At 40.3% G+C, this 115,168-nt stretch overlaps 1 protein-coding gene across 1 annotated transcript; it reads left to right on the top strand.

Moving 5' to 3' along the window:
- The first annotated feature begins 49,619 nt into the window (after positions 1–49,619).
- fam222aa (family with sequence similarity 222 member Aa) lies at positions 49,620–109,867 on the top strand. Its single transcript, XM_079816204.1, has 3 exons — positions 49,620–50,614; positions 86,977–87,134; positions 106,638–109,867. The coding sequence occupies exons 2-3, from the start codon at positions 87,029–87,031 to the stop codon at positions 108,098–108,100; spliced, it is 1,569 nt and encodes a 522-aa protein (XP_079672330.1). The 5' UTR covers positions 49,620–50,614; positions 86,977–87,028; the 3' UTR covers positions 108,101–109,867.
- Positions 109,868–115,168: the final 5,301 nt, after the last annotated feature.

Genomic DNA, 115,168 nt, shown 5'->3' with positions numbered 1-115,168 from the left:
TTGAGCAATAATGTAACTTAGGAAGGTTCTAATGAATTGATTCATTTGGACCGTTTATGTAAATGAACAGTTTCGAAGTGATTCATTGAATGAATGCAGCATTTTCTATTCAAAATATTGTCATGCTGTGCAGTTCTGAATTTTGTTTAGTAAGAGTAGTTTTCAAAATACTGTAACTTTTTTAGGGAATTGGTTCATTCTGACAGTTTAAACGGTTCATTGATTTGAGTCTGTGCAGCATTTTAGATCATTTTGAATATTTACACTGCACACTGCACAGTCTTCACACACAGACGAGCGCGTCAATCTATCGCTTAATGCCGTTGCTGAGAGAGACTATTCTTTACGGTGAAATCACAAAACAAAATGCAAACGTGTCCATGGTCTTATTATACAATCATTGATGAACATCTTTGATTTTAATGTAGAAAAACTATATGAGAGCGGATAAGAACCCGGAACCTTTGACACGGTTGACAAAAATTCTACCACCAGACCACTAGAAAATTCGAAAGTCTTTTGCAGATCTATGTATTTATTCACTCACTCATGCAAAGAATATCATGACTAATAATATATTTGACGCAAATTAATGCAAATATTGTTTACAAATAGTCCCAAAAAGATTATTTCCCAACTAGAATTAGACCTAGAATTTCGCTCACTGTTCTGTTTGACCTGGTTACGGCCTTGCTGTGAATTAGTCTATTATTTAAAATAAAATTAAAATCATTCATTATTTCATATTACATGATTTCATTTCTATAGGCTATATTTAGTTCAAATTCAGAGGAACAGTTCATGTTCAGAAGAACTGTTAATAATAAAGATTGAGAAGATTGGATCAGTTGTGCTACTTTTTTTGCAATACTTGAAACACTTTTTATGTGTAATACTTCATAATGTCACAAGCATGCCAGGCTCCACCCTCTCCCAGACACAACGATCACAGTCACCCGAGTACTGATCACACACACCTGCACGTCATCATCACTGCAATCACCACCTGCCCCACGTACGCACTCAGTCACTGTCCGGTATCGTTTGCACATGCTCACGCGAATGCTTGCTTCCACGGACCCAGCTGAATTACCTACCTGTTCTCCCAAGTCTCCTGAGTGTCTCTTCGTCTCGTCTCCTGGCTCCCTGTCTCCATCGCTCCATTGTCCTGTCGACCTACAATCAAGAACGTATAGTATTACCCATTGTCATCACCATTCTACTGGACTTCCACTTCTGATACTCACCACATCTGCTCACTTCCTGGTTCTGTCTAATAAACCCTGTTTACATCTGCTCTATCCCCTCTCACTCCCGGAGGAAAAGGCCATGGAGGATTACGTCAAGGAGGCACTGGAGCAAGGTTACATCCGTCCATCTACTTCCCCTGCTGCTTTGAGTTTTTTCTTCGTGGCAAAGAAGGACGGAGGCTTGCGGCCCTGCATCGACTACCGAGCACTCAACAACATAACAGTAAAGTTCAGATATCCCCTTCCTCTCGTCCCAGCTGCCCTGGAACATCTCCGTGGTGCCACTGTGTTCACGAAGTTGGACCTCCGCAGCGCATACAACCTCATCCGAATACGTGAGGGGGACGAGTGGAAGACCGCCTTTGTCACGCCCACCGGCCACTACGAATACCTTGTGATGCCCTAAGGACTCGCCAACGCCCCCTCCGTATTCCAGGATTTTATCCACAATGTGCTCCGGGAGTGTCTCCACAAGTTCATGCTGGTCTATATCAACAACATCCTGATCTACTCCCGGAGCCTGGCCGAACATCGCCATCACGTTGCGGAGGTCCTCCAACGCCTGAGGAACTTCCAGCTCTACCTCAAAGCCGAGAAATGTTCATTCCATCAGCCCTCAGTGCAGTTTCTCGGTTACAACATCGACCGCAGTGGCATCCGGATGGACTTGGGGAAGGTGGAAGCCATCCGATCCTGGCCAACCCCCTCCACAGTCAAAGAACTCCAAAGATTCCTCTGCTTTGCCAACTTCTATCGTCGCTTCATCCATCTGTACAGTTCCTTCGCCAGTCCACTCACCAGTCTTCTACTCAACAAGCCCAAGTCTCTGTCCTGGATCCCATCTGCCACCGAAGCCTTCCAGACCCTGAAGACCGCCTTCACGACTGCTCCCCTCCTAGTCCACCCAGATCCAGATCTACCCTTCGTCGTCGAGGTGGACGCCTCCACCACCGGAGTGGGAGTGGTCCTTTCTCAGCAGCAGGGGAACCCCAGTCGTCTCCATCCATGTGCCTTCTTCTCCCGCAAGCTCAACCCGGCGGAGGTGAACTATGACATCGGGAACCGTGAACTCCTCGCCATCAAGCTCGCACTGGAGGAGTGGAGGCACTGGCTAGAGGGCGCCAAACACCCCTTCCTACTACTTACTGACCACCAGTGATGGGAATAACGGCGTTACAAATAAACGGCGTTACTAACGGAATTATTTTTTTCAGTAACGAGTAATCAAACGAATTACTGTTCCTCCCGTTACAACGCCGTTAGCGTTACTGAGGGGAAAAAAAGCAGCGTTAGTCGCGTTACTATAATAGGCCTTTATCACAGAGGAATTGAATACCAGAAGTGCGCGTCGAAGCAGTGTGCTGATTCTTACGGTTATGCATGTTTTCAATGTGCTGTGAACACCTAGCTGAACAAACGACCATTAAAATAAGCATCTGGAGGATGATTTAAAAATCCGGACATTTTCCGAGACAGGAGAAGAGATAAACTGATCATTACTGTGTACAGGATTTTCCAAACTCTGTTGAACTTGTCGTTTTTTAATCCGACATAAGCCGAGGGTCGTAAACATACGTGATTATTTCACCACACGGTGTCAGCGCACGTCTAAATAGTGTCCGCGATTAAGTGTGTGTGAGACCTGACGAATAAGATCTGAATGAACATATTGATTTGTATTAATATTTTAGTCATTGTTCTGTCACTTTTCAGTGACAATCATTTCACTGTAGCCTACAGTATATGTAATTCACACATTTATGCCAAAATTCAGTCACGCTGTTAACGTATTACTGTTTAAGATTAATTAAATGCTTAACATTGTTTACTTTCTTTAAGGCAGTTACCGCGCATTCATTCATATATTTATAAAATGAAGCATGGTTTTTATTACAAATAAAATAAAACATGGTTATTGTAGTTTATCATGGTATTTTTTAGTAAAACTAATACAAATGGTAGTCAATCCACGAAAAAAAAACATGGTTACTACATTCTTACTATAATAAAACCATGGTTAACTTTCGTAAGGGTGTTTATCAGTCAAATTAATTACAAAATGTAACAACAGGTATGAAATATGATTAGTAAGAGAAACACTGTTAATGAGAAGACAATCACTGGACTGCGGCAGGTTAGAAATGTATTTATTATTCAGAATGCACATTTGGATGGGAACATTTCAGCAGGCTGACGATATGAGACGTAAACATCCGCAGTTTGGAAATGCATAGGCCTACAACACACAAACATACAACTTCATCCCACCATATCAGTCTCACCCATGCTCTCCTCTATTCTTTTAGTGTCAGGAAATGTTCAAATCTGAGGTAAGGATGTCATTATTTAGTATTAGAGCACGGGATCGCTGCAGTTACACCCGCGTTTTGATTGAGTCGCGATGGGACCGGAAGTAGAGGTGCACTGCTTCACTTACCGGAAATAGGAAGTGTGATAAAGGCCTATAGAGCTCACTGAAGCGCTTTTCATCCGAACAGGCTCTCTGTCAGTCGGACCTGCAACGTGTGTGTGCGTGTGCGCGCGCACCAGCCATGCGTGTTGGGGGTGGGTGCGGTGGTGCACATAACTGATGATGATTGGTGGGTGGGAGACAAGGTTGAAGTTGATAGGTTGAGTTCACACCTATTTTTTTCACGGTCTATGGTTCACACACACACACACACACACACACACCAATGACGCACACGCATATGCACATTCAGCGATGGTCCAACGACTTCAAAGGTAGCTTTCGCAAACTGGAAGTATAAGCGCTACTTTTCCCTCGTTGAGGTGAAAGGTAAGAATATTTATGTAACATGCAACTTATGCCCAGGAAGAAAGAGTCTCTCCACGCCGGTGGCAAGTGATTCTGAAGCGCCTCACATCATCATATGCCACAAAATTAGTGGCTAAAAACCCAGGTGATAACGTGAGCTCCACTACCAAAGGAAAGTATAGTACTGATAATATTTACACAATATTTACACTATAGTAGGCCTACTGATATATTTACAATAATGCATTGAATTTGATAGGTGTCTCTTACATTGTCCCACAGCAACATTACAATAGTGTACATTAATGTACAATGTTTTATAATAATAATTTATTCTATTTAGTGTCCAATTCATTCATTTAACATCTAATATTGGGGGAATCCAAGTTATTTGACATATTTGAACATTTGGAAAAAAAAAAAAGTAACGCAGTAATTACTTTCCCTGGTAATTAGTTACTTTTATAATGATGTAACTCAATTACTAACTCCGTTACAATTTGTAAGAAGTAACTAGTTACTAGGGCTGTAATCTCCCAGTCGATTAGTCGATTATTGGTCGATACGTTCTGGCTCGACCAAAATTTTGATTGGTCGATTTTTTTTCAGCGTTCATTTCATTAGTTTTTGCCGCGTTCATTTCATCAGTTTTGCTGCGCCGCGTTCATTTCATCAGGTGGAAAGCACTAATTGCTAATGGGGGTGTTTTCAGAGCACCCCTGTTTCACAGGTATGCCTTCAGAACACCCCCATTGTTTTCACTTCTTTTGGATTGGCCCAACCAACTGGCGAAGAGAAGTCTCTCGCCGGTCCTTTGTTTTTCATTCCCGCTGGCTCAAACGCACACCCATAGCGGTAAACTTGAGGAACGCCCATCAACATACACATGAGGGGAAGCGTCACAACACCACGCTTCAGTCGTGCCGCAAAAGTGGATCTGTACTGTCCGTTTTGCCGCGTTCATTTCATCAGTTTTGCCGCGCCGCGTTCATTTCAACAGGTGGAAAACACTAATTGCTAATGGGGGTGTTTTCAGAGCAACCCTGTTTCACAGGTATCAGTCTGCCTTCAGAACACCCCCATTGTTTTCACTTTTGGATTAGCCCAACCCACTGGAGAAGAGAGACAGATTGAAGAAGGCTAGTTTTCTGTAACTTATATTATTTATTTAATTGTGAGAGCGTTTTTTTCTGCTCTTGATCTGGCTTGTTTAATAAATATTCCCTTTTTATTAAAGTGGACGTGCCTTTTGTGTTTAAGAGTAAAAGCTTTAAGTTAATAGTCTATTCGTGTCTCAGCCGCGAAGCTGAGCTCAGCTGAGCTCCTAACGTTCGAGCTGCACAGAGCGGCTGAAATTATACTGTCTGTCAGTTATTATAATACATATGACAAAAACAATTGTCTAAATTATGTTGCATATTCCTCAAAAGTTCTTGTGATGATATCTAGTTGACAATAGTACTATATTTTGGGAAGTCATAGGCTATGATATTGCGCAGGCGCACTTGATGCGACGCTGTCAGAGCTGACAGACTCGTGTGTCAGACTCATTTCAGTGCAAAATAATCAGCTCAAAAACGATTTAATATACTGCAAATAGCCTACTAGTTTTTTATGTTTATTTATAATTAATTTATGCAGACAACAAGGCTACCAAGTACTGCGCACAGTGCGCAGCTAATTAATTTAACATTTTTTTTTCCTAACGTCATTTTTAGTCGATTTTTAGTCGAAAATTTCAGGACTTCAGTCGACCAAGATTTTCTTTGGTTGATTACAGCCCTACTAGTTACTATAACTAATTACTTTTTTAAAGTAACGTGCCCAACACTGCTGACCACAAGAACCTGGGGTATCTCCGAGAGGCAAAACGTCTTAATCCATGCTAAGCTAGATGGGCTCTATTCTTTACATGGTTTAACTTCAACATCTCCTATCGACCAGGCGCCAAGAACATCAAGGCGGATGCCCTTTCCCGCATCCACAGCCCCGAGGAGAAGTCAGAAGAGACTGAGCCCATCATCCCTACCCAGTTATTCCTTGGTCCCATCTCCTGGTAGGAGGAGACCCTGCCCTCTGCCAATGCCTCCACCAACGTGCCGCCGGGTTGTCCTCCGGGCTTGCAATTCATCCCTCGAGCACGACGCACCCCTATCATCCACTCCTCCCACACGTCACTGGGCACTGGTGACCCTGGGGTCAATGAAACCCTCTCACTGCTACGTCAATGCTTCGAATGGCCCCAGATGTCAGAAGGTACGTGCAGGGATGTAGGGAATGTGCCATGTCAAAAAGTCCACGTCACCTGCCAGCTGGAAAGCTCCATCCTCTGCCCGTTCCCAACCGCCCTTGGTCACAACTAGGGGTGGATTTTATCACGGATCTCCCAGTCTCAGACAACTGTACCTGCATCCTCGTAGTGGTGGACCGGTTCTCCAAGTCCTGCTGTCTCCTCCCACTCCTCCCACTACGAGGATTACCCACTGCCCTGGAAACTGCCGAGTTGAGTGTTCAATCACATCTTCCGCTATTATGGTATCCCCAAAGACATAGCATCGGACAGGGGTCTCCAGTTCATCTCCAAGGTATGGAAGGCCTTTTTCTCCCTCCTAGGTGTGACCGTCAGCCTCTCGTCAGGATACCATCCCCAAACGAACGGGCAGACGGAACGTAAGATCCAGGAGATTGGCCGTTTCCTCCGTACCTTCTGTCACGGCCACCAGGACTCCTGGAACCAGTTCCTAGGATGGGCAAAGTACGCACAGAACTCACTCCGTCAGCCTACCACCGGTCTTATCCCGTTTCAGTGCGTGCTCGGCTATCAAGTCAGGGGAACCCTCCAATGTCCCTGCGGTTAATTACTGGTTCCGGGAGAGTGAGAGGGTCTGGGACTCAGCCCATCATCAACTTCAGCGGGCCCTTCGCAGACGCAGGATGACAGCCGACCTTCGCCGCTCAGAAGCTCCTACATTCCAGGTTGGGCAGAAGGTCTGGCTGTCGACCCGGGACATCAGACTGCGTCTGCAGTGCAAGAAGAGTCCCAGATTCGTTGGCCCCTTCACCATCCTGCAGCAGATCAACCCTGTCACGTATAAACTCCAACTCCCACCTCAGTACCGGATTCATCCCACATTCCATGTGTCACTCCTGAAACCACATCACCCCTCTGTTTCTGTTTCCCCAGAGCCTGGCGTTACCCCGGAGCCCCCTCCTCCGCTTCTCCTAGACGACGGCGCGGCATACCAGGTCTATGAGATCTTGGACTCCCGGCGTTGTGGTGGTCAGTTCCAATACCTAGTCGACTGGGAGGGGTACGGCCCAGAGGAGCGATCATGGGTACCCAGGCATCGGCGTCGGGGTCCTCGGCCCTCAGGAGATGGCCTTGGAGGGAGGGGTAATGTCACAAGCACGCCAGGCTCCACCCTCTCCCAGACACAACGATCACAGTCACCCGAGTACTGATCACACACACCTGCACGTCATCATCACTGCAATCACCACCTGCACTTAAGCCGCATGCACTCAGTCACTGTCCGGTATCGTTTGCACATGCTCACGCTAATGCTTGCTTCCACGGACTCACCTGAATTACCTACCTGTTCTCCCAAGTCTCCTCGTCTCGTCTCCTGGCTCCCTGTCTCCATCGCTCCATTGTCCTGTAGACCTACAATCAAGAACGTATAGTATTACCCATTGTTATCACCATTCTACTGGACTTCCACTTCTGATACTCACCACATCTGCTCACTTCCTGGTTCTGTCTAATAAACCCTGTTTACATCTGCCATCTGCTCTCTGTGTCACCTCTGTTTGTAACACAGTTACAGTCTACCTCCAGCGGCCCCCAGGTAAAATGATTTTGAGACCCCTAGTTTAGACCATTAGCATCTCACTCAAAAAATGACCAAAGAGTTTCGATATTTTTCCTATTTAAAACTTTACTCTTCTGTAGTTACATTGTGTACTAAGACTGACGGAAAATGAAAAGTTGCGATTTTCTAGGCCGATATGGCTAGGAACTATACTCTCATTCCTGCGTAATAATCAAGAAACTTGCTGCCGTACCATGCAGGGTTAAAAAAGTCTTAAAATGTCTTAAATTCGCTGAAGTATTGAGTTCTAGGTCTTAAATCATTTTAAACAGGTCTTAATTTTCCTACGTCCATGTAAGGCTACCTCTATTGCTCATTGAAATGCTCCCGCAGCGCTTTAGTGTGTGTTTTATCCAGGGTGTTGTAGTTCTTTCTTTCTCTAGTCCAATTATAGTTCGCTGTATTACAACTACAAATTAGACCCAACATGCATCTTATATTGCAACCAATCAGCTTCTGTGTTATTGGCACGAGGCTCTTTCGGATTGTAGGCTACCACAGACACATCAAACAGATTTTATTCTTCAGTTAACAGTTCTCCAGTTCTTATAGTTCCGTGTTTGGGAAAGCAAAGACCAAACTCGCATAATGACCAAATAAAAGTATGATATGCCTGATTGCACTAAAAAGAGTTAATAAACCACAAACTCAGTTCGTTACTGACGATGTCATTCTGACTGTGGATTCTGTGCACGCGTTTGCCGCCTGTCAGCTCTCGCGCAAATGTGTTCTATAGGCTTATTGCCCCTGAACGATTAAATACACACATTACACACAAATACGATTAAATTCACACAAATACACACCCTTTACTTGATTACTTTGAGAACTTTTTACTTATATTAAGCAATTGCTTATTGATGTGGTTTACTTGTAAGATTTTGGTCATATTTCCCACTTTTAAGCGATCATGTTATTAAAGCTAGATAGCACACCACTGGACCTTTTATTGTCATGTGTGACTATTGGGCATCTAACATAAAAATATGGTAGATGTGGCATCCTAATTATGAAAAAAACTAAAAACTAAAATTCTGGAAATGACCACCACAAAATCAGTACATACAGTATATATATATATATATATATATATATATATATATATATATATATATATATATATATATATATATATATATATATATATATATATATATATATTATAGAAAGTCTTTGGTCATTTTTAAGCGAGCTGAATGGATTCGAAAATGGTAAAACTGAACTGTTTAACTTTAGGGGAGTAGGAAAATGAGCCTATTTTCAAAAAAAGTGGAGTGTTCCCTTAAGTATCATGTATTAAGTATAGCATACAATTTAGGAAAGCCACAACTTCAAAGTAAATTCAACAACACTGGGAGCAACACTTGTACTTCTTGTTATTTTCATTTCAGAATCTTTTTTTGACCCACTCTAGGCCTTGACTTCTTGCGAGTTCTGAATGTCTTCTCACCCCTGTTCAGAGAGCAGTTTCTCTCAAGCAGCTTTTGTGAAGTGTTATATTAAGATTGGAGAATTATATTGACATTATTTGTCAAAAATGCCTTGGCCTTCCACTGTGAATGTTTTGGTGATAAACATAACACTATCTAGGGTCATCTGTTTATTTCCTGTTGTGGCTTGTACTGTATGAGATGCTCTGAACGCTATTCTGCATTCTGCTTTAGACCTAAAAAAAAAATATATTTTTTTTTTTAATGGATTGGAAGTTTTTCCCCACACCAATCTATTTTGTTTTATCTTCAGACTCTCTCCTGCCTAAATAGGCAGTTTGTAGCCTGAATAATCTGTAAAAATGGCAGAACTTCAGAACTGCTGAATTACTAAATCCAATATAAGCTACACTGTTTGAACAATGTGCATAACTGGAATTTTTAACTGTGTTCATTTCAATTCTTTTTGTCAGAGACAACAAGCTGCCCTTTGAATATTTAGTTATAGTTCTAGGAATCATTAAATCTGCTATCGGGTAGCCTACTGACTTTTGTGGGCTCTTTTTTTGATGTTGTGATTTGGTCCCACCACACAGAGCTCCCTGAACTGTTCCTAATGAGAACTCCAATTTATCTGATATGAGAAAAAAAGGGGCGGCTACCACGGTTAAGTCTTTGATGTTGTGATGGTTGTTTTATAAACCACGGGAAAAGATTATTCACTCCCTTGAGGAAGAAGACTGTTTCAAACAGTTTGTTTCATTCTGGCGTCTTCCTAGGCAACCAAGTGAAAATGTAACAAATAGACAGGTGTAGCACTTATCTAATAATTAGCAATAGTTTAATGGATTGCTTATTGTATAATACAGTTTGGATTTGAACTTGTCAGAAGATTTAGGGATCGCTAAGGAGGTAGCGGGTTGTACTGAGAAACAACAGACAGACACAAGATTAAATTTGAAATAGAAATATAATTGATTTCACTTTTAAAGAAAATATAGAAAGTTAATAAAATAAAATAAAGTAAATTACAAAATCACATGGACAAACAATAAAACTGACTGAAAATTCCCTCTGAGTGCACTCGGTTTTTCCCTGAAATATATGCACAGACCGGTCAATTCAGTACATCAAAAATAATTAAAAAAATAAAATAAAATAAAAATAAAAGAATACACAAAGAGAAAGTGTAGTGTCTCTCTCAAAAGACCTCAAGTGTTCTCATATGTTTACAATGTCTCTTGATCTGGTCTATGGATGACCATACACCCTTAAAATTTCTCTTGCTTCACGATAACTGGAAAACTCAAAGAAAGGATATCGTCGTCCTCTCCATGATGTATTTTCTTCTACTCTGCTAAAGGTTTGCTTGGCTCGCCATCCAAAATGGAGTTCACAGGGTGTCACAGAAGATCGCTCGGGTGTCACGTTTCCAAGAATCAAGAAAGAAGAAAAGAGAGAAGAAGAAAGAAAAAAATAGAAACAAGAAAGACAAAGGAAAAAAAAAAACCTGGCCTGATCACAGACCAGAACATTCATTTAGTGAATTTCAAAATAAATTCCACATCAAAGATCCAGAACATCTAATACTCAGCTACATTTACAATTTCTTCATAACTGATATAATTACATCAATTTACCTCTGAATCAATAGCGTTTCGCTTATACAGACACGTGGCCAACAATGGCGACGGTGAAACTCTGAAATGAACAAATAACCACGCGGTTCACTATAACCGCTCAAACTGAAGTAATGATATTACCAGTAACATACATCATTTTCACAGGATGGATGAATGAATTCTTTACCTTTGATCGATTTTTGCTCTCACACAGGCGCACCTCGATTATAGGCGTGCGCGACCACAAAATGGCGTCACGAACTGCAATGTACAAATGACCACGTGGTTCACGTTAGACATTTACAACTAATCGGAACAAAACTACAATTTAAAAAGAAAATAACCAGTCCACAGCAACTCAATTACTGTTTAGTAGCGGTAATTCTAGCTTATTATGAAGTAATAGTCTATTTGTCATAATTTATATGATACTGACTCACCTAATAGATTGTATTACTCTATTCAGTCGGCTTCTTACTCAGAAAATCAAAATCAAATCAAATCAAATCACTTTATTTGTCACTCTACATATGCACAAGTGCAACAGTAGGTGAAATTCTTAGGTGCAGTTCCGAGCAACATGGTAGTCATGACATGACATGTACAACATTTAAAGCAGCATCAGATTACACTGATGCGCCCACAATTACTCACAGCACAGTAAACTCTACAATAAACAATAAATAATTTACACAATGTGAGTGTAGTTCTCACAGCTTTAAACAATATACACATACTTACAATATACATATACTTTAAACAATATACACTAAACATACACTAAACAATATACATTACGCTATAATAGTAATAATAATATACAATGTACAGTATAAAATATTATTCACAGATTGAAAAATTGAAATCCAAAGTGCAATAGATGCTGTATGATAAATAAATGTGTATATAATGTGTGTTTATCTACAGTGGGTTGTGCTGAGTGATATTCTGTCCAGTGTGTGTTATGATCCTGATGGGTCAAGAGTTAAGGAGTCTGATTGTTTGTGGGAAGAAGCTGTTCTGGAGTCGGCTGGTGCGTGATCTGATGCTGCGGTACCGTCTGCCTGATGGCATCAGTGAGAGCAGCCCATGGTTCGGGTGGCTAGAGTCTCTGATGATCCTCTGAGCTCTCTTCACACACCGCCTGACATAAATGTCCTGGAGGGAGGGAAGCTCACCTCCGATGATGCAGCTGGCCGTGCGCACTACCCTTTGCAGGGCTTTGCGGCTGCGGGCGGTACTGTTGCCGTACCAGGTGGTGATGCAGCCAGTCAGCAGGCTCTCTATGGTGCAGGTGTAGAACCGTGTGAGGATGTGGCGGCTCATTCCAAACCTCCTCAGCCGTCGCAGGAAGAAAAGGCGCTGATGAGCCTTCTTCACAACGGCCTCGGTGTGGACGGACCATGAGAGTTCCTCTGTGATGTGGACACCGAGGAACTTGAAGCTGCTGACTCTCTCCACCGGTGCTCCATCGATGGTGATGGGGCGGTGTTCTCTCTCATTCCTCCTGAAGTCGACCACCAGCTCCTTGGTCTTGCTGACGTTGAGGGAGAGGTTGTGCTCCTGACACCACCGTGTCAGAGTGTGCACCTCCTCTCTGTAGGCCGTTTCATCATTGTCAGTGATGAGACCTACCACCGTCGTATCGTCAGCAAACTTGATGATGGTGTTGGAGCTGTGGGTTGCCACACAGTCATGTGTGTACAAAGAGTACAGGAGTGGGCTGAGAACACAGCCCTGAGGGGCTCCAGTGTTGAGAGTCAGTGGTGAGGAGATGTTACTGCCCATTCTGACCACCTGGCGTCTGTTTGACAGGAAGTCCAGGATCCAGCTGCATAACAAGCTGTTTAAGCCGAGAGCCCGGAGTTTAATGTCAAGTATGGAGGGCACAATGGTGTTGAATGCTGAGCTGTAGTCTACAAACAGCATTCTCACATATGTGTTCCTCTTTTCCAGGTGGGAGAGAGCAGTGTGAATTGTTGATGAAATGGCATCATCAGTGGAGCGGTTTTTGCGGTATGCAAACTGCAGTGGGTCCAGTGAGGGGGGGAGAACAGAGCAGATGTGGTTTCTGACTAGTCTCTCAAAGCATTTGCTGATGATGGGGGTCAGAGCAACAGGACGCCAGTCGTTTAAGCAGAGTGTTTTTGACTGCTTAGGTACAGGAACAATGGTGGACGTTTTGAAGCATGTGGGGACCACAGACAGGGAGAGGGACAGGTTAAAAATGTCCGTGAAAACTCCAGCCAGTTGGCGCGCGCACGCTCTGATGACGCGGCCGGGAATCCCGTCTGGACCCGCAGCTTTTCGGACGTTCACCCGCCGGAAGGATCGGGTAACATCCGCTTCAGATACGGAGAGTGCACTAACCTCTGTATCTTCAGCCGCGAGCTCTCTCTCCGTGAGGGCGGTGTTATTTCCCTCAAAGCGAGCATAAAAGGTGTTGAGCTCGTCCGGGAGAGAGGCAGCGGTGTTCACGGTGGAGTTTGTGTTCCCTTTATAGTCTGTGATGGTGTTAATTCCCCTCCACATGCTTCTGGAGTCGGTGGTGTTGAACTGTCCTTCAATCTTGTCCCTGTACTGGCGTTTTGCTGCTTTGATTGTTTTCCGGAGGGCATAACTTGCTTGTTTATGCTCCTCCGCATTACCAGAGTTAAAAGTGAAGGTCCGCGCATTGAGTGCCGCGCGAACATCCCCATTTATCCACGGCTTCTGGTTTGGGTACAGCCGAATTGTTTTGGTCGGAACAACGTCATCTACGCACTTCCTGATGAAACACGTTACGCTATCAGCGTAGACCTCGATGTCGTCATCAGAGGCCGACCGGAACATCTCCCAGTCCGCGTGATCAAAACAGTCCTGTAGCATAGAGTCCGATTGGTCTGACCAGCACTGGATGGTTCTGAGGGCGGGTGCTTCCTGTTTCAGTCTCTGCCTGTAAGCGGGCAAAAGTAGAATGGACGCGTGATCTGATTTGCCGAATGGTGGGCGAGGGAGGGACTTGTAACCCTCCTTGAAGGGGGAGTAGCAGTGGTCTAAAACACGGTTCCCTCGCGTGTTGATGCTAACATGTTGGTGGTATTTGGGTGCGATGCGCTTGAAGTTGGCTTTGTTAAAGTCCCCGGTCACAATAAACGCAGCCTCAGGATGCGCGGTTTCCTGCTCACTCACTGACCTATACAGTTCCTTTAGTGCCCGGTCTGTGTCGGCTTGTGGGGGAATATACACCGCTGTGATGATGACCGCGGTGAATTCCCTCGGTAGCCAGAATGGTCGGCACAGAACCATGAGAAATTCCAGATCAGGAGAGCAGAAAGACTTGATAGAGTGTACGTTCCTCTGATCACACCAGGATCGGTTGATCATAAAACACACACCCCCGCCTTTGCTTTTCCCGGAGAGATCTTTTTCTCTGTCCATCCGATGCACGGAGAACCCCGTGGTTTCGATGGCTGAGTCTGGAATCTCAGCGGACATCCACGTTTCTGTAAGGCAGATAATGCAGCAGTCCCTCGTGTCTCGTTGGAAAGAGATCCGCGCTCTCAGCTCGCAGAGTTTATTGTCCAGAGACTGAACATTTGCCAGTAAAATACTGGGAAGCGGGGGTCGGTTTGCGCGGCGTCTTAATCTGACGAGTACGCCAGCTCTACAGCCCCTTCTCCGGCCGCGTCTCCGCGGCCGGGCCACCCAGACAAAGGGTTCCGCTGCTGTGTTTGTAAACGGCGTGTCGTCGTTGATGAATTTAAAGTCCGGTTTTCGGTGTGCGATTGCCGAACCAATGTCCAAAAGTGTCTGTCTGTCGTACGTAGTAAGGCAGACAACATCCAAGACAAAAAACACAAAAACTATAAACAGAACAAACAAAAAACTACAATGCTTCAGCAGAGCTTGCGACGTTGCGGCCGTCCTCGGCGCCATCTTGACTCATCTCAGAATGCATCGAAGTAATTGAATTTTGAACTTCCTCGTACTTTTCGAAGGGTTGAAGTCTAAATTTGATCAGTTTGGATCACATTGATCGATCACGTCTGCTCTCTCCATCAAGGTCGTCTCTTCTGTCATCGCGCATGCTCATTGACACGCACGGCGCAGAATGACAAAGAGCTCTCATTGGTCAATCACTGAGGATTAATCTGGAAACGAATTTGCATTAAAGGTGAACTATGTAGGATTTTTGCAGTAAAACATCCAGAAATCACTAGGCCAGTGTTATATATTTTGTTCAGTTGAGTACTTAGAATATCCCAAATGTTTTCAACTATTTGTAAATCGTGAGAAAATTGCTATTTTAACCAAGGAGCCGGGACGTGTGAGCTATGCGTGTGAGGGAGTCGCCTGTCGATTGCGTCATATCTGCGTCACCCTCGGTCTCCGGTTTTATTCAGTGAAACACTTTACTCTCACTGCATTGTGAACAAGTGTCATAGCAGCCGCCGAGCGAACGTCATAACTTCCTTTTCAACACACTCAGATATATCTAATACGATAAACAGAGCTGCCTTACCTCACACTCAGCACTGGAGAAGAGGAAGTGCCGCCGGCAACTGTGTCATAATAAAAGTCCCGCCGGCGACTATGCCATAATAACAGTCCCGCTCTTCAATCGCTCCTGCGGCCTTGCTCAGCTCCACAACACTCGGTCCTGCTCTGCTTCACTACAGTAATGTTAATAATCACATCCATGAACATGATTTCTGCCCGAGTCCTATCCTGACTGTTTCCCACCGGCTGTGAGGTGAAGACCACATGTCCCGAGATTCTGCGCTCAAACGTGGCGTCATCAAACTACGCCTTTGTTATGAACAGGCGACCTCTAGTGGACGGAAAAGTTACATAGTGTAGCTTTAATTTATTTATTCTTAATCAGTTTTACACCTCTTACTGACTTTTAATAAGGGAATATGATATAACTAGATGGTATATAAATTAAATAATCCCCTTTATTTAATCTGTGTTACACAGGCACTGACAAAATCGGTCTTGACATGAAGCATAAAAAAAGAGAATGGCAATATATGTGCCATTTCCGGGAACAATGCTAACCAACCCCACCAATCTGCCCATGACCCCTCTCTGCTTTGAGAGATATATGCAATTTTTCCAACATTCCTCTTTTATCCATCCATCTCAACCATTAATTTCATAATTGTCATATACATACATATACATAACAAATGTACATTATTTATGTGCAATACATATACTTACACCCCAATACATATGCATACACATGTAAACATCTATGATCCTACACGTCAGTACTAAATAAGTAAAAGAATATATGAATGGAAAGAAAACCTGTAGCTAAATAATACCCAACTTATCCGATCTCTAAGGATAATACTCGTTCCCTTTGACATTAACAAGAACTAAAACAAAAAGACGGCAGCAATCTTTATTAACCTAATTGTTGGATGTACTATAGTTCCTTGTTAAAATAACAGACCATATATAAGATTATAGTCGAAGTACACAGAGCACACTAGCCTCGACCATTAAGCCCTTAAGAAGTTAGACATCAAGATTAAGTAAGGATTTAATTGGGTTCCATCATTTTTATTTGCTATTTTGTCTATTTGATAACTTATATCTCAGTTCTTCGAGGGGTAACACATTACTTAGGTCTCTGAGCCAAATTTTAAAAATGGGCACAGACTCAGATTTCCATTTTCACCATTTCCATCGAACTTTGAGGTTCATTAGATTATCATGTAAATATTATGGTATACATGACTAATTAGTGTTAGGGACCGAGCATTCATTCTTATCAGAACCTGCTCCATTTTCCGAATGATGTTCGGTTCTGTTAACCCTTGTGTGGTGTTCATATTTTTATTATTCAGCCAGTGTTCGTGGGTCTGGTGGACCCGCTGCATTTTTGGGTTTTTAATTCAACACAATCAAAAATGTTATGTTAAAATACTCAACAGATGTTTACTTCATCCCAATTACAAGCAATATAAACAGCATATATGGTTAATATTTTCTCTTTACCTTTGTTAGATCACATTTAAGAATTGCAACCTCGTGTGGGAACGGCAGGGGTAGAAACAAAACTCACTCTTGCACTCTCTCACACTTACACACAATCTCTCTCTCACACGCATGCACATGTTTATTTTTGTGAAATGTGAGGACATTCCATAGGTGTAATGGTTTTTATACCATACAAACTGTATTTTCTATCCCCTTACACTGCCCCTGCCCCTAAACAGTTTACTTTCTGTGAAAAAAAACCTCATTCTGTGTGATTTATAAGCATTTTGAAAAGTAAGGACATGGGGAACGTCCTCATATTTCACCCTCTTTTTGTAATACCTATGTCATACCCATGTCATTATACACATTTGTGTCCTGATATTTCACGTGCCCACCCATAACACACACACACACACACACACACACAAAACACACACACACACCACACACACACCACACACACACACACACACACACACACACACACACACCACACACGGATATGTGGTGTATGGCTACTCTCAATAGGCATAATGGTTTTTCTATTGTACAAACTGTATAATCTATCCCCCTACACTAACCCTACCCCTAAACCTACCAATCACAGAAAACTTATGGCATTTTTTGAATTTCAAAAAACACCATTTAGTATGTTTTAGTATGAGGACACAGGTGTCGTCATAAACCATGTTTACGTTGTAATACCAATGTCATTATACACATTTGTGTCCTCATAAACCATACATGAACATACACACACTAACAGCAGGTCCTGACAGGAGGAGGATAGAGTAAAGGTACACAGAACCTACAATTTCCACACTTTTATTAGCCCCGGGTCCAGTGGACCCGAACATCCTGTGTGTAATATAAATGTGTAGGGGGGGTGCACAGTGTGTGGTCATTGAAAATGTGTTCAGATATATATTCCTCACAGAAAATGAGCCAAGGCCAATGAGTCTCAGTTTGAAAAAATAATTAATCGTATCATTTTTCTTTTGATAAAAAATGAAAACGGGTCCAACAGACCCGAACACCATACAAGGGTTAATGGCTTTCAGACATGCATTGTTCTGCCAATGTGCATGGAATGGACCCTTGTCACGGACTGTGATGATGCATTTCCACTTTTATCAACATTGCATATTTAAGTTTGTCATATTTTCACTTTTTTAAATGTTTATAGACACACTATATTGCCAAAAATGTTGGGATGCCTGCCTTTACATGCACATGAATTTTAAAGACATCCCATTCTTAATCGATCCGTAGGGTTTAATATGGAGTTGGTCCACCCGTTGCAGCTATAACAGCTTCAACTCTTCTGGGAAGGCTTTCCACAAGGTTTAGGAGTGTGTTTATGGGAATTTTTGACCATTCTTCTAGAAGCGCATTTGTCTTTTTTAATTGAGGCCAGGTACTGATTTTGGACAAGAGTCTCCGCTATTCTATCGGGTTTAGTTCAGGACTCAAGTTCCTCCACACCAAACCCGCTCATTCGTGTCTTTATGAACCTTGCTTTGTGCACTGGTGCGCAGTCATGTTGGAACAGGAAGGGGCCATCCCCAAACTGTTCCCACAAAGTTGGGAGCATGAAATTGTCCAAAATGTCTTGGCATTCTGAAGCATTAAGAGTTCCTTTCACTGGATGTAAGGGGCCAAGCCCAACCCCTGAAAAACAACCCCACACCATTATCCCCCCTCCACTAAAAACTTTAAACTTGGCACAATGCAGTCAGGCACGTACCGTTCTCCTGGCAACTGCCAAACCCAGACTCGTCCATCGGATTGTCAGACAGAGAACCGTGACTCGACACTCCAGAGAACATGTCTCTACTGCTCCACTGAGTCCAGTGGCGGCGTGCTATACACCACTGCAACCTCTGTGATTTTGCGTGGCCTACCACTTTGTGGCTTTTGTTGCTGTTGTTCCCAATTGCTTCCACTTTGTTATAATACCACTGACAGTTGACCGTGGAATATTTATTAGTGAGGACATTTCATGAATGGACTTAATGCACATTTGGCAACCTGTCACGGTACCACGCTTGAATTTACTGAGCTCCTGAGCGCGATCCATTCTTTCACAAACATGTCGAAGCAGTCTATATGCCTAGGTGCTTGATTTTATACACCTGTGACCATGGAAGTGATTGCAACACCTGAATTCAATGATTTGGAGGGGTGTCCCAAAATTTTTGGCAATATAGTGTTTTTAGCACACTTTGTGTTATATTACCTTACTTATATTATATTACTTTTTATTTGCTATCTATTAGAGCAAATGCAAATACAAAATATTATTTGCTGTCATCTCCCATTCACCGATATAGAAGATTACTGAACTATGACAACTTGTGCTTCTGAGAACCCTGAAAATGAGAAAAGGGTCCATACCGTTTACAACTCTACAAGAGGGACTTTTATGAGACGTTCTTTGTAGTGAATCAAAAATGATGCAACCAGGGAGTTCGATTCCCAAACGAATGACTTATGAGTCAGTTCTTAGTACAGTAAGTACAGTAGTTTGATTCCCGAACAAAATTTCTCGCTTATTTTTTTCGTAAATTAAAGACATAAATCTTCAAACTGATACTTATCCCTTACTGACCTGTTTATATGACCACGTATAGATGAAGAGGCATTTTGCTCTTTGTCTGTAGTATTATATACAAATAAATGAGATGAAATGTTAAAATTATGTTTTAGTATTTTGTGGTTAAATTTAGAGACAAGGCAATTGTTGTATTGCATCTTAGATTGTGTAAAGCCAATACGTTTATCTAAACACATTTTTTGCAAGAGTAGTTTTACTTTTTTATTTCAAATAATTGTCTCATCATTTGGCAATGGAACTACATTTAATTTTTTCAAATATTTTTCCATTAAAAGTTTTGAATTGAAAATGATTAATGGGTCCGTTAAAGATGGTTGAATTCTCTTGTGATTCCCATCCCTAATGGTAATGTATTGGGATTTTCACATTTGAAATAGTTAACCCTGGGTCATTGTAAACACAGGGTAAATGGAATCCAGGGTTATCTTGCTTCACGTTTCACACTGATCATAATTTACCCGGGGTTAACAATTAATCCTGGGTATTCATAAATTGCTGTTTCACACTGTACATTTTTAAACCCTGGGTTAATGTCCTTATTTGCATATTTGCAGTGTTTGTGCATATTGGCACATTTTAATGTTTACATAAATGCTCAAGCATTGTGCATCCTTATATATAACTGACTTTACCATCATGAAATTAACTTTTGAGACTGCTGAATTGTCGTGTTTTCTATCAGCATTTGACATATTTCCTCTCAAACTCTGAATTTACTGTTTATATACAATGCACAGCATTTCGGAGACTGTCAAAAGCAAGTGAATATGAGGCACGTGATTGGTTGTCAGTTTGGCACCGAAATGCAGGGTTTCATAACCACGGGTAAAAAGCGGTGCTAACCCCTCTTCTAAATAAGTGTGAAACGTTCTGAGGTTAAAAGGGGTGTTTAGAACGATGATAACCCGGGGTTAAGTGCAGTGTTAAAGCCCTATTCTGTATGTCAAAGTTCCATGGTTTTACCATCTGATACCATCATTGTTCCATGGTACAGACATATTTTTAAAGGCACACTGTACTTCTCTCTCAATCAACGGTAGGCCTAGTTTTGATGTTGAATGCTGCAGCAGCGCTAATAAACCAGATTCTGTACATGTGCAGTGTGTTTTTACTGTTGTTGTGCTTTCTGCAGGGCACAGCGGTGATGTTTCAACACTAATGGCATAAACACAAATAACCGCATGACATATAGCCATCTGAAAACCCTTCGGCAATGTGTGTATGTGTGCACATATAAGAGTATGTAACAAGCTCGGCCCATGGTGTATGGAAAGCTTCTCAGCAGAAATGTAGCAACAGTGGTGATTTATCTTGCGCTAACCCCACAGAGTGGCACACAATACCACCACCGTCTACATGCTGGGTTTAATAATATGGGTGAAATACATCAATTCCCCATAGGCAGCCTGAGTTTACTGCATGTGAAAAAACAATGTAAGCATGCAAATTTTTGCATCTCTGAAGCAGCGTATTTACAGGGATACAGATACAATGAGGAAATGCAATTTGAACATTTGCAATCATTATGCAAAGATGTACATTCCTCATTAGCCTCTGCAATAGTTTAACTGTGACCAGTTTGGTTGTTTAGCAACTTTCTATGACTGGCTCTATGGCTTTTCCATCACGGTTGTCTGTGTGACAGTCTCGCTTGCGTCAGTAGACTGTCTGCGTCTCATATTTCAGACAGTTTTCTCATTAAAAAGGCTGAATGTGCGCGAAAGGGCTGAAGGAAGACAAAGCGCTAAACTCTGAGTGTTGTTTAAAGGCAGTTTAAGGTGCTCTTCCTCCACACTGTGTGTGCTGTCTGTCAGAAACCTGGAGCATCTCAGTTTGACACAGCCTGAGAAAGCATGACGGCTGTGCTATTGCACACACATCGTCTCCATCCTTCAGTCATTTATTTATTTTTTTCCTCTTTTTCCACACTCTATATATCCATATTTTTCACAAATCTTGTTCTAGCCTCCATTTAGTAGAGAGAGAGAGCTATTTATCCATTTTGCACCTCTCCGAATTTTCGCTCTGCATCTCTACTCTATAAAATAATAGTTCCGACCCACACAAAAACATCACTGAACCCTGTTTGCATGAATTTATTAAGCTCCCCTCACCTGCCTGTGAATAGAACACCGGAAATGCACTAAACACACACACACACACACACACACACACATCCAATGAAGCTGAAAGTTTTATATGATGCACTCATCTCGATCTGATTTCACAGGTTAATTACATTGTTTTGTTGGTATGTTTTATGTTTATTCAGACAAACAAATAATGCTCATCATCTCTCGGATAATTAAATGGACCTCAACTAAACGAACACCCCCTCCCTTTCTAATAAAAAGGGCTCATCTCCACAACGTTCAAGTGTTCTTCACTTTGACAAGTGTCATTTAAAAACCGTTGTTGTTATGGCAACCACAGACTCATTACAGTTAATTCACTAATTGCTAACGGGAGCTCTGATTGTTCAAAATTACCTCAGGGACGTGGTTAACCCTTCACTTGGTATGCAGATCAGGCGGCCCGTTAGTCGCTACTGCTCATAAAGGCCTCTAATTTAGCACAATGCTCTTTAAATTCGCTTCCTCCCCCCCTCCTTTTCCCCCTCCCGTTCTCCGCTGGTCCCCTTGCATCCCAAAGCCCCATCAAGCAGTTTGTAATCAAGAGGCTGGTTGCCATGGTGATTAATCGTCGCCTTTTCTGTCAGCAGTTTTTAGAGAGATGGGGCTTGATGTTTGTTTGTTAATGGGCCGGTAAACAATGGGGCTGGAGTCTTTTTTTTTAATCGCCTTCATGGATTTTCCTGGCGAAAGGCTCCATCGCTGAGTTTAAATCCTTATTGTGTTTGAGCAAAGAGGGTGATAGACAAATTAGTTTTACTGAATAAGTGACCTAGACAGTGTGGACACAAATGTATTTCCAGTCATTTCTGACAAACATCCACATCCCTGCAACCATGTTTTGAACATTGGGGGACCAAAGTTTTTTTGTTTGATTTTTTGAGGGGGGGGGGGGGGGGGGGTCTTTTTATTTAAAGAAATTAAGTAGGATTAGAAGGGATTTAAGGAAATAAAGAAATAAGAATGGTAAAAGAAGTCACTGGTCTAATATATTTGTGAAGTAATCCGCTTTAAACGATTTAAAAATATGCACACATTCACTCTTGTTTGTATTGTCTAGTATGTCACAAATGTAAAAAAAAAAAGTTTCTTGTCTCGTTACATTCGGTTATGAATGACATCATTTAAATGATAGCATATTTTCAATTCAAAATGGTAAAATTACATTTACAAAGTTGAGTAGTTTGCATCGCTGTATGTTACTGTGGGTCGTTAAACCTATCCATTTTAAAACAATTGTCAAATATTAAATGTTTAGCTACGTATATCTTATCACACACACACTCTTTCACTGTAAAAACTAAAATTGTCGTGTTGGAATTCACACTTGTCTTCAGTGAAATTAAAGGTGCTGTATAGCCTGACGTCGTCATACTCAATTCTAGTCAGAATATGAGTCTGGTACTGCTCCGTTGGGCTGTGATTATGGGGCGTGTTTCAACCGAAACAGGAAAGACCTCAATTGGATAGACCTACAACCAATCAGAGCAACGGAGCGACCGAGCGACGCATAACGTTAGTAATCAAATGTCAACAGAACTCAACTGCACTGTGTTGCCAAGTCCACGGGTTGAAGCGACCCCAATTATGTGATATACAGACCCAGGAATGCGAATTTTAGCAGGCAGTCCTTCCAAAATAACACATATTTTACCCCCCAAATGTCTTTTTTCCCCCGGAGAACCCCCTTGGAAAGCTATTGGGCTTGTTTTTGGCTAGTTTTGAGGAACGTTAGCAATTGGGCGGGTTTCGTTGTAAAAACTTGGCAACCCTGTCTGCACGCACGCTAACGTTAGAAGAAAAAGATGAGTGTAAACGAACTTTGCCGGTGTTGTAAAAAAAGAATTTAAGGATACACAGAGTACTTACCAACACGATCATCATTTCTGAGAGAAATAGTAAAGGTGAACGCATATATGAACAAGTTCTCCATTAGGATTAGAACAAATTCAACCCAAGCGCTCTTTGATGACGTGGTTGATTACGTTACTGTTTATCATCTGTCCATCATCGTCTAAAGCCCGCCCTGACAATTTCATTGGTCCGAACAGCTTCTGTTCGGGCATAATTACTTAAGTCCAGACCGAACTGCCCGAGTAAAAATGTTGTGGGCGGGGCTAAGTTCGGCTGGCATCCAGGCTAGGTGCTGTATGTAAGTGTTTCACTTTACTAAAGCATAAAAATACCACAATATGTAGGAAACATGCTAAGTTCACATAGCCTACTTGTTTCTCAGAAAAACAATGCTACAGCCAGTTATTCTACTTTGAAATGTGTGTTTCGTGTCGGAATGTCTTGTTTTTGTTTTGGTCTGTGCGAGACCGCACGCCGCCAGTTTACCCCATAGTATTTCAACACCACAGGCTGCCAGTTGGTGGAAAACACAGTGTATTGCTGCCATGGAAGCCAGCGACCAAACCAGGTCAGAGGTCGCATATTCTACCCGACCTAAAAAGCCTCAGCATCCATCTAAAAATATCTATGAACGAGAGCATATTAAAATGCGGATAAATCAACTCATCAACTTACAGTGTGGCTTTCATTGTCAATTGCGTTCGCTCCTGTTGTGTCCTCAAGTTGGCAACCCGCGTGAGCGGCGAGGTCTGAGGAGGAGGGGGCGGGGGAACAACGCTCTCCAATATTTTGAATTTATACTGCAGTACATTTCCTGCATACCGCACCTTTAAACCCCGCCTTCTTTTAATCTTGAAAACGTTAACTGTCTGTCAACAATCATAGAGAACATACGTAATGGAGAACATCATTAAGAAATATTATATATTGGTGGGACAATTTAGCCATTTCCAATTATGGTCGTTACGGCCCTGCATCACTGAAAAATGCATCACTTTCACTTTTACTACTTTTACAATCTTAAAATGTCATGTTTAATTCAATGTTACTTTCCGTTTCTATTTAATTATTGAGTGAAAATTGTAAATCCTACTCCAATTTCTTAACTGAAAATATTGAATTTGAATTTGTTTCTACACCTTTTATACAGGCATTTAAGAGATGACAGGAAATGATGTGAAGAAAAGGAGGAACCAGATGGGAAAATTTACAAAATCGGCATAATCAACACAGGTCTGATCACATGATCACATTTACGAGTAGGCCATGGCTCTTACACTAAAAGTATTGTTTAAATAATTAAAATTCATAAAAATATTGGGCCATTTTTTTTACTGAATTTTATTATTTGAACTATTTCATTTTAATTATTTAATTCATTATTTTAGCATGAAAATGTATGCATGTAAGCTGATGGATCCGATAATTTGCAGTTTTGGCCAATGAAATGTTAAAATGTTATAAAAGTTGAATGGCATAACCCATTTTAACCTTTGAAAATGTTAAAACTTTTCATGTAATAGAGGTATATTGATACTGATATTGATTCTTTTTACATTGATAGTACTTCTTATCGGATCAAAAGGAAAATACGCAGTATCATCCATCACAGGTAGCTAGAAACATCTGCGTTCACATACTTACATAGAGGGGTTTTAGTGCTACAAAAACAGACACATAGGATCTGATGTCTCAGTTAGGCCACACCCCTTCCACCTTTAGCCACATAGTGACGATGACCTGCCAACCTGAGCTCTCTCTCTGTTTGTACGTTCAGTCAACGCACAAAGACTTATGTCCAGATGACATCGTGTGTGTGTGTGTGTGTGTGTGTGTGTGTGTGTGTGTGTGTGTGTGAGAGAGAGAGAGAGAGAGAGAGAGAGAGAGAGAGAGAGAGAGAGAGAGAGAGAGAGAGAGAGAGAGAGAGAGAGAGAGAGAGAGAGAGCCCTTTGAAGTACACACAGCTCAAAGGCCAGGAAGGCAATCTGAGAACTTCACAGGCACACAGGATAAAATTGCCTTGAACCCAGAGGTGCAGGGAAAGAGCAATTTGTGTTCCATCTGTTCGGGTACTACCTATTAAGGACATGGGCACTCCATGTCTGAGAGAGAGAGAGAGACTCCAAATCCAATTATTTTAGTATAGAACCACGCTTTTTCCTTTTGAGGGACGGAACGTCTATATTTTGTTTTGATGTCGTTGTTTTTTTTCCCTTAAAGACCAAGCCTCTGTCATGCTCTAGACAGGAAATCCTCTGACACTCAGGATTATAGTGCACATGCTGTAAGGTATAGGTCAAGAATAAACTGTCTGCTCTGTTGGTGTTTGCAACACATGGACCTGGAAGAGAGAGAAAGACAGGAAGAGAGAGAGACAGACTTTCAAAACCGTGTGTGCTGTCTACACAGACAGCATTTTAGACATCCTCGCAATGTTCCAAATGATTATGCTACCTTCTAAGATACCTTAGGCCAAATTCTAAGGCAGCATCGTGTGCGATCTCATATGCTTGTGAGTGAGAATTGATCCATGATCCAATGTTTTTAAGGCTTATTAGCATGCATATTACTAGGATATTGGCTATTTATTAGTACTTATAAAGCACATACTGCATGACCATATTCTACAAACCTTAATCCTTCACAATACCTAAGTAATTCGTTTTGAGGCAAAAGTCGTATTTAATAGTTAGTTAATAGTGAGAATTGGACCCTAATCTAAAGTGTGACCATGACTTCTATGCTTTTGCTAATGTTCTATGCTAATGCTTTTGTCTTGTTTTCCGTAAAATATCTAAAAATGCTAAAACAAGATAAATTAATGAATTTCAAGATCCATTTTCATGGTTTGAATTTCGAATGTAAGAACCTACATTGTTTTTTCCAGTGTTATAAGTGCACTTTGTCTTACTGCATGACAGATTTTCCCCCACTTATTTATACTTGTTTATCCTGAAAAATCTGATAATAAATTAAAACAATATACACTCATATTAAAGAATAAAAACAAGTCTCTATATATTAGGCAGTGTTGCTTCTCAAGTAACTTCAGTGTGTTTCAAGGCTTTTTAGATATGTGTTAACTGGAAAATTAAAAAAGAATACATGATGTCTGATCATGAATATACAATTATTATATTAAAAAAATAGTAAAAAGTATCAATAAAAATAGTAAAGTGGTCTGTTTTTTATGCAAGTGTGTGTCCTATGTATTTTGTGTTTAATAGCTTAGCTACATATAAAAAACACTATTGACAATAACTGTCAGTTGAAATTTCCCATGTGATTTATACGAGGAACACTATTTGTGTGACGCACAAAGTAGGACGTTCCAGATCGGTCACTTCTGAGGTTACATTTCAGTCAGGATGCTGCCTTGGAAGCAGTATGATCCTCACTGGGCTTTGGAACAGAGCTTTTGTGTTATTAAAGATTTCACTCTGAGACATGAGTGATGTGAATGGATTGGTTCTCTTAACTTTTCACCCTCTGCTGAATTAACATAACACTAGCCAGGAGGGAAGTGTGTTGCCTGGGCAACGAATTGCCACCGTTTGCAGTGGGATCAGAGTTGCAAACTGCGAAGGGTAAAACCTTTAGCATCGGGTAAAAGACAGGCCCAGACGGTCTTACGCCTGTCAGAGCCTCCAGAGAGCAGGGAAATAAAGTGGTGGAATTGCTTTGGCAGTTGATTACATGGCCTTAAAAATGGAGAGATTAAAACGCTGCATAAAGTCACCCAAAGGTAATCTCATTTTATCTGATGTGACTGCAGAGTTCTGGCTTTTTTCTCAGTAGGAAGTCTCAAAGGATCGCTGATGGAAACAGAAAAGACCTGAAATCCTGCGAGTCTTACATTCATCTGAGCGAGCCAAGTCTCGGACTGCAAGAGATTCGCCGCTAATCAGCCGGCCCTGCTCTCGGCGGGGAACAGTCACTGATGAGAGCCACTGCAGATTAAAATGACGCATGATTGTAGATTGCGAGAATTTCAAAGTGTCTGACATTATAGCTCGGCTGCACGATGATTCCCCACACCCAGCGGTTTAGAGGCTGCCAGACAGGAAGTTCTGTTTTTGGCTGCAGCTCCCATCCAATCGCAGTCACATGATGGCAATTACGTCCCTCACCTTCGTTCAGAGGTGTGTGTGTGTGTGTGAGAGTTCTCAGCGAGAACCCAATTAAAGCATGTTGGGGGAAGGATTCCTTGACCCAGCCCAGCATCAGTGAATGACAATAGCTGCATTGAGAGAGACGCGTCTCCTGACAAACTGATTTCCAGGTGCTAAACAGCCTGCAACACCTAAACGCCTCCTCAAGAAAAGAAGGAAGGGAGGGAGGGAGAGAGAGAGAGAGATGGGGTCTAACTCACAGTCTGAGATATTAAGAGAGGCAGAGATGTGGGTGGACGGACGATTAGCAGCAGCGGTGCTTTGCAAGGAGGGGAGCTGGCCGCTTAACGTGCCAGCTGTGAAACAAATGGTGTTTAACGCAGTAATACAGTAAGGCTGGAGCAAAAGATTGGGATTTGCACATAAAGACTGACTGACAGATGGAGAGGGAGGAGAGGCAGCCAACCTTTTTAGAAAGCAGAAAGGAAAGAAAGATGAATTAGATTCATAGATAGGCAGAACCAGGTTCAGGCACAGATGATTTTTAGGGTCAGAAATGTGCAGGTGGGGAATGGGGAAATTTTGAAATTGTGTGAAATAGTCCGTGCAGTTGCGTTAATTCTAAATCTTTATGATTTTTCTTTATTTTATTATTATTATTTTAAAAAGCATTTTTATTCAGTTGACTTTTTTTGTGATAATATTGGTGTGATTTTGTCACAAATTGAAAAATCAACTTTTCATTCAGCTTTTGATGTATAAAAGTTCATCGTGATATAAGAATATCCTGTAAGTTTCGGAGCTGAAAACTTCCTTGTTAGTCAAAGAAAAGCTTTTATTGACACCATGCCCAGCAAACACTCGATCAAAGAATGTGCTGAGAATGAGAACGCCTGATTCTGTAGCCCCGCTCACCGATTTGTGCATGGCATGTTATAGATAAATAACATAGGCCTACGTGGAGTTAAACCGGATCGAACTTCCAAGCAAAAACATGCTGCATAAGCTTCATTTGGATTCCAATATTATGAATACATGGATGAACTTTATTTTTAATGAATATCCAACTCACGTGGGTAAGACATGGCACGTTTCTTCGCTTCATTTCACTGTGGATTCGTTTGTAAACAAGAGACTGGATTTGCAGGCAGGATTACATTAATAAATGAAGCAACACACAAATGTGAGTAAAAATGTTTTTTATATGTGATAGTATTGCATTGTTACAGATCGTTTGATATCTATTGATTATGTGTACGTGTCTGAGCATAACTTGGCATGCTGTCACAGGCTGGAGAATCCTTTATTTGAGGTGTTGTTGGTTCATTGTGCTGCGATTCGTGATCAGACTCGGACATATGTTGTGGTACATGTAGTTGTGGTTTTGGGTAGGATTAAGGGATGTAGAATAGTAAGGCATTAATATGGGCTTTATAAGCACTAACAAACAGACATTATCCTAGTAATGCTAATAAGCAACTAGTTAATAGTGAGAATTGGACCCTAAAGTGTTACAGATTTTTCTTATACTGTGGGGCTGTTAAATGCTTGAATCTGATTGGTTGACGAGCGTTCTAGGTGTGAAACGTGAAAATAGGAAAGGTGAATGCATATACGAACAAGTTCTCAGTTTAGGATTAAAATGAATTCAACCCAAGCGCTCTTTGGTGACGTGGATGATTACGTTACTCTTTATCATCTGTCCATCATCGTATAAAGCCCGCCCTGACAATTTGATTGGTCCGAACAGCTCTGGTTCGAGCATAGTTGCTCCACAACGGATCAAGTCCAGACCGAACTTCCCGACCTCAAATGTTGTGGGTGGGGCTAAGTTCGGCTGGCATCCAAGCTACCAAAACGTATCACGACCTGCCGACGGGCTATCTTAAATAGTGAAATAACATTCCTTTCTTGATGTGCATTGTTCACTCTCTTGACTTGATATTTGAAGGAAAAATACTATCGCGGGAGTTTTGATCATGCTGATTTGTCTGACTCTGCAGTGAGGATTGTGCGTGCGTGTGTGTGTGCGTGAGTGATGCATGGTTCGCGGTTATATGCATCGATCGGGCAGTCCAAGTAATACAAAATAACATTCCAATTAATTGCGGGTGGATGAGAGATAAATCATTGTGTTTGTTTGATAAAGACATTTTGCGAGCCCTGTGGGCGATTCATTCCAGTTGCCGTTTTTCCACACGCTTTCAAAACAATTCCTCACGGGGGAGCCAAAGCTCTTTATAATATGCTAAACTTATCCAATCATAGCAGTGGGCTTTACTTCCAAGTCTTCAATGCGGCACACCCATTAAAAACAGAGCGTTCCATGAGAGAGGCTCAAAACCAGGGCAGAAAATAGCCTATTACTTATTCATTTTGATGTTTTTGAATGTAGAAACCACGCAAACGTCATAAGTTGACATCAGACAACAGTATACAAAAATTAAAAAGCCAGTTCATGACCCCTTTACATTTTTTTGCAATTTTTCTGAATTAAAAAAAATAATTTTACTTGATGCCTAAACTAACATGTCATGATTTAATTTAATTGCCTTTTTTTCAAAACAAAGTGAGGTTATGCAAATAAACTTTGTACATTTTTCCTGGCAAATTTTAATTTTATTTTTATTTCTTCTCATATTGATTTTACTTCCCCACTCCCAGTGTTGGGAAGGTTACTTTGGAAAGTTACCCTATTTAAAATGTCATAAGTAGTGTAACTATTTAAAATACTTATTAAAGTAATGTAACTGATTACATTTCATTACTTTTTGATTACTTCTAATTTCCAGCACTGGAATGCATTTTTATCACCATGGTGGCAACTCTCAGACAGGTTATAGCCTAAAGCTTCCAGTGGAAATTTGGATTGATGTAATTGGCAGACGTGGTGCGCTGCAAATTCAAACAAGAGAACCAATCAAAAGCATCAGAATAGCATATCTTCACTAAACAGCCTGTAAATGGCAGGAGGCATCATGCATATCAAAAACAGGCAAAGCAATTAATATAATTCAACATATCCTAGCTTTTTACAGAAAATATTCCGATGTAACCCCCTTTGTAATCATTAACATTTTCATAAGTAACTGTAATTTAATTACACTTTTTTTCTCAATAACTGTAACAGATTACAGTTACATTTATTTAAATTGTAATCTAGTAACATGTAACTAGTTACTCCCCAACACTGCTCACTCCATATATGCAGCTGGCCCAGGTTAGCATTCTACTTATTGCACTGATGTGAATATTGAATATAGAACTGCTGAGTCAGAAAGAAAGAAGAGTGGTAAAATGAGTAAAACATGTATGCTGGGGGGGGGGGGAAGCGGGAGGTATGAGGGCAAGTAGAGTGCTAGACATCAAAATTGCATTGAGAGGAATGAAACGCATGAGACAGAGAGCGAAAGAGAGAAGCAAGCATATTAACGGGCATAAGGGGAATGCAGAGACACCCCTCCAACAGCCAAGTGACACAGTGAACTGCATGGAAGGGGGGCCAGCGGAAGAGCAAGCATGGAAATGAGCACCTGGAGCTTATTTATCTAAAAGCTTCTTTCAGCTCGCACTTTTTATGGCATAGCAGGAGCTGACTAGCAATAAAAACCACTTTGTGAATCAATTATGTCGCTGGAATGGTATATGGACTATTTAATTGTACAGCTCTCCATCCTGTAACTTTACTAATTGCACAGCACTTCCTTCAGCTGGGCTCCCCCTTGAGTACTGATTGCATGTTACTTCTTTCTCTCTTTCTGTTATGTTTCTAGTCGTCTTCCTCTAATCTTGTTCTTCTCCATAAGCCCCATTCCCAGGGGCAATATGGGCCAGGTAGTTAATAATGCACATATTTCAGACCAAGTGTTTCATGCTGAAAGTGAAGAGACTTTGACATTTCTTATTTTATTCAGCTGCAAACCTATTCTAAGAAAAGCATTCTAATAAAGCATAATTTTTGAGGTCACAAGATCCCAGGTTCCCTTGAAGCATGTGCAGCCTTTCTCTCTCTCTCTCTCTCTCTCTCTCTCTCTCTCTCTCTCTCTCTCTCTCTCTCTCTCTCTCTCTCTCTCTCTGCTGAAAGATGTTTCATGAATGGACTTAATAAAAGTGCCCGTCTGACCCTAATCAGACACACAATTGGTGATTATAAAGCATGCAATGACCATAAGAATTTCTCATTTTAGTCTCAAAGGCAAACTATGAATAAGTTGAACTTTAAACTGCATGTGATGACACAGGACTCTAATTATTGGAAACGGATAATTTCGGTAACACTTTAGATTACGGAACACATATTTTTTCCTTAAAGGGTTAGTTCACCCAAAAAGGAAAATTCTGTCATTAATTACTTACCCTCATGTCGTTCGACACCCGTAACATAAATTAAGATATTTTTGTTGAAATCTGATGACTCAGAAAGGCCTCCATTGGCAGCAACGAAATTTACACTCACAAGAACCATAAAAGGTACTAAAGAAATTGTTACAAAGTCCATCTCACTACAGTGGTTCTACAATAACTTTATGAAGCGACGAGAATAGTTTTTGTGCACAAAAAAAATTCTAAATAACGACTTTATTCAATAAGTTTCTGTCGTCCGTCTAGGCCTGAACTCGCGAACTAACGGAGCATAGAATATGACGTAGAGTCAGCGGAACCAAGCAGATAGAGCAACCATTGACTACCATAGTAGGGAAAAAAATACTATGGTAGTCAATGGTTGCTCTATCTGCTTTGTTACCAGCATTCTTCAAAATATCTTCTTTTGTGTTCAGCAGAACAAAGAAACTCACACAGGTTTGGAACAACTTGAGGGTGAGTAAATGATGACAGAATTTTCATTTTTGGGTGAACTATCCCTTTAAGTAAAAGTACAGAAGTACTTGTTTTTAAAAGTACTTAAGTATCAAAAGTAAATTTCCTTTTTTATGTCAATGCATTATTTTATTATTGTTGCATTGTTGTATGAATGCACGCTATAGCCATCATGGTGGTTTAAGCCAGTCAGTGATGCTCCATTCGACATGGTAGCATACGACCACCTTGAACTAATTTAAATACTTGTTTAAAAGTTACAAAGCTTTTTACAAAGCTACTGTCACTTTAAGGCAGAATGCACAAATCCTATACACTGATACACATCCGATATTCCCGCAACTGTTTACGTTCACTTAAGACATAATCAACTTTGTTTGCGTGAATACTTTCCAAAATGAAAATTGACATTTTGTGTGTATTGGTCTGTTTAAGTGCGAAAAAAACGCAAAAGAAAGCTCTATTCAGTACTCGTGCTCTGGCATCTGAGAGGCACAAAAACCAGTCTGAACTGAGCTCTTTCATCATGCTTTTTCAGATGGCCATGGGTGCACACACGGTGCCGAGGAATCTTCTTCCATTTTGCTATAAACTGATCAGTGTTCAAAAAATGTTGGGATACTTCATATGACCCCACAAAAGTGATTACTTATAGGCTGTCTGCAAAAAAAAAAACTGAAAAAAACTTTTAAAGAAGAAAAAAAATAATCCACTGACTTGCAAAGCTGCTACAGAAACGACTTTCGACTTCGAGGACCTTGATAGAAATGTAGTGGAGTAAAAAGTACGATATTTGCCTATCAAATGTAGTAAAGTTAAAGTAAAAGTTTCCCTAAAAAATAATGCTTCAGTAAAGTACAGATACTCAAAAAGTGTACTTAAGTACAGTACTCAAGTAAATGTACTTCGTTACTGTCCACCTCTGAGAGGAAGACGCGCCGTATCTAAGCTGTTGAATTCTGCATTGATCAATCTGTACATCAAACATCATTCGTAAATATGTCAGCAGATTTCGACGAAGAGGAGGACTTGCCTTTTTTTGCCCAACCGTACTTATTCAAACTTGAATATACAGAAAGTGAACTACAAGAGATGGAAGCGGCTGCAACACAGCCACAAGCTACTGGCATATTCTCGCGCATGTGTTGTTGTGCTTCGTGAGTTCACGTCAAAGGCCTAGGCGGAAGACAGCAACTTGTTGAATAAAGTCATTATTTAGATTTTTTGCGCACAAAAACTATTCTTGTCGCTTCATAAAATTATTGTAGAACCACTGTAGTGAGATGGACTTCGTAACAGCGTCTTTTGTACCTTTTATGGGTCTTTTGAATGTAAATTTCGTTGGTGCCAATGGAGGTTTTTCTGAGGCATCTGATTTCAACAAAAATATCTTAATTTGTGTTCCGAGGATGAACAAAGGTCTTACGGGTGTCGAACGACATGAGGGTAAGTAATTAATGACAGAATTTTCATTTTTGGGTGAACTAACCTTTTAATGCTTAAGTAAGGCAGTTGTTTTAGTGGTTATGTTTAGGTATGGGGTAGAGTTAGGGGTGTCCAAACTTTTTAAAAAGGGGGCCAGATTCGATGTTGTGGACACATCCGGGAGCCGGCCCCTTTTCTATATATATATATATATCAGTGGCGGCTGGTCAATAGAGGGCGCTGGGGCGCCGCCCCCATCAAAATTCCAGAAATATACATGTATACAAAAATGATATAAAAATTAAACAAAAATAAAATAGTTTACTTATACGATGTGCCGGCTGTTAGTAAGAGCCTCAGCATTTAATAAAAACTGGCTTTGATCGGTTAACTATTTTATATGTTCTTCAATGTTTCATGCGGTTTCATGCGCGAGGGACGCCGAACAAATGGACGTCTATCTGAGTACAAAAATCTACGGGCAGCATGTGACCTGAAGCTGGTCTCTAATTGGTTTCTTAAAGATCCTCCTCTGGACGCAGGTTGGATGCGTGTTATTTTATCCAATCTGATTGGTTCTCGTCACCTGTCATTCAAATTTCTGTTCTTGGCCACTAAAGCGAAAGTGCGCGGGCGACACAGTCACTCCGACTCCGCCAAAACCTTATTAGGATGATCACTTTTGTAGAGATGGCAGCAGTTAAACCAAATTCTTTCCCAAGCGTTCGCTGGAAGAAAAAAAAGGATAAAGGATCCCGGACCAACGCGATTTACAAATCCAGCAGCAGGCCAGTGACAGGATGCAGCTGCACTCGGAGCTTCACGCGCTTGTTATGAGAAACGTAGGTGGCTGGCTGGATGTGTTGTTAGCAATGCCCTTTATTGCTTTCCCTGTCTTTTATTTCAAAGTGTTGGTACTGAAGTTTTGTGGACAACAACGGGGGTAAGAGACCTCAAATATCTAACTGAACAATGCAAACGTCATGACACTACTGAGATGACTGACTTTAATCAGAGAGTCATTGATAAATTTGCTGGCCAGAAAGAAAGGAGAGCAAAATTTATGTTCAAGTAGTCAACATGCTAGTCTGTTGTTGCTGTTTTCTTTTGTTTTTCCTTGTGAAGACACTGTTTTCTCTTTAATGCTTGAATTTAGTCAACATGCATCTTGATGAAATTTAAATATTATTACTTAGTCAGAGCTCTATTCTTATTTAAATTAACAAGTACTCTATTTAGATCACCACAGGTAAAACCACACTGAAAAAAAGTTTTTCTCACGTAGTATTTTTGTCTTTTTTCCAGTCCAAATGTCAAAAAAAAATGAATCAAGATGCTTTTACTAAGGAAAATGACATGCAATATTTTTTCTTGATTTCTGGGGGGGAAAATATGTCTATTTGGGACAGAAACAAGATTTTTCTTACCCCATTGGCAGATAATTTTGCTTTTTTTAAGCAAAAACTCACTTCAATTTCATTTTATTTTCCAGAAAACAAGAAAAAATATCTTATGTCATTTAACTAGTAAATGCATCTTGATTTAAGATTTTTTTTAGATATTTAGACTAGAAACAAGACAAAAATACTAAATAAGAGCATTTTTTTGCAGTGCACACATACATGGCAAAAAGTAAAACATTATTTCTATATCTAGAGTGGCTTTATGGTATTTAGTCTATAAACATATAAATACAAATGCACAAAACTGCTTTATGAAAAAGTTTATGACAAAAATAGTCTGTAATATGGAATTTATTACTCATTTAATACATGTCTACATTAAAAATTAAATAAAATTAGACATTAACCTATACATTTCTGACAAATTACCACGGTTACAGTTAGCGTTACCAATAAATCCATGATAAATGTTGGTGAATTGTTGTTTGAAAAGTATTCTAACTGGATTGACTCTGATTTGCACGTTAGTGTTGTTGATTAAGTCAGCGCAGTTTCAACAGGTTTTAAACTAAATTAAATCACCGAGAGTTTTTTACAGCTTGTACCGGAGACCTCAGCGCCAAACTCAAACGCTTCTCACAGGCTGTTTAGTGGTCGCGTGATCGAGACACTCAGCAAGTAAACAGTAAAAGAAATGGACACAGCGACCCCATAGACTTCAATGCAGAAAAGTGAAGTCAATTAGAAGCACTCACTTCCTGATGGCTGAGCGTACTGCGCAGCCTCAGACTGAGCTTGACGACGTAGATGTGACGTGAGCAACTTGTCTGACAGTTGTAAGTCTTCTAGTAGTTGTGCTAAGTGAAATCTGAATCACAGAATCATGCAGAGACGGAGAGCGTGAGCAGGGGCAACTTTTGGAAGTATTCTGATTAATTATTTTGTCATTTTGCATAGTATTTATTTATTTTAAAATTTAACGCCAGTACACAGTACAGTGCATCCTGTCTATACGGGTATATACGGTCATTTCTCTACTACGCGACAGAGAGTCGCGTGGTTATGACGCAATCGTTAGCCTATTTTTACAAAAACGGCTTCTACAGGGTGATAGTGTAAGATACAAGGTAATGGAGCCTTTTATACATTGTCGTGTTTCTTTAGAAATAAACAATGGACAAATGGAGTCTTTAAACGCCTCGGATGTAAAGTTATTCACTATCAAAGTGACACCAAAATTAATGGGAGTCAATGGGATGCTAACAGCTGGTGATGGCTTGGTTAGCAATGGCTGCCCCTATGGAAGGTACGCTTTCCAGGTGAAGGATTACCCCCTTGGTCAGAGCTCGCGAGTTGCGCAGAGCACAAGTAGCGCTGTTTCGTTCCGCTTTTGGTGTGTTAATGTTTCCCTGGCCTAAAATCTAGTACTGCCACCTTGTGTTGACATTGTGAAACTGCACGATTTGTAAAATATGCGTGGCGGGCCACATATAATACATTTTAATAGACACGCTGCGGGCCGTTTTAAAAATGTATCTCATTTGGCATTTGGCCCGCGGGCCGGACTTTGGACACCCCTGAGTTAAGGGATGTAGAATATGGTCATGCAGAATAAGGCATTAATATGTGCTTTATAAGTACTAATAAACAGCCAATCTGCTAGTATGCTAGTAAGTTTCTTCTTGAATGTGATCAGATGCCCATTTCAAATGAAGCAGAAATTGATACCAAAGGCAAAGCAAGGCAGAACGTTCGTCATTTGGACTTTGCACCTTTACTGTTGTATCCGTCTCAGCCTGCACCTATCATCTTTAAAAGACTGAGAGATGGAAAGAGATGATGACTCTCTGAGAGAGAGCGGGAGAGGGCACTTAAAATCCCAGATGGCAAAGAGGACCTGTCAGAATTAATGGTGCTGTATCACATGAGAAAGGAGGTGTGAAATTGGTCAGAGCAGAATGTTCTCCAAAATCACACATGATCAGTCTTCCTTTATCTGACCTCAGCGAGGGACAATAATGATGAACTGCACTCCTAAAAACACCTGATCATGGATCATAATGGAAAGTGCAATTCAATGCTCAATATTGCTTAAAATAGCCATATTGTATGTGTACCCATAAACAGTTTCTTCACAAATTAATGGTACACTTAAGCCATGACAATGTTGGCATTTCATTGCACTAGATCAAGTGGCTTCTGCAAACCAACAAGTTCAGAAAGTTGCCCTAACAAAGTAACCACTGGCTTAGTTTTAATATTTTTTATGAACGTGATCTTAATTAATATATCTTAAAGGTCCCATGGCATGGCATTTTTCTATTATTTTATAATTTTTCCTGAGGTGTACTTATATTGTTAGTATGATTTTTACATCATAAAATGTCATAATTTAGAAATAAAAGGCATTTTTTCTATACTGATGTTTGACCTCTGGCTGAATGCCCTGTTTCAAGGGGCGTGTCTGCTGAGAGACTTCAGTAAAAACGCCCACTGTTGTGATTGGCTGACATCTTTGCATTTTAAATGAGTATCAGATCTTGTAGCGGAGAGGGCGTGGTTTAACGAGGTCTACCAGGCACGAGCAGAGCCTGCTGCCAGAGAGACGGATGGACCTGAGTTCACTTCTCTCAGCACGTCTAAGTTCAGTGAACTGTTTTAGTTACTAGCATATACTTCAGGTTGTTTATTTCTAGTCGGAGGGACTGTCACTCATGTCAGAAAGTTAGTAACTTTAGTAAATTCAGGATCAGCGCTGACTCGAGACGCAAACCGTTTGGGAGAACGATTCAGTCCAATTTGGTGAACTGGTTTGACCGGTTCACTAAAAAGAATGATTCGTTCGCGAACCGGACATCAATGGACCAGAGACGGAGCGATTGCTAACAAAGTTATATAGTAACTACTGAGTGAGAGAGCTGTCAGCACGAGTTTATTGTGTTTGTATCTGAGAGTTCTGAATAAACGTCCCAGTCACGCAGAGTCCGTCTTCCTCCTTATTCTACCAACTGTGTAACACATGTAATGTACCATTACAGCTATCGAGATGAACGAGTTACGAGTAAGTGTTGATTATAGCATTATTTTTAGATAGTTTTACCGATTTTTCTATGGGGCTGTTAAATGCTTGAATATGATTGGTTGACGAACGTTCTAAGGTGGGCATTTATTTGTAGGAAAAGGCACAGCTAAAGTAATTCCGGTCTTGAACACATTACATGTCCATGTCACTTCACCAACTGATTTCAGTTATTTCAAAGGTCCTTAAAGTCTACAGCAAAAGAACCAAATCTCACAACGACACTGATACTCCAGATAAAAATAGTAAACAATAGGATAAAAACGACATGTAAAAAAATGTTTTTGCCACAAAATTACGTTTTATTAAGTACAGAAAGCACATACTCTCTTATTTCCTCCCTCTCTCCCACTCAAACACACACACACACACACACACACACACACACACACATACAGTACGGACACACACTCACACATAAATGTGTTGTCGGCTCTGCTATGACGATTTTATCAGTAAAATAGTTTGGCAACTTAAAGCTACGTGACATTTCTCACTAGCAAGGTAATAACGGCACTGTTCTTGAAGCAGATAAACTTACAGTTTCTGCTATTAGAGAGACTGTTGCCAAACACCGTTGAGAAACTCAAGTAATTCACACATGCTTAATCTCTCTCTCTCTCGCTCTAATTACGGCATTAATAACTGCATAAGACTACTATCAATGGCGGCTCATGCCTCTGTTACTAGCTGTAAATTTAAGTTTTGGAATTAGCAAAGGAGGCGTGGGATGAGATGCGTAAGAAAATAGTCCTACACACTAGAGCGTTTTAAGGACAAAAACCAGGGCTGCGTCCCAATTCGCCTACTTATACTACGTCCTAAAAGTATGTACTCTTTTTGTGAAGAAAAAGTACATACTTTTGAGTGTGTAGCAGAAGAGTATGCAAGCTTTGGGACATACTACTTCGTCACTCTTCCGTGAGTCCCGTCACCGTTTAAACTGTCAATCATCGTCACAGTTCAAATCCCCCACTTTCAATTTAATTTCCTACCGTATCGGAGAGAAATGTAGTCGCTCGTTGATCTGCCTTTCGTGGGTCTTTAGACTCCTCTCATGTGTTTGCAAAGTTAATGGCCAAACGTATCATTACAAAAGTTCTCAATGCTGCTGAAGGAGAAATATAATGTGGATAATATTGAATAAATATCTTTTCGTCCGGTTAAATACTGATAATTGCTCACTCAAACCACTTTATCTAATCCTCTCCACTTAACCGTCAGACTCGCGTAACCTTCATGTTTGTAGTTTTTTAAACACTTTTTATCCGCGTTTGTAGTTCTAATCGAATCCTCGTCCATCTCGCAATGGGTTGTGGGCAATATCAGCCGTTAGAGTGCGCATCGATCTGCACTTCGGATTCTGACCGGAAATAGTAAACCATCCGGGAATCTTTGGAATACTTTTTTCAACATACTACGATTTGGGACATACTAATTCTTTTTTCGAATACTATTTAGTACGGATAGTATGCGAATTGGGACGCAGCACAGACTATGTTTCACATTGTGGCCGCATTACCCCCTTGGCTGTGCTTTGTTTTCTAGTAATTCAACGGCTCATCGTCAATTATTCATTACTTGTGTAAGTGTGTTTGTGCTATTTTTCTCATTTTAAATGTTGTTATCTAAAGCCATAACGTTAAAGGTATAGTCCAAACAAAATGAAAATTCTGTCATCATTTACTCATCCTCATGACATTGCAAACCTGTATGACTTTCTTATTTATCTGGTACACAAAAGAAGATATTTTAAAGAATTTTGGTAACCAAACATTGACTTGTTCCAATTGACTTTCATTGTATGTTTGTCTATATAATGGAAGTCAATGGGAACAGTTTGCTTACCAAATATGTTATTTTATGTTTCACAGAAGAAAAAAAGTCATACAGGTTTGAAACAACATTTTTGGGTGGACTATCCTTTCAAGTGGCTTAAGTGTCCAAAAGCTTTTTAGAGCCAGTGACTGAATGTACAGCATCTTCCATAAATCGCATGAACAAATAATACATTTAGACCTTTAACATCTTCCTCATTAATGTTAACCATTTAACCCTAACTACCTTACAATTGCTGTCAGACACAGAGATCTCATGTTGTCAGGCACACTAATGCTCCGTCCTCCATTAAAAGAGCCAAGCATGATGCTGACACACGGCATGGTGAAAAAAGCCTAAAAGGTCTGTTTCTGGCAGCTCTGTCCAAATCAGCTGTTGATTACAGAGAAAACTGGCAATTCACTGGTGGCTTCTGTCACAACGGAGACACTTGGTGTCTGCAAGAGTCTTTTCTGTGGGAGGACACAACGCTTGGTGTCGTGATCTTTTGTGCAGTTTTCTGGCCATGCGGTGCCTGTGACTTAGAGTTGTTTTGCATTTTAAAAGGAGATTGAGCTTTAGAAACATTTAACCTGCTTTATTTTCAGCCCAGGTGGCATAATTTCCCTTCACATTCACAGATAAAGGTAATCCAGGCTGTATTCGCCTTTTCTCACTGGATGGCCTTATCTCATCAGTATCCCTTTGTTATCTTACCTGGATCACACCTGTCCCTTTGTTCTGCATTGGAAAGCCGGGGGAGTAAATGACTTGCAACAGATTCTTCAGGTAAGCAGACCCGCCGGAGCCAGTGTGGGCTTTCACATCCAAAGGTTCAACACACGCAAAGCCAAAATCCACCACAGTACAGCGCTTCGGTTAGACTATCTGGGAACACAATGTCATTGTCCCAATAAAACGCCCTATCTCCATTTTCCATCTCAAATGCAAACTTTACCTATTGTAAAATTTCACTCATACATAACTAGAGCACCACATAACACAGTCTCCCGTTTTCATGAAAGGGTGTTATTAAGATAAAATAATACGTTAAAAAGATTATAAAGTGACACTAGCACTATTTAAATAGGGAGAGATTAGGACACAATGGTGCCTTACACTGTGTCCTATCCAGGTGCAAAGTTTGACATGTAATTTGTATGTCCACACTGAAAGTGAAAATGCTACACGGCACATAATAGCCCATTAGAACATTTTTGATATTTAATCAAATTTAGACACTGTGATAAACTTTTTGAGGACATGTAATATATCATGCTATTTTCTTTTGAAGGCAGAACACTGTAAACCCGAATAAGTTCCCAGAACTCAAAAAAATTGAGGCAATCGATTGCCTCAAATTTTTTAAGTTGGATAATTTAAAAGTCACAGTTTTCCAGAACTTAAAAGGTTGGATTACCTGTTACTTGTACCTTTTGATAACAGTTAAATTAAAGTGCTAAGTTAGCTCAACTCAAATATTTGCAGTTAATATGACTAACAGTTTTCTGTTAAGGCAACTCAATTATTTTCAGTTATTATAACAAAGTTTTGAATTTTCACAGAACTTTAAAAAATAAGTACACAACCACACCATTTTATGTTAACAAAACTCAATTTGTATTGCTTTGTGTTGTCATTGCTTTAAGTACACGTTAGTCAAATATGTTGAGTTTACTTAAAAACATGTGACTCAAACTTAAAATTTTGAAGAAAATAGAAAATTAGAAAATAGATTGTATGTTAAGTATTTTGACCTCCTGTGAGATTTACTCACACATACATCAAGAATCAGCCTATGAATCTCAACCATGGTGACACGCTTCATGCCGCAATGCATTATGGGAGCCATGGATGAGTTTTGCATGATGCACCCAGAATGCATTGCGGCATGAATCATGTCACAATTGTTGAGATTCATAGGCTGATTCTTGATGTCTGTGTGAGTAAGTCTTGCAGGAGTTAGAAGTGCTTATTGTGTGATGTGTTAAACCGGAGAACAAAACTTATGTACACGTTTTAAAAATCGTTTAGTTTATAGGCTACATTAAACTGATGACAATAAAAATACAATAAATAAATACATTTTGTCTTCCACTAACGCATTTCAGTTTGCCCCAATTCTTTTTCAACAGTCCCAGGCGGGCCATATGATAAAGAGGCTGATTTTGACAGGAAGACACAGGGACAAAGATAGGCTATGGTTGTAATTTATTTGTTATGATGGATTTTACTTATTTGGTAAAGCACTTTGAGATTTTATTGTATTTTAGCATGTGCTATATAAATTAAGTTTATTTTTAAATCATCTCTATTTGAAACAACAGAATTTCATCATTCTTAGCATGTAATTACTTAATTCTATTAAGTTGTACTTAATTTATGTTTTTAAGTTATGCTTACTTATTCACAAAAAAGTTCCATTTAATCCAAAAATATTAGTTGAAATTACTCAAAAGGAAGACCATGTTACACCAACTTGAAATAATTAAGTTAGTAGAACTTTTTCTAAAACTTTGAGTATACACTACTTAATCTATTTAATTAATATGAACATTCGGGTTTACAGTGAATGTTTGTGCAACACGACACAATCACAACCAAGTGGAACATTTGTAATATGCAGCTATTTTCAATTTTGAGCCAATCCCAATTTGCTGTGGGTGGAGCAAAATCAGTATTGGGTCCTTTTCACATGATGTTACGCAACTTACATTTTGACTTTGATTCTTACCACATTCAGCATAGTGGAATACTAGCGCCACTCAAATTGAGTAGGCCTACATCCAATATTTGTATATGCTACAAATATGGTCAGACATTCTTGTCTACATTCAAGGCGAGGCATTTGAAACAACAACAACAACAAAAACACTATTAATACATAAAGAGTAAATCTATTTAGGTTTACACAATTCATTTTTAATGTTATAAAAACATATTTGTGAGTATTAGCAGAACTGAAGGTTTGATTAAATAAAAGGCACACCATCGCTGTGTTTTAAAAACTCATCTTTGATCACCAAAATGACTTTTAAACTTTTCCTGTGGAAAAAGAATTATTCATGCCTTGAAATAGTTTGAATGTAACTATACACCCTTCATTTAGTATATCACAGATCATGAATATCAATCCTCGACAATGCGAGTAAAACACTTGCATAATTATATACGAGTAAATCATCACTCTGGGCGATTAAATAATATCTATCATTAGCCATTGGCTAATAAATTCTCAGATTTTACTCGCCAGTGTGTGTGTTAGAGGATAAGAATAAATTTAGCATAAATATATTTTTACTCGCTGAACACTGAATGAGTGCTTGAGAGTTTCGCTCTCGTCAAGCGATCTATACGATTTCAAATCAGCTCATCTGAGTGTACCGTGAACTCTAGTGTGAAGAACTCCATCGCTTTGCTGAGCGCGTTTCTCACAAGCGCACACGCGCGTGCGTGCGAGAGTCTTACATAGGCTACCACGCAAAATCGACGCGCTACATGTTAACAATATTCTTTGTTGTATTTTCTTTGTAGTTCATTTGGAATTATTCAGCTTTTAAGAACAAGCAGAAGATATGCTTTTTTTCCGGTAGTGGGCGGAACTAATGCGCAAACGGGAATCTCATTGGCTGGCGCTCATCTTTTCCTGTCCCTGTTTTGATTTCAGCAAATCAGTTTGAGCGAATGCTGTCAACTTGATTAATATTCATGAACCCAGCAGCTCATCAATCCTTAGTGCGTTGTACATTGTTAGTAGAATTAGTAGTATTATTATTATCTTTTAATGATATAATATAATTACTATTATCTATTTTTTTACAGAAACACCAACAATTTCTTAAGCACCACCACCACTCCAAAGTTCAGTTAAATGACAAATATGCATTCATACATGGTTACCAATAGTTTTAGTTCTAATTACCAAAGTTTATATATATATAATATAATATAATATAATATAATATAATATAATATAATAAAGTATATCAGTATGGTGACTAAACAAAAAAATTTACTAGCCAATGGCGATTCTATTGCCAAGGTGTGTAGAGGGTTGAATATGCATTAGCTCCGCCTCCACTCACTCACACCAGCTCAGAGATCCACTCGGTCGGGTCAACTTTACTGTAGTAAACGCTGCACAGTGGTATCACTCTTTACAACATCGGACACAACGGTAACTGATATGATAACCTTTTACTTGACTATTTTATTAAACAGCTATTAATATGTTGCTTATGTTACACAAACCATGTTCCCATTTGCCATCTCAGTCTGCCTTCTACAAATCCATATCCTTAGAAACGATTTGAACAACTTCGAACGCCAGTGGAGAAAGGCATATAGTTCATCATGACATCATAATATACATCATATATATAATTCACATGCTATATTGCTAAAAATACCTGATTTTTCATATCAACAGAAAAATATACCAGGATAACCTGGCTTCTCTTGAAAGTCCTTGCAATGTTTCAAACTTTGGCTTAACTAATATTGGGTTTCCTGTCAGACAACTTGTATTAATGGATGTGAAATTTGACAAGTAACATGAGAATACTATCTATCTATCTATCTATCTATCTATCTATCTATCTATCTATCTATCTATCTATCTATCTATCTATCTATCTATCTATCTATCTATCTATCTATCTATCTATCTATCTATCTATCTATCTATCTATCTATCTATCTATCTATCTATCTATCTATCTATCTATCTATCTATCTATCTATCTATCTATCTATCTATCTATCTATCTATCTATCTATCTATCTATCTATCTATCTATCTATCTATCTGTCTCTCTGTCTGTCTGTCTGTCCGTCCCTCTGTCCGTCCGTCCGTCCCTCTGTCCGTCGGTCTTTCTTTCTGTCTTTAAGGCCTGTGAAACATCAGGGCCTTTTAAACTTTTTGTTGTTGATGTTGATGCATCTCCAGTATGAAATTAATTTTATTTCATACATTTAGGTTAAAATTGCAATTCTCCATCATGTTTGGTATCGTAATTCAAATTCAGGAATTGAATTTACAGTTTTTTTTATTCGCTTTGGTACTATTTTCACAAGTAAGGTGTACATTTTCAAAACTCTTGGTACAAAAATCCAAACTGCTCACACTTGTAACACAGCTAGTCATTCTTTCAAAACCTGATCTCATGCTTTCATTCAGTTGCACATTTTTTCAGTCCACATTATCATTGTTTCAAACACAAGATTATTATAATATGTGATGAGAACATTTGGTTTAATCACCAAAACACAACAATATTATCTTCTTTCAGTTTAGTACTTTAAACAATCAGTTTATCCAACAGCAAACAATGCAAGATACATGTTTCAAATCTCCCTCGTTGCTGAATTATCTACAGTAACAGGCTACATATGCCTCATTAGAAAATACACTTACATTACCTAACTTATGTCATTGAACCCATGATGTTTGTAATAGTATTCAGTGTGTTGTCTGGTGTGATAAAGTTATGACACTGTCATGAGGTTCTGTGCTATATCAGAGTTTGCTGCCAATACATGTTCTCACTGTATATGACTGAATCTACTGTATAGTTGAGCTTTATAAGGGTTACAGTTACAGTAATGTGACAGTCTCTACCATGGTAATCGGTTTACAGTATCACATGGCATATACATACTGTAATGTAAAATGCTAAATTTGATGCCATCTGTCTCCCTTCTTCTGATTTCTGATCAGTCTGATGTTACACCGTCATTGACTATTTCCACTCCCTTATACTCTATTCTGCTCTATTCACAAATTGCAAATATTTCTGTCCCACCTATCCCCCCTCCCATACACACACATACTCCATAGACTCTCCATAGACATTATGATTTTTATACTGTACAAACTCTATATTCTCTCCCCTTACACTAAACCTACCTGTCACAGAAACATTTCTGCATTTTTTTAAATTTTTAAAAACTCATTCTGTATGATTTATAAGCTTGACCAAAAAATGTCCCTGCAAGGGATATTACTGTAGGATATTGCCATCTTTATGGGGACATTTTGTCCCCATAATGTAGAATTTACCACACACACCTTATAATCTAAGATAAATCACGAATAATGTAAAAATAATTAATGTTATATGGTTATTCATTTCGGAAATTGCAAACAAATTAGAAACTGTCTATATACTCAATATCTATAGAAATCTATTGGTGTACCAAATGATTGATTGATTAACCATTAAGGTCAGTTGGATTATATAATAGACAAATGTATTAAACTGAACAAGAAAAGATGCGAATCAAAAGTTTGATAGTAAGAGCTTTATGAAAGGCAGTTACTGTGAATGAAACATTTATAAAGATGAAACACTTATATTGTGTGGTGAAAAGGATACTTTGTGGTTTTGTGTATTGTATTCACACAATTGAAAATATGCTGAAATGTTTGAAAAAAGTGCCCTTTTGATGATCTGTTGTGATATTAGCACTATGAATTTTGAAAATGTACACCTTGCTTTTGAAAATAGTACCAAAGCGAATAAAAAAAACTGTAAATAGTATTATCAATTCAATTCTAAATGGTGCACAACCCTGGAAGAAGGCATGTCTGTAAAGATGAGAGTACCACTGACATGGACTGAAATTAATAGTTTGGATTCTTTTTAAATGGGTAGATTCTATTGACAACAACCTGTTTACTCCATCAATATCATTTCTAGACGTTACATTTTCCACCTTTTAAATCTTCTCACAAACATCACAATTAAGTGCACTTGTGCTTCTGACTTCCATGGAAAACATACATCTCTCTTTGACCTTTACTGCTGAGCCTGAGGCCACACAGCAGCATCAGCCACCTGCAGTGTGTGTGTGTGTGTGTGTGATACCTATGACCCTAAACCCGACTCCCTATTTCTCAATCTCATCAGATCACATCAGCAGCTCTTTTTTTCAGCTTGATATCTATTTGCCCTTGCCCTCGTCCATGCTCTCCATCATCACATTGCCTTCTCGCTCTCAATCTCTCTCTCTCTTTCTCTCTCCCTCATTCTCTTTCTGTGTCCTCTGACCACCTGACACCTTTTCGGATCCTGTTGGCAGACAGCACACGTTTCACCTGGCAGTGGAATTCAGTGATCCAGCCCTATCGATGGCAGATAAATCAATGTTATCTCTTTTTCCCATGCCTCTGTTTCCATCGATTTCTTTCTGTTTCCTCGCAGTTTGTGAAGACTCGAACCTTGCTCAGTTAAACTGCCTTACTTCACCAAAGGAACAAACCGAAACATAAGGCTGAGGACAAGATGAGGAGAGAAAAGATCAAGGAAGAGGCTAAAGGAGGGTTGTCTCCGTTCAGATTCAATTCCTCAATGCAGCAGAAATGTCAAGTGACAGTTTTGTTAGAATGAGCAGTTTATCCAAAGCACAGATGGGACATTTTGCCATTGTGCAAGCTGGCGAGTCATATAAATGCTATTTACTGACACAATCTTCCTATAGTAAAATCTCATCCATCAGAGAGCAGAAAAATGTAAGTCTATTTCACCCACATGCACTGATTTTGCCCATAATGACAAATAACATGAGACCAGTGCCAGTTGTCACACTTCACTACTCTCCATAGCTTTGCAATGTAAAAAAAGACTGAACACATGTTGACCTTAAGCGGGGCATGTTTTCTCAGTGGAATCTGTCATTACGGCTTTTTAAAACCAAAACAGCAAAACAATTAAAACACAAAACGTTACAGTACAAAAATATCAAACCATTGTTTTGATAAACAATAATTGTAATCAATACATTGTATTAAATACATTGTATGAAACGTCACAACTTGCCCCATTTGTGAACTTACCTTTGTGACAAGCACAAATGTAGCTACTTTAATTCTTGAAATGATTAGTCTAAAACAATGAGCTTTGAGTGTTGAGACAAAACAGCAATTTTTTTGCGGAGTCTATAGATAATTTTTTTTCCGTGAGTGAATTTTCATTGGAAAAACTCTTCTTTTTCCATATTAATATACCGATTAAAAACTAAAATAGTTTCTCACTGACCCAACAGGGACGTCTGCTGGGCTGATTTCAGATGTGAAAGGCATGGAAAGGCATTAGTCAGAGCTGCAGTCTGCTGTCAGAATTCTTTCTTAGGCCGTCAGCTTCTCCCTATAAGAACATCCGATCTGGCCTTCTCAATATAATTCTGATGTTTTCAATGTCAGACAGTCAGATTCACTGAAGCTTAAAGGGATAGTTCACCCAAAAATGAAAATTCTGTCATCACCCTTATGTTCCAAACCTGTATGAGTTTCTTTCTTCTGTTGAACACACACACAAAAAAAGATATTTTGAAGAATGTAACCAGATGGTAAGCTGTCACTGGAGTGGTACCTTTTCAAAAGGTACACTTTTGTTCCTTTACGGTACCAATATACACTCTTTGGGTACAAAGATATATACCTTTTGAAAAGGTACTGGCCCAGTGACAGTTTTGTAATTTTTTTTCTGAGAGTATAGCCCTTGACTTCCATAGTATTTTTTCTACTATTTAAGAAGTCAATGGCTTCCGTCAACTGTCTGTCATTTCCACTCTCTCCTATACCTGGTAACCATGCAATCTCTATGAGAACAATCCATCGGTAATCAATTGAGCCACAGCCATGACATGCGTGTGGGAGAGCTTTTTATCTGTTGATTCCATAAGCAGATGACTCGACTAACATTCTGCACGTGTTTGCTCAAGTTTGATTAGAGTGGACGCAATTTGCAATAAAGATTGAACGCGAGCAGTCTGGCTGCATGAGCGCGCATAAAGCTAATGAATTATGTATGCGCGAGACAAAACAAATGTGTCAAATGTCATATTACACTGGATAATTTCCCACTGGCTGAAAAGCAGCATTTTAAAACGAGAAAAGGCTGTCTGCAAGTAACAGAGGTACAGCAAGTAAAACCGCATAAAAGTCATATTCTAGTACTTTGATTTTTTTTTTTTTAATAGTCTAATTAGTAAGGATATGCTTCGCAATATTAACGAGTAGGCAGGATCTATGCCACACAGCCTATTTGCCGACCACATATAGGTTACTACAGAATACAGCCTTTATGGGGTCAAAGTAGGCTGGTATAAGATACAAGAATTTTGACCCTGCTGTGTATTTCAATAAATAGTTAAACTTTTTTGTTATTGGTTGCTGCGTGTGCCTGTAACCGTTATTAAGGCCGTCCCTAGTGTCACAAGATCACTGTCCAGTCCCTGTGCGTTTATAATTTCACAAATAACAAACGTGCTTTCTAGCATGACGTTTGGACGCTGACAGCGTCACCGTGGTAACAGCCCTCAATTACCCATGATTGGCCGACCCGTGGGAATATTTAAATTCCCCCTTAGCGCTGATTGGCTGGTGGGCGGTCGGTGGATCCGTGAGAGTCTGCACCGTTCCGGGTTATTGTCAGTCTTGGCAGCCCGGCGCAGGGGGTGAGGCGCAGTGCCTATGAGCGAGTCACAGAGACGCGGAATATAGACAAATTATTGCTTTAAGTTGGTTAATTCTTGCTTGATATTAATACGAACAAGAGCTGCAACCTTTGGACTCCTTCAGAGGAATAATTAAACGGACATCGGAGTTGAAATCGTGACGGAAGGTTTCCGAGCAAGGGGATGAAGAAAACCGCTGGAAGTGAACGGTGATTTCTCTTCCCCAGGATTAAACGGCGTATATTAAATTTCCGCACCTGCTCTTCTGTTCAAGGAATATCGCCTTAAACACAACGAGGGCTTTCTAGTATATTCCGTGGATGAAATATTCCTCTTGATTGTATACGCCAAAGTCTGTTCGCTGTTTGGATTTAAGGACGTTTGCGAATCGCAGTTTATTTAATTGGCAAAGCACTTATTTATTTATCGGATTCGTGTCAGCAGAAAAGCTGTCGGTTTTACTGGAGTTTGCAGTTCCTTGCTAAGCCTTACTCGGAGATTATTCTAGAAAGTAAACGGGTAAAGAAAAATCCTGACCGACGGAATCATTTGCGAGTTCAAAACGCAGTTAACGGAGCGCAGTTGACAAACGGCATTTTTTTTGGGAACACTCCTCACTTGATCCGCTGTCGCCTATTTAACAAAAACACACCGGATTCAGTAATAAATTAACCGAAAGGCAAGCAAAAACTGCCCAACGATCCTGCGGAAGAAGCTGTTTTTGGATGACTTTTTCTTTTTTACGCGCGTGAAAAACGCTAATAAAAGGAACTCATAACAAGTCACTGAATATACCAGGGATTATACTATTTTTTTTCCCCACTTCATCTAAGAACAGAATGAGATATTATTGATTTACCCCCCTTCATTTCCCCTCTTCTGCTCTTTCGGCCGCTTCACGTTCCCACAGTCCTGTCATCACAACCCTGCATGGAAATCTAGTCAGCACCACAGAGCGATTTATGGTAAATATACTCTCCCCTATTCATCATTTCAGCCTTAATTGACCTTTCAAAGACAATATTCATGTAAAGACCTTTTGTTTGTCACATAATTAGGCTTTTACTGGTTTTAAGTATGCAGCTGTCACAATTTTAACGGTCGTCGAGACGTAGGCTACACTTCAATCAAGTCGGAGTAGGCTACAGTAGATTAATGTAGTGCCCTTACAAAAATGTATCTTTTAAAAATTATTGTTAAATAATTACATTTTTTTTAAACAGCTGTGATTCATACCAAGTTACCACAGTTTTATCATGATAACAATAACTTTAGTGACTCTATGGTTACAATAGCCTAATCATTTTTTGTTGGGAAAAAAAAACACGACAATGTACAATACATATTAACCTCCATTTGAGCGTTAAATTATGAAAGACGTGCAGTTAATGGTGCAACTGAAATCTCAATAATGCAAAATGTGTGATGGCAACTTTGACTGCAAGTAACACTGGATGGTGATTTTCAGCAGCTTCTTTTGAATAACGCTCTTGTCGTCATATAATCGTGTGAAGTGATATCTGGTGGCGTCTTTTTGGGTCCCTGACAGAACATATAACCTTTGTTTCAAGGTTTTACCTGTAATAAATAAAGGAAGTGCCGTAAAATGGAGGTGTCGGGCACTGAATGGCCCCAGGACGTGCTTTGATGTGCACTATGGGTGTTTTAAAGAGTACGCTGACAGGATGAATGCGCTCAAAGCATAAAATCTGGTTACAACACGATGGTAGGCGAGAGGATCTGAATAAAAGGTGTGAAAAGTCTTTTCCACCACCTCCTCCTCGTCTTAGTTTCAGCACAGAGTGTGTCAATGATTTCCTTTATGACTTAATCTCTAACTACTGAATTTAAATAGCTGTGCGGTAGCTTTAGTGGTTAAAGTTCTGGGCTGGGAAGTGAAGGGTTAGGTTCAAGTTATCACAGTTGTGCCCTTGGTGCAAGGCACTTAACCTCAGGTGGCCTCAGGAACTCTGAAAATAAGATGTTTTGGGAAACAAACTTGACTAAATAGTTTCAGGAGGGGCACATGGCAAGATGTGAAAGGTTTGATTGATTAAATGCTTTGTATGTTTAGGGCCCATTTGGATTGCGGGTTTGGTCGTCAACAGGCTTTTCGTGTAAAGCTATTATCCTAGCACTCGGGTGTCAGCTGTTCCTTCTCCATGCATCGTTTGCAGTTTCCAAGAACTGGCGTTTTGTGTATCCTATCTCTATGAAATCTAATCAGTGAACGCTCGGATACTGGCTAAACTACAGCCTGGGTTTTATTTGGCCGTGAAGGCAGATCGGTTAGTCTAAACAGATGTTGTGTTTTTATTACCTGGGACTTTAACCCTCTATTTGCAGTCTTTCTGAGATTAACAACAGTAGTTAGCAAAAAGTTTTTTTCCCCCAGAACCGGCTCCACAGGCGGGCCCCTGGGTGGGTTTGGCCCTCCTAATCATGAGCTTGGCCCACCCTGAATGTCCTAAACTAAAAAAAAAAAAAAAAGAGTTCTTTATCAGTATCAGTGTTTCCATTTAAGGACCTTAAGCATTCAGCAAATCTTTCCTTTGCACGAAAGTTTCCTTTTAGTTAAAATAAGGTTCTTGATTGATGATTAAAATCTTTGCACTGGGAAAGATGGTTCCTTGGAGAACGCAAACTGTTAAATGAAAAGAAAAAACACATTTTTGCAACCTTTATTTTTTTAAGAGCTGGAGCCGTGCTGCTTTTTATGCTTGAGATATGTTTACTGTATATTCCTTGGACAATCAATATAGGGATCCAAAGCAGCCTGAAATGAGGCATTTTTTTTCTTTCTTAAAATCAGTTCAAGTAGTTTAACATTGCAAAATAAGTTGCTGATTAAAAAACATTATATCTAGACTGCATATTGATTGTCTGTCAGAAAAGCGAGTTTTTTTTCTCTCCCCCAATACATCACAATTTGAGTCTCACGAGGCCCCCCGTCATTTCTCCGCTGCTCTGACTAATGCGATTGGCCCCGTGCTCCATGGTGGACGTTCCACTCTGCAAGTCATCACTCTGGAGGCTTAGGGCTCTGGCTCTTAGCTCGGCTCCAGCATGTGGTCTTCCTCGGGGCCTGGCAGCCTCATTACCCCAGCAGAGTCCCTCACTCTGAGGGCTGCGACTCCCTCCACCCGTGGAGACAGCACCTGTCAAGGAGTATGCTCACCACTCTATTGAATAAAACATTCAGTGATGTACGAGTGGAAAGGTTCACCTCCGGGGGCCAGAGTTGCCTCATTTCCTACTCCTGCTGCACATCCGTGACCCGCTGAGCAAATTGGCCCGGTATTAGCTCTGTGGCTCGATCTCACCTAAACAAATAGAGCTTCCAGCATAATGCTAATCTCAACTGAGCCGAGCATGAGTGGGGGAGATAGCTGGTGGCGAGATGGTATGGTCTAATATTTAGGTCACTGAATTGTCTTAGCATTGTTTCTCATTTTTCATAGCTTATTTAATTTTGCCGTTTTGTCAGTTTCTCGTTTTTGTTGACTTTTTCCACATCTGATTCGATCACATTTGCACACATTATTAGTTTAGTGTCAAACTTGGGTTTTTCCTTGTGTGCTGTAGGTACTTTTCCACACAGTCATTACGAGGAGTTTGACAATAGAAAACTGATGTCAAGATGTTTTGGAAGGACTTCATGCCCTGAAAGCCATCCAAAAAAAACTGTTTATTGTACCACCGTCAGCAGAAAGGTTTCTCTTGATGGGGAAACGCTGTTTGGGCGCAATTCAAACTCTGCTTACTGTATTGAACGGGAAAGATCTTAATGAGATTAAATCAAGAGCGAATTTCATTGAACCCGTACCCGTTTCACCGTTTCTGCCTCTGCCGCAGATGTTGATGGATAGTTTAATTTCAGTAGGATATTATTAAAGAAGTGTGCGCTGTTCATTTGAATATAGAGATAAGTGTGTAGATTGATTGATTGATGGCCATGGGGTGAAATCACTCAACCGCTTTCTTATTAAAACCAGCGAGAGCGAGGGCTTCGCTCATGAATATCGTTATATTAGCAAAACTTTAATTTCCTGCCTTATATATTAATCTGTTTTTAGGTATTGTCTCAGCTAGTGCAGTCCTAGCAGTTCCCTGGTCATATAATGAAACCTTTCTTTCTAGAAATAACAGTGAGTAGTGCATACAGATGCTTTGAATAGACTTTTACAGTAACAGAGCTGTTATGAACTCGTGGCCTAATACAAGCACTCTTGCGTTTAACCCCCGTTCCTTTTTCCCGGGGGGTTGGTGGAGCAGTTAGTTAGATGGATGGGGCAGGACATGGTCCTTGAACTTATCTCTCTGGAGTGTCCAAACAGTGGGTCAGTAGGTGCAAACATCGAACTATCTCTCAAGGCTTGGGGCACGGCCTCGTTCTAATATGCTAGTTTTGAAGGGACGAAGTTCATGTATGAAGGAAACATGCACATGTCTGTTTGATTGGTTTTGTTTATTGGATTTGTGTGTTGTTTAATTCCCTTTTTGTTGTTTTCTGGTAATGTGCAAGAGATCATTGCCATCCAAACCATATGTTTGTCTTCTTTTGAGGTTCAGTTGAATTTTAACACAAGTTAGGGGAGGGTGCGGGGTGAGGTGGGACCTGATGTCGACCTTGTCCCATTTTCAGCTGTCGCCCATGGTATTGTTCAAAATGGAAGCCCTGATGTCCAGAGTATAGCGCACAAAAAAGTGTCTAAGCTTACTGGTCCTTTTTACCTTCAGCAACAGAATGGGTCTCCTTCTTGTGGCTTTTTTGTTTTTTTTTTTAAATCACTGGTACTTTGAAAAATAAATAGACCAATTTACCATGGCTGCTGAGAAATATAGAATAGAAAAGAGTGTCAAAAGAAAATGTCTTTGTCAGTTGTGAAAGTGCGGTGAATGGATTGTGAATGCTCCTGTCTCGCTGCTCTCCTACAGAGCTCCTCCTGCGAGTATTGAGTGTTAAGGAGGTACCATTGTTCCGGAAGAGCTATTATATCTGTGCCCCTGGTAATCCACAATTCCTATCCTCTCTCCCCCACTCCATTCCCCAAGCCGTTCGTACAATGCTAATGTTCCCAACATCTGTTAACGCGCAACACCTGCGGTGGAGGCTGTTTGATTCTCTCCTTTATGGCATTCCTTTCTCCCCTGTCGCTACATAAAAGGCTCAGCCCGCGTTGCTTTCGTAGGTGATATTGATTAAAAGTGTCGGGAAGAAAATCCAAGCATGGAAATGGTGTCAAGATGCGCCACTCTAAATGGAATTTCGGGATAACTTGTGTTGTTGTTGTTTACTTGACCTTTGCTTTGCTGCAGTTTCAATTTCACCAGCTTTATCCTCATCCAGATGAGACGCTGGGCTGCAGCTTGTTGATTTAGCCGATCCGAGGTCCTTCCTCTTGTGGCACCTCTGCAGCTTCAAGGAGAGGATGATTTCACAAATCTTATTGAAGCTTTTTGCCTTCTGCGTCGTTCTCAAAGCATTGGAATCAGCGAATTATTTTGGATAGTATGGCTAGAATCTCCTCTTTGTATATTCTGTTGAGGATAGAGCAACACTGAAACGCTTAAAAGTCTCATCAAACTCTCAGAGCTGTTTTTCCCCTTCAGGCTTAGAGAGAGACCTGTGGCATGTCTGTCATTTAATGGCTCTGAGTGCAGAGGAAGAACGGCAGATTCAATGGTGTTTGTACAACTTCACATCCTCTCTGCTTCATAGCTAATCGCACTAGCGAACAGGAATCATATTCAAAGAGCGCCCCTTTGAAGGGCAAATTGTTCTTCCTAAAAACAAACGGCTATGTAATCGGCCTCCTGGGCAGATTGATTTCCTGCTGGTGACAGTGAGGGATGCTGGGAAAGTGGCCCTGCTCACTGCTCCTGAAGGACTGAAAAGTTTGTCTGGGCATCAGTCATTGAGAATTACGGGAGTGTGTTTTTTTTTAAAAAGAACTTTTCTGGAGAATTCATAGTGCATCCTGTTCCTCCTTGTAAAGGGAGCAGTTCAATTTCCATGAGTTACGGCTTGGTGTTTTCAGTTAGTGACTTTGTACTCCCTTCACTATTGTTTCTCTGCCAGCATAATTCAGCGAAATGCTTTCAGTGTAGCTCTGTTATATGCTGTTGCAGATATCTTTGTTCTTTACCCCATTTTTGCGAAAGATTTGGGCAATATCCTGACTCCCATACCCTCCCATGGTTCATTTCATCATTGTGACATGCTGTAATGAAACTATCGTTGCAATTCAAGATTGTGGTGTTTAGACTATATTTTTCACCATTAAATAAAGGGATAGTTCACCCCCCCCCCCAGTATTTTGACACCCTCATGTTTCTCCAAGCACATGTTTTTAAGGAACGTTCGTATTGCACTTTTACGCACAATAAAGGCATGAATCTATGTGCTGTTCTCTCCAGCCATAAGGCCTATAAAGTTTTAAATTAGCTTTGTCTTGACTTTGTCTGTTAATTTCGTCAGCTATTTTTTTTATTTAGTCTCAGTCCTCAGTCTCTTAGTCCTGTGTGAAATGTGCTTTTTAGTTTTTATCATATTTAGTCAACCTTGTTCTGTTTTTGTTAAGTCAAGTTTTAGTTGACTAAATGTCAACATTTAAGTCTAGGAAAACGTAGTCACATTTCCGTCATGCTGCATTGATAATCCCGAATATATTGCTCAAAATTATAATCACGATTGTTGTCATTTGAGAAATGTATTTTTATATTTCATCAGAATTGTTGCACTTTAACATATAAGCACAAATCACGAGAATGTCGATCCATACGCATGGTTTATTTTACCTCATCTAGTTTAATTATTTATTATAGGCTATTTTTCATATAGGCCTAATGGAAAAATAAGAAACATCTCAAAAAATTTTAAACAGTGAAATTCCACATTACTTTAATGTTTTTCTATTAAAGGGGTGGTTCCGTGGTTTTTTTTCTAGGCTTGGTTGTGTTTATGGGGCGCAGTATAACATGTCTTAATACTTTTTTTTTTTTTTTTTAAATGCCGTATTTTTCTTATATTTTACCTTTATTCCACACCGCTGTCTCCACTGTCCTTTGAACGGCTCGTTTGCTTCCTGCTTCTGTGAAGCCTATCCCTCCGAAAAACGCAATGGTCTTAGATTGGTTAGATGGCCAAATGTAGTTTGTAGTTCTGCAGCAGCTCTCTCTCTTTCGTAATGACTGCGACGTGGCCTCGACCACTTTGTTGAGTGTTCGCGGGGGCAGTGTTTATGTTAATAGCAAGGGTTTATGATGTCACCAAACCGGGAAGAAGCTTGTTGTAGTCCAAACCGGCCGTTTTGGTAGGCAATAAACTGCATAACTTTAAAAGACAATATCTCCGTTTGCATTGAACTTTCAGCACTGTAACTTTGCAAATACTGTTTATGCTCAAGCAGCAACATTACACACTAACTAAAGTTAAAAAAGTGAAATCGCATGCAACCACCCCTTTAAAACAACACCAAAAAAAAGACTTTGTATTGTCACAGAGTTTGCTTAAGTGCAGTTATTCAGCAAACACAATCGCAATAGTTGAGAGATCCATGCTTGGATTTATTACAGTTCATCATTGAGAAGGTTTGATGGCAGATTTAGGCGCACAAACAGCACAAGCTGCTCATGAGTCATGACAGAACCCAGACCGACTGAATGACACTTTAATCTATAAAAATTATTATATTTTTTTTATTTGATTCAAAATATTCAAATTTCATTACATTAAAATCCGATCTGCAATTTTGCATCCGGTTTGCTACCTCAATAAAAAAAAAAAAAAAAAAAAAGTTGTAGTTGGACTTGGTAACCATATGCTTTAATTTTTGTTCCTTTATATTCTTCAAAATATTTTATTTTGTATTCCGGGTAATAGGGGTGCATGTTATTGGAGAAAAATGCGATATGCGATCATTTTAATAATGCAATATTCAAAATGCGATACGATAAGTGTATACATTTTTTTAATTATATTTAAAAACTGAAAATAATATGACCAACATAAATGTTTCACATTCTTTTTGTGAGAAGCATCCCTATGACTTTTTTTTTTTTACTGTTGCATTACATAACAAGTGTCATTTTTAATTTCAGTGTAAACCTAACTACATTTGATTGTTCAATTACTGTTAAGTAAACCTAATATAAAAATAAAACACTGCTTAGTCTTCACTGTATTAAATGTATACAAGCTTCAAGTGATTCAGTCAAGAGCAGTGAGTGATTTTTCTTTGTCATTTGTTGTTTGATTAACATTAAGCACACAGGCTGTTTATTAGGCTGCTGTCACTTTAAGAGATGCACGGATCCAATATATAGTTACATGTTCGCTTTCTTTCTCAACTGTTTACTCCATACCTGACTGTGTTTATCTGAATACTCACCAAGATGGGCTTTTTGACATAATGTTGTGTGTTTGGCAATATAAACTGCAGAAGAGAACTGAAATCGGGATTACGCGAAAGGCAGCTTCCTGTGCGAGACTACTTTGCTTATTGCACCTAATAATATTAAGCATGTCACATGTATGTAAAAGTCATGTGTCCGGTCCATTCTCTGCTGTCTGCGTCGACCTAAAACTTAGACTATTCTGAATCTTTTGAAGTATTAAAAACATTGTTATCGTAAGTAATATACAGTTGCAGTATTTCGATAATTTCAATATATATGCAGCCCTACCGGGTAAGAAAGAATGTCATACAGTTTGGAATAACATGAGGGTGAAAAAATGACAATAGGATTTGTATTTTTGCTTTAAACATTCCTTTAAGGCCTGTTTGTGTTTCCTGTGCTGATTTGTAATATTTACAGCCTACTCTCACACAAGTGTCACATCTCTCACAATCTCTCACAACACAAGTGTTGTCATCTCACAACACATCTCTCACAACTTGAAATCCATAGCTTATCTTGGATCATTACAGGGCTCCTGTTGAACCCTAAACTATGTCAACCCTGTTATTATTAAGAACAGTGTTTTTGTTTGAACATATGGAGTTCACTGATAGGACATGACACATGCATGAGATATGGGCTTACTGCAGCACAAAACAGAGTGCCTGGTGTTCTCCCGGAGTGGAAAGTTCTCCTAATCCCCCAGGAGGGTAAGACAGACATCCCTGGAAGTCAAAGCTCAATTATCCTTCTGTCAGTCAGTCTCCTTTCCAATAGTATGCCTATATATTCTGTATTTAGTGCTATTGAAAGAGACATATACACAGCAAATGAGCTGTGAAAAGTTAACTGTCATCGCTGTGTACAAAATTGTATTTTGTGGTAGTACAATGAATAGTGTCGACGTATTTATTCGCCTCTATTTACTAGCAAGGTTGTCTGGCGGAGGGTGTGACTAATATTATACTCCCACTGCGCTTCTGAGTCTTATTTATTAACATTGTGGTGGGCAGCCTTTAAAGTGGGGGGAAAATTGTGTGCTTGCATTACTTTTCCAACATATTAAGGCTATTAAAATGTAGTGAGGGACTTAGACTGTGACCTGTTTACAAATCCTGTTTAGTTTACTGCCATGGAAAATGGGTTTTGTCATGTGGTGCGGTTGAAAGTTTAACACTTTTAATTACACTCTTAACCGTGGCCACAAACACAAAAGTTGATTCTGTTCGCATTCAAAGCGGGTTACGTAAATAAAATGACAATGAACAAAAATGTCATTGGTGGCGATGAATCTCTTCAAATACATGCAATCTACATAGTTCACGCCATGCGTTTCATTAAGGCAGTTAGTTAGCTTGTAGTGTTGTCGAGAGGTAATGAAATTTCCACCGACTGCAGGAAACAATGCCTTCGGCCTCGGCCGTTTGCGATTAGCAATCCCAACCCCCCCTTGCCGACTTCACGCTGTGTGCTGGGAATGCAACACGTTATAATAAAAACTCTAGAGATTTGTATCACACATTGCCAGGCATAGATGTTTAATTGTTGATGTCGTTAATGGGTCGGAATACAATATCTCACTCCTTTGATAGGTTTATGATTGAAAAAGCCATTGCATAGGGCTTCCCCCCCCATGTTAATGTTATTGTTCAGAGACAGTGGCGAACAGCAAAGCGCACACAAGCCTCTAATATAACGCCATTATTTCTGTACAGCGCTCCGCCGCTTTAGGCTGGGGTTTCTGCCATTCTTGGCCAGTGTTATTGCTCTTGTCAAAAGGTTCTAAACCAACAGTGATATTAGGCCCTCGGGCGTCTACTTTTCTGCATGCCTTCCTCTGCTCGAGCACAGGAGCCCAGGACTAAAACTGGACGGACACACACACACACAAACCTCCAAACCTCCTGCTTTATTACCTCCTGCCTGCTGCTGGAATTGCTTTCCTCCCTCGAGTGAGCCGGGCATAGGCAGCTTTATTGTGTTAACCTATTTGTGTGTCAAGAGCTATTGCGCCACTTTTTATCACTGTTTGTATTTGGATGAGTGGAGGCGGGGGGGTGGGGTTACCCGGATGGACGGTCACCTCGCTCTCCTCAGGGGGAGGGATAATGACTGGTTGCTAAGCAATTTTTAGCCGCCCTTCACCAACCCTTTATCCATAGTAATCACTTTTATCTCTCAAAGATGTCATGTATAATTGTGTCCACTGTAATCCTCTGAAACTTGCCTAATGGCAGGCAGGTGCATGAGAATCTGTGTGTTCGTGTACTGCCATTTTGCTACGAGTCTAATAGAAATATTTCTAGAATTGCATCAATTTGGAACGGTCAATCTGAGATGGTCTAGAGATTAGTGTGCTGTAGTTCTTTCGCGGGTTAGATTCTATTAACAAGGCTATTGTCTATTAACGAGGCCTCCATAGGGAGCAAAGCAATTTACACTCTCAAGATCCATTAATGTACTAAAAACATATTTAAATCAGTCCATGTGAGTACAGTGTTTCAAAATTAATATTATAAAGCGACGATAATATTTTTGGTGCGCCAAAAAAAACCTAAATAACGACTTATATAGTGATAACCGATTTCAAAACACTGCTTCATGCAGCTTCGGAGCACATCGAATCATCAAGTCGATTCAGTGGTTTGGATCGCGTGTCAAACAGCCAAACTTCTGAAATCACGTGACTTTGGTGCTCCGAAACACTGAATTGACTCGCTGATTCGATACGGTAAAAAAAATATTAAATCAAAACAAAAATATTATCGTCGCTTTATAATATTAATATTGAACCACTGTACTCACATGGACTGATTTAAATATGTTTTTAGTACATTAATGGATCTTGAGAGTGTAAAACCTTTAAGCGTTTAATTTAAGCATTTTCCTGTGTTGGTTCATTTGAGCTGTCTGTTTCAATGATAATATTCTCTTGTAGTGAAATCCATTGAAGGCTCTTGGGAAACATTTGATTAGCATGTCAGTTCATTGCATTGATTAATTACAAACAGGTTTAAAAACATTTGGTTTGTATATTTAAGATGCACAAATGGCCACCTTTTAAAAGTACTTTTGCATTATCAGCCTTGTTGATCGGTTACTGCTTACTCTAAAAACTGTAGATGATGTCTTCCCAGGGAACTTTGGTCTCTGATATGACAACTACTGCAGGGTGATGAGGACATGGTGATATTGCCCTCATTGGCTCATTTGTTGTGTTCTTTTTGTGGACTCTAAAGTTTCATTAACATTGATGGTGGAACTGCCAAGTGTGTGCGACTGCGCCCCGCAGTACTACAAACCACGCCTCTACTACAATTAAATGGTCATTCGGGATGTCATCAGAGCCCCTACCTCTGGATTCGCTGATGTTGTCAATAGTACTGCTCTTCTTCTACTTCACTTTCCTCACTTTTTAAGCTATCGCCACCTAGTGATAAAGCATACAGATCTAATTAAATAGATCACCAGACGCTAAGTCATCCTGTTTGGTTTCCTCAGTTTTTAAGGTATTTAAATTATGAAATTTATAGTAAATTTTGTATTTTATGGAAGGTGTAGGTTTAGGGTTGGGGGTAGGTTTTTAGCTATAATTACCATGAGTCTGTATTCGTTTGATTGTATAATTTATTTCATGTTTTACGAATATAGCTGTTATTTCATTCTTTTTTAAGATTAGAAAGCGATATAAGTTAACCTTACACCAAACCTTTCATATATAAAACATGAAATAATTTACTTTAAAAGATTGTTTTAGTCAATGACATCCACGCTTGTTTTTTTCGCAGAAGGCGTAACTTGTAGTTGTAGGTGTAAGTTGCTGGGGCGTGGTTTGTAGTACTTCGAGATGCAGACAGACCCTTCTTAGAACTGCTGACCCTCCACGGACTAATGAACTGACTGCGCCACTTAAGGGAGATGAGAGGTTTGGCATATATGGTTGGCACAAAGCCGAGTGTTTTATCTCCAGACCTCACTTGCTAAGAAGGTAAGCAGGAGAGGCTTTCAAAATAGTTTTTATTGCTTATAAAATCCCACATTTGCAACCTCCGCTGTATGCGTGATTGCGCGTGCATGTGTGCTTCTTGAGCCTGACCCCAATTTACACACTGCCTTTTCCTAAAGAAAGTCATTGATGTTCTTTTAGCTTGTGCCGAGTTTCAGGCATAATTTGTGTGTGGCCAATTATCTCTCCAGCTTTGAAGACTTTCCTCTTGCTTCTCCAGGTTGGGATGAAAATTAATTTAGAGCTTCCCAAGAGCCTCAAAGCTTAAATTAGACTCAAGGATCTCTTGCTTTTAATTTGACATTTCAGTTTTGATTTCTTTTGGGCTTGGAAACACCTTAATTGCAGTTTGAACCATCTCATATAAGCAGATTCTTCAGTGGTTTACTGCTGGAAATGTTCATTTATGAATTTTAATGTACACTCTTTCAATATTATGTTTGTTTAGCCTAGCAGTTGTCTAGTTAGTCTCACAGAACTTTGAACTGGTAATGGTTTACTATGCTTTGTTGGGCACATTTGCTGATCTGTTATCTGTCCAGTGTTTAAATGTTCACAAGTTATTTATATTGATAGGTAATGGTTAGAGGATACGGCTTAATTATTGATAAATCAGTCTGAACTCTTTGACGGTTCATAGATCAGAAACAAATTAGATGCTGACGTAAATACAGGGCTTGTTTTAAAGTAAGTTATTGTCTCATTTGATTTGCATTTCACATTAAAATCCACATGACTGCTATATAAAATTTGCAGTCGACGGATGTGATTTTTGGAAGGTTTGGATGTGTTCTAGAGTTCTGTCCCTCGCTCAAGCGGCTCCGCGCCGATTCCATGGGATCCGTCTGTGAGACCGGCTGTGACAGCTCTCCTGTTCATGGAGTCAGAATGCAGACATGCTGAAAACACAGCGCACACGTTCTAACCTCCCATGTGTGCCTCCTCTGGAACATCTGTCCAGCTGTCATCTTGTCTCAGCCAATCAGATTCTGCTGTGGGCAGTAACTGTGGAAGTGTAGCTGGAGTAGTCTCTCTGCGCGTGTCTGTCTCTCTCTGAGGAATATGAGAGTGTGTCGGAGCATTGCTATGTGCTTTTACACCAAACACGCACACACACACACACACTCCCTCTGTGCCTGTTTACCAATAATGTGCAGAGATGTGAGCAGCAGATGGTTCCTAATTTTTCATTTTTTTTTCTGTATGATTTTTCATGTTTAATCCCAATTTCCAAGTAATGCTGTCAAATTGTGTCATTTTCAGAAAATTTTTAATAGAAAGTGGTTTGTATTCGGCACAGAACTGTGGTGCGGTTCTTTTTTTCTATGTAGTGATGTCCGAAACTGTTCTTTTTAATGATTTAGTTGAACTGTAACTATGAAATGAGTTATTTGTTAGGGCTATAAATAACGCAACATTTTATAGAATCAATCCGTTGTGAAAATGTTGTGTAATAATTCATTGATTTTACAATTTTTCATTTATAAAATATAAAAATATAATTTATTTATAAACCTTTTCATATTGAACAAACTATGTGCACATAAAGCTACATTTGACAATCTCATTTAAAAACAACAGTATTGAATATTTGTTTTACTACAATAAAATAAAATGATTTCTAGCTGTTCATTGAAACTAATGCTAATCATTTTTCAATGCTAGTGTCAGTTTTCTTTTATTTAACAAAATATTGTTCACTACTGGAAATCAAGTATTCTGAGTCATAAATCGTTTTTCTTTTTTAACCTTTTCCTTTTAAAAGAAACATTCAAATAAACCAATACATGAAAAGGTCTTAATTACTCAGACTTCTCATTTCAAATTCCCAAGATAGTGTAACCTATCCCCCCCCCAACATTTTCAGTCATGACTCCTAGTTTCTAGCTAAAGTTCGTTCCAATCTGCAAGTTTCTGTGCAGGTGTGACATCCTCTACCATTAGTTAGTGTGGCGCTTTGCGCCGTTTTGTGAATATGTATACCTCGTCCCCCTCACGGTAAGACGAGCCCTGTGTGACCAGTTCTTAATGCGCACTATCTCTTGGCTGTTAGATCATAGCGCCTTTTTCTTGACCGCTTGTCTGAGAGGCTCCAGTCTGAAGCCCCATCCCTCATCAGTGGCACAGGATAGCGCTTCAGATAAAGGAGGAGAATTCTATTTATGTCCGCCTGTAAACAAAGTCCCAGTGAGGGAGAGCTAATGGCCTGGAACTGACGAGAGTCTGCAGGGATATCTCACTCTATTTCTCCCTCCCTCTCTCGCTCATCTTGTCACCCTCTTTTCTCCTTGTCCTTCTAGTCATGGTGGTAGTAGATGGGAGAATCAGGCTGAAAGGAACCACGTTAAAGCAGTCAGTTTTCTGATGTAAGGAGAAAGACTTTCAGGTCCTTGGCCTGAAAGGGAGTGAGAGGGAGGAAGACCAAGAAGACCGGAGGAGAATTTCTCCTGGGAAGAGACTGTAGTGAGAACCGCTGTACTTTCTCGCTTTCTTTGGCCCCATCTCTAGGTTCAAATCCACTGCACATCAAACATTTATCACACACTTTTACATCAATTCCTCTAGATGTTGGACCAGTGATGATTTTGAAGGGCTTTTGATCTCCGAAGCTCTAAGTTCTTGAAGGAGTGAATTGAATTTCTTGTGACATATGGTTGTGATCGTATGCTTAAAGTATATTTTTGATTGGTCCCGTGTGGATCCACTAACTCTATGTTCTTTTCTTAGATTAATTACCATCTTTAATTTTGAACGACATCTGATTGATGTTTCCTGCGAGGTGACAGCTGCTGGTTATTGGGGAACGCTTGATTGATCCGCACTGATGGAGCAAAGACAAGCCATGAAACTCTCCCATTGAGTGTCACTTACGACGTGTCTTGAAGCGCCATGCCCATTCTGTTCTCTCTTGCGCGTGCGAGTGACAGACTTGTGCTGGGTATTGAATCTGGGATTGTTAAGCAGACGCGCGGTGGTAACGCTTTGTGTTATGATTGAAGGCCAGAGACGGCATCTTCTCGGCAAAACCCGATTTCTGTGCAAACTTCTCCCCTCCCCTCCTCTTCACGTCGACACGTTCTCTAACCCCGGTGACAAGCGAAATGCTGCCGCTTGTGACTTTTCGTTTTATCATTCAAATTCGTCCCATTGATGTTGCCGGCTTTGATTGACAGGCAAACTTGAGAGAGTAGCGATAGCAATCAGTCCTCATCAGCTGCGTTTGTGACCGTGGACAATAGTTTCTCTCTTTCGGTTTTCACACTCGTCGTTTTCTGCACGTCCCCCTCCCTGCTGTCACAGAAAACTCAGACGATTGCATTTCTGTCACGACAGAGGGCTATTAATCTTTTAAATCCGAGCCAGACCTGAGCAGCATTGTGTTCTGGAATCTGAGAGCGCACTGTGGAGACCACTCTGAAAAAGAGCGAACAGGGGGAACATAACGGGCTCGTTCTCTTTGTTAAGGAGAAACCGAAGCTTTCTGAATGCACACAATATTAGAAATCCAATCTGTCAGAGAGAGAGTAATAGATGAACAACATGCAGATGGTGAGGTGATTGTAAAAGCAGGCTGCCCGGTTTTACCTGATACCCCTCCGGCCCTCTGCTCGTTCTCCCTCATCTAACCCGTTGGCCCATTTGGGGTGTTTTGCTTGTCGAGAAAAGTCCACGTGACTCGCTTTAACCTTTATTTTAGTAGAGGGAGGTCACTGGGTGGTCTCCGCTCTTTCGGAAAGGTCATTGCACTGAGGTCATGGGTTTAGGCCAGGAGATGCAGATTCGCTGTGTTCAGGCGCCCTTGGAGCAAATCATGTGAGTTCATTGCCTCGCTCAAGGGCAGAACAGCAGTGGAAAAAAACATGCACATTAGAACAAACATGCCGCTTACAAAAGTTAACATCCTGTGTGTCCTGTGAGGCATAGGATTCAGTAACCCTCCCCTAAGCAAGCTCTTTTATATCTAGATTTTTATTGGTGTGTGCAACTTTTTTTCCAAGATGAGCCATGTGGTTTTTAGGGTGTTTTTTTTTTATGTCTTGCACAGTTTCTAGGGTGTTTTGACTGCCTAATTGTCCACCAGGTGAAAATACTAAGTCTAATCGTTTAGAAAGGCAACAACACATCACATGATTTGAGGTATCATTCATGTCTGTAACACTTTGGTTTAGTAGTGGTTTGAACAAACTTCTAACCACAAGTATGAGCAATAGTAATAGTGATACTTGCCTTAGCAAACACCGCTAATTGTGTGCAGAGAAATTTTTTTTTCATGTCAAACAGCAGACAGTTGAGAAATCAATGCTAACCTTTCATGCGAGCTTTTAAAGCGAGGCCAAGGATTAATTTTATCACAAAACCAGCAGGCAGTTCTGCCGAAAAGACTCTCGCTGTTAATGAAGTGCTGCCTTGTAGAAGGCATTAAGGAGTATAAAACTAGCGAGTTGAGGAAAACAGTGCAGAGCCTCTAAACATTTTTACGGTGAAGTGAGGTTCTTAATATTAGTTCAAACATGCTTCTTATAATTGCTTATTTGGCATTAAGCAGACATTTTTAATTCAAAGGGACTCATGGTACACTAATTGCAAGAAGAATCCCCCTGGAGCAACACGAGGTCAGGCGTCTTATTCAAAGACAAAATTGTAATCGGTTCTCAGGAACTTAAAATTTTCACCCCATATTTAATCGCTCGGTTTTGTGCTGATGCCCTCGCCTCCCCTTGGCCCTCTTCTCCCAATTAGAATGAGGTGTTCAGGTCCCCACCTGAGGAAACTCGATCCAGCGGGCTGAGAGCTCCAGACAGGGTTGGCTGGGCGCAGTGATGCACAGAGTGGTGCTACTCGATAGGGGTTTCTCCCAAGAACTGCTCGGGGATGAAACTCCATTGAATTTCCTCTCAAGAAATTGTTTTTTTTTTTGCCATGCAGGACTCCCAACCAAAGCAGATAAGGTGGTGCAGAACTTCTCATGTAGAGTATCCATTGGTTACCACAGATTCAGACCAATTCATATGCATATCTTTATTTAATTCAGAAGAAAGAGAAAGGAAAAGTGGAAAAGGAACTTAAATCAGAGTCTAGACTGAGTGAGCTTTTTACATGGCTTATAAAATGTTTTAAAGACAGCATGACAAGATATCAAAACTCATTTAGCTGCCTTAATATGATGTATTTCCTAGACAAAATATATTCAATTGGATATTGTAGGCAGAATTTGATCTGTGAGAAGTACCAGCATGCAATATATGATAGTATTTTTTTGACAGTATTAATAATTAATTAATTAACTATTTTATTATTTTACTATTCTAATATTATTTCAATTTTTTACCAGACAACATTTCCTGACTTTTTTTGCAGTGAATACAAGTATTTTACAAAAATTTGTACCTGGCAATCATGAACAGCTGCGGGTTTTACAGCTAGAAAATTAATTGTTGTGGGACTCCTGGAATTGCTTATTAGTTAAAGGGATAATTCTCACACACACACACACACACACACACATACACACACACACACACACAAAATTCTCTCATCATTTACTCTCCCTCATGTCATTCCAAACCTCTATGCATTTCAGTCCTCTATGGAACACACAAGAGTACTTGGTTACAAAGTGTGTTGGTAACCAAAGTTTTGATTACCATTGACTTTGTATGGACAAAAAACAGACATTTCTCAAAATATCTTTTTTTTTTAATGTTCCGCAGAAGAAAAACTCAGAGTTTGCGAAAATCATGAGGGTGTGTAGATGACAGATTTTTTATTTTTTGGGTGAACCGTCCCTTTAAAAGCGCTTAAAAGATTTTTCTTTTTGTCATGATATCATGTTCTTCCGTTTCGTTTAGCCAAACAATTTATCCGTCTAAATATTTGTAAAGTTTCCCAGCTTGCTGATAAAAAGAGCTGTTTGTTTTGATGATGCTCTGTCCGTCAGTAACCGTATCATCTCCGCCGGCAATGTTTACTGTCCATTATGTCCGTGCAAACACAGCCGCCGCTGATCTTGTGTGCTCTCCACACAACCTGTCTCCTCAGAGTCTGGATCATAAAAGTGCATTCAAAGCTTTGAAATGCCTCCGCTCTCCCAAGCCCCAGACACTTGCTGCATAACTCAGCTGTGTGGAAGCATTTTGGCCCCCCCTGCCCGCCCTTGCGGCTGCCCCGGCCCTGCTCTCCGTATTCAGGCGTCTCTCTTGACTTCTCCAGCCCTTTGTTTCCTCAGGGGATGGATGCAGCGGGCGGGGAGGGTGCGAGCTGTTCGATCAATAGCCGCTCCATCTGTCAGGCCTGTGGCTGGGACTCAGGGCGGAGGGTGGAATTCGGCACCGTCTGTGGGGTGTATGCAGGGGGCTTGTCACCGGATTCTGCCTGAAAGGGGGCTCAAGGGCTGTGGCGCTAGGGTGGGGTGGAGTGGGGCGGTGTCCCCCAACCATTCTTCGTTTTTGTGCCGACTCCCTCCTCAGCACAGTGATGGTTGGCTGACGTGTGTGGATGTGTGTGTGTGTGTGTGTGTAGAGATGAGAGGCGTCTATTGTGTCATTTCACAGGCTCCCGGGAGACAGGGTCACCTTGTCCCTCGTACAAACGGTGCCCTCTCTGGATATTTTGGCTGTGTGTTTTATACGAGGGCCAGACACCCAGGCTCTGAGCACATCTATCTCTCATCTCAGCCCTTTTCAGATTCCCCCTATTGAGAGAGAGAAAGTCTGGAACAGGGCTTTCAAAGGGGACATCTGAGATAGTTGCACAGTTGACATCATTCTTCCTGCGAGACACTGGAGAAGCTCTGGATCTGTCTGTGCAGCTGAAATCTCCATAAACTGCCCTTTTAGGACACTGAAGTCTGTATTTGTGTTTGGATTGTGGAAAAACTGTGCTGCTCATTTAACACAGGCCTATTGCTTTGGTTTACATGAAATCAAAATGGGCCCCATTTAGATTTTTAATAAATGATTTAACTGGCAATTATTCTATATTTGCTTTCATAAGCTTTCATTAAAATCTAACATCTTTCTCCTTTTGAAACAACTTTTCTGATCATATAAAACCAAAAGTAATATCACAGTGTAACATTTCACTTTTCAGTCAAATCACCTTAGATAAAAGTCCCAGCTGAAGTCATTTTATTCCGTCACATTACAGATGCATGTATTAAATGTACATAAAGTTTGAGGTCAAGATTTTTTTTTAATTTATTTTAAGAAATTAATACTTTTAATTCAGCAAGGATGCTTTAAATTGATCAAAAGTGACAGTAAAGACATTTATAATGTTCCAAAAGAGGTTTCATATGAAGGCTGTTTTACAAAAAAATTCCTATTCATTACATTTCCAAAACTGTTTTCAACAATAATAACAAGAAATGTTTCTTGAGCACCAAATCGTCATATTAGAATGATTTCTGAAGGATCATGTGACAGAAGTAATGATGCTCTCAGGAATATATTCTATATTAAAACAGATATTTTAAATTGTAATGTTTCACAATCGTACTTTTTTTTTTTTACTGTATTTTTGATCAAATAAATTCAGCCTTAGTGAATATGCGAGACTTCTTTCAAATAATTTTTGTAAAAATCGTACCGACTTTGTAACTTTTGTATGTACCTTAGTCATGGTGTTCCTGGAGCATTTTTTGTTTTGTTTTTAAAGACCTGCATATATCTGTGTGATTATGTGTGCCAAAATTCGACTGTTGTGACAGCTGCTTTGCCTTGATCAGTGTACTATGACGAGGACTGTGGTCCTTGGGGAGGCTCCTGTCTTCTGTTATTTAATGGCATTGGCTTCACATGAAGGACAGATACAGCGGTCCTAACCTCTCTGGCTCAGGCTCTCTCATGGCCACTGATGCTTTTTTTTCCCCCAACGCTAAAAGACCCATGAAAACAAAGTGCTCAGCCTTTTTATCCCATCAAGTTAGCATCAAATTGACAGAAAATACAAAATACGAGGCCAAGCGCATGTCAGCAAGCTTATCTTTTGCTCTCTTATCTGCATGGTCATTTCTTTGATCCCGAATAGCTCACAGTTTAGGCTGACCGTTCTCCAAGGCTGTTAGCTGCTGCAGCATCTTGTCACGTAAATCTCAATTAACTCTGGTTCAGCCGTCAGAGACCACACCGCTCCTAAACGAGCCCTTTATTGCCTCATATCTAATTGTGTGGCTCATTAAAGCTGCTAATCAAAGAGACTCACATATCCAGCAGCAAGGTTATGTGGCGCTAAACTCGGAGAGGCTTTTTCAAATGAATAGCTTGACAGCAACTCTGTAGCACTCCAAACTTTTTTTTGTCCTTGTAGTGTCTTTAAGCCTTCACTGGCCTTATGCCCAACCAGGTTCACAGTCTCTGTTGAATCTCACAAAAACATACCCATCTTACTTCAACTCTTTTGAAGTATTTTAGTAAAGATGCCTTTTTAAAATCATTTACTATATGAATAATAGTAGTGCACATTGCACATTGGGATGGATTTCCCCCCCCCCATCTTTTTCATGGCAATTAATGCCATTTTTTCCCAGCATATTTCCAGATTTCTTGTAATGTCCATTATTCTCAGCATTGATTCTTCATACAGTAATTTTGTACTGCATTATAGTGAAACAAATTCTGTAAGAGTGTTTGTGCTTTTGTGTTTTATCTCATTCTTACAGATGACAAGGTTTTACCTGCGAAAATCCTCAGTATTAGCAGTTCTGCTTTTCCAGCACAGCACTGCTATCTTTCTGGTGTTCCCAGAATTTACCTCTGAGCCTCAGAGAGATTGGTGAAGAGAAGGTTGTGGTGGTCACAGAGGGGTTCGTTTGCTCTTAATGGAAGCACTCACTGGCTATCTCCTCAAGCCAGCCTGGAGCTAATTTGAGACAAGGCGGATGGATGTTTGCTGTCTCTATGTGCTCTTCCCACCTCGCATGCTTTTATCACACTGTTTTAGTAGCCGAGGTTTGGCAGGGAGGGAGAGAAAGAGAGTGGAAAGGGACATCTGCCTTTTGTGTCTCCTGGGTTCTTCTCCTTTACTCTCAATTAAGAAGATTTAAACAGACAGTGTTTGTCTTTGTCCAAACTAAAGAGGGAGCCTCAGCAGGTGTATGCGTCTGTGTGTCCAAATAGACACGGCTCAAAGGCTCTCTCCATCAGGCGGGGTTCGTTTGAGAGTATGGCGGCTTTCAGCGCGGGGGAGAAAACTGCAGTGACAGCACAATGAATAAATTGAAAAAGGCTTGTGTAGTAAATTGTCTATCGCTGGTGACAAACGATCTGATAGGAGCGTGCGGAGGCTGCAGACGCCGCCGTCCCAGCAGAGCTGTGAATAACTGGCCTATCTGCGTGCTGCTTAGCACACCGGCCTCGCTCACACGCTTAATAATTTATATGCTGTGAAATATTTCTCCCCTTGCGCAGATACGCCCGAGTGTTGGCAGGCGGTGGGGACAAGCTCTGGGAATGTCCCTTCAGCGCTAATTTGGGGGACGATGACATCCAGAGGTTTCTCCCTCTTTTTTCTCCTCTCTTTTTTGTTAGGAAATGCCCTTGATAGACGGTTTTCTCATTCCAATTGCAATTTAGGAATTGGAATGAGGAATTTACTGAAATGTAATTTAAAGACACAGGTAATGCATTCTTGGAAATGAAGTGTTTCGAATATTAAATATGACGCAATTATATATAGGAGGGACTGAATTTCAAGGGAGGGAGGGAGGGAGGGAGCTCCAGTTCAAAATGTAGAGGATTTCCATGTTTTATCTATGTAATGGCCTCCAAATGCTATGCAAATTTCAGACATGAATATAGTGGGATTTTCTGCATCTATAGTTTTAAAATATAAAATATGTCCCCAACTAATTTTCCCCTAGTGAATCTCATCCATTTCCATCATTGTATACACAGGCACACACTACAAATTTCTATAGGTGGAATCTGACTGCCTGTCTATGTATTGTCTGTCTATTGTTCGGTCTCCCCTATAAACCTTTAAACTTAAAAGCTTTTTAATCTTTTATTCAAAACTTTCAAACAATGCTTTGTCAAGGCAGCAAATTTGTCTTGGCAAATTTTGCTTTTCTAGTTAAAATGAGTAATTTCCTTAATGTAAATTAAATTCTACTTGCATTCAAATTGCAATTGTGCCCTCCTTCTACCTCAAATCAAATTCAATTTAAATCGAGAAATTCAATTTGAATTTAAAAGTCATTCTCAATTCTGAATGGCACTCCAGCCCTATTGCCATTGCAAGTGGCACATCCCATTATTGCTCATTTGCATAGATTGGAACTTTGCTCATCTTTGCTCACATTGGCAATGTTTGCTATCGCTCAAGTCACCTCAAAACGCCAACTTTTATTGAAAACAAATGACTTTCAGTGGCTTTGTCACTGGAAATGGCTGTCAGTGTGAAATGAAAGCCCCTTTATGCTGTTAAGGACATGACGAAACCTCATTCTCCCAGGCTTTTATCATTTCTTAGGCTAAATTTCTCACTCATCTAAATCTCCGTTGGCTGTCAGAAATCTAGTCCAACCTCTGTGGATGTGTCCTTTCTTTGCGAGGGGTCCCTCCTGCCTTGGGGACCAATTAAACGGAAAATGTCTTTCTGTCGGGTCAGGGCGGTTTAATTGTTTGTTTGTTTGTTTGTTAGTTTGTATCTGGGGGATACTTTTACTGTATGTACTCTTATACAGATTTCTGAAGGTTTCCATGTTGTTGTTTTTTTTTTTTATGTCCGGCCCGGTTTTAATTTTTATCAATAAACTCGGGTTTTTAAAGTCCTGTTTTGGCTCTGCAACCAATTATGCGGACTATAAAAAATTTAAGAGGGACAGTCTTTTATAATTGAATCCTAAAGTAATAGATTCTGTTAAATATGCATGAGCTTGGCTTTATAGATGAAACTAGAATTAATGTCTATCAGAGACCCGACCAGGAAAGCACAGAGGAAGGGAAGGAGATGGAGACGGGATATCTTATCATTATTCTAATAGGGTATGATTGCCGTGGACAGAGGCAGACTGTCTACGGCTAGACGGGACGACCAGTTTAATCGTTGCAAGTATTGAGCACATTTACCCAGACTGGGCAAGCTGAGATGCTGAAAACCGATCCAGCTATACCCTGGTTCGATTGTCTCTCCTTTTTTTTAGGAGGAGGTTGTGTGGTTGAATGGGAGGGAGATATGTTTTGAGCTCTGGTTTGTTTTTGGCATGCTGTGTGACAGCTTAATGAGGAAGTTAAGGAGCGTGCATCGGAAGGTCAGGGACTGCCGATCAGAGAGGGAGTCGTATATCTCCACACAAAGTCTCCTCACCCGTATCCTGTACACTCAATCTGTCAATCTCTCGTCAGCTCTGCTTACCCCTCCGACGGGACGCATGCTGTGCTTGCCATACAAACAGATCTTTTCTTTTGGTCTATTTACGGTAAATTCAAAGGAGCAGCCAAGGAAAAATGCTTTTCAAGGTCTTCACAAGTGTTCCAGGCACGTGTGAACCGGCCTTTTGCCCTGTTATTTCATATGTAAACTGTAAACCGAGACGCTCTCTTGTGGGCTTGCACGGTGCGGTGAATGTAGCTAATTGCGCGTTGAGTTCTGGGCAGAGGAGAAGGTCAGTTGTCGGTCCTTAACTTCCACCCTGACAACGCCATTAATCCCACAGCGAGTCAAACTCTGCTCTGCACTGCTCGCAGGGCAAATGTTTCATCTCAAGGAAGTCTGTGAGGAGAAATAAAGGAGCTCATGAAATATTAGATTATTGGGCGGCTGAAGTTTTGCCTTGGAGGTGGAAGTGCTTTTTCTCACCCCTGATGTATTTGCTGGCATGTGGCGTAAGGCCAAAATGAATGGATGGTTCAGAAGACTGAAAAATCTTTTTAACAGCTCAGCTGTTTTTCCTAAACAGCAATGACATTTAAAAGAACTTTAGTTGAAGTCTTTACTTCTCTTTTGACTGTATCATACACTATGCTTAGATTTGCCAAGATACCGGTCTGCAATCAGTAGTAAGTGATTTTAAATATGAATGCAAATATTTCATACTAAATTCTTCCAACAACTAGGTCTATTATCTAGGTCAGGTGTTTTCAAACATTTTGATGCCACGGACCACTATTGATCAAGTTGTAAGGTTTCCCCCAGCTGTATATTTTAATTTATAAAGTCACATTTGTACTGTTAAAAAAAAATAATAATAATAATATATAATAATAATAATAATAATAATTTTTTTTTTTTTTTTTTCAAATATACTTTTCATTTACGCTGTCAAATATTATTAAATAAAAAAAAAATTTTTTGGTAACATATTTCTTTTTATCCTTTATTTCTTTTATTTTTTTCTGAACACGTTTGTTTATTTTTATTTATACTATATAAAAAACGTATGACTTTCGTACAGAAATAATTTTATTTTACATTTTCCTACACAATTGTTTGAAACTTTTTGGGAAGTTCCTAGCAGCCACTTGTGAGTCATTTTGAAATCGCTGATCTAGGTTATGCCCTCCATATTGATTTTAAAGCTCTATTCTCCTACTGTACAGTACAGTCCTTCCAGAAAAATGCGGCTTTTTTTTGTGATTGTTGCGGGCAAAATCCTTGATTATGCGGCACGTTTTCTTAAAAAATGCGATGGAAAATGCGGGATATTTATGCAATTTTATACAATGAAATGGCGGGAACTTGCAAAAACTGCGGTTTGATGAAATAGAGAAAAAAAGCACTAAATCACAGAAAGTGCTGGGAATATTTAAGTTCTCATCTTGTTTTATTGAAGACCTTAATAAACACATGGCTCAAATTTACAAAACATTGAGTCAAACCTGTTCTGTAGCTTTACAAAAGGAATACGCTACAACTTCTGAAAAAATTAATAAATAACTTCCTGTTTTACAGAGGTAGCTACACAAAACAGACATTTGAGTGCTTCCAATGCACAAAGTGCAATCTCTTTAAGGGTTAGGTCACCCAAAAATGAAAATTCTGTCATTAATAGGGGTGGCACAGTTCACAAAACCCACGGTTCGGTTCGTATCACAGTTTTAGGGTCACTGTTTTCGGTTCTGTACGGTTCTTGTTGTTGTTGTTTTTTATCGTTAACACTCCAGAAATTTACTTCAGCATATGATATATATGGCTTAATCATCCACAATTTAGGATACAGTATTAAAAAATTGTTATATCAAGTTGTTTCCTAACTGGCTGTCTACCGAGTCCGACACATTGGCGTAACATTTTTCATGTTAATCATATCAATTTTGATCAGAACAATGCACTGTGGCTTTAATTCAGCTGACCTGATTAACAAATTTCACCATGAAGTGTTCCGTGTGTTTCACAATCACCATATGACATCCAGCGCTGTGAAAAAAAAAAAAATACACGAAAACACAACACTGCCAGAAGTTTTTGCCCAAACTTCAAAGGCATGTTTAACTTATTAAAACTAGAAGCATATCTTAACTTTTAAATGTTACATTTATCATGTGAACTACTTATATACAACATGTTATATATGCATGTGTGTATGAGACAGAGGGGAACACGGTCGCATTTGCAGCGGATATATGCTACCCATCATAAATCAAAGCATGAGACAGACAGGGGTCGGAGGAGAACACAGGAAAATGTGACAGAATGGACAATATTTGTCTGTATTTGCAATACACGAGCCGCGGTTCAGCTGCGCGAGACAAACACTGCCAGTGTGTGTTATAGTTTTTGTGCGTACTGTCAGTATGTTAAATAATTATGCATGTCTCATTTGTGTTTTAGGAGAAACTTCTGAGACAAAGAAATAGGTCATCCAAAAATGAAAATCAATCCGTCATCATACTGTGGAATACAAAAGGAGAATTTTTAGTTCCAAAAAATGAAACAAAACCAACATAACATTATGCTCAAATCTCATTTGCGGTTCTGCATATTTAACTATGGCGCATCTCAATACACGTGAAAACCAGAGACATTTGCTATCATTCACGTCAAACTTGCCAAAACAGTCTTAACCTTCCAAGTTTGAAATATGCGCATACGCAAATTAGATTTTTAAGCTCCTGGAGGGCATGATTTTCATTTTTGGATGAACTATTTCTTTGAATAAAACAACTAAGAACATTAAGTCTCCTGAGCTTTGAAAGAGCAACCTCTGAGCAATATTTTTTTCCCTCTGGGTGTCTGTGTGTTTGAAGTGTGGATCCGCCAAGCAGAGAAGCTAAAATGTGAAACCCGGGATTAAAGGAGGGCAGTAGGGCCTACAGGCGTGATTTTGGGATATCTAACCCCTTTAATACACCGTGCCATATCTCGAAACCACATTTAACCACTGACTCGAATCCCTTCCCTCGTTTTCAGCAGAAATGCATATTAATAGATTAGAGAGACGAGGAGTTTGTGGATAAGCTCGGCAGTTAAAACGGAGGTCAAGCTTTAGTCTCCCACTGGTCTATTTTATTTAATTTTTTAAGTCAATGGCCACATCCTCTTCACAGTGTAATTTAATCGGAGACTATGTGGCTGTGGGCAGCATCTGCGCTCTGAGCTGAGATGGAGCTGCTGCCTTCTTTTTTTTTTTTTTAACTAATCCTCAGATTTCTCTGCTCACCGAGCTACAGATCACTCCGCTGGGTGAAGACAATTACCAGCCTGCTTTTTCATGCTAATGCAATCTCTAACTAGATCTTTCCCCAAAAATGTGGAGGAGAGAAAGCGAGAGATAGGAAGAAGGAAAGGGTTTTTTTTAGATTAACATTTAATTATGAACAGTTCCCCGTCAGTGAAGCGGAGGGGTCAGAAGAGGAGGGCAACACACAGAGGGAAAGGGCAGGCAGTAATTTAAGATGCTGAACTCTGCTTAGGGACGTGTGTGTGTGCGCCACGTCAGAGAGCGAGAGAGGTCAGAGGGCACGTCTCATCATAAGCAGGGATTTGCATGACTGCACCTATTCTCGAATGCCTGCATGAGGGGTTTCAGGCCTGGTGTTTGTTTTGTGCTAGGATTTTATGACATCATCCTCAGGATAAACAGTGTTCTTGAATAAAATGACTTCTTCGGCCTCATCGGATCAGAAGCTCAGTCGCGGATGAATCTCCCAAGCCTCACTTGACCTTATGATTGTCAAGCTGTCTAGAGCACTTTTCAAGACTAGCAGAGGAGACTCAACGAAACCCTCTAATGTTCTCTCAGAATATGACGTTCGTCTGAGAGTCACATGTGGAAGTCAATGGTCGTGCGATTTTTCACAAGCTTAGAGTTTGCGTGTTTGGATGTGATCTGCTTTGTATTTCATTTTGCAATTTTTAAAAACAATTTTTTTTTAATCATTTTAATATTTTTTTCTGAACCCTTTGTTTTTTATTTATACTGTCAAATGTTTTTTTTTTTTTTTATGAACCCTATCAAACATACGGCGCAATGTGGCGCCACGCGCGACGCAAGTGTTTTTTGCTAGTTTCAGCCTGACGTAGTTATCATATTCACGTCCAGTGCCACGTTGTTTAAAGGGTAACTTCAGTGATTTAGCATTAAGCTTTGTATCAGTAGAAACCCGGTAGTATATTCGAATTCTGGTACTTTTCCCCCTCCATATCCCCCTGAGACGAGATAATTATGCATTTTATATCTGGAAAAAATCCTCCGATGACGCAAATATCGTCGTTTTGCGTCATCGGAGGATTTTTGGCCAGAGCCTAGAGACTACAGGAGCTAGTTCCGCATGTTTTCAACCCGCCCACAGGCGAGGGATCTCACTCACAGAATGTAAATGTGCACGCCCGCTGCCACTCCGCTCGGGCATTCATAACGGAGCGGTACGGAGAAAAGTGAGTGTTTCAACTTTTCAAATTAATTCCTATGAAAGTTTAGCTTCCATTTGCGATCTGAAAACACGCCAGACTGGGCAGACTGGCCGAAAATGACTGCCGCGCTTACCTCAGCTCTGCTCAGCTCTTCTCTCATGTGAATGAAATCTGACTCCTGCAGCGTCTGTGACGTGACTTTTGTTCGGCTCACTCACACTTCATTGAAAAGACAAGTTCAGTTTTTAATTGTAGTGTCTATTCTCGAAATGAACAAAATGATTTTATTACTATGAATATCAAAACGACGTTGGGGGCGGTGCCGCGGTGGGCAAGTGATAACCAATAGCCGTGGCTTTGGGAGTGGCCTCGTAGGGCAGCGAAGCAAGAGCATTCTGGGAGTTGTTGTCTTTCATCCACATGAGACAAAAATACATTTTTACTCAGTCTAGAAGGCACCAAATTCAAAAATAATTTCACATTTATACTACATAAATGACACCGTTTAAATACACATTCATCTTCCCAGCGCTGAAGTGCCCCTTTAAATAGCAAATGCACTTGCGCCCATGGGCGTGCTAGTCTTAAAGTGAGGTGTGTTCAGGCGCATTTGTGACGCGTTGCTATTTTCTGGCAACTGCGCCATCCCATTGACCAACTGAAACCTGGTCTAAAGTCAATAGCGCAGTATTTTTTGTGTTATTTAAAGGCCGCGTTAGTAATATGCGCCTATAGGCAGGGTCCACAACAGCGTGTGGAGCGTGCACACTCTGTTTATTTCACACAGGCAGCACACAAACATGTTTAAATATGAAAAATGAAAGAATTAAACTAAAAGATTATTGTTATGTGCATAAATATAAAGATGCCTACATGTCATAATGGATAGTCATTGCATGTATCAGAATTAGCCTACCTATTTGCAGTAATGATGAGCAAGCAGGCATCATTGGATGAGCAGATCCGTTTCCTCACTAGCTAGAGAAGCGTTCAGTTTTTCTGTTGCAAATTCCGCCATGGAGTGAGCGCAACTGGCTTTTTGAGACTCTGGTCCAATTGGTTTATTGCACATTATGACCTTTTGGATCATGCACCAGGCGCGCAGACCTTTTTTTTTTTCGTTGTTAAACTAGCAAAAGTGGATTCGGACACGCCCTAAGTGCATCTGCGCCGTGCGCTTTAGACCATGCACTTAGATCGTTAAAATAGGGCCCAAAACACGGCGCAGATGCACTTAGGGCGTGTCCGAATCCACTTTTGCTAGTTAAACAACGGAAAAAAAGGTCTGCGTGCCTGGTGCAGGGTCCAAAATGGCATAACGTGCAATAAACCAATTCTCAAAAAGCCAGTTGCGCTCGCTCCATGGTGGAATTTGCAACAGAAAAGCTGAACTGAATTGTATTTTAATTTTTTTTATGCTATACCAAAATATTTTATTTTATTAAAATATTTCTGAACATACCATTTAATTGTATTTTTAAATGATATTTTTTAATAATAACTTAAGTGAACTCCCAAGCATCCACTTTAAAAAGTGCTCTTTCAGGACTAGCAGAAGAGACTTCATGAAACGCTCTAATGTTCTCAGTCACGTGGGAGTCAAAGTTGTGCGATTACACAAGCGTGTCAGGTAGAGTTGGCGTGTGTTTGGAACCGATCTGCTTTGTATGTCATTTTGCAAAGCAGCTTTGTCAGCCGACTGCAGCCGACCAAATGTCTCGGCGCAGATGAACTGGGATCCCTTTCTTTGAAGGCTCCTGTGAGCATGTACACATATTTGAGACTTATCAAAAGATTACCATTCCACACACATTTCCTTTTTGCCACCTTCACATAGATACACACACACGCATATGAATTACACACATACCTCACCTTCACTACCTCGTGTCCCTCGGAAGGGGAGTGATAACACGGGTCTTTATCGGGACAGCTGTGTGATATGGAAGGTGCCGGATATTTCCTGCCACTAGGGCCAGGCAGGGCTGTTATTCGCTCTCTCGCTCACTGTCTCTCTGATTATTGGGCAGAAAACTGATAATCTTAGAGGAAACAATGTCTGATAAAGCGTGCACGCACGTGTGTGTGTGTGTGCATCCCTGCATATAAATATTTGTTTATGCTTTGAAGGTTAAGTGGCTGTGGATTTTATGGTGGCTGGGTTACATGACTGAATAACATTGTGTTTTGGCAAAAGGGTGAGTGGAATATATACAGTATATAACATTTTATATATATATTTTTATCTTTATCGCTCACACCACAGTCTGTTGTTGGTTTATCATTTGTAGTTTTGTTATGGTGAGTATAAAAAGTCCTATTAACCAACTGCATACTTATTTGTGCTTGTAAAATGTATTTTTCCCAGTAATTGATTGTTCCTCACTCAGTGGTAATGGAAATCGAGGTCAGCAGGCCTGCAGGTGCATTCTGGGATACTGGAGTGTGTCCTCGGTGAACACTAATACAGAACATAGATGTGAACTTTTCGGCTTCAATTATTTTCTATTGATTTGAACTATTGATGGTACATTAAGTTTTTATTTATCATAACTCAACGTCAGCGTGCATGATTGAATTATTTGTCTTTTTCTCCCTCCCTCAAATGACAACGGCTCATCTTTCAGACTTCAGCCCCTCAGGCTGTGATCAAACGGCACAAACAATGAACAAAATACAGCAAGAGAAGACACTTGAATATTCACACTAACAAATGAATGCCTTCAGGGGGTGGGGGTGTTGTGCATAGAATAGGCCATTGTTTTCATTTTGTGTTAATCCTAAACAGGGTCCTTGTGTTATGTGAATGAGTTCAGATGTGTGACAAGCAGTGTGATGGCCAACGCTGGGCTTTTTTTAGTTTGGCTGTTCTTTTCTGTGGATTGTTGCAGTTTAACGGATAACCAATTGCTCCGATGTGTCTTTATTTAGAAGTCTGACCTCTACACTTGGGCTGTGCAATCTTTCTTTTACAATTTGTTGTATTTAAATGCTTGGTAAGGAGAGAATAAGTTCTGCACATTGCTGTAGCTCGCTAATTTATTTATTTATTTTTACCAGTATTAAATATTTAATTGTGCTTTATGCATGCTCACTATTATTTTACTTCTATTTTTGCATTTAGATTACATTAATCTTTTAATAAAAGTAATGATTTAATAAAACTTTTAAATGTAATCTCACAGTGAAAATCCATTTTCATATTGTACATTATAATACCTAAATTCACTTTAGTTTTTTTATCTTTAATTTATTTAGACAAAATAGTGTAGAATTTCAAAATCAGTCATTATGTGGCTGTTACACACAAAATCTGTATATCATCTGTAGTTTTCCGATTAATATCATGTCAGTGCATTCCTTTTATTTTGATATAAACATTGATTTTTGTTTTCAACTTCGAATTCTCTACATTTTTGTTTGCCATCAAACTACGAAAAAAATCTAACATTGTTTCCTAAGTAAGCACGACGTGACGGGTTTATTGATCGTCACCCTATTGCGCTATTGATGGATAGGCTACTTTGAAAATGTCCAAATGCCGTTCTAATGGTTAGAAAATAATTTTGTGACTGCATCAGCACTGCTTTAGACAGAAAGTTCTCCCATGTGATCTCACACGCACACATATTCATTCAGCGTCTCGTCTAAGCGGTCAATTAGCTTGTGCTTCAGCCACCGACGTGACAGCGTTAATGTGGGCTACTGTAGCGTGATTCAAGATAACAGGCGTGTGGTTTCACGTGCTGCGACAGAGATAGACTTCATCGTGTTATCATCCGGCTCCCGTTTGCAGGCCCTGTGTAGGGCTAAAAAAAAGCACGAATTTACCACTGCAATATGTTTATGTTCATTCTTCGAGCTGAAAAATAAACCATCTTCCATCTGCTTATGCTTGCAACAATGGCTGACCTGTGTTTAACCCTGGAATGGAGGCGGGCTCTTTAGCAGATGTGGATATTGTGTGCGAATATTGTTAGCTATTGACTGAGACTGTATGTATGGTGGAAAAACGTGCATATTGTTTGTTTGTTGTCAGCAGGACTGTTTGCGCTCTATGGGTTTTACGTCCTCTCCTGCATTCATGTGTTGTTAGGAAGCGCCGGGTCTCCTGTGTGTGCGTGTCTTGTTAACAGTCATTGGATTTATGTCCCTTTGTGCGTGCCCGTCTGCAGATGTCCCCTCTGAAGGATTGTTTGTTTGTTTGTGAGTGTTTTGCATTCTCGTTTGTCCTTGTCCTGTTGCATTATTGGTGTGTGTGTGTGTGTGTGTGTGTGTGTGTGTGACATAATGTTATTCTGATTTTCTAATGTCGCCTTCTCAGCGTGTTCAGCCCCGTGTGTGTGTGGTTTTTATATAATAGTGTTGAGTGTCTAAGATTGTGTGTGTGTGTGTGTGTGTGCGTAGTGAAGTTAAGGGGTCGGGGACTCTGTCTGTCCCTCTAATGGGCTCTTTCATTGCTTTCCATTCAGCGGTGCAGTGTGTGTGAGGGATTATGGGGGACTGTAGTGGCTGCTTGTTAAAGCCGAAGAAAAGGGTCTGGGTGTGTCGATTGGATTAACTTGTTTGGGCTTATTAAGAGGGGAGACGCACAGGCCTTTTAAAAGCACTGCATGAGGCTTTCTGTCTCACACACAGACATTCACACACACTCACACCGAGCTGGCAGGTCACCATTCAATTAGGAAGAGAACCCCCACCCCCCACCCCCCCACCCCCCCACCCCACCCCGTATCTGTCCCCTCAGCTCTCAGAAATCGCATACAAACGCAAATGCTCATTCCTCTCTTCAACCTTAACATCAATATATGTAGACTCCCGACAGGCTGAGTCTATATTGGTCATAATGGAGGATTTTATAGACAGGAAATCAACTTTTACCCATCATGCTTTTTGTCTTAGGTTCTTTAATCCTCACTAACACCTTTTCGTTTCACCTTCCCCTCACTTTCCAGCCTATCGATCTTTTCACCCCTCCCACAGAAGTGCACTTCAGAGAATTCAGGGGGCTCAGGCCAGCGTGAGGTTAATTCCACCGCCAGAGATCTCGGCATGCATCAGACAAACTAAGTGCGTGTCTACCTGAAACTGTATATTGTTACAGATACAAAACCACTTTCATTATGGAAACTGATTTATGCACAGACTACTTTGACTTTAGCTACATGTCTCAGTTGGAGAATTCTGAGTGTTTTGTTCTAAATAGTTGTAAGTGTAGTTTGTCTGTCCACATTGAAAGCAAACATTTCTGCGTAGCATAACCCAGTCGCAGCCAATCAGAAACTGGATGTCAGCCCAATGAGAGAAACTGGCAATCAGCAAAGTGTGAATATCGGTACCATATCAGTCCATTTTTTTTAATATACAGTACCGGTCAAAAGTTTGGTACTATAGCATATTTGAAAGATTTCTGAAGGATCATGTGACACTGAAGACTGGAGTAATGGCTGATGAAAATTCAGCCTTGCATCACAGAAATAAAAATGTTCTTTTTTTATTTATTTTTTTATTGACTAATTTTTACTTTTAAAATAGAAAAACATTATTTAAAATTGTAATGACATTTCAAAATATGACTTTTTTTATGAATTTCAATGTATTTTTGATCAAATAAATGCAGGTTTGATGAGCATAAGAGACTTTCAAAAGCATTAAAAATAGTAATGTTTCCAAACTTCTGACTGGTACTGTATACGTGCATTTTTCTTTTATAATATTTTTTTTATTGTGTATGCTCATTTATTATTACATCTTAGATGACCTTTGCCATCATCTAACGCTCAATTAAAGTTTTAAACCTCATGTTCCGGGTAAAAAAACAACAATGACCATTTAATTTACTTGTTATAGTTTAGTAAATCTCAAAATTAAACAATTGAGTTTATTTTTTAGGGTTTTACTTTGAACTTTACACCCAATAGTGTTGAATTTAATTTATGGGTTTAACATTTATCTGATATTACTGTAGCATGAAAATCTGTATCTGTCAGAATTTAAATATATGTGCATCCCTATATAATGCTAAATACATTTTATAAAGCTTTCAAAACAATATTCACTGTGTGAATTTTCTCTTTCATTGTGAAGTGCAGTAGTTTTAAAATCTTGTTGCACTGAAATCTTCTGCTCTGTGTTAGTAGGTCTGAAGGCTCTGAACACACATTTTGCAACTTGAGCCTTCACGCTAACCAAGGGACTTAACTTCAGGATGTTCAAGAGGGATGTCTATAGTCAGTGTGGCTGTAGGGCTTTAGATGAAAATCATATGCTAAATAACAAACCAAATCAATGCCATCTCGGTTTTAGCTATACAAGCATACCTTGTTTCTTAATCTTGTAGTGTGCAAGAGTTCAGTCATATCTCCTAGAAAATTTCTCACTATTTTCAGGTATGTGTGAGGTTTGTTCCAATTGGCCGCTTATAAACCCTCTAGTTTTATGAAATAACAGTGATAAGAGAATTAGCAAATTTGTAATATGGCTTGTATCTCAGGAAGCAGACTCACAAGTGCAATTGCAGAAATCTTCCAGTGTTTGATGTTCTTTGTGTTGAGCTGGTACTGCTTTTGACTGAAGGGAGACAATGATGAGTATACAGTGGTGGCGATTTTATTGGTGTTGCAACTGATTTGTTCAAAAACATTGATAAGCATATGTTAGCTGACATAGCTGCACAATTTCAAAGTGCATGCGTGTTTACTATAAATAAATATTGACAGACTGACAGGCAGACCTGAGTCGCTTGTCGATCTCGCTCTCATTCTCTGCTCAGTTCCTCATCATCTGCTTGCATTCACATGCAGATTTTTGGAAACCGAGTCTCAGGAAGGGCTAATCCATTTCCCCGCTGTGACAGAAAGCCATTGAGGAGACAGAGAGCGAGAGAGAGATGTTTACCGATGAGCCTGGATCTTTAAATAACACAGATTTCACATGTCAATAAAACGGAGCGATTCAGCACACTCGTGGATTGCATGTTTTCGGTTGTTGTTCACAGTCTGAGGATTTGTTCCCTCAGAAAGTCTGATTGACAAGATGGGTGGTAAAGGGTTGTCAGGCGTTATTACTGGGCTTCAAGATGTTTCTGCTTCAGTTTAATCACGTTGCCATCTAAAGAGCTGTAATTTACACAGTTGCCCTCAGGCATAGCTTGATTTAGCCAAGGAGGACATGTTCCTAGATCTTTTGTCGGTGCTGGAACAACGTGCCTATAAATTATAGCCCTAGTTGTACCCCTGACCCTAACCAATCACAGGGATAATAGATTAAGAATGTTGTTCAAGCCCCTAACCCCAGCCATAAGCCTAATCCTAAAACCTGATTGGTTGACAGGAATGCTGTTCCAAACAAGGATATTGATCCAGCCAGGAACATGTCGTACCTACTTAGGCAAACCATGTTAAGCGTTTCACTAGGGTTATAATGGCTTGGATTTTTTTTTTTCTTCAAGTTTTTATTTCTATTTTATTGGTCTTTTATTTATTTATTTATTTATTTATTTATATATATATATATATATATATATATATATATATATATATATATATATATATATATATATATATATATATATATATATATATATATATATATATATATATATATATATATATATATATATATATATATATATATATATATATATATATATATATATATATATATATATATACATACATTTTTGGGGGAGTAATGAGAATCTTTTTATGTAGTTTCAATTTTACCTATGTTTTTGTGGTTAAAAATGTTTTCATTTAATTTTTGAATGGTTCACTTGACATTTAACACTCCACTTAATTGTTTTGTTTGTATTTTTTATGTGGCTGGGCCACAGTAAGGTGTTTTGGAACAAACACAATCAAAACCATGAGCCGTAATATTCCATATCATAAACAGAGGTGAAAATGAACCTTTATGTCTTTATTAAGTTCAGGAGGTCATTGTTCTTTATTGACAACACATCTGACTGTCAGTCGTTAAGCATTTTCGAAGTTCGATATGCTTGCACATTTGTGCTGAAATCAAAGTCCTGTTCTAGGTCGCCTTGGGGTTAGATATGGGCTTGTGCCAAAAGGTTGCAGATTCGAACCCTCCATTGTGCCCTTGAGCAAGACGCTTCTCTTGAAGTTACTCCAGCAGGATTGTTCCTGTAACTTACTATTACACTTTCTTTGCTAGTCTGGTTGTCGGCTGGTGGGCGGCAGTGCTGCCTGAAACTTAGTCAGATGGTCCTATTACGCATTCTCCAAAAGAGCTGCTGTTTCCTGTGTCGACTGTCTGGCAGCGCGCCCCGTCTTCTCTTCTTCCTCTGGAGCGAAAGAGCTGAAGATGGAGGGAGGCAGAGTAGAAATGCAGCCAGAGATTTATGGCCCGGGGGGAGATTGATTACGCCCGTCACTGGCCCTGATGTGCGCTTGGCATTTGCCCCCCCACCCAACTCATCAGCATGTTACACATACTCCCACACACAATATGGACATTTACACTCCAAGCAGAATCTCCTGGAAATCGCCTCGAGACCTTTTTGGACAAAATACCGTTTCAGTCACCATCTGATCTAGAGACCAACTCTCTTTCTCTCGACATCCCCATCATTAAAAAAAACAACAACAAAAAAACACCTAGAAAGTGTTGTCAGTAGGTCAGTGCAGGGTTTTGTTCCTACCGTGTGTGTGTTGTGAGCAGTGATGGGTGCTTTATTCCTCTTGTGACTGAGGGAAGTGATAGGCTGCTGATGGATGGGTGCTGTGGGATGGCCAGGAAGCACGGGGCTGCTAGATTCCCATGTGATGCAGCAGGTGTGTGTTTGTAATTCAGCCCACAGAGCCGAGAGGCAGCTGGAGCAGCATTAAAACTTCTGTGTGTGTCCTCTTCCTGTGCATCACAGGTGTGAGTTAAAGAACTGCATTATATGCATGTTGGAGCTGTGGCCTAGTGGTTTTCCTGATACTTTTCCTATTTTCATGTATTACATTATATTACTCTATTTTTTGTATTCATACTTAACAAATATAAATATTTATTTTATTAATAATTTGTATACTGTTTAAGTGAGTGTAATTCCTTTTATGTCTTGCTTAATCTTCGGACTTCATCATTAACCATTTCAACTATTTTATTTTGCAGGTCGGCCTCGGCAAACCAGTGTCTGTAGAATCGTACCTGCGTTTGCGCAGTCATGCTGGCCTGTCTGCAGAGGAGGCAGAACCCTGCACCCCAGCACGCCACGGCCGTCTGCAGCAGCAGCAAGAGTCTTGAGCCAACGCAACACATCAACCGCAAATGTAAGCAGAAATGTATTTCAGTGTTTACATTTCTTCGTTTTTTCTGGTTTTAGATCAATTTTATCATAAATGGTAAATACAAATGGTTGACAGCAAACTTGTTTGGCTTTCTGATTGCTGGCACATTATATTAGATTTACTTCCTTCTGATGAGACAGAACGCTCAGATTAAATAATTATATGTGACTGTGTATTTACGCACCGACGACAGTGAGGATGATGAACTTTGACGATAGACTTTTCTTTCACACTGGTCTATTAACAGATCTTTTTCATGTCAGTATGATGAAGCACATTCATGACTCCCTGAAATCACATCATTCCATGCCCCAAGAAGCTTCACTCCGCTCACAATGGTATTGTTTAGACATGAATAGTTAACGTCTTGTTTTTTGCAACCTTGATTCGAGTCCTTTTGGCTTTGGTCTTTGTACTTGAGTCTCTTTTCTTGTCGTATTTTATACGACTCCATTCTACTGTAGTGGTATTTTGATGCCAAGGATCCCCAAGTATGATGATCCACTTGCATACTGTGAGAAAAATGTCATAAATACAAACTAATTAAATAATTGACTTTTATATTATGGTTGTACTAAAGCAAATTGTTAAAACATTATCTGAAAAATATTTACCTTTTTCACAAAACTATGCAGATATTTTTCTAACTGTTAAATACTATTACTCTTAGTATAATAAATTAACTATAAATGTACTCATTTTTTACCAATTCATTTTAGTATAAATTTTTACCAGCCTTTAGAAACTAAATAGTAAAATTGTCAAATGTGTTGTAAAAAAAAGTTAATAAATATCTAACTACATACATTACCTAAAACTACACAAACAAAAAAAAATCTAATTCTCAAATGTTTTGCAGACTTCCTTAGCCTGGCGTGGCCATACTCAATTCTAGTCAGAATATGAGTCTGGTACCGCTTCATTGAGCTTTGATTATGGGGCGTGTTTCAACCGAGCCAGGAAAGACCTCAATTGGATAGACCCACAACCAATCAGAGCAACGGAGCGACGCGTAACGTTAGTTGTCAAATGTCAACAGAACTCAACTGCACTGTGTTGCCAAGTCCGTGTTTTTCTCCATGTCCGCGGGTTGAAGCGACCCCAATTATGTGATTATATAAACCCAGGAATGCGAATTTTAGCAGGCAACCTTGCCAAAATAACATATTTTGCCAACCAAACGCCATTTTTTTCCGGAGAACCCCCCGGAAAGTTATTGTTTTGGGCTATAGTTTTGAGTAGCAATTGTGCGCGACATTGCAAAAACACTTGGAAACCCTGTCTGCACGCACGCTGGATTAAGTAACGTTACAAGAAAAAGATGAGTGTAAACGATCTTTGCCAGTAATAAAATTGGTTATTTAAGGATACACAGAGTACTTACCAACACGATCATCGTTTCTGAGAGAAATAGTGAAGGTGAACGCATATACGAACAAGTTCTCCGTTTAGGATGAGAGCAAATTCAACCCAAGAGCCTTCGATGACGTGGATGATTACGTTAAGGTTTATCATCTGTCCATCATCGTCTAAAGCCCGCCCTGACAATTTCATTGGTCCGAACAGTTTCTGTTCGGGCATAATTCCTCCTCTATGGAGCGAGTCCAGACCGAATTGCCCGAGCAAAAAAAATTGTGGGCGGGGCTAAATTCGGCTGGCATCCAGGCTAAGACTTCCTAGTAGAACTGCACGATTAATTGTTAAAAGATTGCAATCTCGATTCAAACACCTACATGATCTTATTTCTAATTGACAACGATTCCACTGTCTATTACCATGGCTGTTTCACGTCACTAGCGTCAGTGGAGCGCGAGCAGCTTGTATTTTTTCGCTGCCCATGTTCAATGAATGAGAGAGTCGGCCATCAGGCTTACGATCAGTGTTGCCAAGTCATGTCCGCTGTTTTTCATGTCCGCGGGTTGAAGCGACCCCAATTATGTGATATTTAGCCCTGGGAATGCAAATTTCAGCAGGGAACCCTGCCAAAAAAGAACACATACTGTATATTACCCCCCCGAACGCAATTTTTACTGGGGAACATTGATATCTAGCAATCAAAATAGAGCAAATCACCTTTTTGAAGTGTTTTGACACTTGTGTGTATTAATACGTACAAGTCATCACTTATTACAACAGGAGGTGGCAACAAGAGACTTTAAAAAAGTGTTTGTCATTGAATCATTCATTTCAAGAGCATTCAAAAAAAAGCTCTACATCCTACCCTCTAGCAGTCCCTCAGGCCCTTGTTTAAAAACACCTACTCTTCTGAACTAATCAACACTACCCTACTCCATCCTTTACTTCTCTAGGTGCTGCTCTGTGAGGAATGTCTGGGTTTTGTGACCGTATGAAACATTTGTATTGTTTTTTTTCTTTTGTTGTTCAATAGCCATTGAATCAGCAAGAATTAAAGACTTTACTGTAGAGGTTCCCTGCCATGGCTTCAAGGCTTATTGCTCAACCCTGGCCTTCGGGTTAGCTAAACATTTGCAGTGGTGGACGTCCTTACAGACCTACCCGTATGCAAATATACACATGCTGAAACAAATCTGCTCATTTTCCATAAGTCGGTTTCACACAAATGCACGAGTAACCCATGTTGAACAGGTCCTCTGGTTGCCACACTGTACAATTTTGTATATTATGTGTATCCCCATGTTTGTTCAAGGTTCATTGGAATTTTAGACCAACAAACCTCGTTCTGGAAGACTCCGAGATTAAAGAAAGTAAAGCACAGCCTACTGCTTTTTTTTCCGACCGAAGATCCCTGGGCTCTGCTTAAATCTTCAGATTAGACTTCAACCGAGGGAGCTCTTCCTGTAATGAGAAGGAGAGAAGAAAGGAAAGAATACAGAGGAAGAGGGGGTTGTCCTTCTTTTAGAACATTCCATATGCCTCCAGTTCTGTTTTGTTGGCGTGGCAGTATTCCATATGCACAAGCTGATTACGGTGAGGACAGGCAGACGAGCAGAGGAACATGCAGCTTCTAACCACTATCCCTTCGGTTCAGCTCTAAGCTCAGAGCAGCTTAAAGGTAATAGGATGGCAATGTCCTCCTGCTGCTCACTGATCAGCGTAGCATCGTTCTGCTTTCTCCTTCTTGAGAAAGAGGAAAAGGTTAAAAGGACAGCTTTTTTTGGGAAAGCATGGGCACCTGCTGCAGTTCTTTTGTATTTTTCAAGATGTGTGTATGTGAAGTTTTAGAACAGGAAGTGAAAGAGATTCACTGGTATAATTGAAATGAATGCGTGGTCGGAGCCGATAGCCTTGTAGGCGGCACACTGACATGTTGCGAATCCTGTTTCAGTGGATACCTTTCCCGATCCCATCCCCCTCTCTCCCACTTCACTTCCTCTCAGTTCACTACCAATCTCTATAAAGGCTCATCCAATCTCAAAAATAAATATTTAAAAAAATAAATTAATGAGTGAATGCTGCATGGATGGATGAAGCGAATTAATGAATGATTGGATGGATGGATGGATGAAAAAGCAGATGGTGATGGATGGATGAGTGGATGGATAGATGAATGAGTGGATGATGGATGAAAGAATTAGCGAATGGATGGATGGCTGGATGGATGAGCGGATGGATGGATGAATGAATGAGCGGATGGCTGGATGGATGAATAAAGCAGATGGTGGTGAATGGATGGATAAATGAGCAGATGGATGGATGGATGAATGAGTGGATGGATGGCAGAAACAAAGAGTAGACTGACAAATGGATGAACTCATGAATAAGAAGTTTCAAAGATCAATGATTTTGCATGGGGAAAAAAAAAGCGTGGTTGAGAGAAAAAGAAAAGAATGAGAGAGCAGAAGGGATGGAGACTGCCATGCTTGATTTAAATTGATTCCCTCCCTCCAATTTCAGCAGGATTTAGCCACTTCCTTTCTGGACTTCTTATTGAGAAGCAGTCAGTGGGTGTCTGAGGCTGAAATCAATGGGAAAAGAACAGTTTCTTTCTCTCTGCCTCACACACACACAGTCACTCTTCCTGGCATCAGTTTGCTTTTGATTGAGAGATCGCTGCAGTAGAGCACAATCTCATAACAATAACTAAAAGACCTTTGTGTGTGTCATTGATTGGAGTATCTGTGTCTGCGCTGTGGTTTCAGTATAAATGGACCGCACCGTCTGGTCTGGGGCTGCAGACAGGTGTCAGACTTTGAACAGAAAGAGAGTGAGACACATTCTGGGCTGATGTCTGAAAGATGATAGAGGTGGACGGGTACCTTCTTCGCTGTCCTTCTCAGATCATGAGTAGAGAGAGAGGATTTGAAAGGGTATTCAAATAACTATAAAGTAAAGGCCCCCCTCTGCATGCAGATGCGTAGCGCCTGCACAGTTCATTGATGCAACTCCCATTAAAAATGCCTCATACTCTCAATAAAAAAAGGACTTAACTGGCTCCAGCATCAGCTGCAAGCGCTCAGATCGGCCAGCCAGACAATCAATTTCCCCAGAGTGCATGGAGCTTAGCAGGCGAGAGAAAGAGAGAGAGAGAGAGAGAGAGAGAGAAAGAGAGAGAGAGGTGGGAGATAGGAAAGGTTGTTTTCATTATCACACCTCTTTCCCTGTCTGAGTAGAAAAAGAGCTTGAAAAAAAAAATGAGAGAAAGCGAGTTGCAAAGTGGAGGTAGCGAGAGACGGGGAGAGAGAGAGAGAGAGAGAGTGAGTGAGCAACATGCTTTTTAAGAATCCGTTGACCGCCTGCCCTTAAAAATATCGTATTAGATTAGCTTCAGTGAGGAGGCCTTTTGAGTTTTCCCCCTTCTAGCCAAGAAATGAAAAAGAAACGGCAGGCATTAGTTAAATTATAAATCACAGCCGCTCGCTTTCAGCATGCCTAAATTCTCAGAGTATGTGGCGGCACTCTCACGCGTCAGGGCTTGTCATTCCTAATTAAATCTCCCTGTTTGGGTGACATTTGTAGCTGTCGTCCAGCCCCCCGCCAGTGTCTGTCTGCCAGTAGCTTAGATGGCGACATGAAAGTCTGAGCGGAGGGCAGATCCCCCTTCATCACTGAGCACCCTGGGGACTGGAGCACCGGGGCCGGACACATCACAGCCACTCCGACACTGACCTCTGCATTGCATTCTGGGTGAATTTTCTGCCTTTCTTCCTTTCATAGCTCATTCTTTCACTCATTCTTTCTCTTTCGCGTTGTTTCTCAGTCTTTCTCTCTCCATCCCTTGCTCTTTCTTTCTCTTTTACTTTCTTTTTTGCATTCTTTTTGCTCAAACTTTCTTTTTTCTCTCTCACTCTTTCAGTCATACACTTTTGTTTTCTCTTTTGCTCACTTCCTTTTGTTCACTCTTATTTGCTTCTTCCTTTGCTGTTTCATTGTTTTTCCTGCTCATTTTCACTCTTCTTTTTTTGCACTCTTCCTATCTCCTTGCTTTTTCATTTCTTCCTTCCCTCTGCAGATTCATTTTCTCCATAGTGTTATGATGTTACACACGCTCACCTGTGTACGGTGTCTGTGAGTGATTCGGGTCCAATCACAACATTCTTCTCCCTCTGCCCTGAGCCACAGCAGGCTTTGGCAGCCAATCAGATGCACATATGGCACTGTGACATCATTTGCAGGGTCACAACATCCAATCCGGTAGAGAGAGATTATCACCTCCGAAGGCCTGATGGGAAAGATTTGAACCATATGAGAAGCAGAAGTCAGCATCATACTGACAAGACGTCAGATTTGGACTGAGCCTTCAGTTTTCACATTAATGGCTAAAGGCGTTTGGAAGGGTCATGAGATGTTGATCTCTGCCAGGATGTCTTTGGTTCAGCAGTGCAGTGCTCCTCCAGTCCAGCAGGGTTCACCATACAGGAAACACATTTACTGCAAAGTGTTTAAAAAGGCTTACCATGGCAACTAATATGACTGCTTTAACCTTAGTTTCAACTCAGGCCTTTTCACCTTTTTACATTTTAGTTGATTCACAGCTGCTCTCTGCCCTGTTACCTCCATCATTTTTTTCCCTTCAGACACTGTCTGCAGGGATTTGTATTTATCCTGAGTGAACTTTTCCTCCTGTTTCATGATTCTGAGGTGTGTAAGAGATGTTTATTTCAGTTGGTGCCCTTTACAGCTTATATTACCCGTGATACCCAATTAGCATTTATATTAACATCAATAACTGACTAGGCAGTGGCAATCAAAGTTTTTTTTTTTAGTGCTGTTTGTATTCGATCCTGCAGTCTTCTTTGCCTCCCAGGGTTATGATTGGCTGATCGCCCTGCCAGCAACCTGCAGACACACCCAGAGGCTCATTTCCGGGCACTGCTGGGGACCTACCAGCCTTGCCACTCATTCGGTGCCCATCCTGGGGCTTTGGGTGCCATTGGCATAGAGGGCAGAGCAGGGTGGGGAAGGGGGCCTGGGATGCTAGCGGCTGTTGCCATGGATTTGGCAGACGTAAGCGAGATGCCCTTTAAGCTGGCGTGTGGACCTCCCAGGTGTATGTATGGGTTGGAAGGAGGGAGGGGAGGGCAGGAGAAGAGAAGGAAGAGGTGGAGGGGATCCAAGACTCCTAGAGCAGTTGAGGAAATGAGATCACACCCAGAGACTGACCTTCCGTTGGGGGCCAGGAGACAGGTTAGAAGATGCAGAACATGAGCGCGCACACACACATTATAAGTGTATATCTGTCTGTCTCCCATCTCATATCTGTCTGTCTTTTCTCGATTTCTCTCTATCAATCTATCCATTTCTATATCTTTTATAAATAGAGAATATAAAGAAGATATTTCTGTCTGTCTCTTTGCCTGTCTGTCCATCCATCTGCAGCCATGTAATGTGTTATGAAAGAAGAAGATTAGTGAAGAAAGACGAACAAATCATATTTACATATTTGTGTGTGTGGTAGAGAGAGAAAGAGACAGACAGACAGTACATGACGTGCTAAACTAACATTACTGCTCCTTTGGGACCTTTAACATCAATTAGAATAGCCTGCCTGACACACTCGCGCTCCTCTGGGTAAAGAGTGTATGTGCACTAACAGCTCTTCTTGCAAATTAGTATCACAAGCATTAGTATGAAAGACTCTGTGTGCTTGATTGGGTTTCTTGTTTCCTGTCCTTACACGTCTCTGTGGTCTAATATTCTCAGACAAATTGTCAAAAAGCAAACAAAGACATGTTTAGATATAAATAAACAATTGTTAGAGATGAAAATAGATCTTGTTTGTAGTGTTCCAATGAGATCCCTTAAGTGATTTGGCCGTCTTGTGAAATTTTTACTAGTGCACTGATTTATGGCCTAATGGTCAATGGCTTAATATGGTTTTACCAGCACGTGTGTGTGTGTGTGTATGGTGTTTAATATTCATTTTGAAGCAGTGGAGACCTTGTTTCCTAAATGAGAGAGCAGGAGGGTTGAGACTTGCTCCAGGCTAGCTGCAGGCAGCCCTCTTTTTCTATTTACCTGCAGACTCGCACTGTGAGATCTCCCTCGGCCTGTCAGGACACACACACATACACACACACACACACACACACACACACACACACACATATACTGTACACGCTTAGTTCTTTCTATCTGTTCATTTGAGATCTTGTTCGTCTTTCTAATCTCAATCGAATTCTCAGATTCGTCTCTCTCTACCACACATTGCGAATGTGTATTTTAGAAAGTGTGTGTGTGTGTGTGTGTGTGTATGTGTGAATGATTGTTTCTGAAAGTTTTCCTGATACGAATCTTGCAGCGATGAAAAGAGGTCACCTTATCAGAGACAAGCGAAATTGAACCTTTTTTTTTTCTTCATTTCCTCGCTCACATTATGAGTTATCTCTTCATTATCTTTAGCTCTATCAAGCAGCTTGTGATGTTCTCCAAGATTATATTTGACGGAGGAGCGTTTGTTCCTGTCCTGCTCCTCAGTTCTTTCAGTTCTTTTTAATTTTCACCCAGAGATAATTTTTATACCACACAATGAGAAAAGAAGGAATATTCAAGGTTAAATACAAGTAAAGCTCTATCAACAGCATCTGTGTGTACACAAATTCCTCCTTACACTTCAACTGTGTATTACAGCACACTTTCTTTCTTTTTTTTTTGAGAACAATGTCAAAATTATTTTCTAAAATTATACCACAGATGCAATCAATAGGGCTTAAGTCATATTTAACGTGGGTATTACTTTAAAAAAAAATCATTGTTAATCCCCTTCAGCTGAATAACTTATTCGGCACTTGCCGTTACAACTCTCCTTTCGTAGTCGTTCTCCCAGGAAGATCTTCAGATAGAGCAATGGCCTGTCCTCATTGTCGACTGTGTGACCCCAGAAATTCTAACGTACATGAGGGATTTATTCAAGTCAGACGAGTCTGATGTATAAAAGTGAAATGGGCCGCTTCATGTTTTGTTTTTTCGTGGGTGGCTAACGGTAGACCTCAGCTTAGAGAGACGCCTACCAAACAGCATTTGAAGAGACTGAGAGGAGTAGGGCGTGTTGTGTGTTGGCGGGAAGGATAAGAACCAAGGACATGAGAGAGAAGGGAGGAGGACTATGAGATAAAAAGGACTTCATAAGATCTTTGATATACAAGGAATTTGTCTTGAGGCAGGTGTCGACACAAAAAAGAAAAAAAATATGAAGACAAAATATGTTAACACAAATACCAGCAAAACGAATGGTATCAAGAAAGTAATGACATCTCATTTGTTTCAGTGTCCTTGGTTCCAAAAGTATTTTTTCCTTTCTTTTTAAACCTTTTATTTTAATCCGAGTGATTCACAATATTAAAACATATGATTTAAAATAGCTTTTAAAGTATTTTAAAATCAGAAATATTTGGTACAGTTCCAAAGGTCTTTGTAGACAAAATGAATGGAACTGAATTAAGGAATTAACTATTCATACCATGATGCACTGCATATGAAAATCAAATCTGAAACCTGTATAAAATACCAAAACTAAGTATTTGTTATAAGTCATCATTGCTTAGAAAATCCCATAGGGGTGTGACGCTTAGCTCACGAGACAAGACGAGACACGAGATTGGGTTCACGAGAACAAGACGAGACGAGATTTTTGCACAGTATTTTTAAGAAATCCTCAATGACAAAATTCATGACTGAAAAAATAGTCTGCAGGTGCATTTTGTTAATCATCTTGTAATGAATGTCATTTCAGTTCTACTTTCTGAGAATGAACAGAGCTAAGAGGTGGTCACAGCTACACAGCCCAGCATAAGATAAGTTTGATATTTGGAGACTGGCTATTGTATGTCGCGCGAATCAAGGAGCTCGTGGTTACTTACACTTTTGATTCGTGATCGCACGTACTCTGTGTATAGGGAGCGGCGGTGCTGAGCGCGCATTCTAGATAATAAGACATTTATCAGACACTATCAGGCTCTGTTGCGCACAAATTTTCCACCATGGTCCTGTCAATCATCTGACCTTACTCTCGTAACGTGAACAGTGATTCCTGCAGCTCAGACGCAGTCGCACACCGTTTACAATTGAAGCGACCGTTATCCAACTGAATTAAATGTTTTTTATTTCTATTTAAAAAAGCCAAACGACAGCGGATGATGTAATGTATAGTAGCGGTGGTATATTCTATGCTAATGTCACCCTCATGCTCCGTCGTGGAGATATCGTGAGACAGCTTTTCACTCGACGAGAAATCTCGTCACACCCCTAAAATCCCATATTTAAAGTTGATAGCAAAACGTTCAAACATACAAAATTGCAAGTTGTTGACAGTATAAGCCACTGACTTTGCTTTATGGGAACTATATTGCTGCAATTCTCTGATTGTTTGTTTTTGTGAAAGATTCTTTGTTGGACTTCTGTAGATCTGAAGATTCCTTTTTGATGCCTAAATGATCCAAACGGTCCCTAAAAGTGTATATTGCGAGTTTATTTTGCAATGACATAATTATAAAAAAAAGTATAAACGCTTTACAGATTGTATAGTTTTTCTTTCTGAAGTTCTTTGGTTTTGACAACAAAAGTGCAGTATGAGCTTTTCTGTTGCAGTTTTCTCTGTTCTTCTGTTTGTGGCTTTGTGCTTTGTTTTCGTTCGCCGGCGAGCCGTGTGGCGTGAAGTGTGAGAGAAAACAAAGTCGCCCAGTTCTCGCCCCACAATGCCCCTGACATGTCTGCTGACGGTTAGCATTCCACACAGGCACGGAGAGGACAGCGCTCGCTGCCTGCTGTCTCCGTTGTTGTGGATGATGAAGAGGGGATCTCGAGGCGTTCGGAGGAGAGCGAGTGGATGGGGTCTGTGGGGTTCTCCTCTGGGAGAGGAACGGTTGTTATCTTCCCCTGGCTGCTACAAGCTTGGAGAATTTCTTATTCATCTTTCTTTATAATCTCTCGTACCTTGTGCTCTACGTCTCGGTATGGACGCCAGAGAAAAGCTGAATAACAAAAACAGCAGCAGCACAAAAAGCCCCAAAACAGCAGCAGCACAAAAAGCCCAAATGCACCACAAAACCCACAAAGGATAAAAAAGGTCTACATTTAGATATTGCAATACAGTTTTAAGCACTAAAAACTTACTTCCTGTTATACCCCACAGTACTTTATAACATACTATAACATAATAATGCATTATATTATATTATATTATATTAAATGCGGACAGGTCTTAGACAACACCGATTCCTCTTCCTACTAGTATATTTTCCCACGCTGTGTGTGTGATCTGGAGTGTGTGTGTGTGTGTGTGTGTGTGTGGACAGGCAGCCTGGTCCTGCTGGCGCGATGCAGGCAGAAAGCAGACAAATGCAAAGTGACACTTGTGTGTGTAGAATGGTATTTGTAGTGACGCTTTGACCGCAGATAATAAAGTGTTCGCCCTGAGGTGATTCCAGTCGGCAAGCACCCCAATGAAACTCGCTTACTCAAAGAGAGAGAGGGAGATGGAGAGATAGATGAGAGTGCAGGAACAGAGGAGAGGAAGGACGATCAGAAAGGAAGGCAGAGTGCAAGTACATAGTGGTGAGTGAGTAAAGAGATTTCCAGACCTTTAAAATGGCATGTGTGTGTGTGTGTGCGCGCACGCAAAACCAAACAGAGAGTGCATCTCCAATGTGTGTCGTATCATTGAATTAAAATGTTGGAATTGGCTTTTAAATGGTGTCACGCTGAAGAGTAATGCAAATTAAAACTTCACGCGCTGTCTTCGGGTGGATATTGCCTAAAATGTAATTTCCTCTGAGAAGGTCTCAAGTATCATGCGTATTATTCATGTGCATTTTAATTTGACTTGGAGCCCCTGCGCTTATTAGCTCTGAGATTCACCTTTGATTGGATACTCGCTTGTATCTGTGGGGAATTAGCCAAGTAACCCGAATATGTTTTGCCAGTTCACCCTGAGCGGAGCAGGAAATGAATCGATTAAAATCAGAGCCAAGTGTGGCCTTAAGTAAATATTAGATTATATTTTGGACAGCTTTTCCTTTTTAACCAACCCAGTCTGCTCAACACTTGCTTTTCTTGTCTTTAATTGTTTATATCCCTCATGTCAATGGACCGCATTTTCTTCATTTGTTTTCATAAGTAATGTTTCTATCACTCTTTCAGTTTATAACAGACATCCTGAAAGTGTATTAGGTGAATTAGTTTTACCTCTTTATATAATTTCTCCTTGCATAAAGGACAACTTGCGTAAAAAGTGCCGCAGATTTCCCCCGTTGCGTCGTATTTTTTGTTTTTAGAGACAGCAGAAACCAATAAGATTTGCTTGCATACCACATCATTTGCTTGCATCATATCAGTTATTGTTACCCATAATTCTCTAAGTATTGCCCAAATTTCTGTGCATCCCAACTTTGCGTTGTTTGTTTTTCCTCCTTACTTGTGCGATCCGTTTAGCAATTAGTGTGAATCATTAGCATAGCTATTTTTATCAGTGTATGCAAATTCAGATCTCTCTCCCTAGGACTCTTGGTCTGGACAGACAGGTTCACAGTCCTGCTCTATTATTGTCATTAGCGTGTGTGTTTGAGAGGGGCAGAGATCTGAACCCGAGCCTACGGTGCAGGAGGTCTGGGGGAGGACAGCCGCGTTCTTTCAGCTCTCCACTCAATTAGAGCCGGAGAGGCACACAGAGGCATGCTGGGTTAATTGTAGAGCTTCAAACAGCTGCCACATTCAGGGTTCCATTGTGCCGGCAACGGTTGTTACGGTGACTGGGGGCCTGGGTTAGTAATCGCTGAGTAATCAGTGTGAGAGAAGAGCAGATGACACATCCATTAACAACAGGCAGGTATTGTTTAGAATACAACGACACCAGAAGCCCCTGATGCTCGCTCGCTCTCTCACTGTCCCACTTTTATGAAACTTTTTTGCTGAGAGGGTGACAGAGAGAGACCTGCTTGTATTGGGAAGTGCATGCAGGAGATGTTTTTTTTTTTACTGTTTTTGTGTATGTTTAACCAGGCCAAAACTGAATCCCAGTTTGCATACTATCCATCCTACATGGAATGCAGTAATCCAAATATTGCATACCAAGACACTGAAAATTCATAGGACATTTGATTTACTACTATGCATACGCACATGTTGTTTTTTTACTGTAATATTGCCCACAATCCTTTGCGTACACAAGAGTTTTGGTTTGCGACAGTTTACTAGCTAAATTCATGAAGTGTCAGTCACATTAGCGAAATTTTTATGAAAATTAGGTCCAATGCCAGTAGATGCACCAATATTAAAATCTTTGCTTGTGACTAATCCAATGTTATGACTAATTCCCAATAAATGGCTGGTATTAAAATGTGATACTATTTGTCTGAATATATAAAAAAATAAAATAAACCAATCTTTTTAAATACTACAAGTGAGTTTGTAATTTTTGGAGCAGTGTTTGTAATATATAATTTATGAAATGGTATGCAATATTCAACTATAAATATTCCAAACTACTTTCTCGGTACCTTATAATACTGCTTGAAATAGCCTCGGATACAAAGATGTAAAGATGCAGTTTTATGACACTGTAGTCTGTCCAAGTGTATGCCTTCTTGCTACATACTCAAGCGCACACTGTCCTAACACCAATGTAGCACATATTTTCACTCTTAGAAATATGCGAATTGGGATTCAGCCCCTCTGGGACTCAATTGTGTGCTTTATTTTAAATCACAATGAGAGACCAAGGCACCTACAGTGGAAAAGAAACTGGGCTTGGTCCAAAATTTCCAGGGTCAGATGTCTCGCACGTACGCTGGCACATAAAGATGATGGCTGTGCCTGTCTAAGCGTTTGTGCTGACCGCTTCTACGCTTTAACAATTCAGGCTTTGAGAGGAGGGGGGAACCTAGGTAGGGCAAACCTACTGGATGTTGCATTGCATCTGACAGTGTATGTGTGTGTTTTTCTCAGAATCAGTTCCTGTTTATCTGTGCCTTGCCACAACCCATATTTGTTGAGCCAAAGCTGATGTGGTTTTGTGTGTTCTTTGTTCTGTTGAAACCCAGCGGCTGTTAAACCTCTTCTCTCCTGCGTCTGCAGACATGATCGAAGCCGCTGGACATTTCACAGGTTTTATTTATCCTTTCACTTCTCAATTGTTACAGATGCTTCACATATTCACCGTTCAACGTCATCTGTGCTCCTGTAGAGTGCTGCTCTTCATGGGAAGTTAATTGTAAATGCGACACTCTGAAAATATTCAGTTATTTTGTGTCACCACTTCTCTTTCATCTCTGCATCATTTCCTGCAGACGCCTCCCTGAGGATGCATGCACACATCTGGCCTCTCACGCTCTCGTTTTCTCTTTCTTTTCCTTGATGCATTGCTTTAAAGAACGAATAAACTGCCTACATAGACAATTCCCATTTTTTAGGATCTCCAGTTGCAATTTTCTTCCCCCTCACATTCACTCATATCCCTCTGATGCCCCCCTCCAGCACACACACACACACACACACACACACACACACTCTTGCTGCTAATTAGAGTAGTGTTAATTGAGTATTTAGGATTATGCCTCCTCTTCACTGTCTGCTCGCTCAAGGGCGGTCCAGGCTGCGTGAAGGACGTGCGCTATCCGTATGGCTTCCGTTGCACCCGCATCCAGAGCTGACCCAGGGCTTTCCTAGCCCCGCACACCCTGACCCATCTACTCCATGACAGGACGTCAGTGTTCAGCTTGCAGGTGTTCGTTTGCCATGTGAGACTGCAGCAGGATGGCAGGGAGATTGCGGAGATCAGGTCCCGTTGTCTTTTTGTGTGTTTGTGTGTGTGCAGGGCTTCTCTGGTTGGTGTGCGTCGGCGGTAATGAGAGATGGCATTTAGAGAACTACCGCTCTGACACACGGGCACTCAGTGCCAGCCGCGAGTGATTAAGGACAGAGGTCATTCCGCTAATTATCCCCCTGCCATCCCGTTTCCCGCAATCTTCCCCTCCCGTCCTCCCAGAGCGCTTTGTGCCTGGCAGGATGGGATCATTTGTCCGTATGCCAGAAGAGGGAAAAGGCACAATGCATGACTGAATATGCTCGCTGAGGACAGCACTGATATTAGATTGCTGGTAAACGTGCGGCATCAAAACAGCCAGCAAACTCGATGGATCACTTCTGTAAAGTGAAGAGGAATAATCTGCAATAAATGGACAGGAGAGGGCTAGTGTAATTCGGTTTGCTCTCGCTCCCGCTGTGTTTGTGGGATTGAGTGCACACCTACAAACACACACACACACACACACACACACACACACACGGTAGCTCCTGTTCTGTGAGCTAGCAAGGAATGGATTGCTGCCTTCCTCAAGGGAAATAATTAATCCGTACAAGGCTGTCGCATGTCGAGATGAAGCAAGTGTGAAGCATTTTGCCCAGGAGGCATTGCAGACTGTCGCCCATGCAGACACCTGTTAGAACTCCTGCCCCACATTAGCATACGCAACACACACATACATACTGCAAACAGGAGCAACCACAACACGCTTCACTCCACTGAGCCGGTGTCTGTGTGATAGCGTGTGTGGTTGCATGTCTGCCTATTTACTGGAGTATGTTTTGTTTGCATTTGTAGCGCAAACGCGTCTCTTGTGTGGATCTGTTGTTGAGTTTATCGTGTGGGTGCGTGTGTTTAGGTGCGATTGTCTGTGTTTATCACAGGACGCCATCTGCGCTGTGCTCGCAAGCGTGATCAGAGACATTGAGCACCAATAAGTCACGCAGGTCTGAGCTGATGAAAGATCTCACACTCACTCAGGGGATGGCCTATGTGACAGAAAATGTTAGTGTAATATCTGGGCAGGGGGAAGTGTGAGGAAACAAGTCAAACAAGTCATGTTTAAAAGTTCAACGTTTGCCCATCTGGTGATTCTTGTAAGCCTGTTTCATCATAATAAACAAATGTGAAGTTAATCACTTAGAACTGACTAGCCTGTCAGTGGTGAGTGCATTAGGATTTATATAGATAATGTAGTGATAAATATCAACTAATAATTTCAGCTGGCCATGAAACTGTATTTTGAATAATTTAAATCCTAGGTCTTCGACCCTGCTCCTGGAGGCCCAATACAAAGTTGATCTCCAACCTGCTTCAGCTCACCTGCTTGTGTTTCTTTTTTTTCTTTTCTTTTTTCAAGCAACCCTGAAGACCTTGATTAGCTGGTTTGGATGTGTTTGATTAGGGTTATAGCTAAACTCTGCAATTTTAACTTTGATATAAAATATAAAACATTATGATTTTGATCCTTATTTTCATTTTGATGTGTCACCACATGCAGTTCTAGCATCCTTGATTTCCACTGAGGAAAACGTTTTTAGAGAATGTGCTAGTTGAAACAGATGTTTTCTTTAGTAGACGATTTGTATGTCTTTTGATTTGAATCACCCACGCTGCTTTACAACAGTTCCTTTCGTACAGTTCTAGTGTCTACAGTTCGTACAGTTTCGGGCTGATTTATAACCTTGACATGGATTGAATTATAATTTAGAAACGTTTAGTAAAGAATCACCAGAGAAAATCAGTAATGGCTACCTCAAACCTCTCTTTCTCTCCTCCGTTGTGCTCATAGCTGCAGTAATGGCCAGAGGCCTTTGTGGGTTGGAGCAGCTCTCTATGGGTCTGAAAGGCATCTAATCCCCGTGGCCTGTGAAGTGTGAAACCCTTTGATGGCAGGTCGGGTGCTGGAGGCTTTTGCCTGTTGACAAACAAGAGCGGGCCACAGAGAGAAAGATGGCAACAGCAGCTTTATCCATTGTACGAGAGGATTCAACGGAGCAGTTTAGGAATGGAAAATATGGACCTGTCACAAAAATGCATGACAGCAACAGCATTAGCTGCACTTTAATGATAATTAGCACATTTTGGCCCCATCGCAAAGCGAGATGAAGCGAAGGGAGGAGAGAGATAGAGGGCTAAGGGAGAATGACATGGCAAAGCATAGCTCCTTAATTAAACCATGTGATGATCAAAGATAGTCACCCGATCCAACCCCCCTTACGTAAAGCAGATCAGAAAATTGGCTCGTGTATTTGCATACGGACCAGCGACGCCTCTTTGAAATCCACAGTTTTTTTCCTCTTTGGATCCAACGAAGTGAGGAAACTGTCAGTCTAGTTGTATCACACACACACACACGCGCGCACAAACCCTCCCCACCCACCCTTCTGTGCTGGCTGTCGGGGAAACATCAAAGCGCCGTGCCGCTGCTGTCACCGAGGGGGTTGAAAGTGTCGGCCCCTGTGCCGGCCCTGCATGGGCTGGACAGATGCTCGACAGCCCCCCATTTCATCTGACCCATTTAGAACACCTCCAATTAGACTGTGACAGCGCAGAGACGAGCATCCTTTCATCCGCTGCCCAAGAAGATGCCAGCTAACATACGCGCTTTAAACACTCTGCAGACCTCTGTAGCCTCAGGAATGCTTTAAAAAGACTTCTTAGACCTGAAAGAGCTAGTCGGAGTCAGTGAATGTTTGAGGTTGTTTGTTTGGATGCGGCCTAAAATATGACCTAACTTTCATTCTTAAATAAATGTTCATAGATGAAACAAAATATACAGATCCATTCAGACAGTAACTCTGATATAAAAGCAGCAATAAAGTAAAAAAAAAAAAAATAATGTATGAAAGGCCATGCGATATTGTGAATATATTTACAGAGGTCTTGTGGTCATTGAGCAAATATCAGGGTGTTTGTCTGTGATCTAAAACCCCAAAGAAGTAGGGTGATGCCACATGACATGTATATCAACAACAACAACAGCTTCAGCACAAACAGATGCAAATTTGCATTTTTGGCCTTCTCTGGAGTCTTGGTTCCAATTCCATTTGAAATGCTGTGGTCTGAGGCAGGCCACTCAAGCAAGACATCCTATAAATATACATGAAATAAAACTGCTTTGGGTAGAAGAATGTGTCAGATTTGTCCTATCGACTAGAAAAGTTTGTGCAGCAGCTAAAGAAAATGTTTATTTGAAATTTAGTTTCAAATTTCTTTAGATATCATTTTTCCATGTATCATCTTAATTGTTCAAACTGTTCAATTAAGATAAGGCACTATAAAGTATTGTTTTTCTTTAAAATATTGTAAAAAATATTTTAATGTAAAAATTTTAATGTAAAAATATTTCCTAAAAATATTTTTTATTTTTGTATAGTATAGTTAGTACCGCATCTTAATTTAACAGTGTAATTTATATATATATATATATATATATACACACACACACACAGACGCTGCCTAGATATGCAACTTCATCACTTATCTCCTGGGAATTACTTTTACCATGTGCTATTAGATTTTAAGGGCTTAGAGCACATGGATGGTGTAGATTTAGCTTCTTGAGAGATTGACTTGTGCCAGCTTAATGGAAGCCAGAGAGTAAAGGATGTTTAAAGTGTGACAATCAAAAATGTGACAACTTCCACACAGCTGTATCCCTAGAGTTCTGGAAAAACTACTCTGGCATTTGCTGACGCTGTCATTTGTGGCAGTTTAATTTTAGTCAGAATGATAAAAAACAACCAATAGATGTGCACACTTTTCTTAAAAAATATAATTTTTGAGAGGGTTGGTAGTCATTTGTGGCAGTTGATTTATCACTTGTAAATTGAGTGCTTTGCCTGCTCCCGCTCTGCCTTTTTGTAGCACTGAACTAAGTAGCCATGAAATTGCCTGAATAATGTCGTTTAAATCCAATCTCACCACAGCCCTTCACCTCCGCTCATCCTCTGCACTGCCTCTCGCAGCTCTTTCTCCTTGTTTCCCCAACTCGTTTTTTCTCAGAATCCCAAAAGCCCCAGGTTTCTCTGAAAATGCCTGATTAAAAACCCTGATCAAGCCAAAACAGAGTCCAACTACAAGGACACTTTGTCTTGCTCTCTGAGTACTATTAGACATTAAGGCTTATTGGGGTTTTTATCATTTCCTGCCCTGCCCAACATGTGGGTCTTTGTATTTTAATAGGAGTGAGTCAGTGAGTTTTGCAGCACAGCTTTTAATGGATATTTCAATCATGTTTTATGACAAAGCTCGTGCTGTACATTTTGTCTCACAGTTTCTCTGTACAGGCTGAAGAAGAAAAAAAAACCCGGTTACGTATTCCCAGGGGGTAGAGTTTTCGGGGGTTCGTGGGAGGGGTAATGTAGGTCTGTCTCTTCATTTGGAGATGGTCTGATTGAATAATTGAGAAATTGGCCTGGCCAAGGCTAAGACCTACTGGTGCTACTTATAAATCTCAAATGTGTCAGTGCAATTAAACAAGTCTTTTATCCTCCTTACTTCCTGCTCGCTCTCCTTTCCGTCTCCAAGGGTAACCCAATTTTGAACAATAGAAAGGCCAAATTAATTTCACAAAGCACTGGTTTAATAATGCCTTAGGTGCCTGATTTCAAGTTAAAAAAGAGCTATTTATCCAGGGATAAACCTCTACTGGAAAATAGAGGGAGAGAGAGAACTGGATGAGGAATTAAATATAGTTTCTATAGAGAGGCTGAATTTGAAACATTCAGTATTCATATAATTTGTGAATTATCTATCTGCGGTTTGTACAATTACATTTTTGTTCTTAGCAGACATTTTCTTACCAATGAAGAAAGTGCACACAAGGTCAATGCCAAATACTAAATGGGTAGCTGAGAACATACAATTCATGTATATAAGTCAAGGAAGGGCTTTATTTTCTTTGTTGTGGAAAAGGCAGAACTGTTGTTGTAATGTGAGCCACCAAGTAGAGCAGGTCATTTAGGGTGATGCCAAAAGTTGTTACACACCTGAAGGCAACGACTGTGTGACCTTCAACCAGGGATGGAGGTCTTTCCTGGAAGCTTGGCACACTTGTCTCTCCCAAAATGGATTGGGATTTTCACACAAATACAGTATTATAGAGTGCCAAAGACATATTTAGAAGAATGTCCAGACTGCTACTTTCTGACCAATAGCTCCATTATCATCAAAATGGCAAAAAGGTGCCATATGGTCTACACTTGTGTCATATTCCAAGTCTTTTATAGTCTGACTAAAGATATTCTTATATTTTTGTCTTCCAGGTGAGCTGACTGTCCCCATGCCTTCCCCGCGCTACCCCAGCACAGCAGAGCTGGATGCCTACGCACAGAAGACAGCCAGCAACCCTCTGTCCATCAAGATATTCCCCACCAATATCAGGGTCCCCCAACACAAGCACCTTAACCGGACTGTGAATGGATACGATACCACTGGACAGCGCTACAGCCCCTATCCCCATCTCCACACTGGGGGCTACCAGGGTCTGTTAGCAATCGTCAAAGTCTCATCATCATCCTCATCATCATCCTCCTCATCATCTTTCATACCCTCCACAAAGGGTGTCCTCAAAAACTCAGAGGGCAGGAGGACTAAGTTGTCTCCGGCGCAGATAGCAGTGGCTCCTTATCCGCCTCCCAACAGCAGCACTTTAGGTCATTGCCATGGACAGATTGTGTACCACACAGGGCATCCCAAACCGCCAGAGGCCACCACTCTGTCGGTCCCCCCTAACGTCACTGTGGCCGGTTCTGTGATCCCTGTGGCAGGGGGCCGAGGACTAAACCTCCCTCCTCAGTCAAATCTTCCCTCCATCCAGAGCATCATTTACCAGATTAACCAGCACTGCCAAGCCCAGGCTCTGCAGCAGGTGTGTCAGAATGGGGCATCTACAGGGCCTCCGAACCCCAGCCCATCCAAACAAGGCACCGTTAACTCCTCAGGGGGGACTTACGTCACTAGTGTGGCTCCGCAGGGAAACATGGCCTATTCAGGGACGGTGCTACCAGGGCATAATGGGGAGGCGATGAAGGCTGGGGTGTATCCTGAAAGTATGGACTACCTGCTGTGGCAGAAACAACAGCACCAGCAGCAGGCCGTTTTGAGGATGTACAGCGGCGGGAGTGGAGGTGGAGGTGCTGTAAGCAAGTCACCCGAAACCTGTGCCCCGGGAGGGTCCATCATGCTCGGAGGGGCACAGGTGTCCTCCTCCAGAGGTTATCCGATGACAGCCAGTACGAGTGGCGGGGGTGGACTGGACAAAGTCAGCTCTTCCCCTTTGAACTGTGTGGGGATGCATGGGAACTTTTCTGTCGGCCAGTACTTTGCGCCTCCGTGGAACAGCGTTCTGGTGACGCCAGACAGCGACTGCTACAACCCACAAGAGCTCCCGGGAGCTACCACCACAGCTGGACCGGTGACAGGGCACAGGGATCTGGGTTTCCCCCTCCATCACCAACACCCTCATCATCACCACCATCACCATCATCACCCCCACCACCACCACCCCATAGACAGCACGGGTGGTCTGTGTTGCAGTTTGCCCAGTAAGAGTCTATGTAATACATCAGTGTTGAGCAGCAGTCTGCAGTCGCTGGAATACCTGATCAATGACATCCATCCGCCCTGCATCAAGGAGCAGATGTTGGGGAAGGGATACGAGACTGTGTCTGTGCCGAGACTATTGGACCACCAGCATGCACACATCCGCCTCCCTGTTTACAGATAAGAGCCGGGCTGACCAATATAAAGAGCGACTGGAAATCTTTAATCACAAACTGCAGTTGTTGCCATTGCCTAGATTTGCAGTGGAGTTTCGTGATCCTGCTCAAAGCAGACTGGGGGAGATCTGGATCAAAACATGGTTGGGTGAATGCTGGAAAGCCAATCGGTGCCTCTCAGCTCAGAGCTGAGAGAGAATTGCTGGCTGGGAATTGGAATGTTCCTAAATGTGGATTCTGTGATTCTTTTCTTTCTCTCTTTTTTACCAAGAGGGATTTTTTTTTGGTTGTTTTCCAATTGCTTATCTTTTTTTCTTTTTGAATTATTTTATCAGACTAATAGATTTTTTGGTGAGAGTCAATGGTTTAAATGAAGTAAATATGGCCTCTTCTCCCCACATTGCAAGTAACCGATTGGATTAATGCGATGAAGAATGATGGTCTTTTAGCACGACGGTTGTCTGTAAAAGATCCGGTTGAACCTGTGCTGACAAAACACTGTAAGAGGTAACGGTATTCGCACATTACAACATTTCAAAGACCAAAAAGGCAACTAGATCAGTGCTTATGTAGGTGACGGTAATGGATAAAATGGAAAAAAAATCATAGAAATTGCACTGCTTGGGGTGTAAAAATGTGCGGAAGTCTTGGGAGGTTGGAAATTAGACGTTTGAATATAATGTATTTAAAGAACTTGAAGACTTGAACCTATTTTTGTTGTTTTATTTTATATATATTTGTAGTATATAATATGCATTGGCTGCTAAGGGAGTAAGAGTGTAAAATGCTTAGGTTTTTTTAATGTTTCGTTAAGGGTCATTAATTTTTATTCTCCTTTGGCTGCAGTATAAGTTTCTGCTGTTCTCACGGTGTAAACACCTCCGAGAGCTAAACAGCAGAACACTCATTTATTTACCTACACTGGAATCAAATCTCCAAATAACCAGATATAAAAGGAATCGGTTGTTGGAAAGCTCTGAAATGAGACCACCCTCATTACCAAGGTTAGACCGATCAGGTCTTTTTGAAATAAACACATTCTGACATGCCAAAATGAATCGGATTTGGAATTGTGAAAATGAGCTGTCTGTTGTTGGAAATCTTGTTCTTTGATTGGTTAGGGATCAAATGACTTTTCCCTCATGGCTTTGAAGTTTAGAAGTACAAGTGACTCCATTAAACGAAGACCTGAGGGGAGTTAACCTATCAGAGGTGTCGCTTGACCATTCCTCTTTTTGAAACGATAAAAACAATCATTGTGGCGCCTCTCTCGAACAGAGGTGGAAGGAGAGGGGACGAGTGTTTTTCTCAGCTCTGTGCTAGCGGTTTCGAGCCAGGTTGAGGCCGTTCGTAAGCTTTGTCTCAACACTGAAATATTTATTCCGACTGTGACTTTCCTGTGAATGTACTGCACTTAGATTACTGAGAAGACTAATGCCTTGTGGGACAGAGAGGGGGGAAATAAAGAAAAATTGGATGGGCACAGCGGTCCCTGGCGTTAAATTAGCATTTCTTTTGTCAGTCAAATTTCATCGGTAAATTGAATTTAGAAACTCGAGAGAGGTGACGGGGTGTTTCTGGCGGAGGCAAAAAGCTGGCTACAGTCTAGATTTATGAAGTGCAATTATTATGACTGTATTAACAATTTTGTTTTCTCTGAGCTTACACCAAAAAAAATGTAAAACTACAGCTGTGTCTACATTCCCAATGTACCACATATTCATTCCCTTCTTGTTTTGAGGTGCAAAATAAAATGATTTCAAGAATTTATTGAGAACCCCATGTCTTTGCTTTGACCTTTTGACATTTATCATGTACACACTGAAGTAGTTTGGTGAAAAAATTATTTTCTTTTAACCAGTGTTGTGGGTTAATGCATTATAAGTAACTTGAGGTAAGTAATCAGATTACTTTTTAAAGTAACAAGTAACGCATTCATTTTACATTTCCAACAAAATGTTCCTTTTTTCAAATAAGTAATGCAAGTTACTTTGTTTCTTACCTCCTGTCCCTATGTTGAGAAATTACACAAATATACTTTATGTATTTAATCTCATTTTAGTAACCAAAGTCTTTGCTGCTGACCCTCGAGGATCCAATTCAACCATGCCAATAACCAAAAACGATTTGATAAACACCACATTTGTGTTTACTAAAGCAAGTGTTGAACTTCTTCTGCATCCTATTTTTCTGAAAGGTTTGTTTGTGCTGCGCCCTCTACTGTACAGGCATGAATTAGCATTTTCATGAGCCTGAAGCTTATTCTTTTTTTGTGTGTGAAAGGGCAAAGAATATAACTTTTTTGTTAGTAAAAAACAAACCAGCAAGCCCAGCCCAGGTGCGAAAAAAGTCCCTCATGTTTTACCCTGGGTTTTAGTCTTGAGTAGTCCGGTTTCGAGACTGCAGCTTTCATACTGCAAAATCTGGGTTAAGATGCTTATTTGCGTATTTATGAGGTTAACAACATTGATTTGACAAGTACAGCATGCAACCTGTTATAATTACTGCTTGTCATTCAATCCAGTTTTGAAGTCACTGTTCAACATTTTCCTTCAAAGACTGAAAAGATACACAGCATGTGAGACTTTTATGCACGAATATTTAAGAGGTATGCAGCATGGTTTATAATTGGTTGTTAGTAGCTAAACCACTACAGTGCCATTCTAGAATTTCACAATCTTTTGTCACTAAAAAAGTGTAGCAAAGCTTCATAATAATAGCTTAACCCAAATGGTAACTGTCAGCATTTACTCACCCTCGTGTCATTCCAAACGTGCACGACTTACTTTGTTGTTTGGACACCAACGTTTTTTAACCTGTCAACTGTCACCCCCCTTTTTGAAAATATACATGAAAATGCACTATCCAAACTTAAATGGTTGCAATTCAAGAATGCTGTGGAATATAGACATAAGTTTGGTCTCATTTTAAAAAAAGACGGTCAGCAGATTATTGCTCAAGTGAAATCACTTCAAAAAATGAATGTTTGAAAAAGTTATGGAAGTTTAAATTGACTGTAAATCAAATGTACTGTATTAAATATTTAATATAAAATATATATGTTACAAAATAATTTCTACTCTAAAATTACTATCAAATCAAAGCCATATGTCTTACCAATTTGTGTTCCAAATTTGAAGTTGATATCACAAAAATTTTAATTCCCAAGAGATTTTGTTTAGACGCTGTACCACAAATAGCCACTGGGTGTCATTGAAATTCCATAGATTTTTTCATGCAATCTCCTGTAACAAATGTATATATTTTTGTCAAAATATCACAAAACAGTTGGCAGATATAGAACCGTGAGACTCAGACCTTTCCGACGATATATGTTTTGTCAAGATTAGAAAAGGTTTTTATTATAAAGTATTTGGAATAATGTTGTGATATGAAACATGACGATGCCCACTAGGGGAGGAGCCGCTAGAAGAATTTAGAGTACCATTTCCATGGAAACGCAACGTCCGATTTCAAAACGGTTTTCACAGGATGAATCTTGAGTTCGTACGCTTTCGAATGATCAGGATAAATATAGGATATAATTGTTTTAAATATGCAGTGGCAAATGGACCCAACGGTGGGCTAGTGACAGTTAACAGGTTTTGAAAATAACTGCTTTAGTGTTTTACGGAAGAAAGAAAGAATAGCAGGGTGAGTAAGTAGTGTTTCTCAAATGCATAAATATACTAGCCTGGCTTGGATTTTCATTTTCCTTCAGTACTCCGTCTGGGACTGCGGTATATTCTCTGGTTTTCTCCGGTCAAATTTGAATCGGTCCAATCAGCGAATAGAGAGTGGCTGAGAATGATGACGTTGATGTCGTGCGCTAGTTTGAGATGACATACATCAAGACCAAGCGTTAGCGATTGGTTATGGCAGATCCAGAGTGGCTCTGGGCAGTTCCAATAGTTTTAAACTTCAACAGAGTACCAGCCTTTAAGTTACCGCTTGTCAATGGAGAGTGGCCAGACTCTTTGTCCAAATGAAATGTACGAGAGGACCAGGCTATAAATATAGTCGCACAACTTGACTTTAGTTACATTCCAAAACATAGTCCTATATTATTTTGACTGCTCATGTTTCTCAGTTTGAAAGACTAATGCAAAAACATGTTTGACACAGAGCAGCTGAAATGCTTTGTTGAAGTGTTTCTCCTCAAAAATCGGCAAGTACGCTACAGTGCATGTCCTCAGAGATCCATTGTGTATCTGCAGAGAACCCATGTAAGAAGTGATTGTGTTAGTCAGGCTGAGCATGCTTGTAGTGTGCCGTATTGATCTGCTGTAGATTAGCTCATAATAGCGCACCGCTTGCTTTGAAGACAAACAAGGGGACCTGCAGAGAATACAGGCAATACACCTGAAGTCAGTCATGCCTACATTCTTTTTCCCAAATTCTAGTCTTCAAGCTGAATTTATTTATTTATTTGACTTTTTTAGTCAATCAATGCAATGTTTGTGCTGGATAAGGGGTGATATCCTAGATAAATGTGCTCTGAAGTATGTGAGCTCATGTTGGTTTAGAGAAACCAGAGTTGTAACAGTCTATAAACATCTCAGAGTGCACGCTGTCTTTTTTCCGTGTGTAGTTTTTGTCAGCTTGAAAGATGTGCGTCTGATCACATCCCTGGGGGTTTTCCTCTCTGCCTCCCTGCTGCTGTCATCCTTTATGTTCTATCTCTGCTGTGTTAATGGATTTGAGGAGTCCACTGCAGCAAAGGACTCTCTTTCAATCTCTTTCTTTTTCTCATGTTCTGCCCTCTACAATTCAGAGTGCACCTTTATTTGTATCTAGACATACAATTGGTTTACGCAATTGAATGCAGATGGTGCTGTCATACTGTACATTGTGCCACTTCTAACAGTCGTTCTCTCTTTTATAGTTTACAGAAACATAATATGAAAAAAGTCTAATTTAATATATTGATAGCCGTTCAACAAACCTTTTTAAACAATTTAAAACTCTAAGCAGTTTTTTTCAAAAATACATTCTATTGTAAAGCTCTCGTCTCCAGAATAATTGCTTCTGATTGGTCTGTTGCTGCATTCAGGTTGCATCCAAAACGGCATACTCTCTAGGTACTTCTTTCAAATAAGTAATTACTTCACAACCTCGAAAAAAGTGTGTTTGTATAGTATGAATGTGTGTAGTGTCAAAGTAATATGGACATACTACATTAGTCATGTGACCTACCAGCATCAGTTGCATTGCTTCGTTGGCATTCACAACTCGTCTCCCATGGCCTCATGGGATAGTAAAGTGTATATTGTATGTACGCTTCCAATCTCACCAGGAATAGTTGGTCATCTGGGTACTTTTCACCTACTGTTTTATGAATACTCTGAATTCGGACATAATACTCTTTTCACATACTGTTTTTCGTTTTTGTACATTTTAGAGATAATACTGTAAAATATATATATATATATATATATATATATATATATATATATATATATATATATATATATATATATATATATATATATATATATATATATATATATATATGACATTTCATGTCATTTCATTTGGAAGTGAAAAAGTCATCTTATTTACAGTGAAAATTGTAAATTGACATCTTTGTGACAGTTCACATTTGATAGTTTTTCATTGAAATAAATACATTTTCTCATCGATTGTAGATGTAAGGTACATTAGGGTTTTTTTTTTTTTGGGGGGGGGGGGGGTTCTCCTCTGACCTCTGGCATCAAGGCTTTTTATACACAGAACTGCTGCTCACTGGATATTTTCTCTTTTCCAGTAAATCTCAGTAGATCAGCTGTTTTTCAGCTGAAATACTCAGACCAGCCCGTATGGCATCAACAACCATGCCACGTTCAATGTCACTTAAATCCCCTTTTTTTGAACTTCAACACATGCCTTGCCTAAATGCATTGAGTTGCTGCCATGTGATTGGATGGTTAGATACGTGCGTTTACGAGCAGTTGAACGGGTGCACCTAAAAAGTGCCCAGTCTGTGTTTATAGAGGGTATGCATGTGACGTCACCTTCAGCTGGAGTGACTGCGGTTACGCCACATTGAGTGGCAAAAAGACTGAGAGGCAGCATTGGTTTACAGCGTGAATAATGCCGCGAAAAACACACAAAACAAGGCCCGACGCCAGAGGGGTGGTTGGGGGAGGCTTGGCCATGGACATCCCTGTGGCCCCACCCCCCTCATTTTCGCACTCATTTTGCATCTCTCCTCAATCAAACAAACCTGATTCAGGTCATCAGCTCATTAGTAGTGACTCCAAAACCCAATGTGGGTGTGTCAGACAAAGGAGACATGCAAAATGTGCACTGTTGGTGGGCCTCGAGGAACGTGGTTGGGAACCACTGGTCTAGGCGATATAAAAAAATATAAATCTATTCAGAATTTGAATAAAACTTCTGTTTTCCATTCTTGACAAGCGGCCACATACACACTTTAATGCATAGACCCATATCCGCATATACATGCGGGATTCATTCTCGAAATTGTGATGACTGACAGGGATATTTATGTATCGAAATCAGGCTCATATAAATGTCAGGAAAACACGATTCCTGGCTGCATGTCAATATTCATGGATCACTGGATCTTTGCCAAGTTGTAAAGAACACTATATCGAGTCCAACCTTTAGTTTAAACTGATAACTGTTTGTTTTACTCGCGGTTTCCCCTATTAACTCCAGTCACGCAGCAGCTCTTCTGCCACTCAGTCCCGGCTGAGGGGGCATGTTCCGGCGGGAAAGTAGCGTCGATGCATACCTTCTATTTATAGATAACACTATGACATAATGACCAGTCACAGGTGAAGCAAATATCATTGATCATCTCCTAACAAGGCCACATATTAAGGTCTGGGTAGATTAGATGGTAAGCAAACAGTTCTCGTAATCAACAAGTCACATCATTTTAATGATGGTTATGGGAGGGATGTGTCAGAATACTCAGTGCATCACACTGCTGCATATGGAGCTGTGTAGCCACAGAACAATCAGAGTGCCTAAGATGACCCCTGTCTACTGTTGAAAGCGCCTACAATGGGCACACAAGTGCCGGAACTGGATCTTGGAGCAGTGGA

This window comes from Gobio gobio (genome assembly GCF_949357685.1).
Source record: "Gobio gobio genome assembly, chromosome: 4".
Taxonomy (NCBI): domain Eukaryota; kingdom Metazoa; phylum Chordata; class Actinopteri; order Cypriniformes; family Gobionidae; genus Gobio; species Gobio gobio.
This window is presented reverse-complemented; position numbering and strand designations above follow the sequence as displayed.

What these genes read in the sequence shown, in the direction of transcription:
- fam222aa (XM_079816204.1), top strand. Translation starts at nt 87,029, where the DNA reads ATGCTGGCCTGTCTGCAGAGGAGGCAGAACCCTGCACCCCAGCACGCC. An exon ending in GCAACACATCAACCGCAAAT is followed by an intron (nt 87,135 to 106,637) that starts GTAAGCAGAAAT and finishes TTTGTCTTCCAG; the next exon opens with GTGAGCTGACTGTCCCCATG.